The following is a 111,534-nucleotide window of genomic DNA, read 5'->3' on the forward strand; positions in this document are numbered from 1 at the left end:
CTTTATCTCCATGCTGAAATATATATATATATATACACACAGTAAATACTAGTAAACCTGGTAAATATATATTGACTAGGTTTGCAAAGAGATAAAAACATATTTTATGGTTACCATTTTGCAAACGTGGGTTAAAAGGGGACCTCATGGTTTGTCCTATTTGTAATATAATATGTGTTTTTATTCAGAAAGCTTTACTTTTATTTACAATGAACAAATTAATTACTGTAAATGTTAAAAAGTGTGTTTTAGTTTATTTGTTTTGTTTAAGGTGAAGTCTTAAAACAATGTGCAAGGCTGTGTGTTAGACTGCAGACTCATTTTCTATTATGTTAGTTCAATTACACAAGTTTTCATTAGACTTTTTCTACTTGATGTAAGAAAGGTTTTGTAAATAGCTCCACATATAATTGTATGATGTATGTGAGGCCTTTTTGGGGGTTTGGACTTAGCTGGCCTGAGGGAGATTAGGCTTCGTCAAATCTCATATGGGCCACAAGTTAATACTAGCAAGAAGAGGAAGAGCTGTTGACAAAGTATGGCTTGAAGGAGTTCTAGGTTTATGGATTTTGCACCAAAAAAAAAAAAAAAAAAAAAAAAAAGTCCTAGAGGGACTCTCACATGCTCTCCCACATACACTCTCACACAGTCATACAGGCACCTACATGTTTTATGGACCTTTTATTTGAGAAATTTGATTAAACCTAAATGGAAATTAATTATTTGACGATCTGTCTTAAGAACACGTTGTAAGAGAAATGAGCATAATAATCATTTTCACTCAGTATAGGAAAGTATAAGTTATGAAACCATTAAATTTCAGAACTCTTAAGTATGAATATATTTTTGAAAGTTCAGGCTTGTGTCTAAACATTTTTCAAGCCCAGGATTACAGCTCGATGAACTTTAATTGCTACATATAGTGGCTGTGATAACATACTGTTTAATTTCAAACCACCAATTGTGAAGATTATTACGTTTACATTTCCCCCAAGGCTTCAGAAAATAAATTTACATGCAGTACCTGAAGTGCATTCCTCTCACAGACATTTTTACTGCTTAAAATCCCAGGTGCAAAATAATATTGTTAAAAGTGGCCTTGTTCCTTTCTTGATAAAGTGGCCAGAACCTGAAACACATTTACACTGTTTTATAATCTAGCTAAAAATAGAGTAAATTAATATTCAGTCATGAAATAAGTTATTATAGAAATAATTTTAACAGACTTGTTGACCTGCGTAAATGATGCACACACCCATGTAACCAACAGGTGATGACTTGAGCAAATTAATTTTGCTCTGTAGGTCAACAGCATGAGTTTGACAGTGAATTTTGGACTGTGTTTGCCAATTAAATGGACAGACTGTGGGCACAGAATTGTCTCTCTGTGCTGGAGAGACAATTATGAGGCAGGTGGCAGCAGCATTGTTTAAACACACAAAAACAAAACCACACAGCAATGCCCCGCTGTGCTTTGACAAACTCATCACCAAACCATGTGTAAAGAGACCCTGTTGATTAAATGAATGCAAATAAAATTGTTCACATGTGAAATGCACAAATTAATCTGCACCAGTTGCAGCAACTGTTGTACTGTATACACAATTAAAACACAGCCACTGACCTAAAATCTTGTTCTGAGCTACTGTTCTTAGCTAAAATAACTAAAATAGCTAAAATGATGAAGTGCCTTGTTTTTGTACTGATACAGGGAATGGAAAGATATGAGTCAAGTTAACCTAAGATGAGATGCTTTGTTTTTTTGAGGGGTATGACTATATCATCGAGAACTGACTGAAGGTGTGTGTTTTTAATTATGTGCTTGAATCTCTGTTGGGAACTCCTCTCCATAGAGATATTGGGAGTGTTTGAGACCAAGGTAGGAGAGTGTGTTAGGTATGGAAGAATCACACAAGCGAGTTTTGAACCCAGAGCATTTGGACTGAGACTTTTATTTAATTTTAGGTTTGCATTACGCCCCCTGTGGAAAATAATGGCGGCAGTGTTATCACCAACCAACCATGTTCAGTTCAGTCTGATTATGTGACAGACACTTTGTCCAAACTGTGTCAGGTGCTGTTTTGAAGGTACAGTGTAAAAAGATATTCAACACTGACCTAGTTCATCAATGAAAACAGTATTAATTAAAATTCTGGAGATGTGATCAAACCATTTATTTCTGTGCTTTCTCTTCTTCAGTCTTTGCCATTATACTGTGCCATGCAGGCTTTTATTGCATGATTTTAAAATATGTATGTCTATAGTATTGATCTTTTGATATTCTTATATCTCTTTTAATTATGTGGAAGGGAAATATGTGGATCAATATGTCCAGAGATTACCCTTTCAGCATTCATATCACACAGCTATAAAGTTCAAAGGTCAGTATATTGACCTCCACTGACTGCTATGAGTCTACTAATCTACTAATATGCTCAAAGCTAATTCATGTGATGACTGAATCTCAGTGAAAACCAAGTTTGTTCTTAATATGCTGCTGTGACAATCATGAATACAAACAAGTAACAAACACACAAAGTAACACCACCCACTGACATGACGATGCTGAAGTTAGCAAGATGTTACAGTGTTTGTTTACAGTCTCACATCACCCACACATTTTTACCATAGATATTTCATTAGGTTGGAGTCTGGGATCGTAGTCACTATCATGACAATCAGAGCTCATCTGAACACGTGCCGACCCGCCACTCCGTAGCATGTGGACTTCTAAAAGGTCTAAAAGGTAAAGGGTATTGGAGGGCTGTTGAGCAAAGAGCAAGTCCAGTGCTCTTAGAATGAAACATGGCCCCAGGGTGTGCAATAGTACTAGTGAGTGAAACCAATGAACTCTAACCATCCAAGTCTTTGTTTTTCTGCGCTGGCATACTAAAGAAATATTCCAGCCAGGTCTGGTTGGCAAAGCAGAGGGTAAATGTGGTCACAGAGACAGAGGTAAAATATTCTAAACAGAATATAAATGTGCAACAGATAGTCAGCACCAGATCAGCTGAACTCCAAATTAACATAGTGTAGCTCAGTCAGCAAGGTGCCTGCTGCCTTTGTGTCCCATTGGGTCTATTTTTGAATTTTGTTGTAGTTATTACAACAGAAAACTAATATTTAGTCATTTGTCTACATGAGTACATATACAGATAAGGATAAAGGAAAAAAAATGGTGGCCGATTAAACCACAGCAGAAAAAATGGCAGAGCAGTGTCCCAGTATCTCCTGAAATTTGATCCATATAGGGTTTTTATCTTAAAAGTTATGTCCAACTCCAGTGTTTAGTGCCACTCCAGGATGGATGTAGTGTGCACTAACAAAGACAGGGTGAGGAAGTTGGGGAGGCAGACTGAATGCGCAGAGGCTGTAAAAGGCAATTTCCAGCAGAAACAAATGACTATTCAAATGAAAATCTGGGACATTCATTTTGCTCTAAGTTGGATGATAAGCAAGGTACATTGAGAACTAAAGAACTTAAGAACATTGGACAAGTTGTTTTTCAGTCTGTGATGAAAGCACCATCAATTGCAATGTAATTTGGTATTGTGTCATTACCATAATACAGTTCACCATAACCCTGTCCACTGTCTTATGAAACCAATATACAATGCTCAGTGTATCATCTAGACAACACAGAATGTGGTTTTGTACTTTTTTGATGTGTTGAAAGTGTAAAAGCACAGAAATGTGCGGATATCTTCCATTTTCTGACTATTCTGCTTTAGAAGAATCACTTTTTGCTCATTTGTTTTCATTCATCGATGATAAATGGCCTGAAATGAAACATCTGTTTGTTTGAACAGAGGAGAACTAGCATCAATTTTAAAGTTAGTTTTCTCTTTTCATAGGCAGTTTTTCAGTGCCCCCTGGTGCAAGTATCAGCCATGATGGTTTTAATGTCTGTTTGACACGCTCTTCACCAGAATCTACTCCTTATGAATACTCTGCTAAGAATCCATGGAGGCATTTTTCTTACATATTGATACTGCTTTACCACCTAAAACATTCTTATAAACAATAATATAACAAAACAGAAATGTTTCACTAATTACACTATGAAGACAGGTCTGTATTAAAAATTAACACAACAAAAAGCGTTACACAAAACTGTGCAGAGATGTTTTGTCATTCTTTATAGATGATTCTTTTCAGTTGATCTATGCTGGAGGGGTTTTTATTGCTCTACCTTCAGCTTCAAAATACTTTAGGCCATGCCTTCTGTAATAAAAATTAAACAGTTTTTTCCATCTTGTGAGTCTTGTGTGTGTGATTGTCATAATTGTCATGTTGGCAAATTCCTCCCCTGCCAAGCTTCTTGACATTTTTAACACCTAGGTTTTATGTTTACATTCAGCATTTGGAGCTAGAAACTTGAAACCACAGTGACATCTCATATGACATACCTTTTTGAACTCCTTGGGGAAATTAAATGAATGTCATCTCCCCTGTATGCCTTTTATATCTTTAGATATTCTGCCCTATCAGGCATGTATGGCATGTAGCACTGGAACTACCCAGGGCAAAACTGAGAAAACGGTGGTATTTTATAACCTTTAGAAGTTTATAGCACTATTGACTGGATTAGTCTTAACTAAACATAAAGGGTGTTTTCATTTTGTTGCAGTGGTCACAAGCTTATCCACTTTTATTGCATCAAGGTTGTGCTTTGGGGCCCATATCATCAATCTAACCTCTTTGTTTTAATATTACATTAGATTAAACAACATGATCATATTCCCTTCCCAGGGGTATACTTAGTTTTGCTGTGTGTGTATATTATAGACACATCTCTTAAGGCCTGTAAATTATTTTAGTACATTATAAAAAGAAGAAATAAACAAAAACAAAACCAGAAAAATGTCAGATTGCTTCCACTGTCTGTAGCCGAAAGCATGCTTATGGCAAGTTTGCTGTTTTATGTTTGTGCAGGTTTAATGTCTGACAAGTTGTTTAATTGCAACAGGAGAGAATAACACATCTCAGTAACACACATACACACAGGCACAGACATACAAGCCCACTCACAGCATAATCAGAGGTGGTATAATTTTGGAGACACAAACAGAGGAAATAACAAAAGTCACTTTTATTAACCTTACTGAGGAAGCAGTCTGCTGAAGGAGCCAGTGCAGCACAAATTGTTCTTCCATTTCATTTAGTTTTTTGAATTGATCCAGTTATTCAGCACCACTGAGTATTTGTCACTACATCGGAAATTACTCTAAGTCTGTGCTTTATTTTGTCAGTGATAACGTTTTTGGTTAAAACACATGAAGATTTCACTGCCAACGAGAAGGAAGATTAGCCTGTTTTGTGCACCTATTGCTATGCTTTTTTACATAATTATAATCTAACAGTGGGGTGGTGCACTGTTTTACTGCACAGATACACAACCGTTAAGTAATTCTAGGATAATCATGGATATATAACGTACACATTTAAACACCACTATTAAAACTGTTCCAAGCTTTTTAATCTGCATATTGTACCCCCACAGACCTAAGCACCCTGATGTTTGGACTTTACTCTCTGCATGTAGTGGAAATTGTTCTTGCCATCCTTTGACCACCTGTGTATATGTTACCTGCTTGTCTGTTCACCTTTAAGCTTTTTTTTTAACAGCAACTCTCTTTGTGCACAAGCCAGAACTGGCATAACCAAAATAAAGTGGTTTTGGTTCCCTGAGGATTAAATAAATTCATGTGCCAAGTCTCTTTTGAAAGGTAACACTGTAGTTTACTGCCAAACCTTCACAATTAGTTTAGGTGATGGTGATGGTGATGGTGAACTAAACCTACACAGGCACAAACCTGGTAAAACAAAAAGGCTTATAGATAAACTCACTGATTTCTTTATTACACACACCTGTGCAATCTAAAGTAATCCAATACAGCAGCAAATCATTAGAAACACATCTTAAAATAACTCCACTAGGACTCCACTACGCACTGCACAAGGTCGTCGAATTATCACCCTTCTGACAGTTTAATGCAGGTGACAGATCAATAGAAGCAGGGGTGTACTGAACCTGACAAGATCCCAGGCTCAGACTGTGTAAAGAGACCTTAGAGACAGTCCAACATCGTGCACAGGAACCATATATAAGCTCGACATCTCCAAGTCAGGGAGGGAGTCTCTACAGAAAGTCATGGAAAATAACAGGCCAAAATCCTGTGGGACTTCCAGATCTGGGTGAACAAGAAGATGCTGGGTTAACTAACCAGACACTGTAGTGGTAGTAGATGAAGAACAGAAGGAGGCGGTAGTGACAGCATCATCAAGAAGGAGTGTGATAAGCTGGAGAGGAACAGGGACTCTAGCAGACCCTAAGTACAACTTCAGATCTCTCTGTCCAGAAGAGCACGGTGATACTGCGTCTTTCTCTCTCTATATATACATATGTATATATACTGTATATATGTGTGTGTGTATATATATGTATGAGTACTAAATCATTTTTAATGTATTATCATGGTGAGTACAGAGCACAGTCTCGGTCTCCAGTGGCTCCCAGGATACAATACGCTTTTACAGAAAATGGTAATGTGAGTGAGTCGAAGGGAGACATGGGGTGTTCGGGAATAAGTCTTTTCAGGAGAGCTCCGCACAATAACAGACTGTTTGTGGGGTAAACATCGTCACATAATAAAACGCCAACTCTGGACACAATGCATCTTGTGTTTGCAGACATGTACAGTTTATATAGGAACACAGATTTCTCTCACACAACACAACATCTATTGTGTATCTGTTGAGTACATGCACAGCTTTGTGAGGACCTTCAGGAAAGTGAAACAGGATTTTCTATTTTTCATTTCTGTTTTGCTCCATCTGGTTGGTTTTTGGACTGCAGAGTGTGTTCTCATCAGATCGATTGTCCTCTCTTTTGGTTTTTGGCTGGTATTCACTTGTGAGCAGGTCCAGACTCTGTCCAGGCAGTACATTAGTGCCTGTGGAAAATCACACAGGTGACCTGACCTCTTCTGAATTCGTCTTTTTCTCTGGCCAAGCAGCTTGTTCTCCCTTCTTTTTGAGCCGGTTAAACAAACTTGAACCACCAAGTCTTATCTCATAAGAACGCAAATTAGACAAAGAGACATGCACATTTCTGAACTTGCCAACTGCTTATAGCTGGATTCCCCTTCTTTATATGCAGGGGCTAACCAGTGAGTCAATGTGATTACTGAGCTGGAACACCATCAGATGGTCACCAACTTCTCAGAGAAATTACAGTCGGCCATATGGCGAGAAGAAAACATGACTCTAGATTATTCAAGAACCAATCAACAGAGTTCACTTACGCATAGCCAAGAAATATTACAGATCCACACTTAGCAGTCAAGTCATGATGAAAGAAATACACATAATAATAATGATTATAATACTAAAACTAACACTTCATCATCATCAGAGCAAGAACAAATAGACCAAGTGAGGAATGTAATTTAGCGCTGTCAGTGCTTCTCAGATTCACTGGAAAACACTACTACTATTATCTGAACCAATCAGTGTCCTTTAGCTATAGTGTGTATTGCATTTACATTATGAAGATTAAATTGATACTTACAATATAAAGTGAGTGAGTGACAGACCTAATGATGATTTCACTACACACCTGCTAAAGAGATTAATAAATAATATAATTTATTACATGAGGACAAGAGTTGTTGAGAAAGCTGGAGGCCTTAACTTTTGATTAATACCTCAGCATTATGATGTGCTGCACTGCAGGTTAGGTGAGGTAACATGAAACTTAAAATGAATAGTGAGACGAATCAATTGTTGAAAGAAGTGGCACGAAGTGTGCATTCACGACCACTGGGTTTTTGCTTCAGTCATTGTCACATTTTATTCACTGACTGCACTGAAATGACTAATAAACCTTGCTATTAACTTGTGTTGATGACCAAAGCGTGGTGTCATAAACTGTTGTGACTGTCATGCAGTCAAGAATTGAACTGTACTGTGTACGTACAAATGTTGTTTTCCAAAGTTTGTTTGTTTGAAGAGCTCACGATTCAAGTGATTTAGTGCAACTAAAGGATTCTTATTATGTATGTCCCATTTTACTACTGCTAAAGTTCTCAGAAGGACTCTCCTTCTGTTCAGCTTGCATAACTCACATCCATTTTTCCATTCTCTCGAAGGAGCTATAATGAACAGATCTCAGATTACAGTCTGATGCCCGCTTTAATCTTCCAGTCAGGCATCTGAGACACCTCCTGGACTGCCTCTGCTGAGCAGATTTGGATCAGAAAAGTTGGAACTGTCTGGCAATCACAAACAGCGAGTGTTAAGCATGTGCAACATTGAAGCAAATGCATTCAGAAATTAGCCTATTAACCAAAGTACATTTTCTGTAAAGCACCATGAAAGACCGTTTCACGAGTGCTGTGGCATACAGAAAGAAAACAGGAAGAAAATAAATCCAACATCCATTTCATGATTAATGTCAAACGATGGCCATGCCCATGACAAGATTGTCCTTCAGGCCCACAAACATCTCTCTGGAGCCTAACATGCCTGCAAAGTTAAGGGAAAAGTAATAATACGATTGATGTTCACTTTGTACAAACTTCCCGAATAATAACCATAAATAGATGGTGAGTAAATGTTATCAACCAAATAAATATATAATACATGATGGTTTTAACTATTTAACATTAACTATAGTTGATATAACAATATATTACCCACTGATCAATAAATAGAATTCATATACATTAATTAAGATGTCAAATGTAACATTAAACTAACCCCCCTACATTAATGTTATCATTTACCAGCTAAATATCAGTGGGCTACGGGTCGGATCTTCCACACCAATTCTTCTGTTTATGTCCTCTGTAAAAAATGTGCTGTTATAGAAAAAGAATGGAAAGGACCTAGATAAATAGAATCAAGTTTGACATAATTAAAAAATTAAAGAATCTTCAAAAAATGATGTACTTGACCAGTGTGAGCTGCTGAAAAGAGCATGTGCATCAGATCTGAAGAGCCTTACAGAAATATTATTATTCACATGTACAACTTAAAAACCTTCACCAGGGTTTAAGGCTACAGAGGACCAAAGGGCAGGGTGTAACTGCTCATCCAACTACATCCTTTCTCAATATTGCTATTTCAAATAAAGTTGTGTCCTTAAAATACACAAAATCTCTCTAACATGTTTTTCTCACATTGACAATTCATTATTACTCATTTATGCATTTAAAACATGCTAAGGTGCAAAAAGGTATACAGCATTTTAAAGCAGACAGCTAAGAACTGAGACTGGAAATGAGTAGCAGACATACGTGCATGAGCTGCTTGCAGGAAATGAGCAACAGGTGAATGAGGGGCGCATAGGAAGTAGGTGCCAGGATCTGAAACGCAGGGACAACATGGTGAGAATGGAAATGAAACAATGAATGACAGGAAACATGAATGGATGAGAATCGTGACAGTGCTAGAATCAGAACCACGGTGAAATTTGATGCAAATAAATATTCCAGTGAGCTGCTTAGAATAAATGATATAGAGAACAAAACATTAGAAGTGGAGAGGAGAAGAGAAGGTGATTTAATGGGAGGGAGAGTGTCACTTAAAGATGAACATTTTTATCAACAACAGTGTATACTGCTCTTCCCATACTGTAACAATGATCACTTCTACAACATGGGAACTAATAAGACTTAATAATAATATATATAATATATATAATAATTATTATTTTTCAGCGATGAACACATTAAATTTGACCACCAAAATATCCAAAATCAGTGAGTTTGTGAATCTGAGCCGACACCAATACATTTATAAATCTTTATGAAACAGGCCAAACAGAAAACAGAGATTAGAATCTGTCCGTCATCATGACAGTCATATTCGTCTTCAGGATCCTTGGGTTCTCAGCAAAGTGTGCACAGCTGACTCCTGCAGCAGCTTCTGCGAGTTGCAAAGTACAGTAATTCAAAGTGCTTGAAGTGGAGCAGTGATGCCACCATGATTGCTGTTGTTGAACATCAGAAGAGGAGCTTGTTGGCAGCGGAACAAAAGCTGTAATCTGGATAAAGCAGTTGATAGTTGGATGTGTTTTTCTGTTGGCCATGAGTGAAGCCTGGTTCGAAGAAAACATTTTAGCTCTGGTTTGGTTGCTCAGACTTAAAACTTCAAAGGTCAATTCAGTGATTATAATAATCTTTGGCTGGTATAAAGAAAATGTCAGATGTTAAACTAGTTGAACTTGTTGTTGCAATTAAAACCTGGAGGATTTAACCCATGACAAGTTGTAGTTGTAACCGGTGCCTCAGCTATTTTAATCACACACTGTGCATTAATCAAAGCCACCCTGTGCCTAATGTCTGTGCAATGACTTGAATTGTTTTTCCTCTTTTCTCAGACTCAATATTTTTGAACTTTTGTCTCATAGCCATCGTTTGATCTCAAACACAATTTAATTGGCCTCGGTGTATGTCCAGGAGAGAACGGTTAACAACAGACAAATAAAAAAATAATTTGCACATTTAAACATATAATGCTCTCCAATCTTTGAAAATAACTCAAAACTCATGATACATTTGACAATAAAATACAAAATGTATTTAATTCTCATATGAGATACTTTCTGTTTTTCACAGCCAAGGGCAGGTTACCAAATCGTTACTGTGCTCAAAATGACATTTGGTATCTCATCAGATTAACAGTGTCATAGTTCTGGGGATGGTTAGTAAACCAAAATATGTTTTCACATCATTTGATTATTTTTGGATTAGAAGAACTTAAAATATAGAAGCAAGTAAAAAGTTTCCTTCAGATGTATTCATAAATATATTAATTCTTATACAGTATTTTTTTTAGTTCTTTCATAGAAAAGATAAAACCATGAATAGCTTTTAAATGTACAATATTGTTTTGATATATAAATATATTAATACAATATATTAAATGGCAAAAGCTCTTCATACCGTTACTTTCCAAAATCCTTGTGAGTCTCAGCAGGGAAGGATGTGTCACGTTAGCTCTGTATTAAATGTGAAGGGGTCCATGTGTCAAAAGAGTACACGGGTTTAGAGCACACGTTTTTAAAGATTTGGGGCATATTCTCTTCATGTTTCTGTATGTGTCTCTAAAGCAAATTATTTCCTAAAAAAAACCTCATTTAAACATAAACCAAACTTTATAATACACACAGCACTTACTTCTTAATATTGTATCTGTAAAACCATGTCATTTTGTAAAAGTGAAATTAAATTGTACAATATTGTTATTCTTATCTTTGTTAATCCATGCATAAGTTGCAGTTAAAGTCATTTTTTGCACATTAAACAGTAATAAGATGTTTAAGGGAAAACTCAAGCACACAGCCTTGATGTGAAAATTATCTGGTGATTGACAGACAGAGACAAATTAAGAAATATGAGTCTAAGCTGTTTGTTGATCTACTGAGTTTGTGACATTCACTTCCATTCAGTTAGTGATCCACTCAAATTTACTCAACCCTCATTACAAATTAAGTGTATTGGTGAAATTGGCAAAGCCTTTAAATGTTTGTTATAAACAAATCAAACCCGAACAATTTTAATAGTTTTAGCACAACTATGCATCATGCTTGCAGCAGGTCAAAACAGGAAATGGGTGTTCTACCTGCAGTAAGTACTGAAGATGTTTTTCACCAAAGAGTTGAATAATTGCACTGCAGAAGTCATTAAAAGCAGCATTTTGTGTTGAACATGGATGAGCCACTTCTAACAATAGTTGCGTTATTTAAATTATTACATTATTCTTATTTGATTTGCTAAAGGTTGTGCAATGAGGGGGTTCAATGATTTTGAGTACAACTGTTTACGTTTATTAAAACCTTTCATTTGGAGACACTGTTTTCTTGAAGTAGTGGCTTGTTGAATCTATGCTCATAAGTTGACTGACTGTTTTTTTCCTCTAATATCTCATTACAGCGGGGATGTGTGCACTGCATTTGATTACAGGGATGAGTCAAGACCGCCATCTTAGTATCATCTCCTGCAATTATTCATCATGAGCAAGCAGCAATTTGTCATAACCACATTCCCCTTTCTCAATCACCCTCCTTGCCTGTGGTGTTGGATCACCACCACCTACTTGTCCACGTCTGACTGTAAAAATCTAATCAGCGTTTACTTGTTTGAATCCCTTATTTTGTCTGGCAGCTGTGATCTCACACAAACTCCTGATTGATGGAAGAAAATTGATTTATGTTTATTTCTGACTATAAATTTACTTACAGTTTTGTAAACATGCAAACAACTACTAAACTATTGTTGAGGACAGTATATATTCCTAGGTTTTATGAATAAATTCAACACAAATGAATAAGAATTATTACTGCAAGTAATGCAACTAGCATAGCTAGTGTAACCAAGCTTTACATACCCTTTAACTGCACAAGCTGTTAACCCATTTGGATCGTCACCTTTTCAGCAATAAAACCTCCTTGCTAACTATTTTAATCTTACCTACTAGCTGAAATGAATCGTTAGGATGGCTGTGTAAATGTAAGGCAGCAGGGCCTGGTAACATTCAGGAGTTTAAAATATGCAGTACTAGCTGGCAGAAGCTCTCAGCCTCTAATTTAACCTAATTCTCAGCTGTAAGAGGGAATGGCATGATCTTAAAAGGTCTGCCATTTTTGTCTGCAGTGATAAATGTGTTGATTTTTTTGTATAAATTTGGACTTTAAATGAATCTTGTAACCACTTAAAGCATGAAATATTAAACCGGAAGCGAGAGCAACAAAGCTTAAAGCTACCTTCTTTTGGCATTTTATATTGTTCAGGAGTATTCTAACTTCACAAAAGGAGGAAAGAACAGTTATAACAAAGTATGATATATCAAGTTTATTTTTTGTAACATCATGTTTCAGGAGAACTGTACATGTAATGCATATTTTACACAGCTCATTCTGATACGACTCAGTGTCACAACTAAGCCTTTAAAGTGTTGAAATGTCAAATTCCATTACATTCCTCAGATTTCCCTTTGGTTCGTGTTACTCAGACCGTCCCCTGGGCACCATGTTAGCAGATACTTGATAAATAACATCAGACAAGCATGCACATTCACGCAGCCTCTGGAACTGAAAAACATTTATCAAGACACAAGCAGTCAATGGACTGAATGCCTGAAATTCCACTAATTGTCAACCTTGTACATGTCCTAAAAATGCATTTCTTTCTTCAAAATTCAAGATAAAAAACAAAACAAACTTTTTTAATCCCAGAGGGAAATTGTTTTGCCATGTTAGTTCAATTCAGACAGAGAAAAGAAGAGGAACCGCAACCAGAAAAGATCCACACCAACAAAAATACAAAATAACAATAATGCAAATAACTATATGTAAAGGTGAATGAAAATAGGTCATTACAAATAATCCAGAGTGGAATGACAACAAATGTATGATATAGTACTGATTCTGATAATAGCAGGTTCAGAGGTGGGGGGAGTTGTAACGTTTTATGGCCATAGGGAGACAGGATCTCCTGTGCTCCTCTGTCCAGCCAGCACACGGGGTAGTGGGTGGGAGGGATTGTCCGGGATTGAAAGGACATCATTTATCTCTCAGCTACAACCTGTTGAGAGTCCAGCTCCACCCCCAAATTCATGTTGCTGCCCCAGCAGACCACAGCATAGAAAATGACCCTGGCCACCACAGATTCATTGAACATCCGCAGCATGGTGCTGCAGAAAATACATACAGCTCTGAGCCTTGTACAGTGCTGATGAGTTCATTGTCTGGTCCAGTTTATTGTCCTAGTACTCGCATTTGTAGTTGGATACAACCTCCACTTCCTCCCCCCATCACCAGATCTTTTGTTTTACCGATGTTAGGTTTCAGATGGTTGAGCCGACACCAGTCCACAAAACTGTCCACCACTTCTGGTACTCTGTGATGTCTCCACCCTGAATACATCCTACAATGGCAGAGTCATCAGAGAACTTCTAAAGATGACAGGACTCTAAGTTGTACCTGGAGTCTGAGGTATACAGGGTGAAGAGGAAGGGAGACAAAACTGTCCCCTGTGGACACACAGCGTCAGACACACATTTCTAGGGACTGTCGGTGAGGTAGTCCATGAGCCACAAAATCAGGGGAGTCTCAATCTGCATGTTTTTTAAATGCACTGGATAATAAAAAAAAAAAAAACATACAGGAATCCTCACTAAGCCCCCATGCTTCTCCAGGTGGGTGTAGGTGCGATGGAGCAGATGTGTGATGGCATCATCCACTCCAAGGTGGGGTTGATAAGCAAACTGGGGTGGGGGTCAAGTGAGTGTTTGACCAGATGATATTGTCATACTGTTACATAATCCATAAATGACAAAAGCTGGGTACTGTACGACGAGATATGTCTGAATAAAAATAGAGAAAGTCAACAGTGTCAGAGCTGACACATGTAAGCTGTGTGCCTACATTGCTCATCCTGTAAAAACTATAGGGGGCAACACATTTGCACTTCAAGTTGTACTATGCAGGCATGTCGCTCACTGTTGACAGGTTTTGCAGGGAATATTTAAATTGCCCCTATATATTTTTACCAGATTTCTTTTTTCGGCTCTTACCCTTTATTTGACAGTTGAAGGTGTAGAAAGACGGAAAATGTGGAGAAGGAAAAAAACTGGTGTATGACATGCAACACAGATCCCCCTGCTAGGAAGAAAACTGTTGACATTGTTGTATGCACATTAACAATGAGGCTACCAAACACCCCTAAGTTACTCCTCTAGTGTACCTGCTTACGGGGTTTCCAGATAACACTGATATACTTAGGTACGTTAACATTTTTCATTGTAGTTATATCTGAATTTATTTTAACAATGTAGTCAGTTCTGTTTTGATCTAGTTTATTATCTCAGTATTTGTAATTAACAAATCAGTTAAAAATGAAAAGTGAAACAGCAATTTTTAGTGCCTATTAGATCGAAGTCCTTTTGAATTTCTTTTAAAGGAGAATGTTGACCCCCACGTGAATGCTCCAAGAGTGTGTACCGACTCAAGTCATTAGGACAAGCATTTAAATAAGCAGCACATAGAAACCTTAGCTTTCATCTTTAAGTGAAAAACAACCTGCACAGCTTACTTCCTTGTGTGTTTATTTTCAAGGCAGAATTGTATTTACACCATTAATATTTATGTTGCCTTTTCAATTTACACTTAATGATGAAAATAAACATAGGTTCGCTTCTTTTCTTTTTTTTTCTGACTCGGCTCTTAAATTGTTGTTCTGCTTCACTTATAATCATACAAAGCACAAACACACCAGTAGATTCTGTTGTAAGCAACGTAATACTTGCTGCAGTATCCAACCTGGTGTAAACAGGGTACATCCTGTCAATCAAACAAAGGGATGAATTTTTCTTTTTGAAAACAGCACAATAACATGCTGTTATTATGCTGTGTGTGTGAACTACAGAATGAAAGAATGTCTCAAACTATGCCCCAGTCATCACCATCATCGACACATTTTTTTCCAGAAAAAAACTACTGCCTTTATTTCCAGGGATAAATATGTCCCCTTTGGACTGTGTTAAAGCTCAGCGAGAAATTAAAGCAGAGAATTTAGATTTGAAAACTAAAGTTGTGACATTGTTAAATCAGGTTGTAAATGACTGAAAATATTGTGAATTTATCCTTTAAACTGTTGAACAGGAGTAATATTCGGTTGCATGGAGAAATAAGCCCAAGTAATGGTGCAGATAGTGAGCACAGGGAACACAAATGAACATAGTTACATAATTCTGCTTTAAGGTATATAGAAATAAAACACAAAAGAGAAAAAAATATGTAATAATATTTGTTCTTCTCATTTGGCAATTCTTCTGCCTGAGGTCTGCATGTGAATGTCTGTGAGGATCTGGAGAGAAAACTTTCTATAGACAATTGTTCTGAATACATAAAAAGAAACAGTGTAGAGGCAGACCAGGATTGCTGAATGGGTTCATTTTTAATAGAAAAAATGGCACTTGCCATAATATTTAAAATTTGACACTATTGTATTTACTGTAAGGCAGTACTTCTGAACGAAGAAAACGACTTTAAAGGACCTAGGTGTTAAAGAGATTTCTCCCAAACAATATCTTGATTGAGTGTCTGTATGCATAAGCCTCTTCAGCTATGACCTTTTCTTTGGTTTAAATTGAAGTCTTTTCTCCCCCAGATGTTTGAGCATTCGTTTTCTCTGTACGATACCAAAAAAGCACAACTTCCATTAGTTTTTGTTGCTATTCAGCATTCTCTACCCTGCAGCAACCTGGACATCATCCCTGCTTAACAAATGGTAAAATGACCTTCCCAAACATCTGTTGTCAGGACAGCATCTAAATCCCTTATGATAACTTAATAGTCTCATGTTTCTTCTTTATTCTGCACCACAGAATACTGTTATTGTTTGCTTTGGAAATTACCTTCCTTTGCTTGAAATGCTCTGGCACATGTGCTGTCCTATAAACACTTCTTCTTCTTGAGCTATGGCTTTGTGCATTTTTACCCTGTAAAGGACACACTAATGTGTTGAAAAATAAAAACGAGCAAACAATAAGTTTATGATCAGTCTGTTTTCCCATTCTTGGATATTTGATTTGTGTGAGTAGAAGTTGATTCTATCCCATCAGAAGTATAAATATATTTCTTGTTATGCAATGTACATGCCAATAAAGCAAGAGGTTGTTTTCGCTGCGCTTTACTGTAGTAGAGTTAATAGGAATGTTTAGCCGATAATAAACTGTTAATTGTGTGGGGTTATTGAGCATCAAATATTAAATAAGCACAGTTTCAATACATCTTCAATAACAACATACCACAGTTAAAAACCACACAGACACTAATTTACAAAATATCACTTTGAAATGTCTTCAGTCTCCCTTGTCTTGCAGGTAATAAACTGCAAATGTTTTGGACGACACAACAACATGTTCAGTAGGCACCCTGAGATGGGAATACAGATATGAGCTGTAGCTTCTCAACAATCTAGATCTTTTGAAACACTACTCAGTTAAGAGTCGATGAAAAGCACTCCTCTGTCAAATTAAAGTGACAGTACAACTCCTAACACTTGTGTAATGCATTCTTTTTGTAATTTTTCCACAGTGAAGGCATTTATTTTTTAAAGAAAAGTAAATATCTATAGATATCTATGAAATGAAAAACAAAGGTTTTGCATAAGGAGTTCAGAATTAAGATTAAAATTGTAAGACTACCACAGACCTCATATGGTGTAGGAGGCAGAGGAACCTGTGTCCATTCTACATTGCTTGCTGCACAGTAAATATCTGTCAGTAAATAACCATTTGATTTCTCTAGGCAGAGGGGCTTTCTATGTAGAGGGAAGGACAACATGTTTGTGTAGCCTAGTGCTTTTCTTACTGCGAGGTCCGGATGCATCATTTACAGTACATTTGCAAGCGTTTGTGACATCTTGTTAAAATATTGATGCACTAAAGTGTGGGACTACCTCAGTTAACTAGACATGATTTTACAATGGACCTAATGTTGGATATGTTTTATTGAGACATTTTGTTTCAAATTGCATAGACACTCGTGGTATTGCACTTGGCAATATGGTGAAATTAAAACTTAGCTTATTGCATTGTGATTGACGTAGACATCAGTGTGTAGAGTTGAGTTCTCCCTGTGTGAGGTCTGACTATCATACTCTGCTGCACAGTTGAATAATTACTTTTACATTTTTGTTGAGATAAAGATAAGATAAAAATCACCATCAAAATGTACTCAAAGTGCAACATGTAAAAGCACAGTTTATGCTAAATGGCCAATTACAGAATATTGTACTGTAGATTATATTTTTGGATTGCAATTATTGATGATTAAATGCATAACTGAGTGTTGCAGCTGGTAGATATTGAGAACTACTTTAGAGGTTTTGTTTAGTATTTTTTATGTAGTAAGAGAAAATGAAAATACTCAAGTACTGTGCAAGCACCAAAAAAGTACTGTACTAAGGTATATGCTATAATTATTATTAACCTTTTATATACTCAAACTGCAGCAAGTGAGTACAGAGTACAGTAGCAATAGTAGATGTAGGTGTCCTCCACCTGCTATACCACATGAACCATTCCCTTTAGTGCTTTCAAAAACTGAAAAGCAATTTTATTGGACACGTCTTACCCTAACTTAGTGTTATTCTTCAGTGATATAATTTCCTGAATTAGTTTTTAATGCTCATTACTAAGTTCTTGTTTCTAGTTCTTAGCAGTGCAAAAGGATCAGACTACACAGCACATACTTCAAGTATCTATACTGCCACATTTGGGCTTAGTGTGCAGTTCTGCCCACTAACATTATCTCATCTTCTAATGTAGCATTTAGGTGAGGTGAGTTGCACTATTTGAGGCTTCTGAAGTTACTAAAAAGAGATGTGTGTTTTTTGTGACTAAGTGTCTACAGCAGCAGACATTAAAGGATATTACATTGTAAATGTAATATTAGTGTACCATTCAGGTTGGTGTTTAAGTAAGAACAACATGAAACTGTAAGGCATGGCTCAGTTATATGTCTGCTCTGTTTATGCTTAAGAATCACAGAGGAAATTCAAAACTCTTTATTTAGCAGTATAACTAAGTTGATGAGTTTATCTGTCAAATGATAAACTTTTGGGAACTCACCACATTAAGTATATATGCTCTATTTGTTCAAACTGTTCCACAGCATGTAAACATGTTCCTCTTCCCCCCTATGACTAATAGACTAAGTCTGCCAATGGAAAACCAAGCCATGTATGTAGTTTCATCTGTTCCTCTTTAGCTGCACAACCATCTGGATCACATGGAAACAGGAATTACCATGGAACAGGCTCAAGGATTCAAATTTCACTCTTTGTTCACGCGATCTCTGACTGACTCGTTGTTGTTGAGCGGTGGTGGTGGTGACTGTTTGCTCTTCATACTCCTGCCATCCGTGGCGGCTCGCGAAGTCTCTGTCACAAAAAGCCGAGTCACCCAGACAGAGGTGACGATGCGCTTGTACTCATTTCTGAAATTTCTGTTGAGTAAGCCGTAGATGATGGCGTTCAAACAGCTATTAAAGTAGGCCATGAAGTAGCTGACCACAAAAAGCCACTCAGGGATATGGGGAGCCACACGGGACGGATCTATGGCCACTGCCAAACCAATCAGGTTAAGTGGGGCCCAACATATGGCAAAAAGCACGAAGACCACAAACATGGTAATGAAATTTCGTAAGTCACTTGGTTTTAGACGAGGGCTCTCTTCAGTCTTTACTTTTCGTCGCACCTGGACATTGGTAAAACATAAATGAAACACTGTAAGTGATGCCGGAAGCCACTCAATTTCACACACAACAGAATCACACAGATATCACACAGGAAACCACTTCAGGGATGTGGTCTACCTATCTATCAAACAGAAAATCTCAGCTTAAATCACGGGCACTGACTTTACAAAAACTCTCCTGTGTTTAGAGTTTATTTTGAATCTACACCTACTGGTATCAAAGATCAAGATGCTGAGTTCAAATGTTGCACACAAACACATTTTCAGTGATGTGATGATGTATTTTGTCAGTTCTGCATTCCCTAAAAAATACACTGAGCCATCCAGAAAGGGGTCAACAGTTAAAGGTCAAAATGTAAAAACTTGGAATGAGAATATTTCCCACATTATTAGATCCAATTCGAACAAACCGTGGAGGACTGATAGATTGTATTGCTTGGTCCATAGCGGTTTCTGCATTACTCAAAACGGATGACCTGGTTACCTGTGGGATGCTATTCAAAAACCATATTATTACACATTATATGCCTGTAAAAACCCAAATAACTATACAGAGAAGCAGGGGGACTGACCTGAATTACAAGTACCCAGATGCGGAGGTAACAGAAAGTAACCACTGCAATCGGAACCAGGAAGTGAACCACCACTACCGCCACTGTGTAGGAACTGCTGACATTCTGGGCAAAAGTGCAGGAGTAAACTCGAGGATCGTAGCGTAGGGAACCAACAAAGAAGTTGGGGACAATGGCCACTACGGTGAGCAGCCAAATTAAGGCAACAAACAGCAGAGTGTTGCGATAGCTGTACAACCGACTGTAGGAGAATGAGTGACAGATGTAGCAGTATCTGTTCACTGCAATCCCTGTGATGTTGAAAATGGAACCAATGACACTCAGCCCCATAAGGAAGCCACTGACCTGAACAGAAAGAAAGAGAGCACAGTGTTTGCGTCAGAGCGCGTTGAGAATGGGGTTACTGTTGTTGTAGATGTAGAAAACCAAAGCATACTCAAACAGATGGGGTCTTACCATGCATTGCGTGTTTCCCAGTGCCCATCCATCATGGAAGAGGGCATAGAGAACGAGTGGGTAGGGGTAGAAGGCTACGACAAGGTCAGCAAACGCCAAACTCACCACAAACACATTGCCTGGAAAGGAAGACACACACAGACAACAGACAGACAAGACAGTTATCTTGAATACTGTAGAGTTTACAGTACCTTGGTCTCTGATCATGAGATGAATCATGTTTTATTATCCTAAGGACACCATAATTATACTATTCTATTACCACATAGTTCACCCTCTAATGTGGCAGTGATGATTTTACCCTTCATCTTATCAGCTCAACACAATGGATTTGCCTGCATGCGCTCATGGATAAGTACATTCAACCCTGGTGGCTCTGTACAACAGAAAACAAGAGCGGAGTTTATCCACTTTTGAGGGTGTTCAAAGTGCTCATGCGATTTGCATATTTAATTCCTGTATTCATTTTGCAGTTTACCTGCTCTTTAAGGCTGACATTATGTAAGGATAATGTCATTCTCTGTCCGTGTTCACCTGTGTTGGTGCAGTACAGTACAGCTACATGCACATTTTGCACAAAGCTTCAGTAATGCAACTTAAATTGGATTGGGACACATTTCTCGATTCAGTGATTCTCTCTCTGACAATGATCTAATTTGAGTTAGGTAATCAGAAAATGCAGTTTACATCACATTGTTTTGTGCTGAGCATTGTTCTAATTGGGCAAACACTAGACATTTTATAGCATGTGATTTTCAGTTTGCTGACAGCCTATCTAACCATGTCCAGCTTGGTGTGATTGATGACAGTGTGGGTTGAGATTACAAACCACAGGTCTCTAGCTTCTGCACCAGAGCTGATTGTCCCACTGTCATTCTCTTTGGCCACTTTGACAGAGTAGAAGGACAAGCAGAGTAGAAGGAGAAGCAAAAGAAAACAGGACCTGGGCCTCTGTGACATTAGGGCACACTGATCCTTTTGTCTTATGTGACGTGTGACATGCATGTCAGATATACATCATTTTCAAAACCTTAGTGGTGAATGAAGAATGCAGTGATTTTACACTTGATGCGCTCTAAGGAAAACATGAGTGTAAAATATTATGGTCACACATTCAGAGTCCTCCAGCAAGGTGTTGGTGATGAGAAGCTGGAGAAAAAACGAAGACTAGGACCACTGCGATATGCAGCTCTGGAGCAGAAAGGTGTGACTGGATGAAGTTGGAGTTGGAGCAAAACATTGCCTGGTTAATCTAATCACCAAAATCTCACGCCCCATGCGTCACCATTACTGGCTAATTCATCAGCGAACTTGACATCCACTCTCATTCATACAGGTGTGTAAAATGACAATCACAACCTGAATTAAGATAACTAACTAAGATCTAACTAAGATGAAGTATGATTATCTGGGGCATTAATTCTACAACACATTTTCTTCCGTAGCTGTTCAGAGTCTTTGAGAACTTAATCAAAAGCAAAATCCTTTTTGAGAAAACTAACTGTATATTCATGTGCTATAAATAATAATTTGATACGTGTCTCTGATTGAGTAGGTCGTACTTGGAGGCATAGGACTGTGCTTGTTTGGCAAAAACACCACTAAACAGATATATATTGGAAAAGTAATTGCAGATATAATAGGGCAAAACACTGACAGGTCTTACTGTTACATCTTCTAGGTCTTTCGTCTGTGGCTCACCTTATGTTTCGCCTACATATGCCTCCAGAGGTCATCTACAGGGCAGCATTTACACTCACAATGCACAAAGAGCTACTGATTGTTCCTGTATTTATCTGGAGGATAAATATATGTTTGAGATATTAATAATGGCAATGTTGGATCATGAAGACCTCTCTTCTGTGTGTCTTGATCTCAGGTGTTACCTGAGGATTGGGGTATTCATACGCCTTGTACAATCTGTTCAAACCATTTTAAAGATTGAGATTTATTTATACAGTGACAAGAAAACATATGTGAACCTTTTGTGGTTTTCTGCATTAAGTTGTCATAGAACACGTTGTATTGACAAATACAATGTGCCGAAAATAATAACACAAACTAATTTCTGATCCTTAATGTCTTTATTAAGAACAACTATAAAAACCTCATAGTGCTAGTGGAAACAGTATGTTATTATACTATGCAGAGACAGTTTTTACACATACCTGTAACGGTTCAGTATAGTACAGTATGTACATAGAGCTTCTCATGCCATATGTAGTGTTACATACTCTCTCCCAAAAAAATAATTGCAGTGCACCTGAAGTTCGCAAAAGGTCACCTTGATGCTGAGTTGTTTGCAGCAGTACTCATTGTGTAAAAAGGGCACCGTGAACCAACATGAAAACATCATTGCGATGGAGCATCATGATCTTTACTGCATCTGACCTTGAACAGCTTGCCATCATGGAGGGGAAAATGAACTCCTACAGTATGTTTATCAAGGTATCCTACAGAATAATGTCAGGGCAGCTCATTGACAGATGCTCTAAAGCTAAGTGGATGTTGGGTGATACTGCAGGACAATAATTCGAAAAACTCAATTAAGTCTACTACAGAATGGCTTCTGAGACACAATCCAGACCTCAACGGGACAGAGATGCTGTGGAATAACCTCAAAAGAGATTTACACATCAAATCTCCTAAGAATATGGCTGAGCTCAAGCTCAAGAAGTTCTCTAAGGAGGAATGGTGCAGACTTCCTCCTGGACATTGTGCAGGCCTAATTCACACATATAGGAAGTGCTTGCTTATGGTAACTGCCACCAAAGGTGGTTATTAAAACAACTATTGCCACTACTTTGCCCAGCATCATTCTGTACGATGAATTGATGTGTTCAATAAACCTGAAAGAAAATGTTTTAATCATCTTGGAAATGTTGTGTTTGTTGATATTTGTGACTGAAGAACAGATCACATTTCTTGACCAATTTTTGCAGAAAACCAGGAAACTGCAAACAGAGCCGATTCTATGACTGTAGCGTGGCTTTGGGGTGTGGGTGTGAACTTAGAGTTGTCACTATGCACCACGCTGCACAAAGTGGAGAGACTAATTCAACACCTTGTGTAAAAGGACATGTGCTTTTTTATTATGTGGAAATTGCTTTGGACTCTTCTCCTCCATCATTAAAGTGTCAGAGCGCTACAGCACACAAGACTGTTTATAATAAAGATGAAAAGAGGGGCTGTGACTGGCCATGACCAACTCAGGCCCACTTCAATTTTAAGATGTTCTTGTGCAATATAATATTTTGCCTTAAATAAATAATTAACCTGTACATGCAAGATAGCTTGAAGGGCAATGAAAACTATAATTACAGTATAGTAGCACAACATGTACTGTACATTATATTTTACAATTTTTTGCACTAAGCTTAATGCTAAATCCAAAGAAATGTCATATGCATTGTACATCAGCAGTTTGTTCATTCAACTCATCATTTCAAGTTGAAGTTGAAAAACATCATGTCAGAACAAATCACGAGTTTATAAGTTAGGAAAACCTACATATTCACCTTAAGTTATAAGCCTAACCTCATGCACATCTTGCACAAAGAAAATACAACTTTATACAAAATAGGAATTTAAAATTATCCATGAGGCCTTGGGACAAGCCAAAGCAGACTTTGTATTAGTTTTACAGGTATTCTGATTAATCAAAGTGCTGAACTGCACCAATTACCAACCAACCACATATGATGAATAGTTAAGGGCTCATCAATGCATGCACATTCATAGCGATAACAGCAGAGCCCATCCTAAAACAAAATACACTAAATATTGGTGGCAGTGAGTAAGAACGTGCTAAACAATGAAAAGGGAAACAATTCCTAATCATCACTGACATGGCCTCACATGTTTTGTGTGGGCGTGTGAGTCCCTCTTCAACACAGAAATCAACAAATGAAGACAGACTCATAAAGCACGGAGGAGGAGGAGGGACACACAAACCTATGCACACAGAGGTATAAAATAAACAGAGAGCAATAAAAGAGCTTGTGCTATGATCTCACCTTGAAGCTAAGGCAGTCTTCACACGGAGGAGTTTTGAGACTCAGTGCAAGTAAATATTTAGACTTCACCTTCTATCTATATAAATTTTAAAATTGTATATAACATATTTCTTACAGTTGTCTTACGTGTCTTCCTGCTCTGTTTGAATGAGTATTTGTTTTATTTACTTGCCTTTGTGCTTTTTCCCACACACATATGCCTATATAACATGTCCCGTCATCATTTTGAGAAAGCACACAGTTAATAGACCTTGCAAATAATTACTATTGGTCAAGTTTTGGATCATTAACTAAGAACATTTTTGCATCAGCTTGATAAAATGTATGCTCCAACAACTACACTAGGTAACTGAGACCTACTTTTAATAATACTATGCAATGAGCAGCCCGGAGAGAGGGATCATTTGTGGGATTAAATTTAAATTATACAGGAAAACATTAAATAAAAGTGCATCAATCCATAATAAGGAATTAGGCAGTGTGGATTGGATTTTGATGTATTCACATAGGCACAGAAAAAAATCACTTAATGTTAAACATTTTCTAAAAATGTTGGTGACAGTTTCTATTAAAATGATTTCTGATGAATAAAGAGGCTACTCAGCTATCGTCTACTCAAAACCTTTTCCCATAAAAACAGATCTCCGCTGAATCACAAGTGACTGTGAACAAAGCTTTTCTGATAATTATAGGATTTCACATTCAATTTAAATGTTGAACTCAGTCACCTTCAACACAGACGTCAGCATATTTGCAACTGTGACAGTTCGGCTGCTTGTTCTCAGGTTTTAAAGTACTCGGACAGTTATCACACAGCTGTCAAAGCCGTGTTTCCTTTTAAACAGGCTATGCCCTCAGGGTCTAAACGGTGAAATGGCTGACCTATTAAATGATCCCTGTTTTACAGGCAATGTGAAAAATAACAAGCAATGCATAAATTCCTGTTTAGCTGTACAGTTGTTACAGGGCTCTTGCTCCGGCATAATTGTGTAGGCTACTAAGCCCAGATTTGTTTTTCAAATGTAGTGTTTGTTTCACTGTTTGTAAGAGTTTATTTAGTATGAAAGGTAATGAGCTGGAAAGTCATTTTTACACTTAATGTTAAATTTGAAACATCGTGTATAAAAGTATTATGAAATGAGATGGTTTAACTAACTGTTACAAAGGCATTGAAGAGATAAAGGATTGAATAGTTTGTTTACTCAAACCTACATCTGTTTCTTATGGGCATGCATCAATACTGCTAAAAGAAAGCAAACCAAATGGCACTGCAATTGGCACCAAAAATGAACAGAGCAGTGCTTTTTGTAATACATACTGTACAGCAGACCATGCAATCATGCTAATGCATGAGAGCTAGATAACCAGCCATTGCTACTCATGCACTGTACTGGCATGGACCCAGGAAATCTGGGTCTCTGTGTGTGAGAGAGCTGGCTGCTTTATTTTCTTAGCCATCAGCCTGACAGGGAGCAGCATGTAACTGACAAAGCAGCAAACAAGTGTTTTACGTGTGGGAGTTGCACACAGATGCGTCCTGACATACCTATGACAAATATTCATCTATCTCTTTTTCACCCATCCATGGATTGTGATGATGATCACATATCACAAATACTCATAGATGAGAGTCTGATTTTTAAATGCTGTAATCTTGTTGTAAGGTTTGGAGCAATGTCAAGTATAGTTAGATTAGACTACAAGTTAATTTACCTACCCAGACACCCCTGGGAATGGAGTTTAATTTGGACTACCAACTGTTCAGAGATTCCTCATTTTTATGAATCTCCAGACACCAAATACAAGCGTAGTGTCTAATTTGCAGCAGTAACCTATTTAGCTGTGCAAGTCAAAGAGCAAGTGAATAAAACACATAGTAAAGTGATTGCTTTTGTTCCTTTTATGCCTAATGGCAAAAATGGATGTTCCTTAGACTTAAGTTTGGACGGCTCTTCACAAAGTTATTCACATGTGTATAATTGCATATGAAAATGTTGACTGAAAGTTAATCTTCTTTGTCAGGGGAGTGTGTGTGAGTGATTAATATAATAAACAATATCAGAAGCAAAATGATTTTGTGCATTTTCCCTCCAACTTCGAAGGCAATGCCCTAAGGAAAGAGATTGCAATGATTTTTGTCTCATTTGCTTTTTTTAATGCCTTTCCTGTGGGAGGACATGCTAGGCAGATTTACCGTGTTTGCATTTAAATGTGTTTTCAGTGAAGGAACGAGGGCAAAAAAAAAGGAGATGGCATGAGAAGGGGGACTAAATCCAGAGGCAGTGATGTTGAGGGAAAAAGTGGTCAGGGATAATAAAAGTTCCACTTTCATGTGGCATGGCTACATTAAAAGTGGGTTACAAAACTCCTTAAAAGTGGGTAAATAATACAATTCTCACCTGACATGATCTGACAATTAACAGCGCTGTTATTTTATAATGAAGCTGTCGCCTCTGAACATGACAAAAACACACAGAGAGTGTGTGGTATTGACTGACTCAGTCTGCAGAGGTGAATGAACAAAGCTGTCAGAAGGAAATGGGAAATTAGTGTGAGGGAGGAAAAAGATAGTAAAGGTCAGCGGAGGGTGTGACTGTTAGCAACGGGAGACAAGGGAAAATAGGTTGGTGACAGACCATAAGATAAGAAAGTAATACATGTTCTCATAGTTGTGAAGGCAAGACTGCTGTCATCACCACTAAACATCAGAGTCTTTCCTCTGCACAGAGATAAATGTCTGTCTATGTTAGAGATTCTGAATGCCCACAACTTCCTCACTCCGCTGCCCTGCTGACTGCCTCTTCATACATGCCAGTCTCAGTCTGGCCCACAAGGGAGAGAAAAGCAAACCTCTCTAGTCCTTCCACCACCCTCTGTTCTTTATTTTGTCTTTTCACTTAGCTGCACTTCAGATTTCTCAGCCAATTAGTGTTTATTTTGAACAATATGACACAGTAACGTCCTTCCCAGCTCCAAAATAATCCTGCTTTCACAGTATGTGGCAAAAGCTGTTTTTCACCTCGCTGGCTATTTTTTTCTTGAGAAGAAACAAGAAAGAACACACACAAAGATGACAAGGTGGATGGTACGGCTATGTTGCCAGTTTGAAATTGATTGAAAGCATGTTGCTACTACAGTATGTGGAGAAAATGGCCACAAGTGAGCACTCTTAACACATGACGAAATGAAATACGAGCAAAGTTTGAGTGTGTTTTACTGGGTTTCCTGTACTAAATAGTTCTTATCATAACCAGATTTAATTGACAAAATTTTCTAAGTACATACTGGATTTGGCTTGATCCTGGTTGAAATCATTGTGCAAACATTCCTGAGGTTACGTTTTAAGTAGAAATATGTTGCAATATATCCATGTACTCTCAATTTGACTGTCTTATAGTTTAGACCAACAGTCTAAACTATATACTGTATTTTTAAAAAATCTTCAATGTTTGCTGAATTTGTTATTTCTAGCCTCATTTTATTCTACTTGCCTTGTTTCAACTTCAAAAAACCCTAATCCAGTGGGAGGAAGCCAGAGTACCTGGAGAAAACCCACGTAGGCATGGGAAAACATGCAAACTACAAACAGAGAGCGACCTGGCTGACCCATGGATTCAACCCAGCTCCTGCTTGCTGTGCGACGACGGCGCTATTCATTACACCAACATGCTATCCATGCTATGTTCATATTGCTTGTTGTCAGATCTGCTGCTGATGTGGTTACATTTCCATTATGTTTATTCAATTTTCATGTAAATACCATTTTGTAAAGGTTAAGAAAGCAACATTAATTGTGGATGATCAGCTACACACAGCATGTCCAATTGATCTTGTTGAACATCTGATGGTATTACACCGAGCAAACAAAGCAGTTCCACTGACCTCTGTTGGTTGAGAGTTTCAGTCTCATTACACCTCTGATCACCCTGCACATCCACTTCACTCTATCACTGCTACATTACTGAAGCTCTTCAGATGCTGAGCAAGTATTTAAGCTGGTGTTAAGTTACTCTTAAACAAGAGACCCAGAGTCATGAACACACTCATTGGAGGAAAAGTGTGTAGGAACTGAATATTTTAGTGCCTACAGTATGATTCAGCTGTTGGCCAGCTTCTGCTCTGACACCAGCTTTGCATAGAATAATAATAATAAGTTTTCTTTGTGGACAGGCAGCTGCATTTTGGGTGCAGAGAGTTCAGAGTTCAGTGTCTTGACCATTTATTTTTATCATAGGCTGAACAGAACAAGACGGCAAGAACAAATGCAAACCTCACACAGTGGCATCTACAGTATAGTAATTAACTGAGAACTAATTAAGGACGTTCGATGCAGTATAACCTCACAGTCATGTCAGAAAATGTGCTTATGTTTATCTTACTTATTCCACTGAACAGCAGACTATACAGAAAACACTGTGCCAATGTATTTGTGCGTCTGTGTGAGTGCAGTTGTACAGCTGGAATAAATTGCTTGCACGTGGGCAAATTATACCTCTAAAATGAAGCTGTACATAAATGATTCAATGTTATCTGTTGTGTCGTGTGATAGGAAATGGAGATGTCTTTTGCCATACACAGTCATTTATTTTGGACCACATGCCTCTAGAGATATTTTTCTACACGTCTACACAAAATAGATGTTTACCATGCAGCAACTCCCTGATGGAAATGCACCTATTTCCAAATGACAAATTGTGAGCTCAATTATTGCGCTGCATTGAAGCAAATTTCACAGGACGATACATCTGCTGCCTACCCAAGTATTTTAAATGTTTTTTTGGATGTATTGCCCCAGCAATGCTGTTAACAGCAATAATATAATTTACATCTAATCCACATGGTAGACATTTCTATGTAAGACTAACCATTTACTCTCAAACTGACTGAAATTGTTGTTTAGTTGCAGGTGTCACTATTTATATGATTTAAATAAAATATTAAATTACATTAAATAACAGATCTATACGAATACAATCCAGACAACATCAGCAAAAGCAAAAAAAAAAAAAGCATTAGTAGTGACGCACTGAGCAGACAGATGGTTCTGTATCATGTGATGTCCAGAAAACGTGACCCCATTACCATACACACAAGAGGAGGCACAGCTGGAGTTACATCAGAGAAAAGGTCTGAAAAAAAAATATTTCAGGGAAATCACTCCCCTGTCTGAAAGCTACAGTACTTATGCCCCCTTTTACACTGCCTATTCAAGGTGGGTCCATTCTGTCTACAAGGTATGGACCAAACTGGAATGGGTTGTCTGACCCTTTATTAAGCTGTCATGAGAGGTACTGTTAGAGGTTAGCTGGTTTCATCCCGGCGTCTGTATAAAGACCTGAGGCGGTGTAGGGTGTTGAGGGGGAAGGGGTGTGAAATTTTGCAGTTGATGATGTTAATGATTATTAGGTTTCAATAGAGGAATTTGTTGAGAGACTCACAAAGGACTGCTACGGTGTTGGAGGAAGGCAGCAGAAGAAGGTGGTCAGCTTTTTGGTGACAAAGCCTACGTATTTGTGTATTGTTATGCACAACAAGACCTCAGTCCTACTCCAACTTAATCCAGTGACTTCCTCCTACTCCTTAGGGGCACGTCATAAAGTCTCCATATCTCCTTCAGCTTCTCATCACCCACACGTTGCTGTAGAAACTGAACCTTTGACCATAACACATGCATCAACTGTACTTAAGTCCAAATCATGTTTTGAACAACTAGCAAAAGCATATCACAGTTCATACACCAGCCATGTTTTGAAAATTATTTATATCCAAACATGTGTGCTACACCTCATGTCAGAAATCAAGTTCATCTTAAACAAGGGGGCACTGTACATGAGTGGTGTTTACCTTGCAAACAGTGTCTGACCATTCCTAAACTACATATGGCTGTTCTGGATTAACAGTGATACTTTGAGGCTTGTCTTGCAGACCTCTCCACGAACAGAAACAGAAATCCCAAACTAAAGCTAAATGTTGTCACTGTGCTGGGTGAATCACTGGATTTCACTGCCTTCAGGTGACAATAAGTGAAGCAGCAATCTTGAATTTGGGTTAATAGTACATGAACTGACTTAGTCTTGTTGTGTTTCCCTTCTTTTGCTTTCTGTAATATTAGGAAAAGAGCAACAGTATTTCACAAATGTATGCAGAGTCAGCCCTCACACTTTGACTGTCCAACTCAGGCCTTTGGCAAAATTGTCTCTTCACAGAGCGGGAATCATTTCTTTACAGTTAAATGAATAAAAAACGATGATCAAAGAGGTGCTTTTGGATGGGATGGAGTGGGTGTATGTCTGACCAGATAATTGTTTAGAAATCTTGAGACAATACAGTACAAGACTGTCAGGCTATGGGCTCAGCACAATACAATAGGATGACATGTTTTTTACAATACATTGCCAAGATAATGTCAAACATTATATATGTTTTAAAAGCTAAGTCATCAAAGTTAAAGCTGACTTGTTTATTCAATTTGTTCTGCATCTGTTACACAACTTTATCTGTACATGATACATCATCCAATAGTATAAATTGGAGTTTAGTATATGCACTACAATGTCTGCTGGGTAAAATAATACATGTAAAAGTAAATATGAAGCAAAAACTTTGAATGTCTTTTGTCAGGCATTGCGAATGCACTATGAGCCAGAATTCATGTGAAAAGCTCTCGAAAATGGGCACTGCCAAATTATGTCTCACGATTTGTCAAAGACAACACAAACTGGGAGAAACTGGCTTGATAAGAGAGCACCAGCTTACGACTGCTGCATCTTACATAAGAGAACTGGAGCCAATGAAAAAAAAAAAAAAGGCTGAAAAAATCAGTACCTGAACTTGACGCCAAAGCACTTTTATATTTTCAAAATCAAAGGGAAATGTGACAGTAGGCTAGTTTCTTTATGGGGCTCGCTAGTGGAGGTGGCCTGCAGTGGAACTGTGGAAATGAATATTTTTCTCACCTTGCTGTGAACTGATTTCAATGGATCTCCATTTTACCAAAGAAACAGTCTTTGTGAAAACAGAGTGGTCTGCGGGTTACTCAGAGTACCAGAGAAAGAGACAATGTAGTTTTCCTTTCTTAAAAAATGTTATTTTTCCAAAAATGCGACTCACAAAAAATTATAAATGAACTCATGCTGATAATATCATGAGGATTAATTAAGAAACCTTATAGTCCCTTCATTAAAACACTATTAAAGACATTGAGGGAGAGAGAGAGAGGGGATCCTAGGATAAAGAGCCTGCAGTGATGTGGTGGGAAATCACAAGAGAAACATCGGAAGTTTCAAGGACCTGGCATCAGAAAGTTTAAGTTCATCCAACATGAGTCATGTGAAGTGACATCCACAGGAAGCTCAAATTGATCTCTAGCCCTCTCTAACATCGCTACACTCCGATGGAGAACTATGCTCAGACAGTATCAAAGAGCCAGAGATTAAAGCAGCTCTTTGGGGCTCACCAGGCAGGTGAAATGAGCAGTTGGTGATACGACTCCATTGTATTTAATGTTATTGGAATGAAGAGAGTGAAAAATATTCCCATCAGCATATGACTATTCTGTCAAATATCCTTATACTGCAGTCAAAAATCCACCTGTCACACACACACCACCTTCCTTTGTACATAATTATTAGGATTCTATTCTATATTTCACTATGAATTATTTATCCTAACAACCTGAATTGATTTGCCTTTTATCAAAAACGACTTTTGTCAAAAATAGACTTGGAATCAGAGCAGAGAGCCATTTTAGGGACTCTGCTGAAATGTGCTGAGACACACCTGGGAGAATCACAAGCATCGACTAGATGATCAACACCAGACAACCGTGTTGGAGCCAGAACACAACGCAGCTGATTATGAGGGTTTTGGCAGATGTTGTAGACCAGTGAAAGAAGAACGTTACCATTGCTGTAGATGTATCTTATTTCTACCTACACTAAGGTTTCTGCTGGTCTCTTCTTCCACGTGGCACTATTGCATTCCCTGAATTTATCTTTGAGGAAAAATGTTAAACTTCCTCTCGTCAAACCACGTCTACACTTTCCTCTGTGTGTTGGTGTTAGCAACATAGTCCAATGAATAATAACAGGCAACGGGGAAATCTCACAGCAGTACAGTGATTTTCTGTAGCTGTGGTTGGCGATGATGGGCAACTGCAGAGCATATACTGCCAGTCAGCTCTGCCTGTTGGTTCCCAGCAGTTCAGTCCTCATCAGCTTGGCTAAAGGTGATGATGTTGCTGCTGGCCCCAGCAGGCTGCTGCCCAACAAGGCTAGCTGCTCTCCAACTGTGGGCTGCAGCACCATCAGCAACCTCCTTCCTCATCTACTCATCTATGTGTTTCTTTAGCAGAGGACTCTGAATCATGAAAATACTCATTTTGTTTTTTTATGGTTATAAAAAATCCTCAATTAACAACATGTACTTTCCCGTTTACGTTCTCTTAACACTAATACACAGATGTGACAATTAAACTAAGTAAATTTTTTATTTCCTAATAAATAATAATTTAATATTTTGCAATATTAATATGCAAAATGTTCAGAGGAGTGAGAAATACATTTCAAAAGCCAGAACAAAAGTATCTGTCAACATGTTTTATTGTGTGATTATATTAATCACACACATTTAATAATGTGTGGCTACTCGCTCCCAACTTTCTCCGTATGTTGTTGGGTGCTGGGTGTAGCTGTAAACAACAATACAATGAAACTGTGCCAGAACAATAAAGTCAGCTGGGTAAAAACCAAAATAATGCAACATGGCTGCGGAGCTGAGGCCGAGTTATGCGAGTATCCTCAATAGGTTTATCTTTATAAGCAACTTGTTTGACATACAAGTAATCATGCGATACAATGCTAATATAAAGACAATGATTATAGCTGCTGTTTTAAAGTTCAGTGAAAAGAAGAACCCCAAGAGACTGTTTGTAATAGATGCAACAAGAATAAATTACAATGCAGAATAATCCTGACTCTGAATATATAATTTGAAGAATGTGTCTGGCAAAATAATTGAAAATCCCCTTTTTATGTTTTTCACGCTCTGTGTGGACCTGTGGTTGCTGTGGCACCATAAGCAACCACTTAGTTCAGTTAGGCCTCAGGCTGTCTGTGACTGTGGACTTCATAAACATGTCACTTTGACTTACATATGGATGGAAGAGATTAAAGGTCCAACTTTCTACCTAAAATGAATCATCAGAACTGTTTATAGCTCTGATAAACTATTGACTCCAATGGTCTTAAAGCTGCAGTGTCCACCAATTGTGATTGAAAGTACAATCTGTGATTAATTACTCTGCTAATCATGTCCCCATTTCTTTTGCTGCAACAAGAATCAAGAATCTTTTAATAAGCAACACAAGGTGTTGATGTCTGTATATATTTTTTTCCAGCCCCTTGTCATTGGCTTTCAGTTTGTATCTTTAATGCATGCCACATTACGGATGCTCTGGCACTGGTTATCTAGTCTGACCTTCAGTGCGAATGCATAAGAATCAACAGAGCACAGACATAATGTTCAGGTCTGTCAATGCACTTTACTGTAAGTGCCATGTTTCGAAGGTCAAATTAGTTTTTCTATGAGGTGTGATTACACTTCCTGTCTCCCGAAGATGCAGAGGTGACACATGCCCGGCAGCATGTTGTCTTCGTCTTGTTGTAATTGAAGTGTTTTCAAACAGAACGGCACACTTGCGCGTTGCAACCCAATTTCACTGTTGTGATCACTTGTGAGAGGAATCACAAAATGTCCTCACCTGTGGTGACTTAACAACGAGTACACCTAACAGGTTAAGTAAAATAACCTAATTACATTTTAACTGCACAATTTCCCATTGCTGTGATGAGTTACATTATTACAAACAAATAATATATATATGAATTTTAAGCAGAAAAAGTTGTGACTACAACTGTTGGATTTGTACTCAGCATACCAATTAAATATGTGTATGGGTTTTTACTGCTATGTTGATTTTCCTTCATGCGGGAAACTACCTGTTTGACAGCATCTCTGAGTCAATGAGCAGGCCCCATGGGTTGGGACCTTTGCACTAGGTTGCTGTCTGAAAGCATGTTTAATATGGTTGACAATATGCACAAGATAATAACATCATCCCTGAGTGAGCACTAGGAATATTATGAGAATACTGTTGTTAAATCCCAGACCTGACTGCAGGGAGGTTCAGTAAGTGTAGCTGGCTGTTCTCTCTAGACAGTCGTGCACGACTAGAAAGCTTCTGACTGTGTGCTCAGTAAGACAAAGTTATTGGTCAGATTTAAAGAGGCTATGAGGGAAAGACAGGTTTTGCTGCCAACTGTTTATCTTTCACAAGGCTGTTAATCCAGCGCAAGCTGCCTCTCAAACCACATCAAATCTTCCTGAATATCTTGTACAGTGAATAACATATGACAAACTATTTGTGTGCATCTTGAGCCAACAAGTCGTGCGTGCATTCGATGAAGTTGTCAGCTGTTGGTAGCTTTTGTTTGAGCGAGGAGACAAACTCAGGTCAGGACAATCCACCTTCAAAATGCACTTCATGGACACTTTGCCTCAGGCAAGCTAAAGCCTCAGTATTCTCCGCACATTTAAAATGAGCTACACAGGGCCTTGTCCATTTTCTCCTCTATTCCTTCACATTAAAAATGGCATTCTGCTCGGTCTGGCAGCACATGTTGCCAAGGCTGTGAGGTTTAACAGCAGATATACCACAGTCTGTCTCTAAACTCAGAGGGTATTTGAAGTAGTTCAACACTAGGATGCTAAGATAAAAGCTGGTGCAAAGTACGATGTATTAAAATCTGATAAATATAAGCTGTCTAACCTTTGCTGGGCAAAAGGGCCTGGCCTCCTAAAAGGCATGTGCTTTAATGTGTAACACTATGTTATTTGGTAGACACACGTGATTCTGTGGCTTACTGGCTTTTCAGCACGCCGACACTGGTCGTGTTAGTTCTACCAGATTGACCTTTGAAGTGCACACTGAACTATAAAGCAAAGCATGATGATTAAATCAGAAAGCTGTCTTAGCTCATCATTATTACAGTGAACACTGCAAAAATAAAAGTCTACATTAAAGCTACATTGCACAGAGGGATACATTACTATTGATACTACTGACTGTGACGCCACCAAGGAGTTTTATATACAATTACTTTGATTGTGTAAGACGTCGTAACTTAGAGAATTGTGTGCAGTGGACTGACTGCAGCTTTTGAAGGGCTTTAATTTCTCTGGGCATTCTGTGTTTGATCAGAAACCCTGGCATTTTGGATGCACTGCATTTGAGTACTCAAACTGTCTGCCCCCACTGCCAAATTATACCACAGCTACAAACATACTCTGATTGGGAGCTGTCATCTGTTTGATGAACACAAACCAAAAGGACACACAGCCCCCCTGGGAGAGACAAATGACTTTGTGTTTACTCGTGAATATCACTTTTGCTTATTTAACCTTATGCATGTGACTTTTTTGGAAAAAAATATATTTCATGAGGTCAGTATGACCCAAATGATTGTGTATTTCCATGTATAAGCTGCAAATATGTTTTTACTGAATTAAAACCAAACAAAACACCCACTTTACAACATCTAGTTTTCTTTTGCACCAAAATATCATATATAATATTTTTATAGTCATGTTTAGACACTTACAGCAATGTGGTAATTTTAGAGAGAGGTTGTAAACTGTAAAGAAAAACACAATATTTATTTGACCTTAACCAAAGTGCTTTTCTTGCCTAATCCCACACAAGGGACTCTGAAGTCAAACTTGGGTCTGCAGTTTCACAGTCTAGTGCATTGCACAGCCGCTTTCTGTAACTAAATGTAGCCCTTCATTGATTAAAAAAAAACAAAAGACTAACAAACCTGTGGCTCCACAACACAACCATACTATTATTATGTTCGCTGAACAGACAAAGGGTTGGCCGTAAGCTCGGGTTTATGAACACATTCACCTGCAGCAATCAGCAACAGTGTGAAGAAAAAGTTTAAAAACTTTCAAGAGGTGAAAGTGATTTTCTTTTTATGTATGATGTAAGGTAATTTCCATTTTGCCTGGGGAGCCTTGAGGTTCTTCATTTACAATTTTGAAAACTAGACTATGCATGAATCAATATCAATAAGATCTGATTAAGTATTCAATTCAGAGTATTTGACATAAATAAGAAAATGATGTTCGCTTTACACATATTTCTTTAATCCCTGGTTTATTTTTGTCAAAGGCTGATTATATGCCTATCTCTAATGAGATGCATCTAATATATCTCTTGACTTTTACCAAAGAGAAAACTAGTTGAATGAAAACATTTTTCATCTTTTAATTTTCTTTGAAACATGGCACTTAGACAGTACAACATTCATTTCATATCAAAGTGTGTTAATCTTTAGTGCTCCAGTTAGCTGGGAATTAAAATATTACTTCTCAAAAATAAAGATGTGCATTTTGATATCATCTCTTTGGCTATTTGATATGTGCAGTGAGCGTTTTCAGTTCAAACATCACCTATGTTACATTTCTACCAGTAAAACAGACGTGTTTCATCCCAGTCAAACTGCACTCTGAACACAAAGTCCTCTGTAAAGTATGAAGTAACATCCCAGATGCATTCAAATCTGTATCATACTTTTCACATTTGGCCTCTAAATCTTTATGTACATTCGAGTCTTCATCTCCAGGAGTAGATTAGGAAGTGGCTTCCTTTCTGCTTCGCTGTGTCTCGCTGCAACTGCCCGAAACAAACATTGTGTTTGTCTGTCTTATTTGTGGAGTCATTTGCATGAATCCAGTTCTGCACATCTCTACGACACCACCCTCCCTCTTCCCATTCTCATTTTCTCATCCTAGATTGCCTTTGATTTCTCATTTCTTCTCCATTTTATCTCCATCCTCCTTTTTCTCCTCCTTCCTCTCCTCAAATCCCTTGCTTCTTACCCCTCTTCACCCACTGCTGCCGGAGGGTTTTGAGAAAAACATTACATAATGCGCTTCAAATTATCACAATGCATGCATTATGGATATGGGGAGACACAGGCATTACGATATTTGATAAAGAATAAAGGAATTAAATTACCAATCGCTTTGCAGATTAAATGAGTCAATTTATCATGTTTGTGGTTGTAGAGATTATAGAGTGAAATCTCAGTTGCTGTGCATGTGAATGCAAATGCAAACTCGTGCTACTGAATCTTCCCCCATCTCAGCACTAAAGTACTGATAACAACTGGGTGATTCTGATGACACATGACAGTACTTCTTACATTGTCTCGGCTGCGCCTCTTCCCTTTAAAACACCATCACTCTCCTACTTTTCACAGCGAGGAGTTTCGGTCCTTTTACTCTCTTATCTAAACACTGGGCTGTCTTTCTCTATTTTGTTGCCGTTGTCCTTGTCATTTTTCTCTTTCTGAGCTGTTTCCAACTTGTTCCTTCTGCATCTCTCTCTGAAGCCTAACCCCTCTCCATGTAGCTGGTCTGTGCTCGTCCTGTTTCCTTTATCCAGCTGTCTGCGTTCAAGGGTATTACAGAAGTCATGATTCACCCAAAAGATACAGGACAGTGTCTAGGCACAACTCAGGCAGAAGAAGACTCCCAGAGCACTTAAAGCTGCTGAAAACATCCCCAGCAGTCATGTCCAACCTTCACTTCTGCCTAAATACTCACTAAGACAAAAAAAAAACAGTATAACCAGTTGATGAAAGAATTATATGGCAAAGCCTCAGCACACAGAAAATCCCCCAAAGCCCCGCAGACACTCTCCTCCCATGCATTATAGATCAGTGGCAATTCAGCTCTCCTATGGATTCAACACAAAAGTACACGATGGAACGAGGCAGAGTGGCTAATATTTGTCACAATGGGATGTATAATGGGATGTCAGATGCAATTTTCATGTGTGACTCCAAATGATTCAGTGTGAAGTAAATGGATTAATTCAAATCAGCCTAGTAACAGAACCCCTGTGTCTAATCTCTATCTCTTCCCCCTTTTTTTGAGTTACAGCTTAACACTCTTCTACAGTATTCATTCCATTCAGCAGGCTCTGTGATTGCTCGCTCTCTTTTTTTTTATCCTTCTTCTCTATTATGCACATAAAAACTCTCCAGTTGATCATTGAGTGGATGGTATGAACTTGCCTTCAGCTGTCTGGTTTGGAGGACCTTCTTTAACTGTGCATCAGAAATCTGAGAAAGCCCCATGGGGTTAAAACAAAATCTGATTGATCTGACAACCTGTTCAGCGAGTTGATCTCCTGTTTTGATTTTAATGAATTAAAATCAAACACCCAAGTGCCCCCATGGCAAAAAGCCTTGGTGGGGAGGATAAATTATAGTAGAAACCAAAAAAAAAAAAAGGATCTGAAGATGCCTGCTGGGTCAAAGTGGAAGTGAAGGGCATAACTATGCTTTAAAATCATGAGCAGAATGTTGAAAGCCATTTTAAACTACAGAGAAGAGAAGAGATGCTGGATCAAGGCTAAGAAATGTTACTCAGCTAAAATCTTCTGCAGTTTCTTGGTCTACTTGATTTAAACAAAGCAGGAATAACATAAGATTTACCGGTGTAGAATATGCACCTTTCAAACTACTGCTATCAAGGTTGGCAAGTGTTTTAAATTCACAGGAAACATGCTACTATATGTTCAGTATGTTTTATATCTCCCACCTTGTTTTATCTGTGGTCCTTATTTCTAGCATGTTTGATACAGTTTTCATTTTATCCTCTTTGTTTCTTATCATAGCAGTTAAAAATTCAATGAGAGGAGAAGAAATGATTTTTTTTTTTTTTTTTTTAGAAACAGCCAATCGATTATTGCTCACAGAGAAAATCAACAATAAAGTCAGTTTTAACGTCATTATCCACTCATGTAGATAACTCCTGATTTTGCATGCCCAACTCTTGCTAAGTTGTTTCTCATAAAATGGCAACACACAGTCCACACACAGTAAAGATCAAACCACTACTGAGAAACACTGAAGCTGTCTTGTTTCGGTTTGTAAGTGAACTGAGACGGGTTTTTTCTGTTTGTTTCTTTTATTTGCACTTAATAGTTTGATAATGTACAAATTTGCTTGTGATATTGAGATAATGACACAACGGGATGATATATCTCATCACACTTAGATCTAGCTGACGTTTATCAAAGAAATCCTTTGTGAATGTGTAACCGACATCGTTTTTCTCTCCTCTTTATACAAAGAGAATAGCTGTCTGTCCTCATTCTCTTAAAATCACTGCACAGCCTGGCCTTTATTAGCGTATTGCCCAATTTGACAGTTAATATACATTTGGTAACAATTATCAGTACAGACAGGCTAACAAGATGGTGTTAGTGTTCAGAGAGAGTCCTTGTAATGGTCTGCCAACAGTCATATATCCTGTCAAAATGTCTTAGAGTAAGACACAGAAATCCTCCATACTTATTGTACAAGGTTTTGAAGACATCCTGGATTAATGTGTCAACCGAATGCCTAAAAAGTAACAATGTGAAATGCAGAATTAGAAATTCCCAGTGCTAAGACGTAAAAATCTGTCCAGTAGGAACTAAAGTTCTTTCACAGTTCTTCAGTTGCACGTTTACACACTTCTAAACGTTCCAAGCCAGTTGTCACAAACCAGACTGGAGGTATCTGTTAAGACCATGCACGTATGCTTGCTTTGAAAACAGTCACAACTTGCTGCGTATGAGGCTGCATGGTAGCCGACCGGTCAGAGTGTCTTTCCTGACCCACGTCCATCACAGCAGTTTACGTTAAAATGCTGGTAACTGTTGAAAGCAAACAGTCGTGTTAGTGAAGCTTCAAGTTGAGGCACTTTGTCAGAGCACAGAACCACCAGGTGGCTTTAAAGTTGTGGTTGAGAGATGTCATTGCTGTTGGTTTAAGTCCCCTCAGTGAAATGCTCAAGCAAAACCACCTACTGTATATACATTGTTCTGGACTCAACTTGCCTAGATGTGGTCTGTCTAATTGACACCTGATTGGATGTCAGTGCATTTCAGAATTGTAGATGTTAGAGCAAAGCATAAAGTCTAGCAAGGCCATGAGCTGAAACGGGTTGGTCTAACAATAAAACCGTTTGATAATCTGCAGGTGTTGATGGAGATTTGATCCTTCGGTTTGCTTTTCCTGATCCATGCACCTTGACAGTAGGTGAAGTGTGCCAGGAATGTCTGCTTGGCTCAGCGTCTAATGATGTCTCACACCAACACGAGCACAGACAGGAACACTGATTGAGAAAGGCCTCGGGTTTGAAGTGTTTCAGCACCATGGAGAGAGACAGTTGAAGACACTGGTTTCTGCTTCAGCATCGTGATAGAGGCAGCAACGGGATGTGAAACACTGCACTTTTAATGCTGCAAAGGAATATTTTAACAATTTTCTTTTACTAGAGGCAGAAAGCTTTAGAGAAAAGTAGCTGAAGAGAGAAGGAGAGGGAATATATGATGTAAATCATATCCCCCCCTCCAACTCTCTTTGAAGAGAGTCTGTGTAATATGTGATACTGTCTAACTTTGTTTGAAGGTTCACAACAGCTTAGTTGTTTCAAAAACAAATCTCATGGGGGTTAACACACAAAAAAGCACAATGTGACAATTACGTGTGTGAACTTACTCAACAGTGTATTTCTGAATATGCATTGTGTTTTCATTGAATGTAGGAGCACTTCTGTATGTGTAGAGTGCATGCATATGAGTCAAAGCTTCTTTTTTTTTCTAAAAAGACAAATTTCAATGGATAAATGGCTTTAATGGCTCATGAATGCATGTGTGTGTGACGTGTCTGTGGCCCTTTAAACAACGAGTTGTGTGAAAAGATAATAGAAAAAAAGTGCAACCCCTCTACAGTCAAACTAATTCAGCTTAGTTACACAACCAGTGTCTGATCTGCATGAATTTGATGCAAATTCTTTCTCAGAATTATAATGAGCCTGTACTACAATATTTACTATCGCATGAGGATACATAACTGTCGTGGGTAGGTGAGAATAAATCAGTTAGTCATCACTCAGCAGCCTAGCATCTGATGAGAAATCTTGTGAGCCAACACTCAGTGGTCAGTCTACTTTGCGCACTCTACCACCAGCAGGGACTAATGCAAAGCTGTGACGGCTGTGGTGGATAGGCATATCTTTCCCTCTGCTCCTGCTGATGATTGTTGAGTCACGTGTTTTCCCGTGTAAACCGTTGAGTGGGTTGTTTCAGTCTACAATAGCCGTTCTTCAGGTTCATGACTGTGTGTTGGGTGCAGATTTTGAACTGCTGAGTGGGCTGTTTGGGTTGCAAGAGATCAACTTTAAGGCAGAAACGCACGGTGTGAGTGGCAAAAAGGAACACAACATACATTTTAACGCCACTCTTCCTAGATACAAAGGCTATAGCAAGGTTAGAAATACTTAAATAAAACAATAACCCACAACTTGAAGAGAAATTTAGCAGGACATTTTTATTTAGCTGTAAAATCTAATTTTGCATTAGGCAGTCTTATCTGGTCTATTAGTTCAAAGAGAAGACATAACGATATGTCGCAGATAATTGTTTTTACAGGCTATTTATCCTGCAATGTGAAATTTCCTGTTGAGACCTGTGGTTGTGTCAAGGTCCCTACTGAGCAAAATATCATCATGATCACACATGATGCACGTTACAAGTGCTTCCTCTTAAAAGCACTTGAGATCTTATCTAATGTAATGATTTTCAATGGAATACCACCGTGTGTGCTGTATAAGATTTAGATTTGGTTTGATTCTTGCAAGAATCATGCGGCTGTGTGCATTCACTATAGCGTTTTGATGAGTGTTGTAAAGTGTGTAAAGATCGTACATTCTATAGTTTAAAATATGTTTAAGAGCGGGTAAGAGAGGGTCATGCTCTCTGGTCGTCTTATTCACTCAAGATGTAGGAAGTTTGATTACGTAAAACCCTGTGAAAGCAGCTATCTTATGTTGGACACAACGCAATAAAGTTTAACAAGATCATGTTTAAATGGATGTTTGTAGGTCACACAACACACCAATCAAATCCCACTTGACATACTGCTCCTGATTTACAAATTCTTAACTTTTTCAATTCCACTTCTTTACACCTTCGATAAATAAATAACCTTGGTTGAGGGCGATTCAGTGCTTTGAATAAGCGGAGTCTTTCTGAAACCGCACTTTAAAAACACTAAAAATCCACCTAGAATGGGTGTCTTTCTCTGAAGACAGGTTTACATTCAAGCGCACCAGTGATCGCTGTGTCCATCAAACTGATGAAAACGTGTGTTCAAGCATAAGAGTATAAATGTTTCCCCGTGAAAACAAATACGAGGATATGTTCAAATGAAAAGCAGTAGTTGGCATTTTGCCAACAAGCTACTGTAAAAGAAAGATGGTTACTTCCTGCTGGCTGGGATAAATAAAAGAGTTCTTCCATACTTTATGATGATTTGGCTTTCTGCGTCACTATAGTTGCAGGGAAGACCTCCTCCTGGGTAATTTCACACATTGAGATAGGTGCATCCCACAAAGAACAAATTCATCAGAAAAACTGCATTCAGCTTTTCAAAAGGACTCACCTGTGCTTATTAACACAACAAGTGTGAGCCAGACTATGATTGAACAAGACTCCAAGAAGAAAGAGAGACGCCAAGCTCCTATAGTAGTGCTAACAGTATCATTGAAGGCAGTTCTGTAGTGTAATATAAAGTTGGAAAGACAACTGGCCAGCAGTCAGTCGTCAACCCTCTATCCCTTGATGGAAATTATCCCTGTGTCCTTCAGAAACCATGTGTCCTCGCTTTTGAGCAAGAGATACAGAGTCTACACTGCTCTGGTTGTTGGATGGATGTTAATCAGCCTTTGCATTTTGAAGTTCATATCCTAATCCAACTAAAAGTAGACAATTAAATTACAATAATAATTAAATTGGTTAAAGGTGTATGTTAAAGCTATATGAAAGTTGCTTTGGGTTGATTTTTGCCACTGGGTTCATTTGTGATTTATGATTTTACTATAATAATAGTCTAAAATCAGAACAGTAAACGTAGACAAGCACAAACAGAAACATTTTGGAGAAGGAAGGGGCCACTTTACCGTAAAATATTAGTTAGTTTAAGTTTTGAGTTATCAGTAGTGGCTGCGTCCACCAATTTACTGTGATTATATAAAATGAAGCTACATCACTGTGAGGCTTTATCGATCTTACCAGAGTTCCTCAGCTTGCGGTTCCTAAACACCGAGATGATCACCAGTAGATTCCCCAGCACATCCACCACCGTGGTGAAGATCAGCACGCTGGCCAAGATTGCTATGACCCAGGCGGGGCGGGCGCTCCCATCGGTGGCCAGTGCGCGCTCTAGCTGCCCCAGCCGCGGCTCTGTCCGGTTCTTGATGAGTGTGAATGTGTCCGGCATCACTGGGCCACAACCCAACGTTGCTTACAAGTCCCAAGTGTGCTTTATGTCCCACAGGTACCGCCGGTACTGGTGCGTACTAGATGAAACATGGAGCGCCCCTGGGTGCCTCCCCGAGCTGAAGAGGAGCGCACATCAAGTCTGCAATTTATAGGTAATAAAAGTTCTTGATATGTGATGATCATATGTGACCTACCCAGAGTTACATGGTCTGTTGGCGTTTTTCTTTTTCTTTTTTTTATCTCCTCACAAAAGTCATCATGTGCCGCCAACAGCTCGGACACGCGGCAGTGCCACGCCTCCTCCCCGGTGAAGAACTGTAAATTAATTCTAATTTAGGGAATATTTCTTCAAAGAAGGTCCAGGGCACTCATAGTGATGGTCTTCATCCTCTTCAAGTGTTCCTTTCCTGCTGGATGTCATCTCTAACGCCTGTCCGCCTGCATGCGCCCACGTTGGAGAAAAAAAAAAAAAAAAAAGAAACACAAGGCTGCTTTCTAAAATGTCAAACCATTGCAGCGCTTCGGGGATCCTTATGATTTAATTTGCTACTCGCTGAAAAAAAAAAGCGGAGGTATAAATTGTCTTCTCAACCCATTTGTGATGCCCTTGCTTGAGCGTTTGAACCGAGACGCAGACCGGCGCTGTGCGTGGTGAGGCGGCACTGTGGTAAATTTCACAGAGGAGCTCTTAGGCACACAGCAGGATGTGGAGAAATCCTCAGAGTGAGGACGGAGAGAGACACGGTTACACAAACACCGTTTATACCCACGACTTTCCTTTATGTCTTACACTTTCTCATCCACTACCACACTGAGGTGTGCGTGCAAGGGAAGATTTCCCCCCAGCCCATTCCCAGCGTGACTTCCCAGAATCTGCCTTTGATCTCAGCACAATGCTTGGAGGTGCTTTAAGTGTACACACAGTGGTGGGTCTGCTCGGGAAGTCCAACCAGCACGCTGTGACTTATGTGGGGGACATTTTTAAATATCAAAAATTGTAAATGCATTGTTTTGCTCTAAGTTGTGTGAAACTATATAAATATCCAGATTAATTTATTAAAACTTGTATTACTGCATTAACCTCTTAAAAACACACTAGATTAAAGTAATCATAACAGCAGGAGACACTGTGTGAGAGTGTGAGTGTGAACATACTCAACATATACTAACATACTTCATGTGCGGGTGCATGCCTCCACCAGGGTGCCATTTTTGGACTCTGGACTATGATTCACCTAGTACACAGTGCAGCTAAAGCAAGTGGAGGTGGCTGTCTAATCCCATTCATCCCTAACGTGGGTAACTGGTGGCAGCAGTGCAGTCAAACTCTCCATCAGATCCTGTGGATTCCTATGTTGTCGATACCCTCAGTGCCAGTAGTGACACATTGAGGCCATTCACTTGTTTAACTCTTCACTGCAGGGCACAGCGGAGGCCCTCAAGCATAGCAGCAGGAACAGATTAGAGTCGCCCAGTTTCAGCCTCAAAGCTGAGTGATGTGTTCCAAAAGCCTGATATGGTGACCAGGAGACACACACACACACACACACACCTGCACCAATACTGAACACTTAAAAACACAATAACACAGACAGACTGAATAAATCCTCGAACAATGTCACATATGAAGAAAACCAACGGTGTTGATGGGACAAAACAGAAAGCAGCAAACAGAGAACGGCAAAGCCTCGATCGTGCTGTGCTGACTATAGGGAGCTCGCTTCACAGGCTTCTGAATCTATAGCCATTATGATGACTGTATGTGTCTGCTCTTTAATAACTTTAAACACTCGCTTCTGGCAGTGAAGCATATTGTTGTGAGAATAAAAGCAGGAATGAGGAAGTGGATGAATGATGTTCTGACAAACTCCTAGAAGTAGTACACCGCTGCTTTGTGTTTTCCCAGTGCTGTGCTCCACAGGACGACATGGTTTCAATTTTTTACCACAGGGACTATCAAGGACGTTTTTGTTGCTTAACTCTCTCAGAGACATTGTTCCATGGGAGAAAAGAAAACAAATTGGAAAGCTAACTTGGTAAGTTTGATTTCATTTTTGTGTCTTTGGAAGTGATGTAATATAATGTAAGTGTTGTTACTTGTGACTGTGATGAAAATTCGGTACCGGCAAAGCCCAGTGGAGGAGTCCTACTGACTGTATTTAATCAATCAACTTTCACATTGGCCAGATTCATACTCTACATGCTAACCTTTCAAAGACAAAAGAAGAATAAAATATTGGGACCAAAATGTTTTACTAGCAATTGACATTTATAACTCCCAATTTAATCAAGTCATACAACATTGCTCTTCATAACATTACATTATAGCGGCTAAATTCTGCCAGGTGATGTGTGATAAAGGGCAACACCCACGGCCATTTGTTAAAATGTTTGATTGAAAATATCTGGACATAAACTTCATAATAAACTTTGAAAATCTCAAAATCTCATAAGTATAAGCAGCCAGTAAGCCTAAAAGTGTTTAAGGAGATCTTGATATAATCTGGATTTGGAATTTCTGCCATCACATGATCATCTTATTATTATTACTATTGGGAGTAGAATCTGCAAGCATGACAGCAGGCGTTTCTTTTGGTGAAGGTTGTCGTGTCCTGTTGCCTTCCAGGTGTGTTTCACATGCAATCTAAGGTGTTATAGGCTGTAAAGGTTACTACACACCACAGTCATTTTGCAGTTGAACAGTTCAATAAGGCTCGTATGGATTCGTTCGTTGTAGCAACTTCAGAAAATCTATGTGTTTATTCCGCTGCCAAGCATAAAAACCCCCTGAAGATCAAAGCACAATAAAGAACACACCTCCTTACCAAAACCAGATCTCAGCAATCTCGAGGGTGACAGCGTACAACTTCTTCAGAGCTGAAGCAGATAATCAGCTCTGTTCCAACGCCTTCTGATGCAGCCAAATTTCTTTGCAACATTTTGATCCATCATTCTGTCTCACCTCTGTTTTAGGCAGCATTTCTTCACAAGATCAGAACAAAACTGGGGAGCGATGTAATAAAGCCCGGCGTTAACACCAAAGGCCCCTGTCAAATCAGCAGAGCTCAAGCCAAGAGTTATGAGGGTAGAATAAACACATAGCACACAATGGGATTCAGCAATTTCATTGTTTATTTTACTTAAAATTGGTGAGAAAGAAACATCTGTTTTTAAATGTAATCCAATGACATTAATGCATGTTCGTAAACAAAAACAATAAAATCCAATAAAGCACATGAAGTGTGTGGTTAACTTCCCTGTCTCACACACACATAGCGGTTTTGCAAACACATGCAAGAGCCTCAGTAATAATCTTTTAAAACAGAAGGGGAATGTGGATGATGGAACAGGGCTAGTACAGCACACAACTTCCCCTGCACAGTCACAAATGGCTGAGGGCAGCTCTCTGATGTGAATTCATCTTGTTATAGATGAACATGACCCCTTCTCATTCCTTTTCTTTCCATACCCCCCATTGCCTTGTTTAAGCAGTGTAGGCACACTTTGTTTAATTACGCTACAGTATTGATGAATAACACATGCGACCAAATTGCTTGGGTTACCGACTGTATTTGTTCTCGTTGTGATCATAACGTGCCGGCGTGTTTGTGTGCGTGCATGTGTCTGTGTCATCGGAAGCAGATGTTAGCCACACAGATTAGGTCTGGCTGGGTGCGTAATCCTGGTGTTACTGAGAACAGCGTGGATTTATAATCACCCACACAGCTACCCTTAAATCAGGAGGAACTGGGGAATGGTAATCTCTCCTACTTTCGCCACTTCTCTACTCATCTCTCGCCTTTCTTACATTACATATCCTCCATTCTCCCTCCTCCTTTATGTAACATTCTTTTATCCTTCTGTCCACCCCTCCCTTTGACTGCTGTGTCCGGCCGGATCTGGAGGAATATCATTGTGATAAGAGCAGAGAAACAGAAGAATGAGAAAAAGAATAGGGGGCGTGGGGCTAGAAAGGGGTTTTAAGTGGCTTAGCTGACTCTGGGGTGTAAATTGCCAGATGGTGCAATGAAAAGCCAGCAGAGCTAAAGGGACTGGCAGGTCCTCATCAGTTTCCTCTGATGCATGATGAATAAACACAACAGTCACTCTGTTTATTGCTCTCTCTCTCCAGCTCTGTGTGTCTCTGTTTTCCCTCACATGCGCTCATATTTGCCTTTGGTTTGACCCTCTGTGCCTGTCACTAGGACAGCCAACAGACTGCTTGGAATACGTTAAACAAGCGGGATGGTCATCAGAAGAGTGTGCCAGGGAGAGTATGTAAGTTATTGGAACACGTTACATAATCCTTGTCAGAATAATTTAATGAGATGTGAATCTGGATGAATATATTGCTTGTAGTTTTCTTTTCCTTCTCCAGACTGCAGGACTGTCTCTATCTTGCATGGTGTTTACATTTTTTTTTTGTTGCATGAACCACACACATATGGCCGGAGGCAGAAGTAATGTTATGTAAGGTTGTGCCTGTGAGGATGCATGTCCTGTGGGTAAATACTCCCCTTTTTTGTCTCCTTCTAAAAAACCTAAAAGGAAAGTAGGATCACCACGAGAGAGAGAGAGAGAGAGAGAGAGAAAACATTTAAATGAATGGGTGATTCAGAGCAAGCTGACATGCAGATGGTATGTCGTCTGCATCTTTGATGTGCTAACAGACCTCTGGCTGTTATCACCTGAGATGTCTTTTGCATATTATGCTAATTGAATAAATCTAGTTTTCTGTGTTGCCTTGTTGTGACAGGCGGAGGTAATAGAGGAAACATAAATTCAGGTGTTGTGATCACATTGGAGAGCAAAAAAATAAAAAAACAACAACAAAACAAACAAAAAAAAAAAACATTGGAGAGCAAAACAAACAGATTATTTTTAGATTGTAAAGCCAGTATTGGGAGTTTTAAAATGCCTCCCATGGTGACAAGTTTCTTCAAGTTTTATGTGCATTTTCCATAGTAGATGATTTTTTTCCCTGGGCTGAAAACAAAGTCACCTCCCTCGAGTTCTGCCTTGTACGTGTTTTGAGTCTTTTGTGGTTCATGGTTCCTGCAGGGAGAGAGAATAGAACTGGAACAAGCCAGGCAGCATTTAACTATGAGCTATTCCCATCTATTGCACTAACACAAACTGGCATGCAATAAAAGATATATGCAGTGTTACTCTTAAATGATATCCACTGTCCAAACAAACAGAAACGCTCTCTCCGACAAAATGATTTCTGTCATAACAAAATTCAGCTATGTGTGCAGTTGTTGAAATGACAACAAATTATAATTTTATTAAAGGATGTAATGACAGATTGTTAAAAGGTTTATGAAATATTTTAAATGGGGCATGTCATGAATGGTACTGCTGAATCCTGACATACAGCATCTACAATACTAGTAAATTAAAATGTTGAGGAGTGGCCAAGAGATCATTCTCGAGTCACAAGACTGGGCTCACTCCCATGTATCGCAAAAAAAACATTCAGCATTTCTGGAGAGCAGGCTTTAAGTAGCATGCAGAGACAGAAATCATGCATATTTGCTGCAGCACACAGGCACATATAGCATACACACATACACACACACACATCTCCTTTGTCCCTTAATTGGCCAAAATGTGTTGTATGTGACAAAGAAAATGAAACACAAGCCTGATCAGGGGGATGTCTGGTTGCTATGGGAAAGTTTCCTGGCAGACAGTCAGCCTGGTGGTGTTTATACAAGGAGGGTTGGACAATAACAAGGACAAAGTTTGTGAGTCAACTCCACTGGAGTGGGGGAGGGGGAACCACAAAGGTTACTTGGTACACCTCCTGACCATTACCTGCTTTTAACTTTTGTCACCATTCAAGAACAACTGATCGCCTTCTGAAGAATGATTGATTGAAACTGATTAAGAATCGTCTCCATTCTTGTTGGTAACAGTCAGTAATGAAAGCTGCTTTAATTTGGATTATGTGCAGACCTGCATGCTGCATTAATCAAATACAGTACATACTGAGGTTGTGGAATGTAGTTTCCAATTTTCTTTTGCTCCTGAATCCCAGTGCACAAAACTCATAAATTTCTGTGCAGACAGCAGAAGTATCAACTAATCACAGATTGCTGCTTTTAGAGATGCACAATCTGCAGAATTTGATCATAGCAGTGGGTCAGTATAGGGAATAAACTCAGACAGGAACAAAGAGTACCACAGAATAAGACAGATCTATTCAAAACAGCAAGGGAATCAGCTCTTGAGGTAAACAAAAAGATTATGCTGAAATCTGCTCAACTGTTGACAGCGTATACGGGCAGAGGAATCTAAACCATGATCACACCCCCCCTGTTCAAATCATCTCAAGTGATTTCAAAAGAAAAATGCATTGTTTGACTGATCATACAGATGATGCACTTGCAAAAGACATCCTTCTGCCTTTGTGTCTTCCTGCGACGTGATGTGACTTTAAGCTCTGCTAAATGAATCTGCCAGATTCCATTTGGGAGGCAAAGAAAAAAACATCTAAGAGGTGTGACAAGACTGACTTGAGAGGATTAAATATTTTATGGGTATTATTTATCTCATGTAGCTACTTTGAGCTATAGCTCACCTGCTCCAGCACACAAGGTGCAGTATATATTCACTCCTAAAGAAAACTATTTTGAAGACAGTGCTAATACAAGTTACAGTGCCGTCAAGACAGATTTCCCTCTTTTTGTTTACCCTGAGCTGCGGAGAAGGGACACTGTATCAGTCTATCAGCGTGAATCAGAACTATAGAAATACAGTAAAACTGTTTTGAAGATCATCAGACATCCATACTGGCACGTAAAAATCGAGCGTCAGCACATCAACACCCTGAACTAATTTGAATTTGGCCGACTGGAAAGTTTTTGTGAGATGATTCAACTGCAGCGGATGCAATAAAGTTTTAAAACGAGGAACAAACTTAACAGCTTTAATGGCATTTTTTGTTCTTATCTGCAGTGTCGGGGTTCTGGCCTTTGTAAACTTCTGTTCTGTGTCTCACTGTATCCCTGTGGGTTTCCTTCAGGTGCCTCGGTTTTACTGCCTCAGTCCACAGACATGCAGACCAGGTCACCTGGAAACCATAAAGTGCCCACAGGTGTGAATGTTTGTCCATGTTTTAGTCCGACCTCCCAGAGATGTTTCTCTGGCTTTTGCCCAATGCAAGCTGGAATACGCTTCAGCAACCCACTTACAGGAATAAACCCGAACACGGTAAAATGGATGAATGGATTGATGGACGCCATCCTGTGACGCATGGACAGATTTGGTGACACACATGTGATCCTGACCTGTCAGTTGTGTATGTAGCTTTTAGTGTTTAGTACTTCCAAATAGTTTATTTGTGTACTATCTGTACAGATCATCTCTCAGTATAATATTCTCTTCTTAGAAAAGCAGCAGTCTTGCAAACAATTCAGTCCATTTACTGTTGTGGGAGTTTGCTTTGGCATAACAGAGGGCTTTTCAAAAAAACAAAAAACAAAACAAAACAAAAAAAAAAGCTTTAATGGCATTTTTTGTTAGAAATTACATTAATCCACGTGAGCCTTCTAACAGCGTGCCTTCCATTTTCTGTGCTCTCATTCATAAAATGCTGTTACAGAGTTATGCTACAATTAAGATACACACACACACAGTACAGACTGCTGTGGATAAGTTGTATTTACACCTCATAGTATCTCCGTCATCCTTCACACGTCCAAAATACACTACGTACTGTATGTTTCTTTACATTGTCGGGTAGGATGTGAAGGTTTTTTTTTCCCTCTTTGCCACAAGGAGCGAGTGAGACATTTTTTTTCTAGGTCAAATCATACACCATGTTTACCAGATGATTTATGATACGTGTGAGATGAAGTCAGACTAGCACAGCTGTTTCCATTACTTTGTGTACTTCTGACAGCAGACATCTGGTCTGGCTTGTTCCCAATCCACAATCCTGAACTATCATTATGAATAACTTAATCCTTAAATACTCCTAGTTACCTACCACCTGTTTGTTCTGCCTGCTTTTCAAATGTGTTGAACATGCAGTTTAATTCCACTTGCATTGCCTTTGTTGTGTAAGAATTGGGCTGAAGCGAATATGTGCACATGTCTTGGTATGTGACTCTGTACTCTAAGGTTGCATTTTCACATCATTTTTTTAAGGATTTCAGCACATAAACTTTAAATTCATATTACACATTAATACCACATGTAAACTGGGCCTCATTCTATGCGGAGCACAGCTAAAATCAGGTAATATATACAAGGTACATAATGTACATTGAGAGTAATATCAGAATCTGTACTGATATCTCAATCTGCATATCTCTACAGATCTTTCATAACCGTGAGCAAGTTGAAATGAGAGGTCAAAAGTGTTGTTTTATAAGTAAAACAATAAATATGTAACATTACCTAAAGTGCTTTCTTTAATCATCGAGCCATATACCCCTGGTGTGTGTGTTTATTAAGAGCAACTAAACAAATGAATGGTGCAAGTATTATATAAATAAATATCGAATAATTAAATGATTAAATGAAGATCCCCTGGTACTAACGCCTGGTAATCTTAATAGCATCTCTGAGGCTATGTCAGGGATGTGGGTGAAGAGTTCTTTCCAAAACAACCTCGAGCGTGTGTCAGTAAAAGTATGTGAAGCATTACAGTAAATAGCTGAGCTTCCATCATTATGGTGCACGTGTGTGTATGTGTGTGATCCAAGAAGACAACATATGAAACACATGATGACATAGATACAAAATGTTGGTACCTAACACAGAGGCAGATCGGCTCTTCTCATATTTTGATGTTCATAAACACTGTGTTTCAGTGCTTCTACTGTATGAATAATAAATGTATTTGCATTGATTCACAGCCAATCTCAGCTAACGCTCATGGACCACAGGTAAAGGCATCTAGAGAATGCATATATTTCCTTTTATTCCTCCATCCTATAAATGAGCTTGGGGATTAGTGTTTCCTTAAAGCAGGATAATAATTTGGGGAAATAAAAGTATTTAATAATAATAATTGACACTTTATTAATCCCCTTGGGGAAATTCTTTGTGGACAGGCGAATCACCAGCCCTGCAGTACATAGACAACCGCCGACTGCCCTACCAACTAAGCCACAGTTTCCCCTATGGTAATTTTGTCATTTAATTATTTTTAGGTGGTGAACCAATGGACTAGTATTATAAATGTCACATATAATTTGAATATATGTGACCTTTAATATATAAATTTTATTTTTTAAGTTTATTTGTTTTAAACAGTCTAGTGTACTCATTTAAATCCATCCCAGCCTGTGGGCTCAGAGCCGGTTGAGGCTCTGTTTGTCCGTGTGGCTCTTCTGGCTCTGAGAGACACCAGGTTCAGTAGTCTCTCAAGCTCGTCCCCAGAACCTGCCAAACCACTGGAGCTGAGCCGTCCGCCATCCTCCTGTGATCCCATCCACTCTCCTGGCTGTAAGTCCCATGCTCTGAGAGGGGGCAGAAGCTGAGCTGGGTGCAGGTCAAGACCCGGGGGGCTTGATGGGTATCCCTCGTAGGCTCGCCGGGTTGGGGGTAGAGTGTCATAAAGGCTCTCTGTGTCTTCATTTTGTTCCGGGTTGCGGCCACACTCTCTGTATTCCTCGTAAACAGGCGAAGAACTGTCCTCACAGCTGTCCTGGCTGTGCATCTGCTGATGGCCTCTGTGGTCCTGGTGCACCCCTGTGTCTCTGCCCCTGTTGCTTGTGTTCGTCCCTTCACCATCGTGTCTTCTCTTTTCTTCTCTGCCAAGAATCTGTTTCCTCTCCCACTCACCCGACTGATTCCTCTCCCACTGGAAAGTCCTCCTCCCGCTCTCCTTTCCTCGCTCTTGGCCCCTGTCACCGCTGTAGCCCAGCACCCTGTAGTCCAGCTGGAGAGAGCGCGTGCTGCTTCCTCGTCTGATGTTCTGCTGCGTGTCCCTGAGGTCATAATGGGATCCCGCCTCAGGTGGACGCAAACGTGATGGGGACAGCCAGCTCGAAGTCTGACTAGAAGACTCCCAGTGGTGTGCTGAAAAGAAAAGACAGAAAGAATAAATCTGTTGGGAATAGTTTCAATGACAAATAGTTCGGTTGTAATGGAACAACTAGTAGAAAATGAACTGCTTAAGAGAATTAATACATTGTGGCAGGAGCCCAAGGATTTATTCCCTTGACAAACTAGCGCTGCCAAATGACTGGAAGCATGTAGTTGTCACTTGAATGTGTATGATATATTACAAACAGCCTTTCTGAATCTGCGCGACAATTAGATTATCTATCTAATAAGATCAGCCGGTGAAAGGTGCCACATGATAAATCACTTCTGAAGCGACAGCATCGTTGCAATTTTATCTATGGGATGTAAACATCTGTGCATCAGTTATTAGAGGAACTGATCTAACGCTGATCACAATTAATCAGTTCAATGCAGATTCCACCTCCGTCCTCATAAAGTCACCACAGCATACATGGGATTTACTCCCACCTCAAAAACAACTCTGCTACTTAAAAGAAAAAAAAAAAAGTCAGACATTTTTTATTATGGTAATAAACTGGCTGTGTGTCTATATCGTGGGTTGTTGTGTGTGTTTCTGTCTTTTTTTCCTCTGCTTATTATCTTCTCGCTTGATTTCTTTTTTATCTTCATGCGATTTGTCTGCGAGTGCGTGTGTGGTGCATGTTTGAGGGTATGAATGTGTATCTTCATGCCTCTGATGCAGTGGGAGACTTGTGAATCACTTTGTTTCTTTCTGTATCACTATGGGGACGTATTCTGTGGGGATGTCTCCGGTGTGTTTATGTTGCATAATGGCTCAATCTTTCATTCAATATTTATAAAGTCACTTAACAAAATTCCCCTTTTTACATATGATTTCATGCTATTAAATGGACAGAACTCCTTAGTAATCCACTACTTCCTACAAACTACAGCATGCAGGTTGCATAATTCATGGTTAGGTTAATGAGCTGTGAGTGAAAAAATATCATATTGATGAAGTGCGAGGTGCCAGAGGGGTCACACTCTGTGTGGGATGGAGAGTACACTTCATTAGATGTGCCAGCTCGTGGTATATAATGCATGACACGTTTAAAAAAAGGGATATCTACTTCACTGCCATGCCAGCAAACCACAAAACATCTTCTTATTGCATGCCATGCTGCTGAAATTTCTCTGTTTCTGATGGAAATATTTTTATTGAAAAATAAATTAGAGCTCTTATAATCCATAATGTACTGTTTGATGAACTCTACACAAATCTCATCTTTGCTCTGCAGGTGGCGACTCGCTGTCGGTGAAGTGGAAAACAAAACAAATATCTCATGGGACAGGAAATCTTTGATGATGAAATTCTCATCTGATAGAAACGGCTGAATACAGGAAGACATGGCGAATTACGACATGGAAGAAAGCACACTTGATGATGCCAAAAACACACACAAACACATTAATAACACATATTTTACACACACAAACACATAAGCGCTGTAAGTGACACATAAACAAATGTAATAAAAGCAGCAATGAATGGAGACTGAGAATTTTTGGAGTATTTTATACGGTTGTTTCTGTAGCACCTTGTGTTTGGTATGTTTCTCCCATCAGTTTCCTGGACTTGAACACACACTTATGAAAATTATAATAATTGAAAATCCACGTTTCTAGCATTGCTGGACAACAATTTGATTCATCATCTAATTCTCTCTGACATAAAGCTTCTTATGCTGCAGCGTGCCGGCCGGGACAGAACCATAAATACAGTAATGACCTGCTTTCAAAGTAGTTAATTACATGCAACTGATAACAAACAGTCTTGGTAGCTACACTGTGAGGCAATTAACATGGGTTTTAAGAGTGTAGCGCAAGCAACTTAGCTTATGCTACACTCATACCCTACTACATTATGGTTGCACTGATCTTCACTCAAGCAAAACTATGTACAGAAATTGCTAATTGTGAAACTTCATACAGTCAATACAGAAGATGGTGCTGTGTTTAGTTTTTCAAACTAAGTGTTTGATTTTTTTTTTCTTTGGTATTTTGTGTGACTCAAAGACCAGAGGCCAGGGTGAAACTGTTGCTTTGCTTAGAGTAAGGACAATTACTCAACTCAGCTATTAAATGTCAGCATAACTCAAAGCACCTTAACTATTAATATACAGGAGGCATTCATTTGTGATGGATAATTGCCTGTGGTGAGGGAAACATTTTTAAGTTATATCCTGTTTGATTTAAATAGCTGTGTTTTATCCTGAACATTTGTTGCAAGGGGGTTTGGTTTTGATAGAATTTCATAGAATCAGAATTAAATATCAAATTCACTAATCCAATTCAAATCCTTTAAGTCCTCATTCAAAGCCATTTTTGCTTTAGCTTTCAAAAACCAAGGTTCAATTTCAGCTTTTTCAGTTATACTGGCTAAGAAAGTAGAAATGCTACAACTTTGAATGGAAGCCTAATTGTAAATTAAAAGTATTTAATCACAACCTGTGGATAAATTCTGGAAATAAAATGAGCAGCATTGGAAAACATGTTGAATGAGAATTTGGCACATTGAAATAACAGGTGTAGCTTACTTATGTTTGCACAAATGTTTCAGAAACACTAAAAACTGGAAGTATTCATTTAGAAGGATTAAGATAGTAAGAGCAGAATATGCTATGATACTTGATCCATGAAATGAATGTTGTAAGGCACATGGGTTTGCTTTTTACAACTGCAAAAACACAGTGCCACATTTACATACATCAACTGGCTTGAGCAGAAATAGTCATCTACCGAATGGGATGTGATAAAAGTACTGAGAGAAAATAATGTAAAGAATACAGTGGGTTGGGTTTTGGGATCACAGCTCGGAAAATAAAGCCCAAGGGAAGGCGAGTTAATAAGATGTTTTTCAGTTGCTTTACATCTCACTCACCAGAGCTGTTCTGCTGCTGCTGTTCTTTGTCCATGTTTGACACTAGAGAGGGAGAGAGGAAGCAAAAAAGAGAGAAAGACTGAGACAAACAACACAGAAACCAAAAGAGAAAAATCTAAAAACACAGAGATCCAGTGTCAGAAACTGACACATGGAAATCCAAGCAGGAGTTTTTCTTCTAAATAGGAAGAGGGACTGAACAGCAAAAGCTTTGGCACGTTATATCTTAGTGGCACTGCATAAACACGTTGGCATCGGGAGACAGGCAAAAGAGGAAGACAGTCATTCATACCTTCACTTTCAATATTATCAACAGCATCATTGACTAGACGTATGACTGTCACTATGGAGGCTAGACAGAACACAGAAAGAGAAAACAAACAGAATAATATCAGTGCATTCATTCAAGAGTAACGGGTGTGACCGAGATGAGATGGAGAACATGTGTGAGTGTGTGTGTGTGTGTGTGTGTGTGCGCACACACGTGTTCAGTACAGAGGAGACATACGGCGTGTGTGTCCTCTAAGGAAGTAGGAGAGACATCTTTTCAGCTTTACTAATTATGTAGTGAAGCATCTATATGGGCTTCTTAACTGAAAAACACAGACCTACGCATGTGCACATATACACACACACACACCTGTTCATTAAAGGTGTTTGGGCATCTACCCTTTTTTCCAGGGAAAGATCAATGATATTGACTTATCTGGAGAAAAAGGTGCCTTATGCATTCCAAGAAAAGATCTTTTTTCTTTCACTGCATTAACCTTTGATGCATTTGATGCATTTAAGTTCAGTGTTCATACATCCAGGGAATTTTAACTATAACACGGCTCTGAAAATCCAATATCTACATGAGGAACAACTGTTAGAGGCAGTAAAACTATAAAGTTTTCACAAGAAAGATCTAAAAGGTCGTGAAGTTGTTTTATCATTAGAGTCTTACCGTTGTCGTCAAAGGACTCCGAAGTGTAAGAACTGAGGGATTGTTCCTCAGAGGTGGAATCGGAGAGACAGGCCACCTCGTCCACCAGCCCTGTGACATCTAATGTATAAATACATAAAAGAAAAATGACTTTCTGTCCATCCTCGCAGTAAAAAGATCCCTTCCTGACATGTCTCTGAGTTAATACAAGGCTTGGTCAGTCTCAATTAGCCAGCTGTTAAATGTGCCCACGTACACACACTTCCACTTATTCATTCATTTTCTAGGATAGAGCTTAAATAGGTAACACTGTATATTGTAAATATTTATATTTCAGTATATTATTCACAACCTAAAGACAGTTTAAGTTCCATTATGTACAATGGAAATCGGGTCTTCCTTCAAAGGCGGTCTAACTGCTTTGGGGAATAACATGTTTAACAAATCCCAGTAGACCCACTGCAGCTCTAGCTCTGTGCACGTCTGCACCAGCTGGAGGAGTCAGGCAGGGTGAAGACACCAGAGTTACTTGTTCTAGTGTTGCTCAGTGGAGCAGATGCAAAACACAACTCTCCTTAAAAAACAAAAAAAAAAGGAACACAGAACACCAATCGCATTATAAGTCTTGAAAAGTTGCTCTGGTGAGGCTTCTTCACTGTGGTAATTATTTACATTCACTACCCTGACATTTTGTCTGCACCAACAACTTAGATTACATTTTATTTGGAGAAAGCTGCCAAGCTTCGGGTCTCCAGTTAGTCTTACCCTGAATATCTTTAGAGGTGACATTTCAAATAAACACATGCTTACAAGCCAGTGCAATCCCAGACACTCCTATTTCAAGGGTTAAACTGAATCCAGTCACTTAGTGGCAATTCTGAGTGATTTTTAAATACAATGGTAGAAGGACAGAACAGGTGCTTCTGTGCCGAAATGACTTCAAATGAAGCCTCGTGTTGTTATGAATGGCTACAAGACCGTACATGTCTCTAGGTCCTCTACATTTAAACTCATAAAACGCCTGGTTTCACATTATTGCTCAAAATGGGAATAGGATACAGAAGGGAAATAGAGTGGACGTCAATGGTAGATGTGCTCTAAAAATTATAAAATGGCTTGGAAATCAGAAATGGCAGCTTTGCTGATGCGATTAAATGTAACTTTTGGCAAAGGTAAAGAGGCAGAAAGAGAAACAGACATTTCACTGCTGAATCTCAGTTCACTACGAACCACCATTAATGTGTCAAACTGACTGATCGTTGACTGAATGCTCAGGATTTTCTCATTTGTCATCAAATGTTTCCTTATTTAAGTCTTTACTATACAATTCAAAGATTAATGCAAATTATTGTACAGCTGCTTATATTAGTCTGGAGTAAATGCTGAGCATGCTGCAGTTTGTTAAATGGAAAAACATGTGTTGAAGAAAGAACAAATGTGTCTTAAGTTACAGAAAAATATACAGTGGTTTCAATACCAAACACAGGACAGCAGCATGACCATGACCACATAGCTCTTGTGAGGATGTAAACAGTAAGACAACACCAGTTATCAAACTAAACAGACCTCAAACTCTAAAACCGAGTGCGCCTCACTTAAGTACTTTTTTTTTACTTCAGCGTGTGGACAATCCTTTTAATTCCTTCTCTTTGATTCTGCTTTTTGTCCTTACCTACCCCTTTTTGCTTTGTACACGTCTCACCAGAATCATGTTAGAAAAAAAAAAATCTATCTTTCTTTTCAATGTATTTTCTTTTCTCACACGTTCATTTGTTATTGTGCCAGTGACTCCCCTTCCATGCGCCGACATTGGCAGCTACGCCTGAGGCTACAGGCCTGACCCCTGCTCCAAACCTACCACTAACACTTCACGCCAAAACACATTCTCATCACGGCCCCAAACTTTTTGGATCCCTACACTCTTTTAATAGAATTTAAAAAAAATTCGCAAAAACTTTTTTTGTACATTCATCGTGTAATTTGGATACTCAACTTTTAGTACGTGAGTTGATATTTAATTTGAACTTTAAAGTTTTAATTGGAAACATTTATTATCACTAAGCCAAACATATGTTTAATCCAAAGCTCCAAACACAACTGCAGCATCTTCATACTTGGCTTTCTGTACTTTTGTATTGCAAGTGTAGTAATCTTTACAAGTCATTACATCATGATTAAAACTAAATTTGAAAAACATCATCAAGAACCATATTCTGCCAAAAAATGAATAATACAGGACCTGATAAGTATTTTCTAAGTATTTAATTATTCATTCCATTTCATTTATTCATGATGCAGCAGGTAGTGACAGAAAAACAACTAATATGTTTCCTTGTTAGTATCTCACATATTGACTTGCGACCATCTATTGCACTATTCATTAGTATACTTGTTTGTGGTTGCTGTGGGGTGAATAAATAACTAAACCGTTTCCAATTGATTAATTAAATTGGCAGTTAGTAGTGGAGTCGTTAAGATTATATGGAGGATATTAGTTCATTATTGTCATGTCTTAATTACGCGGGTACGTGCTGTTCTTGTTTGTGCATTTACTCAGCAGGGGAGCAAAAAAATAAAAAATAAAAATAAAATAACCCATTTCCCATTCCCACAGGAAGAAATCAATAATTAACAAGCAGGAAGTTCCCATCACAGGCTGTATTATTCAAACCACAGCTTGGCCGGAGAATCGAAATATGTGACGTCACCCGTAGCACTTAACAACCAAGTTATATTTCACTGACATAAAAACTAACTGTACACTGTAAACTTGAATCTTGGTGTTGACAGTGTTGGCAGCTAAACATCGGACTGAAGGTGAATCATGATTTTACCGCTGCCTCCTAGTGTGCTCTCTCATTTGAAGGTACAGTTCATTCAATATTCATTCGTTCTATTCGCCGTCTTTGTCAAACTCTTTTGTCTTCTCAGATCCCACCACTCTCACCAGCCTTCCAGAAACTCCAGCCTTTCCCACCTGCCTGCTCACCTGTTCGTTCCCTATTAGCTTCCTAGTATGCTGTATATAATGGTCCAATTCTACCTGCGCTCTGCCAAACTGTTTATCTGTTTATTCGTAGGGTTTGTTTGCCTGGTTGTCTTTTCTGCCTGTTTGCCAGCCTCTGAATACAACTCCTGTTCATCCTCACATGATTGGTCTGCTTAGTTTTGCACTGTTTTGAACTCAAAATCAGTGTCTTGGCCTCTGACAGGTGCACGAGAAGAAAACTGTGGGAGCCTTGGCAGAAAAGTTTGCTGTCTTCAAGTGGAACTGTTCCAACTTCTTTGATTTTCACTTCACTTTTTTTGATAAAAAGTAGGACAGGAACATAGGACATGAGTTCTGGCTGATTACCCTGACCATTCAAATAGAAGTGCACAAGAGATGTCAGAGCGTTATCTTGATAGAAGGGGACTCACAGTAATTGGCAATTTTGCGGCAGTGCACCAGAAAAGTAAGTTATATTATCATTTATGAGTCCCAGGAAGTAAGTAGTAAAATTAAAATGAAATCAGAGCAAAATAAAAATATTACTTCTTAACCCCTTTTGCTTATTCTGGGCAGTTTGCTTTGATGTATGTGTGATCAAAAGGCACGGATCCCTGTGAAATAAGCTCTTTTAGTTAAGTTGATGTTACGGGTGTAACACAACGAGTTCATGGCCTTCGTACTCTGCACCATTTGTATCAGATGTTAGAAACTGTGTGTGCATGCGAGTGTGCCGTCACCGTCTTACCCTGTGGACTGTTCTCTCTCTGTGTTCTCTCCAACTCAAAAGCTCTCTGCCCCCATTCTTCCACTCTTTCATCCCTCACCGTCTCTGGCCCTTCCTCCCTCCTTTCTTCACCCTCCCAGGACACCTTGTGAGCTGGGCTGTGCTCTGAGCGGCGAGTCAGTGCTGAAGGCAGATTGGGTGCCACGCTGCACACCGCGATACCCCGCCTATTGACCACACCTCGAGCGTTAGACATTTCTGAGAGGAAGCTGCTTAACTGCAGAGGCAGAAGAGAACACCGCAGAAATATAAAAAAACCTTATTTCACTTATTTTTGACATGAATGCAACAACGTATCTGGACGGCTTAATAACCGGGTTAATAACCCAGGAAAGGGAAAAATGTCAATCATACACAGTTTTACATACCTGACTGACCTCACTCGAAGTGGTCTTCTCACCATCTCCACTCCTCATGGCCTGGTTGCTGAGTCCTCCAGGTAGAGGGGAGTGGGCAGTTGGACGCACCATGACCTGCGGGGGACCCCCAGTGCTGCCTCCCACCTCGCCATAGGTGCTAGTGGTCCCAGGTGAACCTGTTACACGCACAGCTTTAAACTCAATTCCTTCTGCCCCTGTGCGAGTCTTGTGCAGCACATAGCTGGTTTCAGTGGAAATAGCTGAGACGCCCATCACAGTGCCTGGGCCTGGGTCCGAGTCTTTTCTGAATTTGATTTTTTTTCGAAAAGCGATGAAGAGCACGAGGAGTAGAATGATGACGAAAGCAAGGACTCCAATGCCAATTATTTCTCCTGGTCCGATGTACGACAGGGGCTCCGCCTGGTCAACATGAAGACAGGCGTCACAAAAAAGAAAATAATGTTGGGTATAATCGTAATGTTTTCATTCCTGTGTCAACATATATCTACAATCATATCTCTGAAGTTGAAATTATGAATTCCACAGATTCATGTTTTAATAGGTTATGTGTTGAGTAAGTGCTACTTTAAAAAAACCTTAAAAACATCCATTAAAGCGACAAACAAAGCTAACGTAGCCACTTGTTGTCAAAGCAGCTTAATAGGTTTTGTTATCTATGGTTACTTCTCTGCTAATTACAGTATTCTAGGGAATAAAGAAAGCACCTTCCATCTCATAATGTGCAACATTAATTGAGTCTCAATGTAAGGTATGTGATGCATGCCAAAAGTCAAGAGCGTAACAACTTCAAATGGAAATTGTGATTTACCCATTACCACACTTTCATTCATCTACTGTGGAGATAGAGATACCAAGCTTCTGAATAAACCTTCCGGGAGGACACTGCACACTCAAAATTCTCAACAGCTTCACTGAGTATGCCAAGTCCAATTAGCAGCAAGCTGAATGCACAAACGGCAATCTGTAATGCCTTTGCTCGAGTGTTTTTCATACTATACCTGCGTGTCGTCGCCTGTATCACCAGGTGTCTGGTCGTCACAAAACTGACCCTCGTACCCTTCTGAGCAGTTACAGTAGAATGACCCGAATGTGTTGACACACTCTCCATTTCTGCACTCGGCCTGGTCACACTCGTTTACATCCTCGTCACATCTGCAGAGGCACAGACATAAATATTGCTACGCATGGGAGCGGTGTTGGTGATTTGTATCGTAGTTAAATTGATGAATAGAAGATGAAAGCTTGAAATTGAGTTAAATAGAGAGAAAGAAAATAAATAGCTTGGAAGTTTTCTTCTTTTGCTAAATCAAGGGATTATCTTCATGGGTGGCCTGTTATGCTCATTTATGTGGTTATGATTTAAAGAAATATACCTATTCAAATACATACACACACACACACACACACACAGACTCTAACTCTTGGATAAAGATGTAAATGCCGACAGAAAGGCAAAAACATAATTTGACTCCGCATACATACATACATAGATACTCGTCTTACAGTGGTTTGTCATTTCAAACATGACGCCCTGCTGTGTGGGAAGATAGAAAATGCGTGTTTCTCCCTTTTCAATTATTTTTTTCTTGATGGGATTTTCAAAACATTGTACGGGAGTTGGTGTGACGTAAGAAGAAAAAGCATTTCTGAGTATTGCGGGAGGCTTTCTTGTATAACTATCCAAAGTTGTTCTTTAAATGATAAAAGTGTAGAGGGTACGTAAGCACATATCGTTTACGTAAGGCCTACGTATACTGGTCAGTGTTGTCCATTCACTTATATTTTGTATTATTGTCAATTACCAATCTTCACAAGTTCAACTGTATTATAATATCATATTTATTTTCTATTTCTGTCTATCATTCAGCTTTTAAGTCCACATTTTAGTTCATTTTCTAATCGAAAATTGTTCATTGCATTGTTATTTATATGTGGATGCAAAAAGAAATGTTAATTCTTTTGTGACATTAATTATCATTTACAAGAACAAACAATTTCATAGCTAATTACACTCAACAGCTGCCTGCTTGTGGCAGCCTGTAGTATTTGCTTTAACTATGACTTCCATTTCATCTCATGATTAAATGATAATGATTTGGACAATTTTGGCATTACATATCAATTTGAAAAATGTAATTTAATCCAGCTACATGTCATGTTTGAACAAAGCACAGCAAACAGAAGCATTTTCTCCTTTGAGGGAAACGTGCCCTCTAGTGGTGGCTCCATTGAACAACAGCATGAGTAGAGAGGTTGTTTCAAAGGCAATTACTGAGCTGTAATTAAGGCAGCCAGCGAGTGATTACAGGCTTTCCAACTGAAATGATTGTAAAGTGAATTAGATAAGAAATACTCATTTATGTCATTAAACTAAAACAACACAGTGGGTGTTGGGGCGTTCGTGTGGTGTGCGCAATTCTACAAATGTTATTTTGTGTTTGTATTCATACCAGAAGAGAATTGCAGATGTTAATGTATCTAAATCACCGATATAATTGTGTATACAGTGTTTAAACAGGGCACACTCTTACAGTCAGTAATTATATCATAGTGTGTCTGTGTGATATAGAAATTATTGTATCTTACATAAGTCCCCCGAGTCCTCGAGGACAGCCACAAAGGAATGCACTGCCCACGGCCTTGCAGTCCCCACCGTTCTGGCACGGGTTTGGCATGCAGGATGTCAGTTCAATTTCACAGCGCCCCCCAGTGAAGCCGGCGCTGCAACTGCACATAAAGCCTGTTTGAAAAACATCCCAAATGTGTCAGATATTGCGTAATGTTTAGACATGAATAAATAACATGAACATCAAATCCTGTTAATATCATGGGATTCATGAGAAACCAACTATTTATCTGTTAACTGCATTACGTCACTAATACACAAATAAGCCTTTAGATAAAAATGAAATGGCTTTTAAACATAATACTGACTGAATCTGCTTCATATAACAACTGTTATTTATGTTTTTCATTTATACAAAGAGGTGACCACACAATGTGGACTGTTATCTACACAAACCTCCAGAGGGTAAGCTGCCACAGATGGCTCCGTTGAGGCATGGCTGACTGACACAAGGATCTGGATAAAGCACGCAGCCCAACTTGACCTCGCTCAGCCCTGCTATCTCAGCGTAACGGCTCCTTTTATTTTGCAGTGGCAGCTCGTTACCGTTCAGCATCAGTGAGCCCAGGCAGCCCTGGAAGCCATCCTGGGCTCTTGGCGAGCCCCTAGATCGACGGTCCCCTAGTCTATGCATCCCCTGATCTTTCGCTGGCCTTGGGCTTGGCCTCTCGCCTTGCCCGTTGGGTGACCTGACTTGAGCCCCAAAGAAAAAGGAGGAATCTGGGGCCAGGGGCCAAAGGCGAACAGGTGCACGGGCTGCTCTGCGGCGCTCCACATAACTGTCATCCAATGACAGGAGAGTGTAGTTCCTAGTCAGCTCCAAGGCAACTGCATGCCAGAGGCCATCATTTATTGGTCTGCCAGAGATACCCATAATGCCTAGGGTGTTGTCACAGTCCAACTGGAACCACAGTCGACCCCCTTCAATCTGTGGCAAGAAAAGGAAAATACTGCAATTGCATATTTTAAAGTTATATAGGAACTAAAAAAACGTACGCCCTGTCCTGAGGAGACCTGGGATCTGGACAGAGGTTGTTGTAGCATTAAGATTTAGAGTAAATGTGTTTACCTTTAGCATGGTACAAGGGTTAACCCGTGTAAACATAATGACTCCTCTTCTCTGGAGAGTCCTGATCCTCAAGCCGAGCCTCATCTCTCCACTCTGGCCATTCTCCGTCACTCTGTATTTGATGTAACTGTTTCCAGAGAAACTCAGAGAGGTTTGACCTAAATATTCACAAAACATAAGATTAGTGAATTTAAATTAGAAGAGAAAAAACTTAATTACTAAAATAAAAGTAATTCAAAATAAAACATTATTAACTGCTTCTAATGTGGTGATACTAGTCATCTACCTGGACCACACAGACAGATATATAAATTTAGCATTAGGAAGGATGAAATGATACCTGCACACTCGTCTAGTTTCTCAGGCTGACACTGGCAGACAGATGGAGCTGTAGGACCAGAACGGACACACTGCATGTCCGCTGGACAGGATTGTCCTTCACAAAGCTCCACAGGGGTGGGGCATGAACCTCCTGTTCAGAGAATGGCATATTAAGAAATATTTATAGTAAATTCTACATGTAGGATATGAGAATATCTGTTTTTACTTATTAAGAATATCCTTTACATTTATAAAAAAGCATCTACAAACACTTAAAATGCACAAAGTTTATTCAGACACTTCAGAATTAGTGATCTACTGTTACTGACATTACATACACATCAAAATGAATATCATACACTAACTTATACAAGAAGAACACCAACAGTGCATGAGTGCAACGCTCACCAGGGCAGGTGCAAGTCTCAGAATGGCTGAACCTTGGCGACACCAAGCTGACCCTCTCTGTGCTGTAGGTGACGGGCGAGTCACCCTCCATCACCAGCGTCTGTTCACACACTCTGTCCCCACAGTCCAGCTCCCCGGAACAAGCGCTGCTCACCACCACAGCCCCAGCTAGGACACCTCGTATCTGGCCCCGTGCTGCTGCTTCCTCCAGCTTTGCAGACAGCTCTTGCTGGGAGTAGAACCCACCCATCCGTCCGCCACCTAATGTCTCCGGACGTTCCATGGCTAGAAGCAAGTCTACGTCAGGTGTCCCCATCACTGGCCGTACACTGAGGATGTGGAGGGGGTCCTGTTGTCCTGGTGACCACTTCCAGCCAGCTAGTCCACGTAACATAAGTTTAATCTGGCTCAGATAGCGACCGAGCAGGTCCTCTGGGGACAGGGAGCCGAAACGTAAGGTCAGTGCACTACGCAGGAGCAAATCTGTCACCTGCTCGACTTGGACAGACACGTCAGCGATCACAGCGAAACGTCCGTCGCTCACTGTGGCATTCATCTGGTATCTGAGAAAGGACAACAAAATGTGTTGGTTTCACAAAGAAAAGTTACCACTAGTTACACTTTCTCTGTGCGTGATGCTGTGTGTGTGGTGTTTACCTGCCAGGTTCCAGGCCGGGCACAGCTGTGATGCTGCCATCTTGTCTGTTGATGTTAAACATGCTCTTCGGCTGAGGCTTCTGGGTAAAAGACAGAACATCACTGGGGTCACGGTCGGTTGCATAGATCTGACCAACCGGGCCACCCTGGAAGGTATCTGTTACCATGACAATGAAGATTTCCAGGGGGGAAACAGCGGGCTTGTACTGGCTGTTCCCGATGACCCTCAGAAATACCCACGAAGAAGAGGTGAGACTTGGTTTCCCAGAGTCACTTGCCTAAGGGAACAATTCAAAAGTGCATTAAGAGTACTGTTCTCTTCTTAATAATAAAAGACAGAACAGTACGGCGTGAAATATTAAGAACTGATTTAGGGTTGAAACTTTAAATCATTTTGGGTTGTAAGCAGTCTCAGGTGCTGTACAACCAAAGATTAAAAACAAACAAAGACAAGGAGCCTCTAAAAGGGACTTGAAAAAGTCAGCGTCGAACACAGACCCACAAGATTAGTAGTTTTAATAGCTTTTCCGTAACAGAAATGTGTTTATATAAGCCTAGTATATTTAAACCCAAACGCCTGACTTGGCAGCTAATAGTGACAGACTGTGGGCAGCTCCCAGTGGTAACTGTGCGTGTGTAACCATGCTGACAAAGTGTTTTTGTCAGAAAACCTTTTCTGATTATATTGGTTTAAAAATACTGGTCCCTAACCTGGATTTCAAGAGTGAATTCTCTGGGGGCTTCGGGGCCAAGCACACGGTTGGAGCACAGTGTTCCAGTCTGATCGAGGGAGAAGAAATTCCCCTCATTTCCTGACACAATTCGAAACTCAAAGGGGGGTCCGTTTCTAGGAGAGTCTTTATCACTGACTGACAGCATTAGCAGGGTGGTGCCAGCATCTTGATTTAGCTGGAAGCATAGAAAGAGAAGATGAGATGACACCAGCACAAACACACAAACATACACATTAGCAAACAAAGACAGACTGTTACCTGAATGACAGCTGTAGAGTTGGGAGGAGTGAAGGCGGGAGGGTTGTCGTTAACATCGGAGATATCAATGTTAACAGTGACAGTGGAGGACATGGCAGGAGATCCACTGTCGAATGCCTGCACTGACAAAGAGTATCTGGAAACCTAGATGGAGCAGAATGAAACGAGGATGCTGCAGCATCTGTATGTATTAGGCACTGTTATTCTCGCATAATATGAGACTTCATTGGCCATTGACCTTGCGCAGGTTTGGTATTTTCTGTTTTGGCTGTGCTCATGAACCATAAAATTACTATTGATTGTTTATGAGATATTGTACTTAGAGGTGCATCCTTACTAGTTCTCTGTCGAGCCGCTTATTGACTTTCAGCAGTCCTGTTACGGGGTCAATCCAGAAGTGGTTGCTACGGTCACCTTTCAGGATAGAATAGGTGATTCGCCCATTTACTTGGCTGTCCAGATCCTCTGCCATTACCTGGACAACACAGAAATAAACTAAAGTATAAATCTATGAAAAATATCTAGACCAATTTAAGGGTGGAGAACAATTAATAACAAATGGTACCCTCGTAATTGTCTGGCCAACAGGCGCATCTTCGCTGATCAGAACATTATAGATGTCTTGACTGAAGGCTGGAGCGTTATCGTTGACATCCATAAGTTCAATGGTTACCATGGTAGCGGTGCTGAGAGGAGGATTCCCGCTGTCCCATGCCTCAACTGTGAGGTAGTAGTCCTTACACACCTCAAAGTCCAAATCATCAGCTACCGTAATAGAGCCTGAAACAAACATATGTGGTGCAGCACGTATAGAATTTAATTTAATTAAATATTAGGGCTCAAAATAGAATTATAACTCTGCACTAAGCTCTGGATATGGAAAACCACATACAAGGACCTCACCCAGGTTTCTGTGTATGGCAAACTTTCCCAACTCATTGCCCGACCGGATCTTGTAGGTGATCTCAGCATTAGGTCCGATGTCAGCGCTGCTCGCCAACACGCGCAGCACCTCGGTTCCCACAGCTACATCCTCAGGAACAGTAACGGCGTAGTCCCTCCTCTGGAAGACTGGAGCGTTGTCATTCACATCCAGAACCATTATGGTTAAATCAACCTGAGGGAGACATAAGAGACTGTAACAGGACTTTCAACCATTTAATTTGTCTGTGCTGCTCCAACACTTCTGCTCCACCATTACTATATAATTAGTAATATAATTCAGACTAACCAGGCCAGGGTTTTGCTTCCTGTCCTGTGGGTACTATACTGGACCTACTACAAATATTGCTACAACTCCTGGAACCCGTCATTCTACAACTAACTATACGACTGCTGCTACAAATAACATTTTGTGTCAGGACAGAGGTACACATCTGTCCAGCCTGAGAGCCAGAGATTTCACTTTTGCCTAAGTTTTATTTTCTGTTTCGGTTTATGACTTGTCCTAGTGATATGAGAGAGACAACACTGCTTGTCTTAAGGACTTTCCCTCCTCTTTCCTGCACGACCCCCTGTCTTTGTAGCCGTCCCCTTCCCCATCTATCCAATCCCACCTACTGCTCCCTTTGATGGAGATTTTGCTAGGTACAGGTATTTATTCTTCTTCTTTTTCAAATATGTGTTTGTACAAATATATACATAGCACATCCCCAGATAGATGACTCCATGGCCATAGTGTAATAATGTAGTATATACTGTACATTCTTTGTGTTAAAGTAGTTTAGGTCAACATAATATAGATTTTCGTTTTTAGAAATAATTTTATTAAGTCACATCAAATATAATTGCTGTAAAAACTGCTGTGAATTCAAGAACTTTTTCCATTCATATTTATTCCTAAAGTGTCTTTTTTTGAAGATCATATATTTTGGAGTAACACTTCCTGCAGTTCGGATTAGTAGATACACTGTATAGCATAGCAAAAATGCAGCTGGGATTAAATCTAGCTCACTTAGACCTCCCACTTACCTGGGAGGACAGTGCCCCCTGTTGTCCAGCTTGGTCAGTGGCCTGGACACGGACGCGATAGGAGTCTCGGCTCTCTCTGTCTAGAGATCTCTCCAGAATTACCATTCCAGATATCGGGTCGATGGAGAAGAAACCATTAGCTGATTCCACCAGAGAATATACAACAGTACGGTTAAGACCTGGATAGTGTGGGACAGGAGAGAGTTTCAGGAAAATTGTATGTGATGTATAACATATGTAGGAATTGTATGTGACACATGCAATAACATATTATTATTATTATAATTATGGTCATGTATATCAGCAGTTTGGATGAATGCTTAGTGCTACAGCAGATATAACAGAATAACACTGCACCAGCTTACCTTCATCAGGGTCTGTGGCTTGCAGCCGTGTAATCAAAGCCTTGGGGGCGGCATTCTCATACACGCTCGCCAGGTAATGAGAGGAGGAAAACAAGGGGGCATTGTCATTCACATCCAGCACTTTGAGAGAAATGTCAGAGCGGCAGAACAGCCCTCCCCCATCAGTTGCCTGAGCAATGAGTTTGTAGCTGGCTGTTGTTTCTCGGTCCATGAAGGTAGCTGTCCGAAGTTCGCCTTAGGACACAAATGGAGAGGTGTATGTAGCTGTACAACGTTTGATCTGTGGTTTACTGTATACGTGATCCTGTTCTGAACACAGAAAAACACAATGAAAAATACCAGTGTTGGCATCCATGTAGAAATCTTCCACCCCAATGCCAAACAGTGAATACTGAATCTCAGCACTGGAGCCTGAGTCAGCATCTGTTGCGCCCACTGTCAGAATGCCCTTGTTAGTGGGAATGTCCTCAGGAAAAGAGGTGCTGTACACTGCCTGTCACAACACACGCACAGACACACATATGCCATCACACAATAAAACCACACAGTGTTAGAAAAAAAACAAACAACACACACACATTTGTCCAACATGTCAGAAAACACATTAAACTGTTGGGCGGTGCATCCATTATCCCCGCTGATGGAATGAGTATAACACAGTTGAGTGCCCTTCTCTGACCCTGCTCCACTCCTTCCAGTCACTGCTGCTAGAAATGAACTTTGTGGCCTCGCTGTTTCACAAAACGCAGACCGACACAATGGCAAACTACGTCTAAGTACAATGCAGCACATGCCACCGTGTTGTTTTTGCTCTATTCTTTAAATTAACAAATTATGTACGAGCTTTATTTCTACCATACTACCACTTTCTCTACTACAAGTTGAAATGTTTTGCTTTACTTATTACTAAACTAACAGGTACTACTACTACTATCTATGCCTAACAGTGCCTGACGAAGATCTGTGTTTCTTTTTTGCAGTTTTTCTTCTATTAATACATTTAATGCTGCTACCATTAAATTCCAGAGGAACCACTTTATATCTAAACAGGTCTGAGCTGTCTGAGAACAGAAAGAATACAAAAGGAGAACAGGGAGACAGGGAAATTGATAAAAAAAAAAAAAAAAGTAAAAAAAAAGACTTTAAAGGGAAAGTTTCTGAACTAATTATACGAGACTGGAGAAATTCAGAAATCTACTAAATGAAAAGGGATTACTACATTATTCACTACATAAAAGCACCACTGAAATACAGAATTAATTAACATTAAATTTGTACTTTGCTACACTGAATCACTACTTTGACCAAACAACTCTTGTTCTACTACCAGAGTTTGAGGTTGAGTTTTTCTTACAAAGTCATAAATATGCAAATTTTAACATTTTTCAATGCAGCAATTTTCCGAGCGGAGCCACACTTGGACTTACCCAAGGAAAAGTTCATCTGTGTGGAAAGTGTGGCCTAATTCTTATAAAAGTCATACTATATGACACTGTATGTTGTCACTAAGCACTGTGAGATGGGATTTTCACCATTACTGTGTTTGTCTACCAAGGGATATATATAAAAATAACGGAGTTGTCCTAACACTTACTGAACATAGACTGTATTATTATCTCATTTTTATACAAATCACTAATTGAAATGTGGTTATCCTGGAGTCAATGTTTGTTTTCTTCTTTGTTTCTTTATTCTTCTAACATATCTTTTTTTTCCTGACCTGGTTGCAGATGGGACTGTTGTCGTTGGCATCCATAACTGTAACCTCTACTGCAGTGCGAGCAACATAGAGCCCATCGCTGGCTGTGATGTTGAGCAGATACCAGTCCTGCTGCTCACGGTCTAGTAAACCACTCACATAAACCTTCCACTCCCCCTGCACAAGGGCCAGGCCAAACACGCCCCGTGGGTTTCCCCCTAGAAATCATAAGGATAGAGATTTAAATGCTGATTTATTAGTAACAGATCTGTGAACAAGCTGGAAGTCATAATAACTCACACAATAAATAACAATTAGCTCTCTGCTTGTCTATAGTCACAAACAAATGATTCATGTACCCTTTGGTATAATCAATAAACATCATCATAGTCTAACCCAGGCTGGTGTCAGAGCTGCAATAGTCTTTAGTTTAGAAATCTGATCTTTTATTACACTTCCATTAGGGCAATTTGTATTTTAAATGTCAGAACACAAGGTAAACATATGTCATCCTTAGCCATCATCAGACAGAGCTATGTGAATGGAAAATGACATTTTTCTTTAATAAATTAGAAATGATTCAGGCTGCATGAAGTTAGATGCCAAAAAACACTTTTCTATGGCAAAGAGCTCTGTAACAAAAGGTTAGGAGGTCAAGAGGATGACAATCACTGAGATATTAAAGTAGAGAATATTACATTATAAAAGAAGTGATGTTGACTACATAAATTAGAAGCTGCTGAAATAAAATAGATCTGGGGATCAGTAGCTAGAGCACTCATCGAGCCTGATGGACCTGCAGCTTAACTCTCGGTTTCTCAGGAAGCGTGTAAAAGTGTCTGTAGTAGCTACTGTAGCAGCAACTGTGAACATAATTCTGCAAGTTTGTTATATGATCTATGTGTCAAACGTGTGTGTTGTCCCCCTGTATAGAAACGTAATCTCTAGTCTGTCTGGTAGTGTTTTTATGCCCATACACACACAAAGTCCTTTGTAATCATGTTGGAGTTCTTGTATTTTTTCTCACCAGTGATGTAAAAGCTGACCAGGCGGTTTTGATCTGTGCCATCTTGATCTCTAGTTTTCAGAACAGCTACCACCTCGCCGAGGGGATCGCTCTCTTTCACTGCTCCCCGATACAGCTCCCTCTCAAACCGAGGCGGGTTGTCGTTAACATCTGACACAGTGATTGTTACCACTGTGGTGGAGGAGAGCGATTGTAACTCGCCCAGATCAGAGGCTACCACTTCAAAGCTGTAGCTGGAGCAGCTCTCGTGGTCCATCTGACTCACTGTGGTGATCCAGCCTGTTTTACTGTCAATGGCGAAGACAGAACTCGTAGTGATGGGGCCACTGAAGGAGTGAGCATCCTTTGTCAAGTCCAAGTTGTAGGTGAGCAGAGGCCCGAGGCTGTAGGTTACCTGCAATTTGAAAATAGACATATAGCTTTTAAAGCATCTGCAACTGTCTCAGTTGAACTGCTCTTCTAAAAAACATTCAGTAGCTGATGGAAAATATCAAAGCAACAAAATACTCTGTGCCATTTGAACCTGGCTGTCACTCACCTGTCCATTTGACCCCCAGTCTGGATCAAGGGCACGCACTTGGACCACTCTTGTGCCTACTGGCATCCCCTCCATCACTGTGGCTACGTATGTGTTTGTCTCAAACACTGGCTTGTTGTCATTCACATCTAGAATCTGCAGAGTAACAAATCTTCCTTGGTTCAGTATAAATTACACTTAAAACATAAAGTTCACATTCCCACATTATAAGGATTTTCAAATTAGTTTGGCGTTTGCTTTAAATTCATGCAATAATCTGTTCACCAACCTTAACCTCCAGGTCTACACTGGTAACCGACTCGATCAGGTCTCTTCTTGTCGTTGCTGCAACTTTGAAGCGGAAGATGCTAACCTGTTCATAGTCTAGCGGTTTAACCAGACGGATCAGACCTGTCTCTCTGTCTACAAGGAAGGTCCCTCCCTTGTTGCTGTCGATCGTCTCTCCTCCAACTACAGTGAAGAACCCAGTCTGTCCAGAGCCCATGTACACAGAACCTAGGGCTGTTCCTACGGCCGTGTCCTCTGGAATGGTAAAGGAGTATTGGGGCTGGCTGAAGGAGGGAACAAATGCATCTGGGGGGACGACATGGATAAATGCTGACACCAGGGAGTGTTTGGCTGGAGACCCGCAGTCTGAGGCTTTGACAAAGAAGGACAGCACAGTCCCTTGGAGGTGGTCCACAGCACTTTTAGTCATCATCCAACCACTGTCTGGCTCCACCTGGGCAACAGGAAACCCACAATGTAATTTTAATTAACTTAATAAAGCATTTAGCTTTCACTTGACTGAGCCTGAACTCAACTGCCAAGAGTTTGTCTCTGCTTTAGCTTCCTATTTTCTCTTAGTGGGCACTGACTTGTCAGGTTAAAGTTTACATGTCTGTTTATGTCCAAGTATCACTGAGCTTCCACTATTTACTGTATTTAAATGCCATCATTTATTATTGTATGTAATTTGCAGTTTAATTGTGATTATCTTTTAAGCAGTGACATTTTGAGCCATCAGTCTTAATGTCAACATTATTTTGATTTGATGAGTATGTATAATCTACAGTTGACAGATGGCTGTTAATCCACTGAATTGGGGAGGGGGTGTCATTTGAAAATCAAGGTAACAGCATCACTAAATATTAATAAGGTTTATTCTGATTAAATGCATTTGTTTAGGTTTGGGCCTGATTATACTTTCTAATTTGATATATTTTTATTAAGTATAATAAATAAAAAAAAAGAAGAAAAGAAAAGTACTGACCTCCAGAACATCAACCAGTGACAGACGTGCTTCGCTGTAAAGGGAGTAGGTGATCCTTCCATTAGACCCAGCATCAGGGTCAGTGGCCTGGATCTGCGTGACCAGAGAACCTTTGGCAACGTTTGCTTTAATGCTCATGCGATACTCCACCGCTCTAAAGCGAGGGGTGTTGTCGTTCTCATCTACAAGAACCACTCGCACTGTGCAAAATGATGCACGGCCTGGAAAAATGACAGAACACAAACGTTTAGATGTGAAGTGTTTTAGAGATTTGTACAGAGAGGCCTTAAACCTAAAGCACATTTACCATAAAGAGCAACCACTCGTGCATTCATATTATTTGAACCCATCAGATTTAAAATTAAGACTTTTTGGTATTTTGGGAGTCTTTTAGTAGTTTTTTCAATATTATGGTTTATAGTCAGTCTGTTCAGTTCCCAGCATTACCTCCACCATCCAGGGCCATAACAGTCAGTACTATGTCCTTGTTAAGAGGATTTTCTCTGTCTAATTTCTGAACAGTGGATATGACTCCATCTGCATCAATGGTGAACTCGGTTTTCCCCAGGTCATTGATGAAAGAATAGGTGATTTGGCCAAACAACCCAGAGTCTTCATCTGTTGCTCGAACCTGGAAATTCAGGGAATAAAATTAGATCGTTCATTAGATTATTCTACTACATTATTAACATACATAAAAACCTGTAAATGAAAGCAAGTGATAAAGTAAATATACCTGAATGACCTTTGACCCCGGAGGAGCATTTTCTGGCACCTCAGCCAGGTAGAACCTCTGACTGAACACTGGGCTGTACAGGTTAGCGCCCAACACATACACAGTCACCTGTGAATCAATGTTGCTGTTATAATCATCATCCCAACATCATCCTCATCATGATCCTCACAGTTTGCTCGCATTATGTTGATGCCCTCAGAATAATCATCACTAGCTGATTTGTGCACACCAGACGTGAGAACATCAGGTTTGTAACCAACCAGCTCTTGACTGCTATGAGTTAAAGACCAGCTGCAAAATTATGTCCTTGAAAAGCTACAGGAGAGGTACTGTATACTGTGTTTTCCCATCATGTCAGAAGATGAGGAAAGAGAAAAAGGGGTGACACTTTATTGCTACAATGTTCTATGTGGACTATCAGAGATATAAAGTGATGTGGTATTAAAAAAAATCCCACATGTCCCACTTGTAATTACCACTAAGAGACAGATGTGAACATTTTTTTTCCAGTTGGCATCCTATCCTCATAGTAAATCTGATATGACGTGAACACACATTAACCTCCAACTGCAGAGCAGCAGTAAAAATCTTGGCGGCTGTGAATGTAATAAATTTGAAGCGAGGAGTTGCTAAAAAAGGTCAGTCAGCCTGCTGCGTATCAACACTGCAAAGGTTAAAAAAGAGCAAATCAGTTGACAGAACGCAATTGCAGGCAGTCAAAAAGCTGTCTTACCTGAGCCGTGTTAGTGAAGACTCCATCTGACACAGATACATTGAGCTGATATGAGAGTTTCATGCCTTGTCTCCTCTTGTTAGACAGACTGAGCACCCCTGTGTCTGGCTCCATCATAAAAGTCATACGCTCATTTCCTGAGAGAATACTGTACCTGAAGGCAGTCAACAAAGGAGTACAACATTAATTATGCTGAACGCTGTTACAGTCTGCTCGCAGGCTGCTGGCAATACAAGTATCTCATTTTCTTAGAAGTGCTGAGCCAAAAGTATTTGAGAAAAAGACAAACAAAAGTTGGTTGCGGAGTTGAAGCCACTGTGTTTTTATAGCCTAAATCTAAAACAACAGGCTGGTGAATATTATCCTCAAACATAATCAAATGAAACCCCTGGGAATGGATTCACCTCAGTTGAGTGTGGAAGCATGTACAAAAATCTGAGTCATCACGGTAGAAAATGTTACAGGGAAAACTCCAAAACAAGAAGATTTTAAAGCTTTTCTTTTTCCTTACCTCAGTCTATGAGCATCACAGATGTCAGCGTCTGATGCCTGAACACAAGTCACAAAGTGTCCTCGGGGAGCCAGCTCACTGACATAGGCCTCGTACAGCGCTTGGCTGAAATTAGGTGGGTTGTCGTTTGTGTCAGTAACAATCACAGTGACGCTGACATCGCTGCTGAGAGCGGGGTCTCCACTGTCTGTTGCTCTCACAATGAAGTTGTAGCGCTGGATGAGCTCATAGTCAAGCAGGCGTGCCGTGAATATCAGTCCGCTGTTACTGTCAATGTGGAAGTAGTCAGTGCTGTTGTAGATATCAGATAGGATCTGGTAACTTACTGCAGCGTTCCTCTCTGAGTCCTGGTCCTGGGCAAACACCTACAGGGAGAGCAACATTACACGTTGTGCTGTACCTCATGCATTACTTAAGATAAAGCCTGATTTGTGTCTTCGGATATACTTTATAGCTACAGTGCCCACAGTGAGTACAAATGGAAAAAAATAGGAAATAACATGCTGGGTTTCACTGATCACATCAAAAATTGTCAGGCACTCAGGACAGTTATTTATATATTCATCGAGGCACACTGCAATTTAAAAAGACTGCATGTGCAGCATTATAAGACGATGAAAAGCCAGTGTACCCAAAGCCTACGATGCAATATTGCAATAGCCTTTGGACCACATTGTCGTATCTGTAATACAGTCAAATGTGGCCAGTAACCCATTTTCTGACAGGTTTTTGTTGTTTTATAAATTTTTTGTGATAAAGAAAACAGTGATTTCAAAAAAGTCGTCTTAGAATTGCCTTGAGCCAACATGTGCAACAGCCGAAGTGGCCTATTATTCGCTAAAGGTCAAAACATTTCCACTGGGAAATGTCTAGCGAAATATCAGAACTATCTTCTCATAAGTAACTGACTCGGCCTCTAATATTTATCTACAACACTGCTGAGGGGAGACTTGAGCGTAAACTATCAATCACTAAGAGTACATACTGTACAAGACTGACGCTATAAACAAAAGACACGTCCACACCTGTAAAACAGTTGTTCCAATCATGGAGTTCTCAGGATGCACAGCGGAGTACGACGTGTTTTGGAACAACGGCGGGTTATCATTCACATCCATTACGACAATGTCCACATCAACCTCTGACTTTGCCCCAGTCAGTGTATCTGTAGCCTTCACTGTCAACCGGTAGTACTGTATGGTCTCATAGTCTAATGGGTATATAACAGTGATGATTCCTGTGTCAAAGCCAATGTCAAACTGGAGGGAAAGGTCTCCGTCCGTGATGGTGAAGATGATGCTCTGGCCTTCAGGACTGGTTGCATTGATACACAGGACAGAGGTGGACACAGGCACATCCTCTCTCACAGTGACACCATAGAAGGGCTTGTCAAACACGGGCATGGCTTTGTTTATTACAGTAATAGGCAGCTCCACCTCGCTGGACAGAGAGGGGAAGCCCCCGTCAGTGGCCACAATGACCACTTTGTACTCTGCATTAGATAAGTCTGCCTCAAACACTCTCTTTAAGGTCAGCTCTCCTGTCACGGGATTCACCTGTAAGGAATGTGTATATTCTAGTTAGTAAAGGTTGGAGCATAGGTGAGATTTTGGAATGTAATCTTCATACAAGATTAAAAAAACTTAGGAAAACTTCAGAGAAAGTTTCAGATCCCACCTGGAAGTTCCTGTGCTGCTCCTTGAGGCTGTAAGTCACCTCTCCATTCCGACCGTAGTCGTGGTCAATGGCTGAGACTCTGAAAATAGCCGATCCAGGTTCTGCTTCTACCTGCACTGCAGCGTAGTAAGGGAGGTTCACAAACTTTGGAGCGTTGTCATTCACATCCTGGACCTAAAGAGATGAAATATAAGAAAATCTAATGGGGGCACTGGACGAACAGTAAAAAGAGATTTACTAATCCCACTAAATCAATTTCATACTGCAAAATACTGTACTGCTGCAAGAGATACAGTAATTGGCATACAAAGCAAAGTACATGCCCTAATTAAAAAATCCCCCTGTGCCTTTACAACATTTTCTTGAAGCTATTTTGTGTCATACATACACAAATGCTTGTACACACACATTTCCACACCCACCTGCACTTGTACAATCACCCTGGCCACCCTCAGTATCTCATCTTCTCTGTTGACCTCCACCACCAGCTCATAACGCTCCTTCTCTTCTCGGTCAAAAGGGACACCAGTGGTGAGCACCACTCCACATGTCGGGCGAATGGTGAAGTGTCCACCAGGGTTCAGAAGAGTGTACTTCAGTGGCTCATTGAGCTGGTGGCCGACTGTGTTGACAACAGTCACTAAAGTGACATTGGGTTTGTTCTCTGGGATGGAGGCAGAGTAGACGGGGAAGGTGAAGAGCAGGCCGCTGTCTACAGCTTCACGGACAAGCACTGTGATTGATGCCATGCTTGAATAACGTCCATCCCATACCTTGAAGAGAAACAGAGAGGAAAGAGCATGTTATTTCCCCCTCAGCTGGAGTGAGTGAGTCTTGCATTTGCTTCCTCTGAGATAGTTTCGTGGATCATAATGTCCGCGGCAGGACACTACAGTGGAGGTGACTTCTCTCAACATCTAATGTTCCCCTTTACACAACGTTAGCAGAAATATTGTTTTGTTGACTTTAATCGTTTGCTTTGCTGCTCTGGGCCTAGAGAGTTTGCCTTTCTCAAGGGGAAAATAAATTGCCAAGTTTAATCCAGTATCTCACAGGATATTATCAGACTGGCAATGGTTGGTAATATGGAAATAAATCTACTACAGATTGACTTCAAACAAAGAAAATCCTGTTTTTGGAGTGGCCCAACCAGAGACCTTAGCACAATATGCTGTGGAATGAGAAAGATTAGTTGTGCATATACTTAAATCACATCATATTTTATGAGCAATTAATGCAGAAAACCCGATGGTTTATATACTTTATACATACTTTTTATTTCCACTGTATGCTTTGTATGGCAGCTGGCTGAATAGGAAAATACAGATGATGTAATCCTGGCTTTTAATGTGTATTAACTAAGACTTTACATGCTTGTATTTTCAATGTTAACGAAAGCAAAACAACAACTTTCGAGGGGCAGGAAGCTCCAGAGACCAACAAAGAATGACAAGTGTTCATGATGCAAAGTTCTTTGCATCAAGAACACTTTTATTATGTGAGTCAGTCTAAGCCGACTGCATACACAGACATTCTCCTCATGCCTCATGTTCGCTGATGGCCAGTGACTTACCTTCACATTAAAGCGGTAACGGTCTTTATTGAGGTTCTGATTGATGACAGTCACGACTCCAGTGTAGCGCTCCACAGAGAAAAACTCCACACTGCTGTCTTCCAGAGAGTAAGCTAGCTGCGGGGTGACGGAGTTGTCAGAGTCTAGGGTGAGGTTAGAGGACATATCAGGGTCAAAAGCCTCAAGCCTAAGGACCTCAACCCCTATGAAGGTTGGCAGGAGAAGGACTGTCTCATAAGTATCCTGGGAAAACCGTGGAGGCGAGTCATTGATGTTTATCACCTTAGACAGACAGCGACGCACAAAGAGAAAATAATGTCACAATCAAATAAGAATCCAAGTGAGTCAAGAATACTTTATAAGGTAGTACATGCTGATTCACATATCATTTACCCACCTTTATAACCACCTCTGTCGGGCTGTCAGCGCTCCTAGAAGGCTGCCCACTGTCTCTAACATGAACTCGAAAGAGGAACTCAGCGAAGGTCTCATAGTCTAGACTGGCAATGGTACTAAGATATAGAATAAAATAAAACACTCAGATAATAAGGAAATCTGTTGTTTTCCATACAGATGATAATCCTCAGCAATCATAATGTGATTTTTACATGCCACCTACCGAATCGATCCAGTCCCTGAGTCCACACTGAAAAACATGCGAGCAGTGTCGTCTACAATCTGGAAAACTAACAGCGCGTTGTGGTTGCGGTCCCCATCCGTGGCCTGGATGACTAAGGGGTTCCCATCCTCTCCCACCACAACGCTGTTGACCGGAGCAGCCTCGCTGATTATGCCGAAATACCTTAGGTTGAGGTAAAAACAGAACAATGCTGTTAAAGAGGAATCACTTCAGAAAATTCTATTCTATTTACTTAACATGGCTCAATCAAAAGCACAAGAGCATGTCAGGGCTGCTTGAAGTAGCTCCTTTAAGTGAGCTTTAACCCCAGCTGATACCTGAGTTGCTGGAAGACAGGTGGATTGTCATTGACATCCCCCACCTGGACGATGACAGTGGTGCTGGCCTCCACTCCAGCCATGCTCAGGGCATGCACCACCAGAAAGTACAATGCCGTTTGCTGCCAATATGAAGGGAAAGGAAAGGTGCAACTGTTACATGCTTCTGTATCTACAAGCATGGGTGACTAATGTGTAAATTTATGCACCAACTATGTTGAAACACAAATATTAACAGACCTCAAAGTCAAGTAGTTTGCGTGTGATGATTACACCAGTATGATGGTTAATGACAAAGCAGTGTTCCTCGTTGCCCCGGCTGATTTCATAAATGAGTGTTGAGCGGCTGATGGCACTAACAGTGGTCACATGCGTTCCAATAGTGCTGTTCTCCATTATCTGTAAACACATTGTCAAGACATTTATCTACAACATTTCTGACTAGAAATTCCTGTATTTTCAATTCCTCCTTGATTCTATATCTCCCTTCCCAGCCCTCTCCCCCTATATACCCATTCTTTCAGTCAGCCATCCCTCTATCTCCGTCTTTACCTCGGCATGATACTCCTTTTGAGAAAATATGGGTTTGGAGAAGTCAGAGAGTACCAAGGAGATTCGAACTGAAGCTGTGGCCATTAAGGGAGGAAATCCACTGTCTGTGACACGCACAGTCAGAGTGTAAAATCCCACACAGGTGAGGTCCAGGTCCCTGGCAATGAAGATAAGGCCTGTGGCATTATCAATGCCAAACACACCACCTGTATTACCTGCAAGTAGCAAAAAAACGTTACAGACATCATTACAAGTAAATAGGAAGTCACTTAACATCCAGTCACAACACTGTTAAACAGAAGAAATAAGCTAAACAACACAAATACATTTAGTTTTTACTATGATATAGCATCTCACCTGCTTCTATAGTATATGTGAGCTGTCCATTAATCCCATTGTCTTTGTCTAAAGCTGTCACATGCAGCACAGAAGTGCCTAAGGGGGAAGACTCAAAAGCCATAGCATCATATACAGTACTGGTGAAGTATGGGATGTTATCATTGGAGTCCTCCACCGCCACCAGGATGCGAGCCAGGTCACGGTTAAATGGAAACTCCTGATCCTTGACCTGGAGCAGCAGCAGGCAAAATGAGAAAAATATGGATAGCGTTATAATATGAAAGAAACCTGCTAAAATTAAGTACGGCAGGCAGAACTGCCAAGAGGAGCATCATCTAGAAAAGCACAGACACACACAAACAGATACAGTAACACACACACACAAACAGACGTCCTTCACTGTCTCACCATAACAGTGAGGATGTGCTGTGTTCTGGCCTCATAGTCCAGCCTGTCCGCAGTATAGACAACTCCCGTACCAGGATTGACTCTGAACAGTCTCATACTGGCTGGATCCACACTGCCATATATAGAGAAACTCAAACGGGCACGCTCGTCCATGTCGGACGCTCTAACCCGCAGTAGCTCCATGTCAACCGGTACGTCTTCTGAGACACTGACGTCATAGGCTGGCTGTGAAAAGACTGGAGGGTTGTCATTGCTGTCTTGTATTCGGATGAACACCTAAGGGACAAAATGGATGTTTGAAAAGTCAGAGAGCAGAACTGTGGTGAATATGTCACTTAAAGTATAAGAGCTAATTCATTTGCAAGATGTAAATATAAAACACTATTCACTCTAAAGCAAAGGAAAGCTAATGGAACACCAGGCAGCTTGTTGTCTAAGAGGGATTTGGGCAATTTTAGTGTTTAGTGTTACAAACACTTTCCTTATAAGGCAGATTTAGCAGTGCAGCCAAGACATGAGCAGCACAGGAAATGTCAAAGACAAAGCAACAAAAGCACATTTCATAGTCAGCACGTGATCATCTCCTAGGAAGACGTAACAATAATTCAATTTGATGCGGATGTTCAGTGTGTAACAGGGGATGCGGTGCATAACAAATCAATATAGTGTGTACCTGTGTTGTGGCAAAGTTGGTCCCATCTGTCACCTGTACAGTCATATTGTACATGGACTGCACCTCTGCATCCAGGGGCTTGGCTACAACGAGGGTCCCCACCCCCACTTGAAGGTCAAACTGCATGTCAAAGCTCCCTGGAATCAAACACACACACACACACACACCGAGTTCACACCAAGTTTCAGTCATTTCGTATTCACTTTGCGTGCTAAACTCAGGTGCTCTAAGTTATTACTGTGTAATTGTTTTGGCCAGCTGCCTGCGTCTAGAGCTGGAGGGTCTCTGAAATAAAATGAACTGAAATGCAATGCAATGTAGCACCAAACCCACTTGGCAGCCTGAGAGCTGTTAACAGCCACACAAACATCTGTCTTATCACTCCTAAACACAACCCATCTCAGAGATCAAAAACCTGCAGCGGGGTCTTTTCCACGGGTGGCGAGTGTACAGTTTAGAGGCTTAATGTTTGATTAGAGTGAGGGAGAGGATTGATATGTGTAGGTATTCAGTACCATCCTTCGTCTCATTCCACCTACTCTCTCGAGATATCTGGGAGCTTGAGCTCCCCTCAGCATATGAATACTGATTGGGCATTTTTCACAGAGCCACTGGTGCGTGATGAGTCAGAGCAAACCCCAGGAATTTGCTCTTTTTTATTTTCCGGAGGAGAGCTTGGTCAATATTACACTATGGGGGAAACAGTCTCACAGCATTAAGAAAATCCCAAATTACAGTTTGCAGTCTATAAATAAAACAAAAATCCGGTTTCTTTCCTGTTTGTTAGAGGTGCCTCTAGTGGGTTTGGTACAGTACAGTCGCATTTATGCTTTACAAAATTGTGATAATTTATATGTTACACAGATATTTATGCACCCTTAATATCTTCAAAAGAAATCAGTAGTCAATGAATTACATGGTATGAATAAAACTTAGTGATCCTTTTCAAATAAATTGCTAATTTATGTCTTACTTGACACTTTTCAACATTTGTCCCAATTTACGATAACAGACTTGACTGTCAACAGACATGTGACAAGCACAACTATTAACTCAAAGGTACCATGTGGAGTTTTTGATCATTAGTGGTGCTGCAGCGTGGTATTTTGGAGCGTGCCTCTCTACTGATTTTGTCACATATATTATACCCGTGCGTGAACAAGAATACTAAAAACATAGTTGAGCATAAACTTTAGTGACACAGCGTAGTGCACTTCTATTTGCCGAACTGTTAAATATGATGATATCATATGTTTTTTGGACAAGTTGTGAATAAAGCATTAATACAACACTATTTATAACATTTAAGTTGATATGGTTGTTATGTTATGTTATATGTTTGTATTTACAGATCCTGCAGTTGTGGAGTAAGAGCATCATTCATTTGACGTTCTATTTCCAAACGAGTGGGTGCTGGCAAGGTTTTGGAGAGCACATGCCATGGAGCTCACCTACTCATTTGGAGCACACGTGCCGCTGGCGCCAACCTGAATAAAGGGTAAGTAGTGGCAAATCAACAGAACAGCACGTGGAGACAGGAACTAGTAAACATAGGTTGTATGCTCCTTTATGTGAATCCAACATTAAGACATTTAAAAATGAGGAGAAATATTTTGTTGAGCTTGAAATGTCATTCCTTGAACGGTGTGTAAATCATGATGTAATTAAATTAAATAGCCCAATATAACCTCCTTTGTTATGGTGGTGGCCTGTGATATGCTTTTGGAACTTTTAAATAATACATAAATAATTCTGCAACCACTTTTCTCAATGTATCCATTGTGTCTTAGCTGATGACGTTCAGCATCATATCATACATGCACAGACTGCACTTCATTTCGGAGGATTCCCCTGCCCTTGCTGGCCTTGTGGCACAGTCAAATGGAACACAGCTAATGTTTCTGGTCAAAAGATAAATGTATTATAAATAATCGATTATAAATATAACATATATGTACATATAACATATTATAAATAACATATTCCCCCTTCTTTTGGAGCTTTTTGCTACAAACTGGTGCCACAAAAACAACACAACGAAAGTTGTAAGTGAAACAAAACGCCAAAGTTCTGGGTCAAATTGCAAAACAATGAGCTGAAACGCTTTAGAAAGCTCCATCAAACAAAGAAGAACAGCAGCTTTGGGTAACCACTGCATGGAGGTCCATCCCTATGAGTGAATCCTCTTACACTACATTGTTATATATTCGCACTTTAGACATACTACCGCTGCCACATGAGGATTTGCCTGAAACTGTAGAACGATCATCAAATAGGCTTACTGCCTTAACATCATAACATAATCGCATTTAAAAATACATTTTGATTTAGAGAAGTCTCTCTGATGTAGGAGAAGTACAATTAGAGGGTGACCGAATCACATACTCTCCCTATTTACTTTCCAAAGTAGCAGCACTGTAGCTGAACTAATGACATAAACCTGCCCTGCCTGGGGAGAGATAACAAACCAGTGCTGTTTGTGTGGAGTTGTGTGAGAAGCCTTTTTTCAAACTCAGATCAATCAATGTTGCCTTTGGCTAAACAAGGTCTTGGTACTGTATGCTGCATGTCCAGCATTTTCTGAATTTCTCCAAACTTTAGGCATTTGAGAAGAAAGTGGGGCAAAATTAGCTTTGACCAGACCTGTGTCAAGTGAGCAGTTTCTTCCACACGCATTCTGAGGAATGTAGAACATTTCTCTGGCAAGACGTCCACCTTAACAGGGAAAGAGCAAAAGAAAGAGAAAGAGATTATTAATATTTAGTGAGTCAAGGATATTCTTGTAATCAAATATGTGCATCTACAGTATAATCAGCACTCTGCAGTTGGTCTCTTGGCATGTTTCACATTCATGTGTGCTATTAAGTAAGGTAAGTCCACCGTTCTTCAGAATACTTAACTTAAGTGTTTGTGATCCAATCATGGATCGTCTTCAAGTCCAGTTCTTGAAGTTTGGGAGAGTGGATAAATCACTATGTTTTTAATTTATGTGAAAAAGATAAATATTAATAAGTGTAATTCTTTGAGAATTTTTTTTTTTGTTTGCCAGCTTCCTCTTGGCTAAATAACCCTAAGGAAATGCAATCTTCTGCATTGACCTGTGTTTTTAATTTCAGCAACAGAAAGTACCAGAGGCCTTTAAATTTTAACAAGACATTTAAGATATTATTTGAAAGACAGTATTCAAAGCAGGTAACTTTCCAAAATCAGCAGTATGTCTCCAGCACGAGAGGTAACTTTCAGATTAATAACAGCAAAGTTGTTGTACACATTTGAGAGGAAGCCTGTAATTTCAATCAAGCAATTTAACATTTGCAAACACTTTAAATTACATGGAATCAAATGCATTCCTTCAGTGTTTTGCTTCTGTCCAATCCAGGACAGGTCCAATACAAAATGCATAATAACATTGCATCTCATCTGATATATGACAAGGATCCATTTGTTGATTCTTGTTAGTGTGACCAGATTGTATGACAAAATAAATACAACTAAATTATCATGACAGTGAGGACAAGAAGAAGATTCTGAGTTTGTAATTTTGTATCACACTTTCATTTTCTTACCAATGATATTAAACCACACAGGTGTGGTCGACTGGCTGACAGCGACGACTCCCACAGGCTGAGCAACAGCAGCTGTCTCCGCAATGGAGAAATTGTAGTACCTCTGGGTGAACAGTAGGGGCAGAGGCGAGGGGATGGGTTTCCGAATCCACTCTACATGAAGTTTGACTGTTGACCATAAGGGTGGATCACCGCTGTCCTCTGCTTTTATCTAAGAAAAGAAGCTGTCTTTAGAAATCAAACACGCACTGGACACAAAAGCAAGTGAACTGATCGATATTGGGAATTAAACAACGTTGGAAAAAGATTTCTACTTTGCTATTAGATTTAAGATGGATAAACTATTCACGAGTCCTGAGCTGGTGTACGAACAAGCAAACGCCGAGAATGTCTTTGTCTATGAAATCTGGTTCATAAACTTAGTGAAAACTTTACTGATGAGATATATAATCATCAATACACCCAACGACACCTCAGTGACTGTCTCATCCATAAATAATAGAGTTAACCACAAAATTTGATCCTGGCAATTACAGCATAATGGATTTGTTGTTTTCTGCCTGACTTCAAATAGCCTGCTCTGCCTTTCAAATAGGAATATCATTAACCAATATAATTCAACTAAGTCACTGGATGAACCTATATGAGAGCTAATTGTAAAATATGGTATTATAAGTGGTGCTCGCTGAAGATCAGAAGCAATGAGCCAAACACATTATTTGAGCCATTATTTACTTTGAGAACAGTGTTACACTTAAAGAAGCACAGTTGTAGGGGAGAAGATTGGTGTGTTTGTTTTGTCCATGCCCCTGCAGAAGGCAGCTTCCACAATCCAACTATGAGCACTCAAACTGAGCACAAGCCAAGGAACAAACTCCAAGGGCATTTGGGCATGACTCGCTAATCAGTGAATCTGATGCATAAGAAAAAATCATGGGGCTGTGTTGCCTATGTAAACAGGGCTGGGTCAATATGAATGCATTGTTTGTATAAAACATTGCTATACTGCTATACCTGTGTGTAAGTACATGTTTAAAACATTGTACATAAAACTCACAGTGAGGATGTCATAGCTTCCTGCGGTCACCATCTTCTTTGATGACACCATAGCAGTCCTGGGGTCAATACTGAACTTTTCGTCGTCATTACCATCAACAATGCCGTAGGTGATGTTGCCATTGGCTCCCAGATCACGGTCATAAGCAAAGACACGATAGACTGGTTCGCCACGTTTGTTGCGGTCTCGTTCGGGCAAGCTGATGCGGTAGGTGACTTCCGGGAAAGTGGGTGGGTTGTCGTTTTCATCCTCAATGTGAACTATGACCCACACTGTAGACTGGCGGGTGGTCACTGGGCCGTCTATAACTGTGACCTAAGGAAAATAAGTGTATCAGCACACACTGTAAGCGCATTTCATGTAGTCACAGAGATGCGTCAGTGCCTCTTGAATAGGTTTTTTTTGTGGGTGCATACATTTATTAACATGTTGAATCTGCTGTCACTGTGAAGTGCAGTGCCACGTGGAGCTGAGCTCACGGGAAATCTCTTTGTATTATTGATCCCCTGGAGGCAGAGGCAGAGGTCTGATCAATTGATCAATTGGATCAGATCAGGGTGAACACCACTGCTGCCAGCCCGACTGCTCACTAGACTATTAATTACAGACAGCTGGAGCAGTGGGTGGCACGCATGGACTGGCATTCCTATTGAAATCTCAGGACAAGATCAGATGCCATAACAGCAAAGACTCAGCTGCCCCCAATTTTAAAACCCTTTTAAATGTGAATGTTGCACATATCTGGTGTTAGATTCAAGTGTCCTTCTACAACATTTGCTGCTTTCATTTTGTAGCGCATTGTCATAACCTGGGTTCTTATTAAATGCTGGAGCTGAACAATGCAGCACAAAGAGTTATTGAGCTGAGACAAGTCAATTGGCAATACAGAAACAAAAGACCAAGCTGCAACACTGTGGGTCAACGGTGGGTTATTTCATTCCATTTCGTAAAGGGGCAAAGTGCTTGTAGATTCAACAGCATTTAATAAGTTGTAGTAAAAGTCTGGGGAAGGAGAAGTTTGCTCATGTCTCGAAAGTCAAGAATCTCTGATTATCAGGTTCATCTGCATGCAGAGCAGGCGGAGCAATGGAAATGGTAATCACGGAGCTATCTGTATGCCCAGTGTCTGTGCTTATCAAATGCTGGGCAGACCAGCTCCTCTTCTCCCTGTTCCCGTCCTGACTCGAGAAGATAACCAATGATGAATGATTACATTTAGAAAATCCTAAACCTAGGGCCCAAAACTACAGCCATTCATCACAGTTTATGGAGCCTTGAGGGCCTGCCAGGGCTGTCCTCCACCATGTCTCTGTTAATAGCGGGCTGTGGCAGGTGGCAGGACCAGATAAATTATAATATTATAAAACGAGTTCAGATTTTACTGTACCTCTAAGAAATGTTCTGCCTGTTGTTCTCTGTCCAATTTCCTCGCAGTTGTGGTAATCAGCCCTAAAATGTGTAAAAGAAAACAACTTAAGATTAGACAAGCACACTTAACACTGATTTGTTGCACCACAAGAAAAGTTTAAAGATAACACCTTTAGAGCCCCTCAGAGTGAGAAAACGAATCAGAGCATGTGTGCACGTATACAAGCACACATATTGGAATACTGTACATTGGAATTTGGCTCATGTTCATATGCCACTGTATAGCAGAGGGTCATTCAGTGACGAGCATGCTACCAGGACAGAGGCAGAGAGCAAGGCTATTGACAATAGCTTTGATCGAACTGGATTATTCAGATGATGGTTAGGTGGTTTGACAAACACTAGCAGGCTGCACTAGATATCACAGACAACAACAGCTCTGTTTTCCCCTGATGTTGTTTTGCTCTCTCTTTTAACTTCAGCATTTTGTGTTATTTTGTCATTTGCTTAGTAGCTCACTGTCACTGTACAAATACAAAAGATGCCCCCCGCACACTTCCCACTTCCCACTTACACACTCACTCACATACACACAGACAAACACGGAATTTGTGTTAATCAATAATTGCTAAGTTTAGTCAGTAAAATGTTGTCAGTCAAACAAATCAAAAGCTCGCCAAATATTTTTCTAACTAGCAGAAAAACAATGCTAACAATGCAGGCATTAATCCATCTAAAGATTCAGCCCATTATAAGATAGTTTTACAATACTGGAAGCCAACTTTTGTTTTCCAGAAGAAATTATTGTCATTGATCGCACTCCTGTATACCATTCAGCTTCTCATGAAAGCATCCACAATGTGAACACTATGTGTCCCCAGTGTACAAATACATTGTGTTAGGACACAAACACAGCATTCGCACAAAACCGGAGAGTAAATACATGCATGAAATGCAAATAAAGACATTGATGCACAAAGACATGCATACATATTTATGTGGCTCTTTATAAGGAATTTACACTGAATGGTGATAATGTGTTTGTTTCAGTGTAATGAAGTGTTGCATTGAAGTAGGATTATTTTGGATGCCTAAAATATCTGTGCAGTCAGCACTCAACAGATAGACTAAAACCACGGTGCGCACACATTCACACACTTACACACCGTATCGTGCAGTGTCACCTTGAGCTTGCTACGCAGGCTAACTTCAATTAAGCAAATTAGGAGTAAATCTAGAGCAGTGGTCACAAGCTGCAGGAGAGAGACTCGAGTTGGGAGGTGGGGCTAGTTCAGCAGAACGCAGAGTGAGTAACAACTCAGATAAAAATCAATGATCTACAGCTTACTGCACATTTGGAGTTGGACAATCTTCCATTTTAATTGGACATGGGGAAAAAATCATTTAGAAATACCCACCCACCTCTTCACGCACTATACAAAATTTATGCAATGGTCAAGTAGTTTGTTTTAAATCGTTAGAGAGTCCTCCTCCTGTCTGTAAAATACTGCCAGTAACATTAATTCAGAGCCTACTTCTTAGTTATTCATGGGGAATAGCTCTCATACATTCCAACTGAAGCAACATTAAAAACAAAAACTGTCTAAAAGTTTTAAAATCAAATTTAATCTATTGGTCATTATTTATGATGAACACTAATTCAGACACGTTTGGCTGATTTGTTAAAATACTGGTACAGCAAAAATCAATACAATCCAACAGAGGGTTGTAAGGTCACATTGCCACTATGACTCCATCATAGCATTCTATAAACATGCAAGTTTTACATCTAACACCCTGTGTCAACACTTATATGTTCTGTTTTCACCCCCAAAGGAGGCAGATCTCCCACACCCAAAGATAAACAGAGAGCACTGTAAGCTGTCACAGCACATTTACACACTTTGCACTCATTCAAAGTTCTGCTTCAGTACATTTTGGGAATTGCCGCAGTACCTCAGACTCATCAAACTGACACTTCAGAGTGAACTTGAAAAATGTATTACTTTGAACCACCCCAAACATAGTTTAGGAAAAACAATTTGAAACTTGAAGGGGTTTTTCAGCAGTTCAGGTCACAGTGTCGCCGACAGCTGCTTCATGAAAGCAAATCAATCAGGTGCATTTTGTTTATTCATTTATCCATTGTGCTATGTCAAAACGTTTTGACTGGGTAAACACAGAGGACTGATTCACGTTCTCTCATTTCTGCATGATTCATTACCAAAAATAATACACTAGCACAGCCAATCCGATTATTCTGGCATTTATGGTAATGATGTGTGTCAAAAAATTTTAATAGTGTGAAAAAGTTTTTATTTTTCAGGTCAGGCTAGTTGACTGACTAATCAAGCACAGTAATGTAGTCAGCAAACCAGTTAGTGGTACTTCTGGCACTGTGGGCAGTCGCAGTCTTGCTGGAAAAGTAAATCAGCATTTCCATAAATCTCGTCAACACACAAAAGCATGAAGTTCTCAAAAACCTCCTGGTAGATGGCTGCAATGAATACATCACAGTAAACCAATACCAGCAGATGACATGGCACCCCAAACCATCACTGTTCATCCAGACTCTGCAACCTTGATCGTCAAATGAAATGCAAAATTATCTTTCATTTAAAAAGGGAGGAAACAGACTGACAAAGGGGCAATGGTGAACCAAACACAGTAGTGGTGGACAAACAAAAGAAAACGGCTGTAGTGATAGATGTAGCAAGTAGATGGCAAGATCAGGAAGAAGGATCATGAGAAGCTTGAGAAATACCAAGAAGAAGAGCTGGACTAAATGTTGAAGGTGAAGCCAACAGTAGCCTGAGATAAATGCAACAACTCAGACTCAAGAGTGGCTCGAGCAGATTCCACAAACAACATCCGAGATCTATGTCCAGAAGAGTGCAGTACTAGGAACAGCTGTGCTGTGTCCGACCTTTAAGTATCTAGGCCTCAAGGTAAAAAGACCGCCTGCAGGGGCAAGTAGGGAATTAAAAAAAAAAAAAAAACATCTGTAATTTTTATATGTTCAGTAAGCTGATAGAAACCAATCTGAAGCATGGCCTGCGTGGACCATTAAGAAACAATTGGTCAGTAATGCAATCATGGTTTATTTATCACAGTGTGAACAAGATACTCATCAATATGTGTGCCCTTGTATAGAATTAATACACAACAGATAAAACAGTACTGTGGGTGTTTGACAGAAACAGAGAGCAGGGCTCAGATGGCTAAAATCTCTCCCCTGTGGCACTCCCACAACACAGACCCACAACACTCCCCCACTTACACATACGCACAATGTATTTTAGTACAGTTGTTTGATGTATGAGATGTATGAACACGTGGTGTCCTGTGAGTTTCATACTGTATGAGGTGGCATCATCTACAACAATTCATTACATTAGAGCTGCCCTCCTAACACGCTGCTGTAACTAATTAATCAATTGATTAAATTGCCATAAAAAGTCTCTTACTCTCATCTCATCCATACCCCCACCTCTCCACACACACACACACACATAAATCACACATGCAGCTGTTGGATGTGTGTTCCAATCTGCTAAAAAACAAATCAACCTCATATGATTTTGCAACTGCATTAATGACACTCACATCTGATAGAGGCGCCATAACAGGCTGTAACTCATTATTACAGCTAGGAGATGTACAGGCTGCACCAAATTTTACACTCAAGGATTCACAAGAGTCAAGAGTAAGTTTGAGAATGGCTGTGGTGTTGGGTACAGCTCACATATTAAAGAGTGGCTGAAAGTCAGTACGTCTGCACTGGACTCAGAATTAGCTTTGTTCAGTTTAATCTGCTTCCACACATGTCACTATTATATATCTATGATGATCTAACACAAAATCTCAACAGTGGATGAGAAGTGATAACACGCCTTTTATTTACAGTGCACATCACATGCTGTATATGACATACAGGCCTTTGGCTTTGATCAATAAACTGTCTTTTATCACTATGCAGGTCCATGTAATAGCTGAAATGTGCATATTAGGCTTTTGTTGTTTATTGAAATACTTATAACTTATTCTAGGGCAAAGACAGCAAAGACTTCACAATGATTTTTTCCTCTGGATTTAATAAAACATTTCACCTCCTCAATAATTCTTTAATGGAAGCTTCAAGCAAAGCTTGTACTCTGAAAGCGGGGGGACCTTGTCAGACTGAAACATGTCTGAATGTATTTGCTTTAATAATGTTTGTGTTAAGTACTGATATAGTGATCCATCTTTTAAATTCCAGTGTGGACAGTTTGTCATTAAATCAGAATACCTAAAAGAAATAAGAAAAGTTGTTTAAATCTTTTATGGGACATAAAAACTGTGAAAAGTATGGCATGAAGAAAGGCTCTGACAGGGATCCTGTCATTCACACAGGGTCTGAAGAATTCTTGAGTTTTGAAATGCTATTTATCTCACAGACTGCAGTTGGAAATGTTTTGAGCCTGCTGCACATAATGTATCGCCGTCTAAAAATTAAATTGCAAGCACTTAAAATTCACAGATTGGGCTATAGAATATTTTTTCTAAATAATTTTCAGAACCAAATAAGCAGGCACATGAGAAAGAAAATGTTTCAAACTAAGTGAATATTTGAATTCTGACTAAATTTATAAAAAATTCACATCAGCGCACACATCAAAGTCTGTTTACATGTCTTGAGGAATTCCACTGCACAATTAGTAAAACAGGTTGTGGTACCAGTTCCTCCACAACCTCACAAATAGTAAAGAAATGATGATGCAATATTCAGTTAAGGGTGTAGTGATGTTTGTCTGTGTGGCTCTAGTGTCCTAAATGTTTGACTGTGTGGGCACAAGAGTCTCTTTAATTTGTTACGTGGGAACCAAAGCTTTTTATTGAATGAACACAGTAGGAGATACATGATGAAAGAGAATCTGAGTTGTTTCAAAGGAGCATAAACACATGAATACAAAAGATGGGTGTAATTATTTGTTGTTTAAAAGCATCTGTCACTAATTAAACCATTCATTTGCAACATTACACAGCCAATTATTGAGTCTTACCTGTTTTAGGGTTGATAGAGAAGAAATTCTGCGGGTTGCCGGCAGTGATGCGATAACTTAAACGACTGGGTGTGGCAGTGAGGTCGGGGTCCTGTGCCTGGATATGGATGACCGACACATCCTTTGGAGAGTTCTCCATAATGACCGGATGGTAGATAGGATCTGAGGTGAGAGGAGCATTATCATTCACATCTTCTACCTGAGATGGAAAGAGTGGAGAAGAAATTGGAGAGTGGGAGAGAAGGCAGCGATTTGAGTATCTTTGTTAATCAGCAGTTCGTGAAATGTAGCATGGACAAGGTCGAAGTTGATCTGTTATCCTTCACAAAATGGAAATTTATTTGCCAGAAAATGTCATACAGTAAATGTCATATTTTAAATGCGCAGCAAATTAGTTTCACCTCTTACAGCATAGATCTAGATTATTTATGGCAAACAAAGTGGTGATTGAGTGTTTTCTGGGAGGCACAAGGAGTCAAGACGGTTCAGCCGGTGAATGAGAAGCACCTGTGCCTGATTAATCTCCCTCTTGTTGTTTGTGATGAAGAGGCCAGGAGTAAAGCACCCAATCACCTCCGTATACCAGTGCCAGAAAAAGCTGCTTGTATTTTCATACACTGCTAAACTCTTCCCAAAAGGGACAACAGTGCTGTAGCAGTGATGTGAGGGTTTCAGTGTAGACAGTAGATATTCAATGCCATATGAAATAGAGGGTGAAGCTGATCATTCACCCGCTGTGTATCACATTTTTACAGATTAAGCATTTCTATAGTTACACAGTCTACCATTAGCTATCTAAACAGTAAATCTCTGATTGGCAGGCTGTGAAAAATTATCGATGACAGATAAAAGAAAACCAAAAAATCTAAAACTGTATGTTTGCCAAAAACAGTTTTTGGAGTAGAATGACAAGTTAATAATAAAATAGGCAGGTAGATAGATATTGGCATATGGTACCTGTATGAAGACTTCAATAGAGGCTGACAGCGGTGTCACCCCTTTGTCTGTGGCATAGACTGTAAGCCAATATGAGTCTTTGGTCTCACAGTCCAGGATACCAGCAGTGTAAATCACCCCTGTTGAAGGAAGAAAAACATCATTGTTTGTACCTTTTGTACTATTGTGTGCATGTGTGTGTCTGACAGAGAGAGCAGGGCTAGTCCAAGTATCATCGCTAAAAATGCAGATCTCATGGGAAAAGTCAAAGACAAAGACACAAATTTAGAGTAAACTTTGTGTCCTAGCTTCAGTGACATTCACAGGCATTAGTGGCGCCGCTGTAGTCACCTTCAATGTTTCAGCTTCTCTACAGCTAATCACAGCTGACTAAACTGCTCCTGCTGCTATATGCTTAGTGCTAAATGTACCCTGAACTCTCTATGCCAATAAAGACACACACACACACACACAGGCATATACACACATTGACTGGCATGTGTTTAGTGGCCTCAAGGTAGATGAGTAGCTGACAGCTTTGGTGACCTCTCAAGGGACCAAGAGAACACTCACAATAGATGACACAGGGTGACTTTTTTATCAGCTATGGACTGGCCATGTAAACACTGGAAAAATGACACACACCCTCATGCATGAGTTCACACTCTAGGTCCGTGCTCTTCCATGCATGCACTTTTGCAAAGACTTACTGTAAAATGTGTTAGTATTACTATTATGGTGGCAGTTGTGCGAAACATGGTGCTGGTTGGGTGGTCTAGTTGGAAATGAGCATATAAAACTATAATAACTTAACTTTATTTGTGCCTTAATTTCAACCCAATTGCTCTTATGGCTCCCTGATGTGTAGCAAATAGACAAATTAATAAGTTAAGTAAACACCAGTGTTTAAAAGTATATTAAGGTGGCCATATTATACTTATATTTTATTCTGGGGCTTCATAGGTACAGGATTATATAATTTTAATGTATAATTGAATTTCAATTAAGTTGTTGGCGCTTTTAGACAAACTAACTTGCTTTGCTGCCATGTAGTCCTCTCCCTTTGTGTTCCACTCAGCCCCAAACCTCACATGCCCAGGTGATAGTCATACACGCATACAAATGAGTGACTATAATGTTACTGTGTGGGCCTTTTCATAGTCAGTACTTAGCTGCATGGCGAAGATGTTACTTCTCACCAGCAAGTGTGTGTATATGTCAGATTATGACTTAGCAGCTGCCCAGGGCACGCGCAATGCATAATAAAAATGTTTGCTGAAACACATCCTTGCGCTGTCGTCCTTGACCATGTCCTTTTCAAACCACATCTCATCTCTGTCAGATAGTTTGACAGAGAGAGACGAGGAAAACAGAGCTGGCTGTTTGAAAAGCTCTTTGAACTTTAAGACCGACAGGCACTATTCGGTGAATTCAATATAAATCTGACTTGACAGCATCCATTCTCACCATAAATAACACACTTCAAAGAGTGAACAAAAAATTGAAGGGTCATGGCATATTTTCTAATCTAGAAGTTCACAGCACACTTGGGTTTACATCCATCTGTCATGTCTATTCAGCTTTCCAATTCTTGAGAAACAGGTTCTTGGATCCCACTATCTAACTAATGCCACTGTATCAAATCGTCAATCTTAAAATTAAAAAATAAAAAGTATAATGTGTTTGTTTCTGCATCTTCAGATACAACTAAATAGCATAAAAGCAATGTGCAGCATAAAATACATGAATAAATACATGCCGTTATTTTTTTTAACAAATACAGAATTGATTGCTTTTTAACATTGTTTGTCGTCAACCTAAAGAATGCTTTATCCACACTGTGACAAATCCTGGAGATTGCAAACCCACTAACACAGGAACAGTGGCTTCTGACAGCTGCCCAATGAGAAATTGCAGGGCTTGCTTTCCCCTTAGCCAATGACAAGAATACCAATTTTTGTTCAAAGTGCACAAGTCGTAAGGTGTTAAGACAAAGAAGCCCCTACTTCTTTTTTGATAGATAGTCTCCGCACTTTCCACCCACAAAGAAGTCATCTTAAATATCTAAACATCATATGTGGAAAAAAGGACGTTCATTTATGGCACATATGACAGATAATGTAGGTGTCCTGAGCTACACATGGTCCCTCACAGACACTGTCAACACGCTACAAAACATAGGAATGCAAATGTTAAAACAGGGTAAACAAAATTGATTTCTCACACTTTCTCTCATTCTCTCTGTCCCTTTTACTCTCCCTCACTATCTCTCTTCTCATACTTGGTTTTGGCACTAAGAGCCACAGATTGACAAGCAGTCAGAACAGAGACACTCAACATGGCAGCTAAATGCATGGTGGGAGGACAGAGCAGTTCTACTCTGTCCACACATGACAACACTGACTGCCACGCTGCAAGATAAAATGACACACTTGATGAGTGAAAACTTGGCATGTGATTGCAGTTGCTTCTCATCTGATGGCAAAACAGCGCTGGTCAGACACTTTTTGCTTGCTTGTGATATTAGGAAAAAAATAAAAGCCAGAACTTAAAAGCAGACTTCCCAAAAGAAAAGAAAATCTAAAAAGGCCTGTGAAGAAGACAGCAGTATTTTCCTCTGACACTTTTTATGTACTCTAGACTCCCCTGCATCCTCATCCTTCCTCTCTTCACTTCACTTCCACACCTCTCTGCCTTCACTTTCTGCTCTAACAAGCACTCTGATTTCCCTTGGAAAATCTGCACTCAATAAACATTCTCTCTGGCTGGGATGCTCCTTGGTGAGGTTTTAATACTAAAGTGAATAACAGTGCCAAGCTCTTTTACAGAAGGTTGTAAGGATCTGTCTTTGTACTGTACTCTAGTTTGTCTATGAGCAAGTACAGTACATACATATGAGATATATGAGATCTATATGAGAAGAGGCAGAGTGATGGAAACAGATATTCTCTCTGAACGTCCATCCCTTTCTCTCTCGCCCTCGCTCTCAACTACAGTCAATACTAATTAGCCTAGTTAAAGGTCAATACAAGCCTCCAGTGCAAGTCATATACAGTAGGGACCAGTGTGACAAGAGGTGAAAAGAGAGGGCAGAAGAGAAATGCTGTCACTTGTCTAAAATAAACTCTAGTGCCTACAATTCACCATACATATTTTTTAGGCACTAGTCACATTTAAAAAGTTAAGAAGAAAACAAATTACCTTTAAAACATCAAAACCCATCCTAACCCATCATAACTAATTGATTAAAAAATGTGTGAAACAGCTTTGGAGATGTGAAAATTAGTAGTAGTGATTAATATATGGCTAAAGTGACCAGTTCTTATTAAATCATACCTAGTGGTTATAACACTGCTTTAATATAGTGCACCTGATTAAATTAGCAGGCTAAATTGTGAAATACTAGAAAGTTCTTCCTTTTAAAAATATATAATTCTGACTTTCACCTTAAAATCCCCATAGCTCTCACCCTGACTTGTTTATATGCCATACAGGACCTGTTGGTGATAACACTTATCACTTATCGTATCAGTGATGATTTAGTCCTACTAACGACTACTCATTATGAAGTACCCTACAGCATAATGCAGGAAAGCGAGAACAGGTGAATGAGGAATAGGTTTTGGAGCTTGAAGTCTGGATGTTTTAGCACCACGGAGTCACAGAGAGTGAGCGAATGAGTTTATTAAAAGCTTCAGAACCACGGATCGAGACAGGGACGAGTCTCAGTGGTAAACTAAGACCTCTCAGTCACATCTACTTCTGTTCCCATGGAAATTTCAAATATGCAAGCTTTGCTACCTTGATGTTTGCAGGGCTGAAAATGAGAAGGTCTCGTTCCAGCTAATACTCTCTGCCGACAAGAGCCCTACCTCATGAAAATATAGTAAAAACTAACATCATATCCAGCTAATCATGTGTATATTATATAGCTAGCACCTGATTTAATACGAGTCAATTTCAGTTAATATGAAGTGTTCTATTTCCATACTATTGCTATTTGATTCGTTTTACCAATTTGTTTTCAGCTACAGTTTCACACTGCAGAAGAGCGGGAGACAACTACACACTTTTTTAGGTTCAGGCTTCTTTAAATAAGTCATACTTATTTCACTATACTTGGAACGGGTGAGGTTGCTGAGCAGAAGAGCCTTGATCAATGTTATCCACACAGCACTGAATAAGTTTTCTGAGTGGCCTAAGGCTCAGCCACTGAAGCTGCCATGCTGTTCTCATTACAGTAATGATCACCTAGTACACAGTTCCCATGTGAGGCCCCGTCGACTAACAGACTCTGACTATACTTCACACTATTGTCACCTCCTTCTCACTAGTACTCATTCACATTCACTTAAAAACATGTAGCAAAATAAATCCTATAAGTGAAAGTCTTTACTAATTTGAACAAAATTGTGCAATTTCCTATAACATGCAATGACTGGAAAGACATTTAAGTCTTAATATTCAAAGCATGGCCCTGTAAGTTATTGAATTTTCACTTTACATAAATAGGCTTCAAAATTGATCTTGTGTCACACCTGTGTCTTCATCAATGGTGAAAGTGCCCAGTCCGCTGCCACCACTGATGGAGTATCTCAATACACCATCCCGTCCCTTGTCATCGTCCTTAGCACTGACAGTTAGGACGCTTGTGCCTGCACGAGAGTTCTCCTTCACTGAGCCTCTCACAGCAAAGTCAGAGAAGTAGGGTGCATACAAATTCTCATTGACATCCACCACCTGAAGAAAAGTAATAGTTTAATTTTGACAAAAAAACTGAGCGCAGAGTGCAGATATCTGTAGTATCGTATAAAATGAATGTAGAAGCAGTATAGTAGTAGACTAAAACACCAATATTGTTCATTCTTTTAGTAAAAAGAAGTAATCACTGCTAGCAGTTTTAGTGTACCACAAACTAAAGGCTGTTGCACAGAGATTTGATTAAAGATAAAATGTAAATATTGGCACATTGAATCAACAAACTTGAAATAAACCAACAAAATCAATGTAAATGCTTAATTGATTTAACTGATAGCAGTGTGTGTGTGTGTGTGTGTGTGTGTGTGTGTGCGTGTGTGTGTGTGTGTGTGTGTGTGTGTGTTACCCACCTCCACCTCCACAAATGTCTGACTTCTAAGGCTAGGCGTGCCCCTGTCCTCAGCAAGCAATGTCAGATTAAAAAATTGTTGTTTCTCAAAGTCCAGCTCCTTTCTAATCCTTAACACCCCACTCACAGCATCGACCTGTACAAAGTATTACAACCTCATACATCACAAACTGTCAATTTAGACACATTCAGCATATGTAATAAGTATAGTCAACAAACATAGTGACATCACCTACCTCAAAAGTGCCATTGAAGTCATTAATCAAGGAGTATCGGACCTGTCCACCTGGGCCAACGTCTGGGTCCTGAGCCTGCACCCATGAAATTACAGCCCCGGGTGGGAGGTCTTCTAGCACTCGAGCAGTGTAGCTGCTAGGGATGAAAGCTGGGGCGCAATCATTGACATCTTCTACTATTACACTTAAAGTTGTCACTGATGACCTTCGGGTTCCTCTTTCAGCTTTGTCTCTCACTTCAATCTTCAATGTGAACACTGGGTAGGTTTCTCTGTCCAAGTGGCTCGCAACAAATACACTTCCAGTTTCACTGTCAATGCCAAACTGAGGGACACTTGTCAGCATTATGTAGGAGAGCTGTCCATTTTGACCCATGTCTCTGTCAAATGCAGTGATGGTGATTACTTCCATACCAATGGCAGAATTTTCTGACACAAGCGCAGAGAAACTGTCCTGATAAAACTCAGGGTCATTGTCATTTGCATCCTCAATGATCATAGTGAGTAGTCTCCAGTTGGACATTTGTGGAATGCCCTGATCATAGATGGTGATATTAAGGAAGTAACGATCCAACCGCTCACGGTCAAGTGGCTGCAATATAGTTATCAACCCAGTCTCCATGTTGATATTGAAACAGTTTTCTTTGTTACCATCAGATATGGAAAAGAGAACACGGCCATTGAAGCCTGTGTCACCATCTCGTGCTCGCACCTGAAATACACTAGCACCAGCAGGGAGGTCTTCCCTCACCAGAATACTTGTAGGCAATGCCTCAAACTGAGGAGCCTGTTTATTCATAGAGAAGAGGTCTGTATATCTCTCTTGTAATCTTGGTCTAGCCATGGCTGATGCTTTTGAGAGCATTTTTTCGGCCAGCTGCTGAGCTACCCTGGTATCTTTGCAGTTGAACCCCCTGGGTGGATTTATACCCCTCACCACAGATACATTTACAAATGTAGGATCAGAAAACAACTCTCCATCCGTTGCAACTATTTTCATGTTGAATACCCCATTTTTTAAATTATCCACTGCTAATGATCTTTTCAATGACAACGCCCCAGATTCAGGATTTAAGGTAAAATAGTCTAACTCATTCCCAGACAGTATTTTATATTTTACCATTCCCAGCTCATCTATATCTACAGCTGACAAGGTGACAATAGTCTCACTGACAGGGAAATCACGGCTTATCATGCCTCTGCAAGAAACTCTTTCAAAAACAGGCTGGTTGTCATTGATATTTATGAGACGAATGGTGACATTAACCTCACTCTCCCTCCTGTATGGTGAACCCCAGTCAGAGGCTCGCACAGCAAAAGCATATATTTCATCTGATGACTCAAAGTCTAGATCTCTTGTGATCCTCACCTCCCCTGTGTCCTGGTCTATAGTAAATGGAAGGGACTGTTCACCACTGATTGTGTGTGTCACATACCCATTTTCTCCCTTATCATAATCCACAGCAGACACTACTAGAACAACTGTGCCAACAGGTAGGCTTTCATTGATTGCAATATCATAGAACGGCCTGTTGAACACTGGGGAGTTGTCATTAGCATCCTCTATGGCGATTTGGACCTTTGCTCGCTGCTGACTGATAATATCAACCACCTCCAACTCCATGAAATCCTGTGACATCTTTGTCAGCTGCCTTCTGGTTGAAATGACTCCAGTCAAAGGGTTTATATCAAAGTACTTTGGATCCAAAAGGTTACTGAAGCTGTAATTAACATTGAGAGGAGCTGGGGAGACTTTCACCACCTCTACTAGAGTGCCTGGAGGAGTTATTTCACTCAGCTTTACTGTATAAACATCTTTTTCAAAATTCACCAACACTGGCTCTAACTTTGTAACCAATAACTGAACAACTTGGGTATTAGAAAATTTAGGAGGTATACCCCTGTCTTTAGCCTGGAAGGTTAAGTTGCAACCATAGGGGAATGTATCCCAGTCAACCAGTTCTGAAGTTTTAACCATATACTCATTTCCAACAGGTGATCTGTCAACCACAAACTGTTCAAAGAGGTCACCCTCAACGATAGATACCCACTCTATATCCCCAGATACCCCATCGTCTTTGTCCTCTACAGTGACTATAGCATAGACTGGGTCTTTGTCTGTCCATGATGGGACAACAGCAACAGCACTGAGAACAGGAGCAAATTCATTAACCCGCTCCACAGTGATGACAAGCTTTGCAGTGCTACTGATACCATTGTTCCCATAGAGTTTCATCCCTCTGTCGACCACCTGCACCTCCAGGTCAAATCGGTCTTGCTTGTCCATCCTGGGCCGACCTGTGAGTGTGATGACCCCGCTGGTTGGATGAACAGCAAAAAGTTCCACTCTGTTCCTGAAGAAGTAGTAGAACTCCCCGTTAGAGCCCACATCCGCATCTGTGGCTGTCACACGTCCTATGCTGGCACCCAGAGGGGCACTCTCAGAAACAATGAATGAATAGGAGGTTGGGGAGAACAGGGGTCGCAGATCGTTGGTATCCAAGACCTTGACATAAACAGTGGCTAAGGCTTCTAGGCCTCCTTGGGCAGATGCCTTAACTATCAGTGTGTAATTGTCCTGTACTTCCCGATTCAATATGGCACCACTGCCTCCATTAGTGCGTATACGGAGGAAACAAAAATCTCCCATTACTAACTCCTCAGACTGGAATATCCCTTCACTGTCTCCAGACTCAATAGAATATTTTATATCTAAAGACCGAGGCGGTCCAAGAATGATGCCCATTTTGACATTACTTCTGACATAGGTTCTTGAAGCTGAGTTTTCAAAGATGGAAGCATTATAGGCAGGCTGGGTGAACAGCAACAGACCTTGTCCTGCTCTAGGTTCTGACAGATACTGGGTATGGGTTGAAAGGAGACAGTGGAGAAGGAGGAAGAAGCAAATAAAATGGAAAAGCTGAGAAACTCTGGGTAGAGAAAGCATATTTCCCCACCGATTAGCCTTCATCACTATTCCATCATCCAGTCACCCTATATTTGAAAAGGAAAAACACATATGAATTTGGTTGGCGAGATGTTAGAGACATGCACTTTGCATGTTAAAGATTTGACTGACATCTGCTAGGGAAAAGTTAACAAAGATGTTTCTGGGGTACTGAAGATCTCTATGGGGATGTGACAGCATATTCAATGTTGGGCTCAAACTGTTTGCATTCAGACGCTGAATATTGCACCCAAAAGGCTCAGAAGCAAAGAGTGACATGCTTTTAAACAACCCACATCAAAGTACATCACACTTACACAGTCTCACTAAAACATATCATGTCACAGAGTAAAACAATAAGGTTCATAAACATTAAATGTTACTATAATAAAGACTGCCTGAAAGACATAAGAGCTTTTATGCTTTAGCCAGTGATACCAGAGATATGATCTTCAAAGATGAAACTAGGACAAAAGATATCATCATCTAAGAAACATTATACTTTGCTAAATTAGTAGCACAGACACAATAAACACCAGTTTCAAAAAGTTATCACCAGGTTAAGTAAAATACACAGCTAAGGTTAATAACTGTCAGATAAAGAAAGAGAGAGAAAAATTCCCTTCATTACAAATGCTCTTATTGCAGAGGCTACAGTTCACTATTCAAAATGTATGCATCGTCTTATAGGCCTATAGGCGGTGCATACTTTTGTAGATCATGACACAAGAGAGACAGTCCCGGGAATCGTAGGGTGCATTTATCTGATCCCATGTTGATGCAAATTCTGTTAAGCTCCTCTTGTCTCCGTGCAAAATCCACAGTTTACAGTTTACAGGCTGCAGTGTTCATCTTTACAGAGTAGGCTGCCTAATATTAAGACTTCACTCACAAGTCGCAGCGTCTCCTACCTTTAAATGAAACAGATGTAATCAGTGAAAGTAAATCCTTTTCCCTCCTTTATCCCGACAGTAGGTGAATTTTGAAAAAGAAAAGAAAGGCAAAGACAAAAACTGTCGCGCTCAAGTCCACTGAGATTCGCTAAGTGGAAAATGTATGTGCACAAATCCCGACAGGCAGTTGTCTACTAGTCTGCAGCCAGCCTCGCAAAACTAAATAGCTATTGCCCCAGTTTCGTGCACCTGACTACTGTAACCCTGAGTGCAGCGGAGGGGGGGGGGTCGGATTTATCTGCAATAGTCAGTGCAATAAAAAAAAAGATGTTAAATAGCTGTGTCCGTTTGCTGGAAGCGTAAAGTCCGAAATGCATGCGGTAAAAAGAGCATGTCGCTTAACGCAAGTTTGGGAGCGTGCAGCATCAGTTGTCGCTTGTCTGGGACCACAGTGCGCTCAGGATGGAGGCGGCGGCGACTTGGCTCTCCGATGTTTGTCGAGTGTAGCCGACAACATCCGGAAGTGTGAACAGTGTAGCTACGAGCAGTTGAAGGGGACGGCGGCTGCTGCGGCTCTGTGTGTCTCACACCATCCCTTTAATTTGTCACTTGTACATCTTGTCTGCTGTTCAACTTGTGTCCCTCGTCACCATGTCCGTTTTGTGTTATAATAAGGGATGTGGACAGAGGTTTGATCCAGAAAATAACCCCGACGGTGAGTAGTATTTGGCTTAGTTAAGTGTAACGATGCACTGTACTAGCCTGTTAGCAAGCTAACGTTAAACTCTGATCATCTAGAAATTTCTACAGCGAACAGGCCTATTGGTGTTGGGCCCTCGTAGCCGGCTCACATGAAGTGTAGCTGTCTGAACACAACATGGTGGTAAACTATATTAATTCATTCACACTACCACTGCTGATAACTCGTATAGCTAATAACATGTGGGTCTGCTGTGGCTTAACACATTGTTGCCTGTTAGCATGTTTAGCCCCGGTGGTTAGCAGGCTAGTTAAAAGTACCGAAAGCCGAGAACCAGTGTCGGGAAGAGGACACACTAAAAGCAATTTAAAGTTTCAGAAACACTCAAATCTATGTTTTTATTGCAAATAGAGGACGTACAGCACATTATCACATAATCCTAGCTATGTTGTTTTGAGTGTTATTGAGAAATAGTGGAAACTTCACAACAACTTGGAAGACCAGTGAAAGTTAGCAACGACCAGCCACAAGTCACCAGCAAGGTTCACCTTTTAAAAAGCAGTAATGACTGTTTATTCATTTAGTATAGCTTGTTATGGGCGTGAAATAGCTACTTTTTGAGCTTTTTGGAAGTAATTGCTTTAGTATGAACTGTAAAAACATGTTTACGTTACACTAGACGTCAAAGTTACTCTAGTCTTAAAATAAACTATACTGTAACACTGAATAATTGAACATAATTGAGGACAGAGAGCCAAGTTGGCCAGGTAGGCAGTTAACTTGCTGTTAAAATAATCATCAGCACATGAAGTTTCATATTTCTGGCACGTCTGCCCTTCAGCACATTACAAAGATGGGAAAACTAGGAGAAGAAAATCTTCGAAACCCATATGAAAATGGAAGAAGACGTATTCATGAGCTAATCCTTTTCCTTACTACCAAAGGAGCTTGTGCTAGAGGAAAAAAAACCCACGCTGCCTGCAGTTGAACATCGATCTGGGAAAGTGAGAACTGCATCCCCAGTAACTACAAGCCCCATTTAGAAATCAGGACATGTTTGCATTTCATATTCTCCAGAATCAAGGCCAAATTTTTGATTTAATGTAACCAAGGATGTCACGGGAGACTAAGACAATTTAAACACTACTCATCATCTGACTGTCTTTTCTAATGTTTGTCAAATATAATATAGAAGAAATATAGAAGAGACACAAAAATGACAACATATACCGTCCTGTGATTATTATTTCTTCACATACATACAGAGATGAATAAGAATTTCTTGAGTTGTTGAGAGAGGTCGTTGTCGTGATTATTTGCTTCTTGATCTTAAGTTTCCTAACTTTAGATAAAGTTTGTTCATGAGACTATTGTTAATATGAAGCCACAGATCTAAATGTAATTTAACTTTCAAGATAGTTATGTTGTCTGCAGCTCTCATAATAAAACCATAAGTCCTTTATTTCCTTTCATCAGAAACGTCCTCGTTTGTCTTTAGGTAATATAACATTGTGTATTGCCAGATAATCAATGCAGCAGTCAAATGTAATTTCCATTTTAATAGGATGCCTCTTTTCACAGCACTAGAGTATATTATCCTTACCTTTAGGTGTATCTAAAAGGCCTATCTAAGACATTAGCACACAAGGGGTACAGGCTGTACTCAAAGGAAAATGTTTGATTTATGGTGTCAGCCAGCCAAATTCTTTTCTTCATTCTGAAGTGATTTGTCTTTTAGGGCCGTTCCGGCAAACAGGACATTTAAAATAATCATGCTGTCTTGCGGCAAATATCTAATTATAATTTGGAAAACTCTCTGACAGTATGTGAAGTCTTCGTGAATCCATCTGTCTCAAATTGTATTAATATGACAATTTCATGCATAATGATTATGCGTCAATTTCAAATAATCTTTTGTTTGGCTTGTATGTTTTCTTTGGATTAAATGAGTGTTGAATAAATATTTCTGTTTCAGTTGACACGGTTTACATTCATTAATTTGAATATATCAAATTATTTGTTACCTAAAGTGAACTCGAAAAATTGCAGACATCAAATCCTGCTGGAAAGAATAAAGTAAACAACTTCTAACATGAGTACAAGTTACTTTGTCTAGGGCTCCACTTCCAACCATTAGCATCTCAGTTATTTAGACAGGGATCATGTGATGTCAGAGTCAGGCATGCTGACTCAAGACCTTTTTACCAAATAGGAGATGGTACCCATCAAAACAGTTGAAAGTGAATATAGGTTATTTGTGTGGTAGCTATTTGCTACTTTGCTATATTCAGAAACAACTATTCTACAACTTTACTCAGCATTCTATAAAAGAAATGGCCATGCTGAATAATTTAAGGTGGACCCTTTCTCTTGTAAGCTGATGGGTTTCTTTTCTTTTTGAAACTAGAATTCATTAAAAGCAGGTCAGAAATGCTATAATCCTGTAAAGTTTGTGTGTAATTCAATGCTATTGATACTTTCCAATACCACCAAACATTAGTTTTATAAATCTTTTCACAGATGGCTGCACCTATCATCCAGGAGTCCCAGTATTCCACGATGCACTGAAGGTAAAATGCCTTATACATGCACAGTTTGTTGTGTCCTGTTATCTGGTTAAAGCTGAATTTTCTGCCACTTCCTCCAGGGATGGTCCTGCTGTAAGAGGAGAACAACTGATTTCTCTGACTTCCTCAGCATTGTTGTAAGTTTTTGCTTCCATTTCAATCCATACTTTAAATCCTCTGTGGTTATCTTTCTATGTCCATTGTCTATTGTTTTCATAGGCGTTGGCTGCCACCTTTGCTGTTGCCATAGTGGCATGAGCAGTCAGTGTTTGAGTCTAACATAGTGACTTTCTCTTCACAGGGCTGTACAAAAGGTCCCCACAACAAAGAGAAGCCCCCTGAGCCGGTGAAACCAGACGTTACATCATCTGGAGAAAAGAAAGAGGCAGATAACCAAAAACCAAAGTTTAACGAGTACATCATCTCGGCACCAAAGCCTCAGGAGGCAATACACAGACCAAGGTTGTACAGTTGGTTTCAAACATTTATTTTTATATATATAATCAATATGTCAGAAATACCCTAGGCTCTTATTAATTCTGTAGTTTACCCCCATTAGAGCAGAAGTGATTTTGGAGATGATACATTTGCAGTTTAATATTGTATATCCATATCAGCTCTGTGGACTTCATTCTGCTATGATTTAGTTAAGTTTAATATAAATGTACAAAGGACAGATAATATCACAGGTATTAAATCAGACTGCAGTCATCAAACAGGCGCTGACGATGCACAGGGCAGGCAGAGGTGTTCTTTAGTCTTTTCTCCTGGGTATTTCACAAGAGAGTTCAAAAAGAAAAGAAAAACAACTGATGATGAAGTGATTACTACAGAGTGAAATTCCTTTGAAGTAGTTCATTGGTCTTCAGCTGGATTCATATCAGACTAAAACACTACTTTTAAAATAGTTTTCTTTTAACAAGAAAAAAAATATATTATTGTATGTTATTGTTTTGTGACTTATATATTTGTTAATGCCACAGTGCTGATGAGCCCATGGTGAGACTGCAGCATAAAGTCTCTGCTTCTCTGAAGCAGGCTCTGGAGAAGCTGAAGCTGACTGAAAATGCTGTAGAGACAAAAGGTGAGAGCAGAATCTTACCTCCCCCCAACCTCTTTTTACTCTCAACTCCTGTGTCTGCTGTTAGTCATTTTCATCATAGAATAAAAACACTTGGAGTAGACAGGAAGGTCATGTTGACAGTGAAAGTTAATGGATAGCCATTGGGAATTCACCTGTGTCATTCACATCATGACATTTGAGTAACCACTGAGAGGGACTGGGCAATACATCATGACTGTGGATGTCAATTTTTGGTCTTTTGTCATTTTTGGTTTTGTAGAGGAAGATAGTGACGAGATCAAGATTGGAACATCCTGCAAAAATGGAGGCTGCACTAAAGTAAGTGAACGCGTCACTGTAAAATTGGGAAGACATTCTGGATTAAATTCTCATGCTGCTGAAATGTGTAAAAAAAAATCTCCATCTTAATCCAAACATCTGCGGGGCTTTGGAACCAGCAGTGGGGAAATGTAATTTAATAATGGCTCACTTTAAACATTTCTTTAAACACTTTTTAAAAAATATAAATATAAGTTATCATTAAAAGAAAATACAAACAAATCACAATAATTTAAGCTTATTCTTGATAAATAGATTATAAATAAATTATTTATCAAGACAAACTAACAACAAAACATGTTTTTTTTTTTTGATAAATTTTTCCCTAACTGTGTGTTTACTTTGAGATTAATGTAAAGCACGCAATCTCATCTCAAGCTAATCTGCCCTATCAAAACAGAATCCCCAAGATTTGAGCCTAAACGGTGACAGATATTTACCTTGACTAGTTTGGTCGAAGCGTGGAATTGAACTTAAATCATTAACATAGTTGTATGTTAACTATGTTGACTGAAAGCCATTAGCTATTCTCTTGCAACCTCTATGCTGTTAGTCAATAAATCAGATGGAGTATTTAGGTCTACTATTTTTTTAACTTTTTGTCTTTTATAATGTTTACTGGAGAGCAAGTTATCACTAAAAACAATCAGCTTCAATTTTTGTTTTTTTGTCTTGTGTTTTTCAGAATTATGAAGGCCCTGCCAGCATTTCGGATGTGTGCTTATACCACTCTGGAGTTCCTATCTTCCATGAAGGGTTAGTATTAGTGGTCATTTTTACCTTTATTGTAAAGAAATGTTCAACTCAAACTTAAGAACTCCTTACTAATCACTTTCTCTGTATTTCACTGTTTTGACATTTAATAGATGCTCCTCTGTACACTGTGAAATAAGCGTAAAGAGCAACACACTGTTAGTCTTCCTGTTTGTCTTGTTTACCGGTTCTCCTGAGTAAAACGTTATTGACTGCTTGAAATCCAGCTTGTATATGTCTTTCCTGCATTTTCAGGATGAAATACTGGAGTTGCTGCAAAAGGAAAACCTCCGACTTTAACACCTTCCTCTCTCAAAAGGGCTGCACCAAGGGAACACATCTATGGAGGAAAAAAGATGTGGTAGGTGTGCTCACTTGACAGCAAGTGATCATCAATGTGTGTAAGCTTGTATAAGAGAGCCTCAGCTGTGACTACATCTAGTGGTGTGTGGTAAACACTTGTGCAGTGGCGATAAAGCCTTGTGGTGAGACTAATTTGTGGATTTTAAATCTGTGTATTGCATAATAAGATTGTAAGATGTGTGTTCATATGTTGTCAAATGAAACTTTCTTGCAGGATAAGAAAGTGGTTCCATGTCGGTTTGATTGGCACCAGACCGGGTCACAGGTCATCATCTCGATTTATGCCAAAAACGCTGTCCCAGAACTAAGTTACGTGGAGGCAAACAGCACCACGGTGAGTGTTACTGAAGCCTGTCACATGATTTCTGACCAAATCTTTAATTACTTACTTTTTGATTATGTTTTTTAACCAAGTGTTGTTTCACTCTTTTTTTTTTTTTTTTCCAATTAGCTCAACATCCATGTTATATTTGAGGGAGAAAAGGAATTTGAGCAGAAAATCAGCTTGTGGGGTGTAAGTACTGCATCTTCTTCAACCTGATTTCAAAGGGTATAACTTTGGTATATGTTGGTTTTAATATTTATCTACCTTTTTTTGGCAGCTATTAAGCTACCACAATATAACATACTAGCATGAACAATTCTGTATACTTTATTATTTGTTATATAGCTAAATTAGGGGAGCATTCAAAATGCAGCAACTATTCATTAACCTGAATTTCCACTAATTTTAATTGGTTGCATTTTTATGATATGATGTTTTTGCTTCAACAATTGTTTTTACCACACTTCCTCTTCTCCTTGTAGGTGATAGATGTGAGTAAAAGTCTAATAAACATGATGGCAGCCAAAATCGAGATAGCCATGAAGAAGTCTGAGGCCATGTCATGGGCTCGTCTGGACCTTCCTCCCCCCGTCACCCCGCCAAAGGAGGACGAGAATCAAAAAGAAGAGGCTGATAGCGAGGACGGGGACGAATGATGACGACTTGAATAATAACATGTTTATCTTTAGCTGAAATCACACAGTCCATTATTTACCTCTTTTAAAGGATTGCCTGTTTTACTGTCATGGAATTTTGGCTTCTACTCCTCAACACTTACAGTCAAAAGCGACCATGCTTAGTTATCGTCTTACTTGAGTTTTGCCTCAGTCTATCAGTTTTTGGATCTAGTCAGCGTCCAAATGGAATGGTAAACAATCTTCAATATTTTTTACACCAGTTTTACACTCAAGTACTGAATGGTTATTGGGAGAACACTGACCTTTTGTAGACTTGCATTCAAGTCAGCTGATGACACACTTGTTAACTGTACTGAAATCCCCCTAGAGAAAAAAAAAATCACACAGTAAGATTCTTAGGAGTCTGGTATGACCATGCTTTATTTCACACCCATTAAGCCTTTCTCATCAAGACATTGTAATGGACCACAGTTGAGACCAGTTCCGTTGCAGCAATCTTTGGTAAAGAATGATTCCATCTGTACATTTCCATTTGTTTATTTTATCATTGAAGTGGTAAACTTGCAACGGTTTATATATATATATATAGATATATTTTCATTCCATCCTACAGTTTTATAAATTATTGCATTGTATTGTCCAACAGTATCACATTAGACTGAATGGCATCTGTATGGATTTACTTGTGTGATGATAAAGCTGCTTTGTTTAGGAAATTTTAATCTCTAAAATGTCCACACTTCTACAGTATATTATGCAGTTTATTCTAGATAATGTTGTTATAAGAAATGCAACAGTTCTTGGGACTAGAAATGAAATGA

General features: G+C 39.7%; 3 protein-coding genes across 3 annotated transcripts; 1 reads left to right on the forward strand and 2 right to left on the reverse strand.

Annotated features, from left to right (window-relative positions):
* Positions 1 to 18,849: 18,849 nt before the first annotated feature.
* Positions 18,850 to 43,719, reverse strand: mtnr1bb (melatonin receptor 1Bb). Its single transcript, XM_026372231.1, has 4 exons — positions 43,512 to 43,719; positions 20,301 to 20,419; positions 19,845 to 20,189; positions 18,850 to 19,272 (listed from the first exon to the last, which is right to left on the reverse strand). Exons 1-4 carry the CDS (start codon positions 43,717 to 43,719, stop codon positions 18,850 to 18,852), a joined length of 1,095 nt encoding a protein of 364 aa, XP_026228016.1.
* Positions 43,720 to 53,001: 9,282 nt separating this feature from the next.
* LOC113170171 (protocadherin Fat 3) lies at positions 53,002 to 103,096 on the reverse strand. The gene is made up of 51 exons (XM_026372128.1): positions 100,127 to 103,096; positions 99,892 to 100,026; positions 99,322 to 99,523; positions 94,805 to 94,923; positions 93,848 to 94,046; positions 88,825 to 88,886; positions 87,438 to 87,752; positions 86,381 to 86,591; positions 85,458 to 85,529; positions 82,815 to 82,951; positions 82,142 to 82,417; positions 81,752 to 81,962; positions 81,395 to 81,609; positions 81,083 to 81,241; positions 80,843 to 80,964; positions 80,505 to 80,687; positions 80,283 to 80,397; positions 79,886 to 80,167; positions 78,735 to 79,085; positions 78,313 to 78,486; positions 77,661 to 78,191; positions 76,636 to 77,000; positions 76,125 to 76,278; positions 75,392 to 75,499; positions 75,103 to 75,286; positions 74,656 to 74,876; positions 73,672 to 74,124; positions 73,404 to 73,538; positions 72,866 to 73,259; positions 71,860 to 72,056; positions 70,479 to 70,632; positions 70,140 to 70,373; positions 69,775 to 69,953; positions 68,707 to 68,920; positions 68,369 to 68,583; positions 68,141 to 68,278; positions 67,804 to 67,947; positions 67,523 to 67,720; positions 66,812 to 67,089; positions 66,155 to 66,717; positions 65,766 to 65,897; positions 65,426 to 65,583; positions 64,753 to 65,284; positions 64,317 to 64,470; positions 62,729 to 62,882; positions 61,719 to 62,129; positions 61,312 to 61,567; positions 57,596 to 57,694; positions 56,942 to 57,001; positions 56,650 to 56,691; positions 53,002 to 53,759 (listed from the first exon to the last, which is right to left on the reverse strand). Exons 1-51 carry the CDS (start codon positions 103,094 to 103,096, stop codon positions 53,002 to 53,004), a joined length of 14,325 nt encoding a protein of 4,774 aa, XP_026227913.1.
* A 1,401-nt stretch (positions 103,097 to 104,497) lies between these two features.
* chordc1b (cysteine and histidine-rich domain (CHORD) containing 1b) lies at positions 104,498 to 111,092 on the forward strand. The gene is made up of 11 exons (XM_026371678.1): positions 104,498 to 104,680; positions 107,186 to 107,235; positions 107,313 to 107,369; positions 107,534 to 107,694; positions 108,216 to 108,316; positions 108,576 to 108,634; positions 109,320 to 109,390; positions 109,643 to 109,748; positions 109,965 to 110,084; positions 110,202 to 110,264; positions 110,558 to 111,092. The coding sequence occupies exons 1-11, from the start codon at positions 104,617 to 104,619 to the stop codon at positions 110,729 to 110,731; spliced, it is 1,026 nt and encodes a 341-aa protein (XP_026227463.1). The 5' UTR covers positions 104,498 to 104,616; the 3' UTR covers positions 110,732 to 111,092.
* The last annotated feature ends 442 nt before the right edge of the window (positions 111,093 to 111,534 follow it).

This window comes from Anabas testudineus, chromosome 14, assembly GCF_900324465.2.
Source record: "Anabas testudineus chromosome 14, fAnaTes1.2, whole genome shotgun sequence".
NCBI lineage: Eukaryota > Metazoa > Chordata > Actinopteri > Anabantiformes > Anabantidae > Anabas > Anabas testudineus.

Coding starts and splice junctions, on each gene's coding strand:
- mtnr1bb (XM_026372231.1), bottom strand. CDS start 43,719: ATGCCGGACACATTCACACTCATCAAGAACCGGACAGAGCCGCGGCTG. Junction 20,190..20,300: donor TGGGAAACACGCAATGCATG/GTAAGACCCCAT, acceptor CTTTCTGTTCAG/GTCAGTGGCTTCCTTATGGG. Junction 19,273..19,844: donor TCTGGGTACTTGTAATTCAG/GTCAGTCCCCCT, acceptor ACCAATGTCCAG/GTGCGACGAAAAGTAAAGAC.
- LOC113170171 (XM_026372128.1), bottom strand. CDS start 103,096: ATGAAGGCTAATCGGTGGGGAAATATGCTTTCTCTACCCAGAGTTTCT. Junction 65,584..65,765: donor GAAACTAGACGAGTGTGCAG/GTATCATTTCAT, acceptor GTGAATATTTAG/GTCAAACCTCTCTGAGTTTC. Junction 65,285..65,425: donor ACCCTTGTACCATGCTAAAG/GTAAACACATTT, acceptor TTCTTGCCACAG/ATTGAAGGGGGTCGACTGTG.
- chordc1b (XM_026371678.1), top strand. CDS start 104,617: ATGTCCGTTTTGTGTTATAATAAGGGATGTGGACAGAGGTTTGATCCA. Junction 110,085..110,201: donor TGGAGGCAAACAGCACCACG/GTGAGTGTTACT, acceptor TTTTCCAATTAG/CTCAACATCCATGTTATATT. Junction 110,265..110,557: donor AGAAAATCAGCTTGTGGGGT/GTAAGTACTGCA, acceptor TTCTCCTTGTAG/GTGATAGATGTGAGTAAAAG.